Consider the following 144,179-nt stretch of genomic DNA (forward strand, 5'->3'; position numbering starts at 1 on the left):
TATCACTGAGAGCCACACTCCCGGCAGGAAAACTACCACTGCTCGTTTGGGGTATTGTTTTTTTTATCGCTGGGAGAACTCTACACTGCCCACGTCACAGCGCTGCTGCGACCATGCTGTAATGTGGGTAGTGTAGACATACCCTTAGGTTTTTTGCCTCCACTACTCCCCTTGGAAGGCCATTCTAGAGCTTCACTCCTCTGATGGTTGGAAATCTTTCTCTAAATTCAAACCTAAACTTGTTGATGTCCAATTTATATTCATTTGTTCTTCTGTCAGCATTGGTGCTTAATTTAAATAACTCCTCTCCATCCCTGGTGTTTATCCCTCTGATGTAGTTATAGCGAGCAATTGTATCTCCCCTCAGCCTTTGTTTTGTTAGGCTAAACAAGCCAAGCTCCTTAAATCTCCTCTTGTAGGTAAGTTCTCCATTCCGCTGATCATTCTGGTAGCCCTTCTCTGAACATATTCCAGTGTGAGTTAATTTTTCTTAAGCATGGGAGACCAGAGTTGCATGCGGTATTCCAGATAAGGTCTCACCTGTGTATATTATCTGAGATGTAAGAAGAAATGAGCTTCTGTTACCATATTTAGCATCTTTAATAAACAACATTTTCAGTGGCATGGATGGCAAAATCATTAGAACAGTGGGAAGCCGTAGGATCAGTAGAGTCATTACAAGGTCTTCTCTCATATCTGCTGTCAACACCCATATTCTTGTCTGTATGTAAGTGCCAAGAAAAAGTCTGGATTCTAACACTATGATGTGTCAACCCTCCGGTGTGTGCATGTAAAATTATAAAACACCTGTTTCTGTGACATGCAGTATTCAATTAACATTTCAGGACTGCCAGAGATCTAATCAATCAGAGTGTGCATGATTTAATATAGTCATAGTTTAGGAATCACAGATGCACACACTCTGGGGCAATAATGGAGATATTAAAAAGCACCAGTCTGTGTTGGGTGGTGCAGAAGTACACCTCCCTGAGCTCCAGGAGTGCTAATATCTCCTGTAGCAAGCAGAGAGAGAATTCAGAGCTTGTGCTACCACCTGTGGCATGGACCCACACCCTGGGTCCTGCTCCTCTTGGAATAATGGTGCCAACCATCAGCAGTCCTTGCACGTAGGAAGCCTAAGGACTACAGATGTACTTCTTGCACGTACCCTACCTTTGAACACCCATGCAGGGGCTGGCCAGTGGGTGGCTTGCTGAGCACCTACTACATTTCTTCAGTATAATGGCTGGAGAAACACACCAATGGACTGACTTCTCCTCTCAGTTACAGTACATGGGTGCAAGACCACTGAAGTTGATGCCATTATATTGCTGTGATTGATATGAGAATTTCACCAATGTCTTATTTTTTGTATCAGGATAAAGACAGGGGTTCTTTTAACATTGTTTTAACTATGATGGTGGCTTTAGATTCACAGACCCTTTTAAAACATCTGTTATATTAAAGAAACAAACTATAAAATGTATAATTCACCTGACAGGGAATTCTCCCAGGCAGAAGGGATAATTTTGCCTCATATGGACAAATACATTGTTTTTTGGCAGATTTTCAGATATTAATGAAATCAGTATACATTTGTGTCTATAGTGTGAGAGAGTCCCACAAGGGTTGATAAATGGCATCTCATAAGAGAATTCAAAGTCATGAATTAAAGTGAATGTGAGCTACTCCTATGATGCATCTAAAATAAACAAAAATCCTTTTGAACAGCATCTTTTCCAGCAATAAGCAAAATTAATCCTTCTTAAGACACATTTTAATTGATATACTAGTAAAATATCCCTACTTATATTAAATCTAAAACACAGGGATTAGTAAATGTCACCTCACCACTAAATAAAATGGCAGAGATGTGAGGGCATTTTCTTATCTCATACCTCATCACTTCCAGAGATGTTGATGTACCAGCTGCACTCTAACAACCCTGAATTGTTTTCTGTTCCCTCTTCAAGAACAAGAATGCAGAAGCTTTTCCAACACAGTTGCTTCCTTTATGGATTCATCAGTCCTTAGAGTGAATTAGTGATTCTAGAAATGATAATGGGGAACGGAGATGGGAAAGGGCTGGGGTATTGTCTATGGATGGGCAAAAGCTTGGATATCAAAAATCCTGCCATATGTAGGACAAGGTTTATTCACAAGGTGGAAGCAGCTGCATATTTAGCTGTCTGTGGGCATCTCTCTGTAATGCTTACCCAATTTGGTAAATCAAAGCCTGATTTGGATCTCAGTCACACCAGCTGAAATCAGGAGTAACTCCACAGATGCCAGTGCAATTACTGCAGTGTAAAACCAGTGACAGAAAGGTTAAAATCAAGCCCTAATTTGCTCACAGATGCACAAAGCTATTCTATTTTCAGTGTTATACAAATTATATAAATTTGTTAGTCTCTAAGGTGCCACAAGTACTCCTTTTCTATTTTCAGTGTTATACAGTACTGAGACTGAAGAACAGGGGTCTCCTGCTTGAGCCATCTGCACTTGAATCCTATTAACAGCCTATATTCAGGCCAGTTTGCAGCTATTCATTACCAAGATTACACTTGACCTAGAAAATTTGTGATGGAAGTATTAAGACCCTGATCATTTCCACTCTGGGTGCAATAGCTTTACTATGGGTTATTGACACTTACACAGTAGTATCAACAGAAAGGATGACTTCGGGATATTAATACAGCTGATGTGAGAGTGCAGACAGCAAGCAATGGGACAAACTTTGCTGTCAGTTGTACCTGTATAAATCTGTACTAATTTGAGTAGTGTGTAATTTGTGAATTTAGTATGGATTTACATATATGTAACAGAGTGAAATGTGGCTTGGTATCTCTACTATTCCCTATAAAGACACCAACATTGCTGATCTCTGCCGGAGAAAGCAGAAGTTACACTGTCTGCTTTTGCCCGATGACAAGTAAATTTGTTTTTGTAGATAAGTTTGTAGGCAAAGCACATCTGGTACAGAAATGAACAGTTTTAATTTCTCATTCACTTATATCTGTGATTGAATTATCTCAATCCATAGTATCAACTTCTTTAACCTTTACTGATTATTGGGCACCAAGAACATAATTCATATCCTTTTGACAGAAAACTGCTTTCCACAAAGTAACAATTCATCAGGTAAAATTGTACAGTTAATCAAAGCTATTGAAAAGAACAATATCATGAATGTGAGTGAAAAATGACTGAACTTCAAACTGTATTCCCAAGAGACTGAATGGCTCAGGGGATTGGTAATACAGTAAATGTTTGTACCCAGCCCACAGCTGCAATGATCAAAAGTAATTTACATTATCATCTGTGGAGTAGTGGATCATGTGATATGAGTTAGTGGTCACCTCACCGTTCCTAGTGAACTGGGTTCAATATCAGTAAAATCACCACACAATGGTACCCTTTTGGCCTGATCCACATTTGAGGAATTAAATCAGTTAAAGCCATTAGAATGTTTGTAGAACACTTAGCATCCACTCATCAAAGCACCTTAAACGGTCTGCAAATGGTTTCAAATGATCTCATAACCATTTAGAAAAGACCACCACCTTTCGGCAGAGTTAATACATGGTTAAACCTGAACTGGTTTAGTATAAACCAGTTTAGTGCCAATATTAATATAGGCAAGTTGAAGCAGTTCAGCAAATCTCCCAACTACTGTCCCATAAAACTTTGGTAATCATGTGAAATCTCCCATAATGGAAGCAGAGCTGAGAAGTCTGGGATAGGTACCCAGCAGGCATTGCAACTAAAATGGTTGAGGCAATTACTGGTGTGGACACAGGGCAAAATTTAATGAGCAATTCAGGGGATCTACTTCAGCATATCTAGTGTGGATGCCCTGAATTGCTCATTCTTCAATCAGTTCAACTACAAATATGTGTAACAGGCCTTAGTCTGAACAGAGAAGCCAAGATTTGAATAGACATGGACAAAACACTCTTTTCTCATCTCTAGGAGCTGTCCTGTCCAGCTCAAGGTAGGAGTACTGTGGTGGTATGAAGTAGCTTGCATTGTTGTTGATCTGTTTTGTAGACAGAGTGATGCAGTTTCTAGTGCTGTCAATCTGATATCTTTCAATTCCTTCAAAATAATTAAGATTGTGTCCTTACCAGTAAATACTGCATCATTTGTAATGATTTAAAACAATTAAAAATTACAGTAATAAACCAACAATAATGATTTAATGGTCAAAACAATATTTTGGTCCAAAATAGCCCAAACTTAATACCTCTGGGCATACTGCAACATGTATTTATTTGATAGGGTTTTTGAGGAAGGTTGAAAATATGTTTATGGAGGGGAGGGATTAGAGGGACTGTTTTGCTGCTTTGAATTTTTGGCTAGCTGATTTAATTCAATATTTGTATGGGATTGTTTGTTTGTGTTTTGCTGCTGGGTGGTCATGGGTGAACACTTTTCACAAAGTGATCACTCTACAGCTGACCTATCAATACTTAACCTCAAAGGAAACCTGCACAACACTTTCAAAAAAGAAGCCTGGGAGCTTAAATTCATACCTTGCTAGACACTAAAAATCATGGACTGAATAGAGACACTGCATTTATGTCTTATTACAGCAATCTATAACCCACTAACAACCCCCCGCCCCAGGTGCTTCTCCCCATCCCTTCCTTTCCTCTCTACGACAAGAGGGGTGTTAATGGGCCACTTCACCTTGGATGGTCCCTTGAAATAAGTGTTAACTGCTTATGCCAAACAATCAGTTCCACCTTGTATTTAGCTGACACTCTGTGTTTCCTAGACCTGAAGAAGACCTCTGTGTAAAGCCGGAAAACTTGTCTCTCTCACCAACAGAAGTTGGTCCAATAAAAGATATTAACTCACCTACCTTGTCTCTCTATCATTTGCAGTTGTAAGTCTAATGAATTGTTAGGATTCTAGAGCTCTTTTACGCGTATCTTATTGTTTTACAGGCACACACACACACACACACACACACACACACACACACACACACACACACACCCCTTGTCCAGTAAGAATATGTGTGTGGATCTTTTGAATCTATTTTTGTTTAAAAGTTTTGTCCTCAGAATTTTGTTGCTGTACACTGATATTGCATGATCTGGCTGTTCTATTTGATCAAAGGCACCTATTATTTGGTACCTTTTGGCAAATATTGAGTTTTTAATAATGGCCGCTGTGTACTTGGATGTTCATCATTGCTCAAAGTATGGGATTTACAGGGTGGCTACAATTTCCCTTTTCAATATTCTTTTATTGTTTCTTCCTGAATGTATGCTACTGATATCTGGCCTCATGGGATTGAAAGAGAAAGGCAATAAAAAGTAATATACTAATAATCAGAAAAATTCTTACTAATCATTTCTTCTCTCCTAGCTCCCAGAATTCTTGATGTCTGGGCTGCTCTGCTCACTTTGCAGCTCATCGGGACCAGTGCTCTTGCCACACCCCCTCTGTTCCCACTCATGGCCAGATTAGTTATTCCTAAATTAAACATTTGTACAGCAATCTTAGTAACAAATACTTCAAAGGCAATTGACCAACTATGTACATTGGACAACAACAGGAAAAAAAACAGTTTTGTGGTAAAGATTCTACTGACCCTCTGACCTTCTGGCTCTTTAGCCATTTAGGGAGGGCAGAATTGTGGGAGACACTGCTGGCAGAAAGGAAATTATTGGTAGGAAATTTTCCATTCTGCAGCCCAGCATCTTCTACAATTCTTGACATCTAGGAAGTAGCAAGCAGTGAACAAGTGTCCTCTCAAGTCTACCCTCTCTGTTTTCCACAGGCCTTTTGGAAATTGTTGGCTGAGTTGGGTCCTCTTCTTACTTGGAGCCTCTCCCTGCTCTGCCCATAGACTCCTGGTCCATTTCCCCCATGTTGGAGTAGCAGCTGCTATGGTGGGATCCCATGGGCCTGTCTGACTCATAGCCCTGGGGCCTAACAGAGTTAAGGACAAAGGGTTGGGTGCAGTCGGCCTGCAACTCACCATCTATCAAGCTGGAAGGGCAGTCTCACAGAGGGAGCACCATTTGACCGTTTGACAGTGCATTTTAGGCTTCTCTGCCAGACCTGGAAGGTGCAGAGGAGCCAGCAGAGAGGCCTAACAGCAGAGGTGCTGGGCAGGTCCCAAGGCCCAGCTTAAAAAAAACCCAAAACCCATGGGGAGGACGGGCTGGAAAAAAGATCACTGCTCACTACTGCCCTAAATTGTAACAAAAAAAGAGAAGACATTTAGGCAGATGAGAAGATGAGAGCACTAAAGCTGCTGCCCACATGCTGCCATGGAGGCAAAGAAAAGTGGCCTTAAGCAAGAGCAGAGGAGGCATGGCTAAAGCAGTAGCACTAAAAAGTTAATCCATCTCTGTGACCTTCAAAGCGACCACAGCATCCCAGACTTCAAGAAGTGTGGGATATGCTGGGTTCCAGAAAAATGTATTTCTCATTTATATATTCTCAGTGGGCCCAGCTAGAGGACATTGCATTGTCAGATGGAGCACTGACAATGTCTTGTTTTCCTGGCACCATATAATCTTAATGCTTTAGGACACAGTCTTTTAAGGTTCTGAGCACTCTAGCCTGTTAGTAGCACTCAGACACTATTGTTAGTCCTATTGAATCTTAGTTTGGAAACAATTTATTCTTAGCTAATTGATTATGTCTTATTCCCCTCCCACGTCACAAAGAGACCTAAAGTAAGATTTTCAAAGTGCCTATGTGATTTAGGATCTTAAATCCCATGGTATTTAGGCATTTTTGAAAAAGTTACCTGTAGTAACAAGGGATTACGTCTCCCAATAATTACACTGAACTGGAAATAAAAGGACTGTAGCTGATTTTTTGCTTGGAAGTGGGCCAAGTGATTCAGAATATCAAAATGATGTTCTAACGCTAAAGGGTGGGAGAAAGTTAGTCCACCATGTCAATATTTCTTGTGTATTAGGTCACATACTATTTCATCTGGGAAATTGACTACCGACTCTGTCGGCTGAAAAAGATTCAGTGATAGAGAATATAGAAAGAAGGCGCTTGCACCAAGTGTGCTGAGACTGGAAAAAGAGACGTAAACAAGCTGCTTCTGGAAAGGGTGAAATTCACCCTTAGACAGAGGGCTAGCACAAGGGTTATGGCCCACTTGCTGTTTTGAGAGCTTAAATGGCTTTTAAGTTCTGCATAGGCCTTGTCATCCAAAGTAAAGGCAGCATGGTAGGGAATAGGGAATGATATGGTCCATGGAGAAGACTTAGGCAGAAGCATAGAAAGTACGAAGAAAATGTGAGTTATGAAATTATCTTCTCAGTTTCGTCTCAGATTTGGAAAAGCCCAAAGAAATAAAAAAAGACCCCTGGTGACTGCAGCAGTAGGGCATGAAACTCATTTATCTTTTCAATCCATTGATGTACGTTATTGAAGAGGGCATCCTCAAGTCTACTTATTTAATCTCATAAACCAGTTCATATATTTTGATATTAAACCTTCCAATTCAAGCCTGATTTATAAAACTTCGAAGGTTTCCAGGCCTGTGGCTTCTCCTTCCTTGACTCCATTTCGGATATTAGAACATCGCTTAGAAAATGCATTTGCAGCACTCTGAATAACTTGTACTGTATTCTTAATTCAGTAATTGTTGCCTTCACATAATCTTGAAGTCTGCTGCCCCTATATACTTTTGAACCTTGCATGGGTAAGAACTATTGTGTGTGTCCATTATATCCTGGTGTATCCATGATGCATAAAATTTTTCATACAATCAAAAGTAAGCAGCGCCTCTTCAAAATATATGGAAACACTTCAGTACATAAAATAGTCTTGCTAATGATTAGGTTCAAATAAACAAACAATTACATAAATAAATAAATAAAATATATTGGTCATTTTTGATGCTAGTAGATGTTGTTTTCCCACTTGTGAATTAAGTCATTTTTAAAGGTAATCACTTACTCATTTTCCACACATCTAACTCTTATGGTTCTAAAGCATTGCGAAATCAGGATTATACCAAAGAAACCAAAGCTGATTTTAGGGTTGTAGATGGAGAAAAGCTGAGAACCGCTGCTGTACCATTATTGATAAGCAAACCTATGGCATTAGTGAGACCATTACTAGAATACTATGTCAAGTTTTCTTGTCCATACTTTAAAAAAGAAGTTGAGAAATTGTTTAGGGTTCAGAAAAGATCTGCAAGAATTATCTGAGGTCTGGAAAACTTTTGCCATACAGTAAGAGACATAAGAAGTCAATCTTCTTTAGGTTGACAAAAAAAAATTTTTTTTTTTAGGTAACTTAATCATGGTCTATTGGTAACTATATTTTTCACTAGGAGGGTGGTGAAGCACTGGAATGGGTTACCTAGGGACATGGTGGAATCTCCTTCCTTATAAGTTTTTAAGGTCAGGATTGACAAAGCCCTGGCTGGGATGATTTAGTTGGGGATTGGTCCTGCTTTGAGCAGGAGGTTGGACTAGATGACATCCTGAGGTCCCTTTCAACCATGATATTCTATGATTCTATGATATAGGGAGAAGATCTTAGACAGTATAGGGTTATTTAATCTATCAAAGGCATAATACAATGACTGGAAACTGAAGCTAAACAAACTAGCAATAGGGCACATTTTTTTCAAATGAGTGTAATTAACCATTGAAACAATATACCTAAGGATGTGGTGGATTCACCGTCATCTGAACACTTTAAATCAAGACTGGAAGTTATGAGTTTGATGCAGGAATTATTGATTGAAACTCTCTGGCCTGTGTTATTTTAATTGTAAGGCTAGAAGATCACAGTGGTTCTGTCTGTCCTGAAAATCTCTGAATCTGATATATTTAATTAAAAATCTTGCACTTAAAGTTTGTAAAAAATATTCTAAGCTTGCAGTTTTGATTATTCTTTTTCTTTGGTCAAAATTGCAAATTTTTGTGAAAATAACAGGATGAAATTATTGTGAAAATGTGAATGAAAATTTAACCCTATTTTTTCAATATTTGCAATCGAGCCTATTTGCCATAGAGCCTGGTCAGCTCTAGTGATTGTTGCACTACTAGACAACAGAAGAATGAGTGGTCATCTAGAGCTAGTGTGGAGGCACAGGGAATCAGTATAGGTGGCTCTGCCCCTCCCTCTGATTCCCTGTGTTCTGGGTCATATCGTTTTTTTCTTCTGCAAGCAGTGTGGGGAGGCTCTTACATCACATCTGACATCCCCAATGGAGGAAGCAGAAGGCATTATCTGGCATTATCACAAAAGAGCACAATTGCAGTTAAAGAGGAGCTACATTTTTCTGTTGAGTTCAATAGTTTCTCATTTTCTAGGTTTAATTGGAAATTGTAACAATAACTCAGCTGAATTAACAGGGAGGATCAGGACTCCCCGGGGATTTTAAGTTATCCCAAAATAAATTGAACTACTAAAAACATAAGAATGGCCAGGGGTCAGACCAATAATTCATCTAGCCCAATATCCTGTTTTATGACTGTGGCCGGTGCCAGCTGCTTCAGAGGGAATGAACAGAACAGGGCAATTTCAAGTGATCCATCCCCTGTCATCCAGCCCCAGCTTCCAACAGTTGGAGGTTTAGGAACACCCAGAGCATGGGGCTGCATCCCTGACCATCTTGGCTAACAGCCATTTATGGACCTATCCTCTGTGAAATTGTCTAATTCTTTTTTGAACCCCATTTTACTTTTGGTCTTCATGACTCCCATGACAATGAATTCCACAAGTGACTGTGTGTTGTGTGAAGAATTCCTTTCTCATGTTTGTGTTAAATTTGCTGCCCATTAATTTCCTTGGGTGACTCCCTAATTCTTGTATAGGGATACGAAGGGGTAAATAACTCTTCCCTATTCACTTTCTCCCCACCAGTCATGATTTTATAGACCTCGATCATATCCCCCCGAATCGTCTCTTTTCCAAGCTGAAAAGTCCCAGTCTTTTTAATCTCTCCCCGTATGGAAGTCATTCCATACCCCTCATCATTTTTGTTGAACTCTAATATACCTCTTTTGAGATGGGGTGACCAGAACTGCACACAGTATTCAAGGTGTGGGCATACCATGGATTTATATAGGAGCATTGTGATATTTTCTGTTTTATTATCTATTCCTTTCCTCATGGTTTCTGACATTGTTCGCTTTTCTGACTGTTGCCGCCTATTGAGGAGATGTTTTCAGAGAACTATCCACAATGACTTCAAGATCTCTAATTAAGATCCCATCATTTTGTATGTATAGTTGGAATTGTGCTTTCCAACGTGAATTACTTTGCACTTCTCAACAGTGAATTTCAGCTTCCATTTTTTTGCCCAGTCACCCAGTTTATTTAGATCTTTTTGTAATTCCTCACAGTCAGCTCTGGACTTTACTATCTTGAGTAATTTTGTATTGTCTGCAAATTTTGACACCTTATTGTTCAACCCCTTTTCCAGATCATTTATGAATATGTTGAACAGCACTGGTCCCAGGACAGACCCCTGGGGGACCCTGCTATTTATCTCTCTCTACTGTGAAAACTGACCATTCATTCCTATCCTTTGTTTCCTATCTTTTAACCAGGTTTCAGAGTAGCAGCAGTGTTAGTCTGTATTCACAAAAAGAAAAGGAGGACTGTGGCACCTTAGAGACTAACAAATTTATTTGAGCATAAGCTTTCGTGAGCTACAGTTCACTTCATCGGATGCACGAAAGCTTATGCTCAAATAAATTTGTTAGTCTCTAAGGTGCCACAAGTACTCCTTATCTTTTAACCAGTTGCTGACTGCTTACTTTGCTTAAAAATCTTTGGTGTGGGACCTTGTTAACAGACTTTCAGAAATCAAAGTACATTATACCTACTGGCTCACCCTTGTCCACACGCTTGTCTGGTACCCTCAAATAATTCTAATAGATCAGTGAGGCCTGATTTTCCTTTACAAAAGCCCTGTTGACTCTTCGGAACATATTGTGTTCATCTAGGTTTCTGATAATTCTGTTCTTTACTACAACTTCAACCAATTTGCCTTGAAATTGGGCTTATTGGCCTGCAATTGCCACCTCTGTAGCCTTTTCAAAAAAATCAGTGTTATATTACCTATCCACCAACCATCTGATACACAGGCTAATTTAAGTGATATGTTACATACCTTAGTTAGTCGTCCTGCAATTTCATATTTGACTTCCTTCAGGACTTTTGGGCGATTACGATGTGGTCTTGGTGACTTATTACTGTTTAATTTATCAGTTTGTTCCAAAAGCTCCTCTATTGACACCTCAGTCTGGGACAGTTCCTCAGATTTGCTACCTAAAAAGAATGGCTTAGGTGTGGAGGTCTCTGGTGTGGGGATTTCCACCACCCCCTTCCCCACCCCATCCTCTGCAGTGAAGACTGATGCAAAAAAACCCTACTGATCATGTTGACCTCGATATTTCTTAGGTTTCAGAGTAGCAGCCGTGTTAGTCTGTATTCGCAAAAAGAAAAGGAGTACTTGTGGCACCTTAGAGACTAACAAATTTATTAGAGCATAAGCTTTCGTGAGCTACAGCATCCGATGAAGTGAGCTGTAGCTCACGAAAGCTTATGTTCTAATAAATTTGTTAGTCTCTAAGGTGCCACAAGTACTCCTTTTCTTTTTGACATTTCTTAGTAGCTCTTGCTTCAAGAAAGCATTTAAACACGTGAAGAAATGACTCAGGAAGGATTAAAGATGTATTACTTGACCAAACAATGACTATGGGAAATACGGTTACAGTCCACAAATACCTAAAGGTCATAATCACCAAGGAGGAAGACTGATTGATTGTTGTGGGTGGTCAAAGGGGTTATATCTAGGAGTAAAGGAATGAAATTAAGCAAGTAGAAATTTAAGGCTGAATGGAAAAAAGTATTTCCTACTGCTGAGGTCTTTTAGATTGTGGAATAGTCTTGTAGGTAAAGTAGTAGAAAACCCATAACTATGATCATTTTAAAAGGGATTGCACAAGCATACACAAATAGAGTGTAAGGAGCAATCTTACACTGGCAGGGAGGTGTGCCTAGCAGGTAGCCTGACTGAGAGGCCTTTTCCATCTGGCATTTATTTGACTGAGTGCTCTGTCTTCTGTGTTATAGCTGGTAACAATTACACAGTATCTCCGCTATTAGAAAAAACATATTATGGAGAGATTAAGAGCAATTACCATGTATTTTTTATCTAGAATATATAATCAGTTTCTTTTGTATCATAAATAAAGAGCTAACTACAGGTTGAGACACTGAAAGACCTCTTTATAGTCTGTTTTTCAGAACCAGGCAGGAGACACAAGTTTAAGTCCTGAATTACAATTCCCTGTTATGAAATATTGATGATTATAACAATCATTTTAAGGTTTCAAGAAGAGCTGGATAAACCATTAAAATAACAATATGTTTTGTTTATTTAAAATGATTAATAATAGGCAGCAATGCTGTATCTCTTACAACTGGATTAGGCTATTTTGAACACCTTAACTTTCCTAACTTTCTGTTCTGTACTCTTCTAAAAACGTTGGTTATAAGAACTGTCTGTGGATTTTGCGACAAAGTAAATGGCAAAATAAGGGTGGCAAATTAGGACTTGATTCAGCAAAGCAAGTAAGCACATACTGAACTTTAAGCACATGACTTCATTGACTTCAATAGATCTAGTTACATGCTTAGCATTAAGCATGTCCTTAAATGCGTTGTTGGATTGGGTCTTAGTAACCATAATGGGACAGCCTGTCCTTTAAGGGCTGGAGCCCTGAAGTGGGCCAGTGCCCTACAATTAGCACTGCCAGCCACACCTGGGTTGAGGCACAGAGGTTAATTTGTAGAACCAGCTGAGGGAGCAAGTGGTTATAGAGACTGCTGGAAGTGAGTAGGATCCAGCAGGGAACCCTCAGTCTTCAGGGACAACGGCCCCAGACAAAGAAGTCCTATGAGACCTTCAGCTGGAAGACTGGGAACTGAGACTTTATGGGGACTTGAGAACTTTTATTTTGAATATTTTTCTATGTTTAATAAATCCAGTCCCAGGGAGGGGTACAGCTGAAATTAGAAGAGTTTGTGTGTGTACAGCTTAAACGGCCCTGAGGAGGGGAACAGAGGCAGGTCACCTCCTGAACATTCCTTCATGGCCTGAGGTTTCTAACAGCCAGCCTACCTCCATTTTGCGGAAAAATTATGCTACTCTTTACCCAGGTCCAATAATGATGATACTTCATAATAAACTAACTCTTACACATGAATGAATAAATACGTTTGTGACTAAGGAGTCTAGAAAAAGAAAGAGCAAGAATAAAGAACGGGGAGAGAAAAGAAAAAACATTCAGAATGTTTCCCTAAATCCCAATGGAGTCTCTGTTTGTTTTTAAGATCAATGAGAGACGGATTATATTGGCACCTGTGATGGATGAGCAAAGAGAAGGCCACCTAAAATGCAAGCAACTCATTAAGGAACTCGAGACATAATTTCCATATAAGAGCCTAGATGTCCAACTTAGTGGTAAGGATAAAGTGAGAGTTCTCACATTTGGACACATCAAGAGTAGCAATAGTTCTTAAACCAATTTACAGGATAGACTTGTGTTTCTAGTTCATCTTGTAATTGCTTTTAAAACCAGTGTTGTACTCTTAGCTACAACTGTCCCCATTTGTTTAAGTATGCACAGAGATGGTGTGTGTATAATATATATATATATATATATATATATATAACACTAGAATTAGTGACGTTGAGATTGGAGCCTAAATTCCATGGTGACATACACTTTAAAAGAGCTTTGGATAGACAGAATCTAGTTCCAAGACTGCTGTATCCTAAATGTTGTATTTTTCACCTTTGGGATATGACACTGTCTTAAGCAAACTTTTAGGTACTTTGTGAACAGTAAAAGGGAGATGAAGTCTGTCTTATTGCTCACACACACATTCCATAAACACATATGGTAACAACTACAATTTCTGTGCTTCTTTTCATTTGTTTCCATGCATTGCTGTTCTTGGTATTATTTCATGATATTGCCACTTAGCTGAAATAATAAAATGGGGTTTTGAAATAAGAATAGCCTTCTGTCCATTATGCATCCAACTGATCTGTTTAATCAATCTTTTCCTTAAATGTCTATTAAATTGTTTAGCAAAGAGGTTTTTTTAGGCTAATGAAGCTTGGAGTATTATTTATTTATTTTCTTTGATTTCAAATTACAAACAATCTCATGTATAAAAGCTATAGGTGCCCTGACATTGATTAAAAGTAGATCAGAGCAGGAAATGGATTTCCCATCCTGTGGGAATTTTCAAGTTTCTGAAACGTTTTTTCATCCAAAATTGATAAAATTCCTGAAAAGTTTTAATGAACTATCAAGCCATTTCCCCCCCCCCCCCAGTTTTGGTATATTAAAATGGTTTATTTTGATAATTTCAAAATGTTTCATTTCTATTTTTACCTTTTATTAGCTTTTTTTAAAAGAAAACTGAAAATTAACTTAAATTTCTATACAAAAAAGTCATTTTGAACTGAAAAATGAACTTTGTTTCCAAAATATCAAAATGGAACATTTCAACAATTTCAAAACTTTTTCTTTCTTTCTTTTTTAATTTGAAACAGGAAATTCATCCAAATTAACCATTTCCCACAAAAAGTTTTGATTTCAACGAATGACATTTTCTGATGAAAAAAACATTTTGTAAAAAGTTTTCCTGACCAGCTCTACTTAAAAGTTTACAATGACCCCATGGACCTGCTTAGTTGTAGTTCAAATGGAAGTACTCTTTCTGTCTAATTTTTTGTCTACCAAAGTGCCTGACAAATGAGTCTCCCTATTACCTAATCTCACCTATGATAAACACTGGAATATGTAAGGACAATATTTCTTTTCATGGGAAAGTCTATGAGAGAAGATAAGAACTTCAAACATCAAACAGCTTTCTAAATACTAATATACCTGGCATTTATAGAGTGCCTAGCATCCAAAGATCTCAAAGTGGTTTTAAAAGTGTTTCAGAACTTTTATCTCAAGTTTACTGATGGTGAAATTTAGGAATTGGCAGATTCAGCTTGATTTTTGAATTCTCTCTGTTTGAGGGAAGAAAAGCACTAAATAATCAAGCACTTTTGAGAATGACTTTGAAGTTAAAACAAAACCATGCTCAGCATGCAAATTGCCTTCCATTTCTTTCTCATGTTTAGCATATGCTGTCATCTGAATGCATTAACTCAAACATGAACTTCAGTAGGGTATCTGCAAAAAGAAAAGGAGGATTTGTGGCACCTTAGAGACTCACAAATTTATATGAGCATAAGTTTTTGTGAGCTACAGCTTACTTCATCGGATGCATCGGTATCTGTGAGATGAAGTCAGAGGCAAATATGTTATCAGGGAAGCATGGTTGAAGTTTTAAGCTTTTTGAAAACAGCAGGAAGTGTGACATAGTTTTGGACATTTCAGTAAAAACCTGAAGTTGGGCATGCTGGTTGATAGACCCAAAAGATAACCTTCCCTAGCAATGTGCCCTTTCAGGTTTGCCCCAAGCCTGAAAAATCTAGCAGTCTCAAATCAAAATTTGAAAAACTATTTAAAAGTCCAGCTTTTTCTGCTGGGATATTTAGATTGCTATCATCAACTCCAGCATGCTTAGTTTGTGTGCAGAGATGGGCATGTGAAAACATAACATTATGCATATGTAATAGAGTCCCTGGTGGATTAGGGGTTAGTGCACCCCTTCCTGTTGGGTAGGGCTTCCAGTGCCAGTCCTCCTTTAAGCAGAGGTGTGGTGAGGTGGGCATGTGGCTTTGACCCCCTGTTTGTAGGGGAGCCTACTCCCACCCACTCCACTGGATTCTGACCCAGGGCCCTAGAAGTGTCAATAGTGTCTGGCCCCTGCAGGTGTCCTCTTAGTTACTCTCCTTCGGTCACTTGCTATTGCTGGTTTTTCCTTCCAATTTCCAGTCCAAGATAAGGTGAAAAGGAAAAGAAAAGACAACCAAATGGTCAGCCCGAACCTGGCTCAAAATATAATCTTATCCTCTCAGGGAGGCTTCTTCAGCACCTTTGTCAGGAGCCTTCAGAGTAGGTCTGTCCTTCTCCCCAGCCTTTCCTTCTGAGCTGTGTTGCTGCTTTTTCAACACCTTCTCCATTTGGAGCATGCTCTGAAGGGCTGGCGGGGCAGGACTACCTGGGCTCAGTACTGCCCTTTAACCCCTTCCAGCCCAGTGTAGGGTGTATGTACCCTATCACAGCATACGTTGTTTCACTGCTCTGCCCATACCTGCTCAGTTCTTGTATTTCTGTGTTTGATAGTGTACAGTCACAGTGTTTTATCTGTCACATACAACAGAAATGCTCATAATCCTGCTGTTCTTTAGGTCTGATGCTAGATATTAATGTATTCTTTTGAGTTCTGCTTGTTTCATCTATTAAAAAAAGTGTGTCGTGGTACAATAAAAAACCCAACTTCCCTGTATACTAACAGCTGTTTTGAATATGAGTAAGCTTATAACAATGAAGCAAAATCTAAAATATGCAATTTTGTAAACTACATTCAACATATATACAAAAAATCATGGAATGATATAGTACCCTTAGGCCCCTGATTCATGCATGCACGGATTTCCCCACTTCCTTGTGGAAAGGAGGCTGTGATGTGGTGTCCACCCCACAAAAGACTTGAAGGAGTTAAGGGGACCAGGTGGGCCAATTAATACCCCAGGCTGCAGATTGAGAGAGAAAGAGAGAGAGAGATGGAGTGCCACTAAAGGAAGAGGTGTCAGCTGTGTAGAGCTAATCCCTAAAGTGACCAGGAGATGGTGCCATCCAGCAGTGAGTAGAGTGCCCCATTACAGAGGCTCAAAAACAAACACTCCAGCTTTCAGGGATGTTTAGGTTGCGGAATTCTGGATCAGTGTATTATAAAAATGGGGGCCAAAATTTGGGTCTTTGAACTCCTTCAAAGTTTGGGGGTTTGTTTACCCAAATATGGTGGACTGGGCTGGACCTTCAGTAAGACTGGTAGATATTTTCCCCAATTCCATACACTGTCACTTATTAATTAATGTATTATGGAACTCGTAGGAGCCCCAGTCAAGTATCAGGAACTTATTGATCAAAGAATTATACAAATACAGCAAGGGATGGTCCCTGTTCCAAAGAGCAATCATATGGCATAGCATGCAGGTGACACCCACACTAAGCTCAGGGATAAGAAAGAACAATTTCCAAATTCTCTTACCGTAAGTATGAATTTGACTTTGTGTTTACTAGCTGTCCAGTCAGCAGCAGTTTGATATTTTTTGAGTGGGGGGAAGGAATGGGGAGAATGATCAAATTGGATGAAAAGAAAGAAAAAAATATACCACTGTTTACTAAATCATCTTCTTGATCTTCCTCCTCATTCCCTGAAATGTAAATGAAAAGGGCAGTAGTATAATCTGGTAAGTTTTCCTATTTTTGTTTATTATTAAGAGAATTAATATAACCATCAAGAAGCATAGTCTTTGGTTCAGCCACAGTTGACTTCACAGTTTTCCATACTTTAATGATCTTCCATGACCTCTATAAAACCATTCATTATTGAAATAATACAGGCACAAACTGAGTTTGCCTGGCCAGGATTGCTCTTCTTTGGACTGATGACAAAAAAGCCAGATGCTGAACTGCATAATTAAATGGAATGCCAATGTTTTTGCTGCTAAAGATGGTATTGTAAATATTAGTAGCATCCCTTTCACCTCTTTGGCAATTTCAGACTTTTCTGAAATTCATTCCCTTTCTTGTCATGTACTTGCACTGCATTTTAGCTGTGGAAAGAGGATGATGACATGGCCTGCAGCTCTTTGCTAATGAAAATATCCTTCCACTGATCTGTATGCAGATTGGGTAGAATAATTGTCTCGGTTCTGTCTCTTGAAACATGGACAGAGCAATGTTACTAACATATAAATGACCTCCTCAGAGATTTCACTCATCAGAGATCATTATATTATGTTTAAAAAGATGCCTCCTTTATTTTCAAACTTGGTTTAGATCATTCATTCACTGGCAAGTCCAGATACTTTATTAGCAGTTATACCTTAAACTTGAGTCACCAGGGCCAAAACCCCCTATTCCACATTTCTGTGGGTATGGAATCCATCTCTTACTGCATTGTTGTACAAATGTTCATTTTTAACAGAATTTGTGTGTCTAGCATTCATGGTTGTTCTGAATATAAATGGAGGCTGTGACATCTCCCTGAGTAAAAAGAACGAGGAGTACTTGTGGCACCTTAGGAACTAACAAATTTATTTGGGCATAAGCTTTCGTGGGCTAAAACCCACTTCTTCAGATGCATGAAGTGGAAAATACAGTAGGAAGATAGATATATATAGATATATATTGTGAAGGGGCAAGACCAGACGGCTATAGAAAAGTAGTCTTATTGGGATCCAGGAAGTGGGTGGGCGAAGCCCATCCACCGCTAAAGGATCCCCCCCAGCCTAAAAGGGGGATCCACAGGACCTAGATACCAAAAAATTCTGGGGGACAACTAATGAAATAACAGGCACAGGAGTGTGGTCAAAGGGTCAAACAAAGGGAACCGGACGGGGACACCGAGCAGAGAATCCCGGACAGCGCCCACTGCTCCTCAAAGGTGTCAAGGGAGTCAGAGGACGCCGCCCAGAGGAACTCTGCCCGGATATGTGAACGGACTGAGGATCGGAAATAGGCCCCACAGTCACAGGAGACTCCATCGGCCAACCTCCTCACTCTGGTTTTATCGATGGCCATTTTAGCTAGGGCCAGGAGGAGGTTGACCAGGAGATCCCGTGACTTTGTGGGACCATGGATAGGGAGTGCATAGATAAGAAGCTGAGGGGAAAAGTGCAACCAAAAGCGTAATAAAATATTGGTGAGGAGCCGGAATAGGGGCTGCAGCCTGGCGCACTCCAGGGTTTCCCTCACGCTGCAAAAGGGGCAGGTGTCTGGGATTGAGGTGAACCACGCCAAGTACACGCCCGTGCTCACGGCTCCGTGAAGGAGCCGCCAACTGACATCCCCGGCAGGCCTCGGGACTAAGGTGGAATATAGGCTGGCCCACTGGGGCTCCTCACCCTCCAAAGATGGCAGGAGGTCCTGCCATTTTGTATCGGGGTGGGACAGGAGGGTGAGGGCATGAAGGGTGTGGAGCACGAGCGTGTATAGATGTTTTCTTGGCGCGGTTTGAAAGCAGACCGGCTGCATCTCGTGCAGCCGGCTTACAGTGAAGGGGTGAGGGGGTCGGTTGGGTCCATGGGGCAGGGGTCCAATTAAAAGGTCCAGCGGGCCAGGGAGTAGGGGGGTGGGCGGGGCGTGCCCTCGTGCAGGACCCAGTCGAGAGAAACCCGAGAGGCGGGTGGCAAAATGGCCTTCACTTCCTGAAGTATGCACCGGGAGTACAAGGTCTGGAGAGCCCCATGCGTTGAGCGAGCATAAGGGGATCCAGCCAGTCTCCCTGGTCATAGTCCAGGAGGTCTCCGACTCTTGTGACTTCTGCCAGGACCAACCTCTTGCGCACCGAATGGGACTCTGCCACCCAGTTGACCTGCATGGAGGAGGCTGCCGAATAGATGGCCTGGCAAGCCTCCATTCACGCCAAGTTGCCTGGGTCCTGGACCACGAGAAGCATGTCATCAGCGTACACCGACAGGACCAGGCGCAGATCCGGCTCCCATAGCACCAACCCTGTCAACCTCCTTTGGAGGAGACAGAGGAAGGGCTCGATCGCCCGAGCGTACAGCTGGCCCAAGAAGGGGCATTCCTGCCTTTCTCCTCGCCCGAAGCTGACCGGTTCGGTCAGGGTCCAGTTGAGCCTGACCAAACGCTCTGCAGAGGCATACAACGCTCGGAGAAAACCCACAAACTGGGGTCCGAAGCCAAACGCTTGCAGAGTGCTCAGGAGATACCCATGATCCACCCTGTCGAATGCCTTCTCCTGATCTAAGGACAGGAGGGTGAACGACAGACCATCCCTACACCCGAGTTCCAAAAGGTCCTGGACCAGATATAGGTCGTTGAAGATGCTGCGGCCTGGGACGGTGTAGGTGTGGGCTGGGTGGACCACGACCGCCAGCACAGACTCTAGCCGCAGAGAGATTGCTTTTGCCACAACTTTGTAGTCCATGCTGAGGAGCAAGACGGGACGCCAATTTCGTAAATCGCGGAGGTCCCCCTTCTTCAGCAATAAGGCGAGCACGGCTCGCCTGCACGAAAGAGGGAGGACCCCGCTCTGCAAAGACTCGGCCCAGATGGTGACTAGGTCTGGGCCGAGGATGTCCCAGAACATGCGGTAGAACTCCACGGTCAGCCCGTCCATGCCCGGAGATTTATTGGTGGGCATGCGATGGAGGGCTTCCAAGAACTCGGCCAGGGTGAGAGGCAGCTCTAGCTGGTCTCGGTCTCCCACACTGACCATAGGGAGCTCCTCCCAGAGCACTCTGCAAGCATTAGGATTGGTTGGATCCGGGGAGAAAAGGCTTGCATAGAAGGCTCTCACCTTCCCGCACATCTCCACCAGATCCGTGAGGGGGGTGCCATCTTCTGCCAGAAGGCAGATGACATGTTTCTTGGCCCCCCTCTTTTTCTCCAGGGTGTTGAAGAAGCGGGAGCCGCGATCCATCTCCTGAAGGAGACGGATGCGGGATCGAACAAAGGCACCTCATGCCCGATGGTCCTCAAGGGCCCGGAGCTCCTCCCGCTTCTCCCGGCATGCTCCGCAGAGGGGCGGATCCTCGGGGCTGGTGGCCAGACGCCTCTCCAGCTCTAAGACCTCCCATTCCAACTGCTCTATCACCACATCCCTCCGTCAGCTGGCGCCCCAGGTGTTGTCATGGCAGAAGAGCCGAGCGCGCATCTTCCCTAGGTCCCACCACCGCCGCGCCGAGGGAAAGGCACGCCGCTGCCCTTGCCAGGCCAGCCAGAACTCCTGGAAGGATGCCACAAAGTCCGCATCCTCCAGCAAGCTGTTGTTGAAATGCCAATAGGCCGGCCTTGGCCTCTCTGCGCAGAGGGAGGCTATCACGGTGGCTAAATGATGGTTAGAAAATGGGGCCGGCCGGATGCTGGAGGAGTGGGCTTGTGAAAGATGGAAGCGTGATAAATAAATGCGGTCCAACCGGGAGTGGCTCGACCAATGGGCTTCCACCTGGACAAAGGTGAACGTGGAAGTGTTATCCGGGTGGTGGTCACGCCAGACGTCCACCAGGGAATGATGTTCGACTATCTCCTGGAGGACGGCAACGACGACCGGGCTCTGCTCGGTCCCCGAGCAGTCCCGCTCCTCGAGGGTGATGTTAAAGTCCCCTCCCAGGACCAGGCACTCCTGAGGATCCAAGGTGCCGAGGAAGGCGGACGCCTGCTGATAGAATTGCAGCCACTCTGGGCTCGCTGCCGGAGCATAGGTGTTAACGAGGTTGACTACGAGCCCCTCCATGTGGACCCGGAGGTGCAGCAGGCGGCCCGGCACAGCCTCGGCAACCCCTAGCACCTCGGGCTGTAGGTCGGGGGAGAACAGGGTCGCCACTCCAGCCGTACGAACTGTGAGATGGCTAAAGTAGACCTTATCCCCCCAATCCAGCTGTCTTCGGTGGTCGGATCCGTATGGGTCTTCTGCAGGAAAACCACAGAGTACCCCCCCCCCGAAGGAAGGAGAGCACCTGGGACCTGCGGAGACCCATCCTACAGCCGTGGGTGTTCAATGTTGCGATGGTAAGAGGTGCCATGAGGAGGGCTGGGGGGGATCCTCGCCGGCAGGGACACTCGCGGCTCCTGACGGGCCGCGCAGCAGTCTGTGACCTACCCCATAGGTGAGTAAGGAGTCACGGAAGAGGCAGACCCACTAGTAGGCCGTGGCGCCCTGCCTCCGGGTCCTTTTACCTTCCCCCATGAGGGCCCTTGCAGCCCGGAGGATTTGATTAAAGTCCCCCCATCGCTGGAGAGCAAGCTGTACTTTGTTGCGGGAGCCACGGTTGTCTTCTAAAAACTCCTGCAACTCCTCTCGCAGTGCATGGGGGGGCCGGGGTTACGGTCTCCTGGTTACTCCCCGACGGGGCCCTTGGTACAGCCCCATGGCCCACCGAGACAGGCAAACAGGGTGCAGACCTCCGACAGGGCTCCTGATGAGTGGGCACTACTAGGCCCTCCTGGTATCCTGGAGCAATAGGGGGTGGCAGAGGGAAGATAGCAGCCCCTGGTGGGTCAGGACGGGTAAACACAAAGGCCGCTCCCTGGGGGTCATCTATTGTAAAATGGAAAGAGACAGCCCCAGGGGTGGCAGTAACATCTTGGGAGGTGGAAGGGATAGGGATGGGGCAGGGGCAGGGTTAGAGGCCAGATTCAGAGTGGGGAGAGGGCACTCAGGGATGCCGGGCACAGGCTCTATGGTGGATTTGGCAGCCACGGCATCAGGAGGTGGACTCTCTTCTGTAGGGCCCCCTCCCGGGAAGGAGGTTGAATGCTCCTCACCAGCGAGGGGTGCCCCTGGTAGCTCGGGTCCTGGCCGCATGGCACTGGCCGTCACCTCAACAGGCTCGGCGGCCCTCAGCAGGGTGCCATCTGCAGCCGGGTGGATGGAGGAGTCCAGGGGCTCCTCGGAGGTTGGAGCGGAAGCAACGGTTAGGGGGAGGGAGCATGGGGAAAGGGGGGCTGGAGTGAAGTCACCCAGATCGAGGCCTGCTGGCATAGGGTTGTCCTCCCCCTGGGTGACCGGGGTCAGACCCAGGGCCTCGATCTCCTCATATATGGACGGGAAATCATTTTCCGCCACCACTGGATTCTCCCCGCCGGCACCTGATGCGACGGATGCCTCGGGACACACTGAGGTTTCAGATGGCGCCTCGGGGGCCTCGGAGGGGAGGGACTCCCGTGGAGGGGAGATACTGCCTTCCAGTGCTGCCATGTCTTCCCCAGCCGGCACCGGTGGATGGAACACACCCGTGGGTAGAGCGGAAGGCTCGGCCTCGGTGCCCCCCTTCCTGGTCTTCCGGGGGGCCTCCGCATCAGATGGGAGGAGCGGAGCTCGAGCCTTCTGCTTGCCCCGCTTCCCCTGGACTAGAGCCCAGCCTTCCATGGCATCATCTGGGGGCTGGCTAGCAGGGGTCATGTCAGGGGGCAGAGGCGATGGCTCAGGGACTCGAGGAGATAACGGTGGGGCAGCACAAGGGAGGGAAGATTCCCCTTGGGAATCCCTCTCCCATGCCTGGCGGTGTCCTGGCCACACCCTCCTCTACAGGCCCCGCCAGATTTCAAGCAGTGGGGGCGGGGCTCTCCCGCTTGTCTGGGCATAGTTGGAGAGGTGCCCCTTGGGCCTGAGTGGGAGCAATGATGGACTGGGAAGGAGGAGGGGTGGTTTCGGGTGCTGGGCAGCCAGGGGCACAGGTGATGACGGGGCCGGTGCCCTACCTGGGCTCGGGATCCCAGATGTCCCTCCTTGCCTGGCCAAGGGGCAGTCCCTCCAGACCTGCCCCATCACCCAGCAGAGGTAGCACGTGGCCTCCCCCGTGGAGTAATGCACCCGGTAACGGGCCCCCTGGTAGGGGACTAGGAAGGACCCCTCCAGCGCCTCTCCATCACATGCCGCCGGCGGCAGTTGAAGCTACACTTGCCGGAGGAATGGGAGGACGTGACGGAGGGCGGGGGTCTTTGCAGCCCAACAGGAGAGGGCTGATGACAGAGATGGGCTTCCCCAGGGTAGAGAGGGCGGATAACAGGGTGGCATTGGGAAGAAAGGGAGGGACGGAGGTCAGGACCAGGCGGACACCCAGGTCCTCTAGCGGCTCCAAGGGGACGAACACGCCCCCTACCACCAGGCCCTTCTCCACCGCCTTCTGGGCGGTGGCCTCCGATGTTAAGAAGAAGACAACCTTGCCATACATTTTGGAGGCTGCCACAATGGCCCCACCACCCTCACCAACGCCCGCACATAGATCTCCATGTGGGGTGAGGTGGGCAAAAGGAGGCAACGGATGCCGTGCTTCCTGGTCATGGTGGGAAAGGGGCCCCGGCCGCTATAGATGGTAGCGGAGGTGGTGAGCGGGAGAGATGACATAGTGGCAGGTGGGGGGGCTGCTGCCACCTGGGCGTATGCCCTGGGGGCCAGGGGAGGGACACCCGCAGAGCAGGTGGAGGGAACAGCAGAGAGGTACGCTCCAGCCGGTGGTGGGGCCAGGGCACTGGGGGAAGCCCCTGTCATGGAGGGCCTGGTCTTTTTAGTGGGGCCCTTCCCCTTCTTCTTACCCTGGCCCTTCCCACCGGCTGGGGGGGCTCCTCCTGAATCTGAGGGGGTGAGAGACATGGCAGCAGTGGAGGTCACCCTGGTGCCCGTCGCTGCTGGTGCCCCAGCGGGGGTGGTGGCAGATGGTTCGGCAGCAGAGGTAGAGGCTTGGGGGGGTGACGGAGGGGCAGGTGGGGGAGGGGTAGCTGGGGCTGCTGGGGGAGCCCCATCCGTCTCGTCCCCCAGCATCGTGAGCAGGGAGGGAAGGGGAGACACCAGAAGGAGGAGGGGAAAGGGGAAGCAGGTCAACCACTCCTCCCCGCTAGGCTGCAGGAAGGGGAGGAGGGCGCCAAAAAGGGTGGGCTGGACGGGGGGCAATCAGGGGTTAGAGTCAGTCGCCGACACAGGGTGGAATTCCGGCTCCTGTAGCTGCACTAGGGGAGGGGGATACAACAACATTGGAGGTGCAGTGAAGAGGGTTGAAACTAAAATGGGGAGTGGCACAAGTGCATGGGAGGGCGCATGGGCACACGGAGCAAGGGGCTAAGTGGGCTGGTGTTAGGACAGGGAAACCAAGAGGCTAGCTTCAGAGACTGGGGCAGGGCAAACAAACAAAGGCTGTAGAGGGAAATGGGTGGGGCAGACGAACAAACTGAAGCTAGTAAGGGCTGGGGCAAAAGAGTGGGGGGCAAAAGCTGCAAAGGACAAATGGGGCAGGTTGCAAGGGCAAAGCTGTGGGGTGGGCCATCCGGGGGGGCACGTGCACCCACGTGCGCTTGCACAAGTCAATTTGGGCTGATTACTGCTTCTGGCCCTCGGCCCTTGGCAAGCCAAGCAAGCAGCTGAGTCCAGAGGCAGGAGCTGAGGCAGATGGTATACAACCAGTGGGGGTGGTGGATGGGGCAGCGGAGGTGGTAGTAGTGGTGGGGGTTGGGGGGACATGCAGATGGATCGGGGGGCAGCTCCACGCCATACCCCTTGTGTCCATGGAAACACAGTCAAAACCCCCACCACAAGAGCACAGTTTGAAAGTTACTCAGTCTTAAGGCCCCCTCCACGGTGGTCTGCAAAATCTCTAGGTTCTCCCCCACTAGTAAATGGTCCTCTTCTTCTCCTCCTTGGGGCTTCAGCAGCTCCAGGCAGCAGACTCCGCAGCAGCAGCAGCAGCAGCTCCAGGAACTCCAGGTGGTGGTCCAGGCAGGCAGAAAGGACCCTCTCAGGTGGTGGTGGTGTCCACAACAGCAGTGACTGGGGTCCCTCACTCCTCTCTGGGGAGTGGGCTAGCAGCCCGCCCCCCCGGGGCTGCAGTTGGAGCAGTAGCAGCACCTGAGAGTGGGGGGTCCAGCAACCAGGTAGCAGAGAATGGGAGGGGGGGTGTCTGGAGCAGCTGGAGCAGCAGGGAGAACTTAGGGCCAAGCAGCAGGAGTAGCAGCTTCCCACCTATCTCCAAGCTAGAAGGCTATGGAAAAGTAGTGGGAGATATATATATTAGCTCCAGGCTAAAGATCCTCACCACCCAGGCCCAGGGGACCGAAGGAACATGAACCCTGAGGGCCACTGGTTGTCTGCCAAAAATGACGTCAGGAGATGACGTAGAGGCATATCTCCTCTCATTTGAAAGGACTGCTCAGCGTGAGGCATGGTCCCAGGAGCAGTGGGCCAGCATTCTCGCCCTTTTTTTGTGTGGAGAGGCCCAGAAGGCCTACTTTGACTTGCCTGCCATGGATGCCACTCACTATACCTGTCTGAAAGCAGAGATCCTAGCACGATCAAGGGTAACGGCAGCGGTAAAGGCCCAGAGGTTCTATAAGTGGAAATATCAGGAGAACAAACCCCCGAGGTCCCAGCTATTTGACTTCATACACGTCGCCTGGAAGTGGTTACAGCCCGAGGTGTGCAGGCCGGACGAGATTTTGGAGACTCTGGTCATAGACCATTACATGAGGGTATTGCTGCCAGCTCTCCACAAATGGGTAGGCCAGAACGATCCGCCCACGTACGACGAGATGATCACACTGGTAGAAAGATGGGTGACAGCCAGGGAAATGACCCGACTACCCAAGGAAGGCCTCTTTCGAAGCAAGCACCCGACCCCAACCCTGGAAGGTTGGGCAGCCAAACCCCTGGGGAGTCGTAGGTGGAAGAAGGGGAAACCAGCGGGGACCCCAGAAGAAAGGGATTGGCCTGAGTGGGGGGAACCCGGGACTAAACCCGCTAACCCCCGGGATAGGGGAGTGATTAAAAGCAATTATAGATGTTATGCATGTGGGGAGTGGGGACACATAGCAGCACAGTGTCCCAGCACTGAGGAGCCTATGCAATGTAACTTGGGGGATTGGGAGGTCCCATGCTCCCTTATCCACCTCGCGGAGGTCGTATTAGCCCTGCATAATCACACCAGGCCAGTGAGGATAAATGGAGCAGAGACTACAGCGCTATCACCCTCAAATCGGGTAAGCTGGTAAAAAATAGTCAGCTGCTACAAGCCACATGCGTAGCAGTGACATGCGTGCATGGGGCCATGAGCCACTACCCTACCATCCCAGTGGAGATAGAGGTTCAGGGAAACCCCATTGAGGTGACCGTGGGCATAGTTCCTAAACTCCCATATTTTGTAGTTATTGGGTGGGACTATCCAGGGTTTGATAATTTACTCCCCCCCGGAGAGGCTGGAGGGAGGTGGGGACCCTGAAGACAGTAACTCGTCATCGGGGAAATGTCAACCCCCGATGTTCGCTGAGATTTCTCAGGATCTGTTTTCAGCCCCCCAAAAGACCCGGAAGACATAAAAAGAGAGGAAGGCCGCAAAGGCCTTGGGAACCCGGATCCTGACCCAGGGCCAGAAGACCTCCCTAGTAGGCAGATGGACGCGAGCAGCCAACAGAGTAACTTCCCCTACAGAAGGTAGCCAGAAGCTGCCCCCAGCCATGACAGTGGTGAGCCATTGGAAGAAGCAGAAGGCGGCCCCTGGGAGCTTGGGCAGGTTAGTCCCGGGAGAGAGACTTTTGGGCGGCACCAGGCGGAGGACCCCAGATATGATAATGCCAGGAAAGAGGTGGCTGAGATCGATGGGATACCCGTGGATGGGAAGGTCCGGGGTCCCGGACCTTACTTTATAGTGAAGAAAGATCTCCTGTACCGCGTTGTGCAAATGTAGGAGCAAGAGATACAACAACTTCTGGTGCCACAAAAACATCAAAAAGCCATATTGAATCTCGCCCACAGTCACCTGTTTGGAGGACACCTAGCGGTAGAGAAAACCCAGGCATGGATCCTGCGAGGTTCTTCTAGCCAGGAGTACATGAAGATGTCCGACGATACTGCACCTCTTGTCCGGAGTGTCAGTTACATAGCCCTCGCCTGCACTTGCGGGCTCCTTTGATACCTCTTCCAATAATAGAGGTTCCTTTCGAATGAATAGCCATGGATTTCATTGGGCCCCTAGAGAAGACAGCTCGGGGCCACCAACATGTGTTGCTTGTACTGGACTATGCAACCCGGTACCCGGAAGCTGTTCCCCTGAGCAACACAGCTTCCAAGACAATAGCTAAGGAGCTAGTACAGATCTTTGCCTGGGTTGGGCTACCCAAGGAGATATTGACTGATCAAGGGACACTTTTCATGTCCAAGTTGATGAAAGATCTCTGTTCATTGCTCCATGTACAAGCCCTACGGACCTCTGTATACCACCCACAAACAGATGGCCTTGTGGAAAGGTTCAATAGGACCCTCAAGGCCATGATCAGGAAAGTGGTGAGTTGGGATGGGAAAGATTGGGATACCCTATTGCCTTTCCTCATGTTTGCCATCTAGGAGGTTCCGCAAGCCTCCACGGGTTTCTCTCCATTCGAACTACTATATGGGCGCCACCCTCGGGGCATATTGGATATAGCCAGAGAAGCCTGGGAAGAGGAGCCAAATCCCGGAAGGAACATAGTTGAGCTTGTACTGCAGATGAGAGATTGGATAACCCGAATTACGCCCATTGTATGGGAACAGTTGGAGAGAGCACAGGAGACCAATGAACCCATTATAACCACCAAGCGAAGCTTCGACGGTTCCAACCAGGGGATCGGGTGATGGTACTGGTACCCACAGCAGAAAGTAAACTGTTGGCCCAGTGGCAGGGACCCTACGAAATAATCGAAGCCGTGGGAGAGGTGAACTATAAGGTGCGGCAGCCAGGCCACTGGAAATTGGAGCAAATTTACCACATCAATCTTCTAAAACCTTGGCACGATCGAGAGGCAGGCTTAGTCATGCAGGAAACCCTTCCCCAGGAGGATAACTTACATGAGCAAGTGAGGATACCATTTGACTTGACGCTGATCCAAAGGCAGCCAACATGATTAATCCCAACAGAGATGTGTTCTCTACAAAACCTGGGCAGACGACTGAGACCTATCAACATATCCGCACGATCTCCGGAGCCAAGGTAACATTGAGACCCTACCAAATCCCAGCAGCCAAAAGAGAGGAAATCAAGGCCGAAGTAAAGAAAATTTTAGAATTAGGGGTTAATGAAGAATCTTACAGTCAGTGGTCCAGTCCAATTGTTCTAGTGCCTAAATCTGATGGTACCATGAGATTATGTAATGACTTTCGCTGACTGAATGAAATATCCCAGTTTGATGCATACCTCATACCACGCATCAATGAACTGGTTGACTGACTGGGTAGTGCCCGATTCTTGACTACACTGGATCTGACAAAAGAGTACTGGCAGATTCCTCTGACCAAAGAAGCTAAAGAAAAGACAGCATTCTTCACCCCGGATGGGCTATTCCAGTACACCGTCCTCCCTTTTGGGCTACATGGGGCCCCAGCCACATTCCAGTGCCTCATGGATAAGCTGCAGCGCCCCCATACTAGTTATGCAGCTGCATACCTAAATGATGTCATCATCCATACGCCAGACTGGGGAACCCACTTGGAGAAAGTTGAGTCGGTACTGCGCACCTTAAGGCGGGCTGGCCTCACTGCTAATCCCGCTAAATGTGCCATAGGGCTAGCAGAGGCTAGGTACCTGGGATATATTGTGGGAAGGGGCATAGTGAAGCCCCAAACGAATATGCTAGAGGCAATTCAAAACTGGCCCCGGCCGACACGAAAGAAGCAGGTCTGTGCGTTCCTAGGCGTGGTAGGGTACTACCGACGGTTTATTCCCCACTTCACCACTAGGGCAAGTCTCCTTAGGGACCCGGTGAAGGCCTGAGGTCCAGACATGGTAAAGTGGACCGACGCAGCAGAGGGGGCATTTACAGACCTTCGAAAGGCCCTCTCTAATGACCCCGTACTCATAGCCCCAGACTTTAACAGGAAGAAAAGGAGTACTTGTGGCACCTTAGAGACTAACAAATTTATTAGAGCATAAGCTTTCGTGAGCTACAGCTCACTTCATCGGATGCATTTTACAAAAATGCATCCGATGAAGTGAGCTGTAGCTCACGAAAGCTTATGCTCTAATAAATTTGTTAGTCTCTAAGGTGCCACAAGTACTCCTTTTCTTTTTGCGAATACAGACTAACACGGCTGCTACTCTGAAACCTGTCAGACTTTAACAGGGAATTTGTTTTACAAACAGATGCTTCCGAGGTGGGGTTGAGAGCAGTTCTGTCGCAAATGGTGGGAGAAGAGGAACACCCGATCCTCTACGTAAGCAGAAAGCTTCTCCCAAGAGAACAGAAATACGCAGTAGTTGAGAGAGAATGCCTTGCTGTCAAATGGGCTATGGAGACACTGCATTATTACCTGTTAGGCCAGCGATTTACTCTTGTGATGGACCATGCACCCCTCCAGTGGATGCAGCGGAATAAGAAAAAGAATGCAAGGGTCACCAGGTGGTTCTTATCTCTCCAACCATTCCAGTTCTGCATATGGCACAGGGCTGGATGCCATCATGGCAACTCTGATGGTTTGTCATGAGCATACTGCCTGGCGTCCCAAGTTGCCCAACTCTATGTTGTTGAGCAGAGTTGGGGGATATGTGATGGGGCAAGGCCAGACGGCTATAGAAAAGTAGTGGGAGATAGATATATTAGCTCCAGGCTAAACAAATCCCTGGTACCAGGTTAAGTGAAATGGAAGCTGTTTCAGGTCATTTAAGACACCTGGGGCCAATTAAGAACTTTCCAGAAGGCAGGGAGAATGCTAGGTTGATTGGGACACCTGAAGCCAATCAGGGGCTGGCTGAAACTAGTTAAAAGCCTCACAGTCAGTCAGGTGGGGGTGCATGTCAGGAGCTGTGGGAAGAAGTTGCGCTGTTGGAGAGGCTGAGTAGTACACACCATATCAGACACAAGGAAGGAGGCCCTGAGGTAAGGGTGAAGTGGAGCTTGAGGAAGTGAGGGCTGCTGTGGGGGAAGTAACCCAGGGAATTGTACATGTCATGTTTCTAAAAGGTCAGCTACCATAGCTGATACTATTAGGGTCCCTGGGCTGGAGCCCGGAGTAGAGGGTGGGCCCGGCCTCCCCCCAACACCTTAGCCCCCTGTTTAATAACTGAGACTGGGAGACAACAGAGACTGTGCAAGGAAGAATAACTTCTCCTCACCTCCTTTGATGGCTTATGATGAAACTGGCTCAGTAGATTGTGACCCTTGTCTCTAGAGAAAGAAGGGTTACGTGGAGGGTCACAGTGAGCCTCTGAGGCTAGCAAAATCCACCAGGAAACGCGGGTCCCACAGAGGCAAGGACAGAGCTTTGTCACAATATATAGATATATACAGAGAACATGAAAAGATGGGGGTTGCCTTACCAACTCTAATGAGACAAATTAATTAAAGTGGGCTACTATCAGCAGGAGGAAAAATCACTTTTATAGTGGCAATCAGGATGGCCCATTTCAAACAGTTGACAAGAAAGTGTGAGTAACAGTAGGGGGAAAAATTAGCATGGGGAAATAGTTTTTAGTTTGTGTAATGACCCATCCACTCCCTGAGTGTACAGACAGCCTTAAAGAACAGCTCTGTTTTTCATCTTGTGGTGTACCAAGTGATTGGAGGATAGCTAATGTGATGCCAATTTTTAGAAAGGGCTCCAGAGGTGATCCTGACAATTACAGGCCAGTAAACCTGACTTCAGTACCAGGCAAACTGGTTGAAACTATAGTAAAAACAAAATTGTCAGACACAGAGATGAACATAATTTGTTGGGGAAGAGTCAACATGGTTTTTGTAAAGGGAAATCATGCCGCTACCATCTACTAGAATTCTTTGAGGGAGTCAACAAGCATGTTGACAAGGGGGGATCCAGTGGATATAGTGTACTTAGATTTTCAGAAAGCCTTTGACAAGGTCCCTCACCAAAGGCTCTTAAGCAAAGTAAGCTGCTATGGGATAAGAGGGAAGGTCTTCTCATGGATTGACAACTGATTAAAAGATAGGAATAGATGGTCAGTTTTCAGAATGACCAGAGGTAAATAGTGGTGTCCCACAGAATTTCCAGTTTGCTGCAGTAGACTGCTGCTGAAATCAGGGACCTATCTGCAGCATTTGCTTTCAGCTTGCCCAAGCGGGAATGTCTAAACTGCAGTTGAGGGCAAGGTTCTCAGTGTGGGTAGACAAGACTTGTGCTAGCAGGACTTGAGCTAGCATGCTAAAAATAGCAATGTGGATGCTGGGGCTTTGGCAGAAGCTTGGGTTCTCAAGCCCACCCAACCCCCTAGGCTTCAGAGTCGGAGTTTCAGCCTGAGCAGGAATGTCAGCATTGATATTTTTAGAGCACTAACTTGAGCCCCGCAAGCACATGTCTCACTCCAGCTGCAGGGTAGACATAATCTTGGTTTACATTGTTCCACAGGCAATGGGTTGTATGCCCAGGCCAGCATTCCCCTTTTCAATAAAACAGAATTCACTACCCAAAACTGTGTGAACCACAACTGTGGCCAAATTTTGCCTACTTTGCCACTAGCACTAAATATTTAGGGATAATGTCAGTATTAAAGGTATGTGAATAGAGGAAGGATGGTCTTGTGTTTAAAGTGCTCAAGTAGGACACAGGAGTCCTGAATTCAAATCCTAGCTCTGCGACAAATTTCCTGTGTGACCGTGGGCAAATCACTTAATCTCTCTATGCCTCAGGTCTCCATCTGTAAAATAGGGATACTACTACTTGGATACTGAACTGTCTTATCTTGTCCATTTCGATTCGAAGACTGGTAGCCTTTTATTGTATTTAAAATAAATTTAATAATTTTATATTATAGTACCATATGTTCGGCTACAGTTTCAAACTCAACAGAGTGAAAGTCACCTCTGCTACTTGCTTCAGATTTAGTATCTCTAGGAACACATAAAGACCAAGGATAGTGACCACACAGACATTTAGAAGTACAAGGTCTAGTTTGTTTTATCAATGTTATTAAAGTTACAGTTAAGGTTATGATTACCCAAACATATAGAAATTCTATAAAGACCTATGCACAGATTAAAAATATAGTTATACTCACATCCTTAACGATATTCTTAAAGTCTGATGGCTTCCTTGCCAATTGATCATCAGTAGAGTGATGGTTCCTGCTGGACCTTTCCCATAGAGAACTAATTTTACCCAGTTTCAGATCCCTCCTTTATCTTGTGATTCTGGCTACGACTCTGTGCATGTGCATGGGTTAGAAAAATGTGATTACCAGGCATCTTGTAATCAAAATGACTCTTACTGTTAATTTTTCACAATACCACCAATTGACATATCTTCTCCTGTTATCTTGTAGCACAGGGTCATTCTTTGGTCAATTACTTATGTCAAGCATTTCTTAAGCCTACCGCATAGTATGGCTAAGCTGACATTTTACAAACAGCCTGTAGGCCTTGTGTTGTAGCTCTACTTACTTAAATACCTAATGCATACTTATCACTTCTGACTACTGAGCAATTTTACCCTTCTGTAATCCCACAATTTAAATCTGTTTAGCATACAATGACTGTATATGACATAGCATGTTAGTTAGTCATAACATCACACAACACACAATAAATGAATGATGAAATGAAGTAATTGGCTACTGCTTTCAGGGCACGGTCTATCTAGAACCTATCTGAATGGGCCACCAATCTTAGGTGAGACCTCTAAGAGTACATCTACACAGCAATTAAACACTGGCATCAGCTGTCTCAGGCTTATTGGTTTTGGGTGCTGGGGCTGTAAAATGGCTGTGTAGACATTCAGACTTGGGCTGGTGCCCAAGCTCTGGGACCCAGCATGATGGGAGGGTCCCAAAGCCCAGGCTCCAGCCCCAACCCAAACTTCTACACCGCAATTTTTAGCCCTGCAGTCTGAGCCGAAGTCAACTGACATGGGCCAGGCTTAGCCATGTTGTGGGTCTTTTATTCCAATGTAGACGTACCCTATGTGCTACCTGAATACAAATAATAATAATAAAATCATAGTCTACCCTATCCTGTAAGAGGTGTCTTACACTATTCTTTTTTTCCCTCATGGAGTTATTTGTACTGTAAACAGAAAACATTCAAACTGTCATTTTTCCTAACAACATTTGTATTGAAAATTGCAGTAGAGATCCACAAGAAAAAAAACACACATTTGTCCTGTTCACAAAAGTAAAGATCAGCTTCATGCCTAAAACAGCTCAGTTCACATTGCAATATGGAGCTAGAAAGATAGATAACCTCCCTCACAGCAATGTTTGTTTAAATAACCAAGATTACCTTTGGATATGGTCTTAATAAAAGAATTTGTTTACATGTAGAACAATGCAGTATGTGTCAATGGTAGCTGGTGTATGCTACTTGGATATGCAGGAGGCTATGAATCATCAAAAGTGAATAATTTCCCATCTTCCACTGTCTATCATATTGACACATTTTATAGGCAAATACTGCATGTGGGTTTGAGACTCTTTAATACATAAAATGCTATTTTCTCTAAGATTAGTTATGAAAGAAATACCATTTGAATATATTAAAAGGACAAGAGAATTGGTGTATGATTCTTTTAGGATTAGGAAAGGGGAATAAAGAGTAAGGGTTTGATCAAAAGCCCACTGAAGTCAATAGGAGCCTTTCCATTGACATCAGTGGGTTTAGATTAGACCCTAAACACTTCTGAGTGGAATATGGATTTAAAAGCTTCAGATCCACAACTGCAGCCAGAGAGCTGTAAGTGAAAATCAGGAGTGATGAGAGAGAGAGAGAAAAGGTGGTAATGTGACTTTATCTGTAGATGCGACTGTCTTTATGTTCTTGTCATCTTGGGCTGGCTGTGTGTCATGCTAGCTCTGCAGTGCAAGTCAGGGGGGCCTGAAGGCTGCTTTGAGGACAATGGTAGCTAGCATGACTGAATCAAACCCTGTGATGGTGCAGAGGCATGTGCATTTCACTTCCTTGTGCCAGTCTGACTAGGAAGCCTAGGAAGAATTCACTTGAGCACATGTTGCTTCCTGCCCTCCTTCAAGGCTTCTGCTAGGGGAGGGCAGCTTTTAATTTCTGCAGAAGATTCAGTAAGACACTGTGACAGAATTCCTGGTGTGCAACCTGGACTGTTGGACCACTGAGCCCTCTGTCCCACCAATCTGGGCGATCCCTCACACTGATGCTGTTGCCAAGCTACAAACCTCTGACAGGTGCTGCACTTACACAGACATCCACAGGCAGGGACACACTCAACTGAGTAACATGAATGCTTTCCCCAGCCACTCATGAACTAACAATACAGAAGCTCCAACCAATTCCCCCCCCAGCTCCCCAGAACCGTATCATCTTGCCCCGGTGAGAAGACTAACCAGTGTAAGTTCATTACCCAGTCTGCCCCTCCCTCGATGTGGAGAGGACACACACTAGCCTTTGTAAACTGATCTGAGATTTCCCAAACATACTGTTTTAGATAAAATATAAAACTGATTTATTAACTACAGAAAGACAGATTTTTAAGTGATAAGTATGAAGCATAGAGATCAAAGATGATTACCTAAGAAATAAAAGTAAATTCTGAGTCTGAATTCTATAAACTAAACAGGATTTCAATCAAGCAAATAATGATATAGTTCCTCGGTACACAGGCTGGGACTCTTTTCCAGGTGGGGACCACTCTCCCCAGTTCAAAGTCTTTGTCCTCCAAATGTGTTTCCAGGTGTTGAGTTCAGGTGGAAGTAAGGCCAAGTCATGATGTTACTTACCCGCTTTTATAGTTTCTTCTAGCTTGCTGGAAAGATCTTTTGCTATGATGTGGGTCAAGTAGTCTCCATTGTATACATGATCTCGCTGAGAAGTCTCCATAGTACACAGTTCCTGAGACAGTGGATTTTTTCTTTGATGGGTGTTGATGAGCCATTAATGCTGTCTGGCTACTCCACTGTTTTACTTGAAAGGCTGGTTCCCAACCTCACAACATATTTCAGTAACACACATGTAGCAAAACTTCATAACTTTGCATACAAGGATAGCAGATACAATCCAACAGGATATTAATGTTCAACAGATCAAGACTTTTAAAATGATACCTCACAAGGCATATTTTGTATGAAACATATCATAATTATTTGGTAGTGGTGAATATGGGGGTTCCAGAGTGCTGCTCTGAGGTACAGAGGGCCACAGATACCTGCTAGTGGAGTCTGTCTAGGAAATGTACTGAATCAACTCATCCTTGGTCATCCTAATTGCTTCCTCAGCAGACCATGCTGCTCACTTTTGGATGACTTTCACTGTCTCCACTGGGCTGGTACGGATCCCTGCTAAATCCAGCCCATTATAATTGATTTAGTATAAATTAAAACCCTAACATTCAGGATAATTTAGTGATGGATGTTTATTAAGATAAGTCTAAAACAAAATGAACTGGACTGATCTCCAAAGGATGAGATTACAGACTAAAGGACAGCTGGCTGCAGTGTACAGTCAGATATGAGAAAACTTCTGGAACCCTATATATTAATTAGAATTCCAGAAGTATTTTTAATTGGCATTCCAGCTCGTTTATCTACTCAGACTCTGTATACCTATCTCCAAGAACATGCATCACTTTTACTTCACACAAACATCTGCATTGTTAGCCAGGCAACATCCATCATTTTTTTAGTTTGCCAAATTTTGTTAGAGAAACCTCACAATTGTGCAATGGAGAAAATAAGAGGGTGGGGGGAGAAATGCATCATCAAAGCTACCTTTCACTTTTCTCCCAAGAGTTGTGTTGCTATGGTCACAAGAAAGAGTCAGGAAGTACTGGAGATGAATAGGGCCTCCATCATGTCCCCTAAGATCCATGGAGGTTGGGTCTCAAACCCTCTATCATTCTGCAATTCCTTACCACTCTGATAAGATAAGCAAATGGACGCTGGTGGAGTATCCAGAGTGAGAAAATATTACTTTAAATGATTTCATTCATAATATTCGCATTCTTGTGATGTTTTAGCAATAGCTCTCTCTTTCATGTGCTGAGTAGTGCTAATGCAGTAGCTCACTGCATTTGCATATACAGTACAGTGTTTTCTACTAAGATAACAAATGATGTAACAAGGCCATTAAACTGCAGCCCTCATCTTATTCATGTCATTCAACTGACACTTTTTTATAAACAATTTATTGCATGTGGGTTTGAGTAGCTCTGTAACTATACACGGATATTTCTGAGTTATACACTTGCAAAGAAAATTCAGCCTACCTGTTTCACAGATTCATAGAGTTTAAGGCTAGAAGGGACCACTGGATCATTTAGTAAGAACTCGGCTGAAGTCTGAACTGAGGGTTGATGAGCTAAGGGGCTAACTATTTCATCAGCTGCCATCAGTTAAAAGCACAGGAAGGCAGTGTAAGCAGGAGAGGAGCTAGCAGATCTCATCGGAAGCTAGCTCTCTCTCCAGCTGGTGGGATCTCTCCTGGGAGAAAGGGCTGAAGGACACTGGAGTTAGAAGTGCTGCTCAGCGATTATGATTGGGGCTCAGTGGTGGTAATATTAATAAAACTCACAGAGATGCTGACAAGCAAGAGGCATCCAAGGCTGTTTGTGAAGCACCCCAGGGTTCGAAAGAAGCCTGTCACAATAGTCCTGACCTTACTGCAGCACTGCAAGTGCTATGAGTATGTTGAGGGCAATGCAGGCATTCCCATTCTCCCTATGGCCCATGAAGGAAGGGAATGAACAGGGGAACTCATTCACAGACTCCAATGCCTGAAAGAACCACTATGACCATCCAGCCTGAACACACGCTCCCCCTGCACACACCGGCCATAGAATTTCTCTCAGAAACTGGATTAAAATATATCTTTTTAAAAGGGATTTAATCTTATTTGAAGGACTCCAAGGGATGGGGAGTCCATCACCTCTCCTCATAAGCTGATTTGATGTTTACTTACCCTCACTGCTAAGAAATCGAGTCTTATTTCAAGGTTATTTTTAAGGAATTTGTCTAACTTCAGCTTCCAGCCATTGGATCTTGTTTTGCCTTTATCTGTAAGTCTAAAAAGTCCCCACTAGCAGATATCTTTTCCCTGTATGAGTGCCTATGCACAGTGATCAAGTCACCTCTCAACCTTTCCTTTGGTAAAGTGAATAAGTGGAGCTTTTTAAGCCTTACATTGTAAGTCTTAAAAAGAAAAGGAGTACTTGTGGCACCTTAGAGACTAACACATTTATAAGAGCATAAGCTTTCGTGAGCTACCACTTCATCGGATGCATCCGATGAAGTGAGCTGTAGCTCACGAAAGCTTATGCTCTAATAAATTTGTTAGTCTCTAAGGTGCCACAAGTACTCCTTTTCTTTTTGCGAATACAGACTAACACGGCTGCTATTCTGAAACCTGTCATTGTAAGTCTTGTTTTCTAGCCCCTGAATCATTTGTGGCCTTCCTTTGAACTCTCTCCAGTATACCACATCCTTCTTGAAGTCTGGACACCATAACTGTCAGTATTCTAGTAGTGGTCTTAACCAATGCTGTGTACAGACACTAGTTCACTTTCCTACTTCTATTCCCCTTTTTATACTGCCAAGAATCACATGAGACCTTTTTGCCACAGAATTGCACTGACAGTGCATGTGAGGTAATTATCCACAATGACTCTGAGTCACTACTTTCCAAGACAGAACCTCTCACACTACAGGTATAATCTATTTCTTGATTCCCGGATGTATTACATTGCAGTGGGCTGTATTAAAATGCATTTTGCTGGATTGTGACCATTTAGTGAGGGAATTTATATTACTGTAATGGTAACCTGTCGTCCTCATTATTTGTTACCCCACCAATCTTTGTTACATCTACAAGCTTTACCAGCAAAGAATTTATATCATCATCAGCATCTAGATTGTTGACAAAAATATTAACCAGCTTTGGACCAAGAACTGATCCCTGGGGAACCTCACTAGAAACTCACTGATATCTCCCCATTAGCAGCTATATTTTGAGATCTGTCAGTGAGCCAGTTTTTAATTCATCTAATTATACCATGTTAATTTGACATACTTCAATTTTTTTAAAATCAAAATGACATGGTACTAAGCCAAATGTGTTAATATTGTAGTAACACAGTTGCCTTTATTAACCAGACCTATAATCCTGTTTTAAACAAAAGAAACTGCTTTGTTTGGCAAGTCCTACCATCCACGAAACCAAGCTGACTGATGTTAATTATATTTTTAGCCTCTAATTCTTTTGTCCAAAATTAACTTTTCCATTGTTTTATCTGGTATCGACATCAAGCTAACTAATGAGTTCCCCAACTCATCCTTTCCCCCCTTTTTAAATACAGAAACTGACAGTCCTCCAACCCTTTTCCCAGTTTTCCAAGATTAACATTAGTGGTTTAGAGAGCTCCTTAGCTAGGGCCTTTAAGACTTAAATGTAAGCTAGCCAGTCCTGTTGATTTGAAAATATTTAATTTTAATAGGTGTTGCCTCATATCCTCCTTTGTTACAGATGGTAAACTTTCTGTTCCATCCACAACTTCAAGTGGGATTGTTACATCCTTCTGCTTCATTCTGTGTGTAGCCCCATTGACATCAATGAGACTATTTGTGCAAATGATCAACAATATGAATAAGGTTGCAAAAACTAGCCTTTGTAATATACAGTCTGTCACACTGCAAGAATTTGTAGCTTTCAAATGAAATATTTATGACACAATGTAGCTGAATGACATCTGTGCAACTTTGGTAGGAACATTGTTTTTCTCCCAGATCTCCCAGATAAAGCAAATTACTTTCCTGCTGAAATACTTACGTGATCGCCCTGTGCTTATGAGCTTCATAGGTAGCCAGTTATGAGTTTCAAAGGCCAGGAAGAAACGAGGGTACATTTTTCATAGTAGTAAAATATAAACAGCATAAAATAATCATGTTGTCTATATGCAAGAGGTCATGGAAAGTGTTATTATTTGACACTGCATTAAGCACAAAAATACTTGTTTAATTCCCGTTTCTGACAAATACAAATAGAATATACAGATAACTATGGATCATACACATGTAGAAAAGTTATTTTATACATTGAGAGCCAGATGCCTAGCTTGTGTAAATGTACCAAGCTCCTTTGAAGTCAGTAGAGCTATGCTGATTTACACCAGTGGGAAATCTGGCCCGGGTTCTCATAAGCAAATGCTAAGGCTTATGGTGTTGGTCGTTAAATTCTATCTGACTTTCCTGAGGAGACCAGTCCACTAAGTTGGTTAAATCTATGCCTTGTATTAGAAAGCCAGGCCATTCCTTAATAAAGCTATCTGCAAATGTACACTAAAGCAGAAGTAAAATGACTATTTGCATGATAATGATTATAGAATTTCATTTATACTGGCTAGCAACCACATCTGTCAAGTTTTGCATTTAATATGAGCCATGGCTCTCCAAGGGAATTAGCAAAAGAATATGTAAATACATGTCAAAAATCTTTCATTATTTCAAAAAGAGTAAAATACTAAAACATTCACAATGTAATTCTTGAAAATACAACCATATTAAATTCCAAACAGCAGCTTATGTTCGGTGATATACACTGCAGCTGTGAGTTGTCATAGAGTTAATTTAGTTGCGATGGGATCTTGAGTCAGGCTACCTGCCACATTACCGCAATGTGGTGGTGTAGCCATGTTGGTCCTAGGATATGAGAGAGAGCTAAAAAGCTAATAGAAGACATTACCTCACCCACTTTGTCTCTCATGTTACAGGAAATCATTGTGGCCACAAGCTTTTGGGCCAAATTTTTTGCTAATGTAAATGGGCAAAACTTGGTTGCAGTTTATGCAGTGGCATCCACTTACAGCCATGTTTTCAATTAGGAAAAATGGACAGGCCAGTGCAGTGACTCTAATTATGATAAATTTAACCTCTGTTATAGGACTGTGATTTATAGCTAGGAGGACCCCAAGCAAAACTTCAATATGGGGCTCCCACATTAGACAGCTTCTCCTTCCTCCACAATCAAAAGCATTAATTTTCCTCCCAGCTCTTATCAATTAGATTTAGCCCATCTTGGGCCTTCTCAGGCACAGCTTTCCAAAGCTCCAGTAGCAGGAGTGCAAGTAGGGTGGTATGCTCCAATTTGCAGTACCGGCAAGAGATTTTTAGCGGCTATGGGTACCAGAAAGACTTGGTGGGTGAGGGGGTGGAGCTGCACTCTGCTTCTTAAAGGATCAGAACGTGGCTAGGGAGGTCATTCATTCTTTATATGGGTTTAACAGCACAACACATATGCTAACAAACTTAAACAAAGGCTTTGTTTAAGTTTGTTAGCATATGTGTTGTGCTGTTAAGTTGGTCAGGAGTCCTCAAGAGAGGAGAGGTGGGGGGGATGGAAGATGTTTAAATAGTGTTTTTGATTCCTGCTCCAGCCTCTGGACTATGAACATATATTGATGGGAGCACTCTAACCAAGGGACTGAGGACTTTATGCTAATCTGGAGCCTTCATATTTCCTTGATCCTTTGCAGATGGACTTATGAGTTGGATATGGTACAAAGACTGTTCTAGCCTAATTGATTGCTGATTTCTCCCTTGCAATGGCCAAAGATCAGATGTCTGCTGGCTTTCTCACATGAGTCAGCAGCCTTTGATACCTGTGGTATAAGCAACATAGCCCTTGCGTGAGTGCTTTTGTTCTTTCCTCTCCAAATGTCAAAGCCTGTTCCCATTGAACACCATAGCAAAACTTCTCTTGATTTCAATGGGAACAGGATTTGGCCCCAAGAAACCAGAGAATGTGATTTTGATCAATTGCATATCTGTCCAGAGACAGTTCTCATGTACATTCGGACAGGCTGATTTTGATTGCCCCTCCTGTATGTCATTCTGTAGTTCTATCAAGGTGCACCTGGCACACACAGTTCTATGCCTCTTTTCCATCAAACCCAGATGGCACAGCATCTTTGCTTTCATGATAGCACTCCCAGAGTCCACAAGCGCTGTAGTCTCTGCTCCATTTATCCTCACTGGCTTGGTGTATTTATGCGGGGCTAATGTGACCCCCGCAAGGTGGATAAGGGAGCATGGGACCTCCCAATCCCCCAAGTTACATTGCATAGGCTCCTCGGTGCTGGGACACTGTGCTGCTATGTGTCCCCACTCCCTACATGCATAACATCTATAATTGCTTTTAATCACTCCCCTATCCCGGGGGTTAGGAGGTTTAGTCCCGGGGTTCTCCCCACTCAGGCCAATCCCTTTCTTCTGGGGTCCCCACTGGTTTTCGGCCCCCCCTTCTTCCACCTAGGACTCCCCAGGGGTTTGGCTGCCCAACCTTCCAGGGTTGGGGTCGGGTGCTTGATTCAAAAGGGGCCTTCCTTGGGTAGTCAGGTCAGTTCCCTGGCTTTCATCCTTCTTTCTACCAGTGTGATCATCTCGTCGTACGTGGACGGATCATTCTGGCCTACCCATTTTCAGAGATCTGGCGGCAGTCCCAGCATGTAATGGTCTATGACCAGGGTCTCCAAAATCTCCTCCGGCCTGCACACCTCGGGCTGTAACCACTTCCATGCGAGGTGTATGAGGTCGAATAGCTGGAACCTTCGGGGTTTGTTCTCCTGGTATTTCCACTCATAGAACCATGGGCCCCTACCACTGCCATTACCCTTGATGGTGCTAGGATCTCTGCCTTCAGACGTGTATAGTCAGTGGCATTTGTGGCAGACAAGTCTAAGTAGGCCTTCTGGGCCTCTCCTCACAAAAAAGGGGCAAAAATGCTGGCCCACTGCTCCTGGGGCCACACATCATGCAGAGCAGTCCTTTTGAATGAGAGGAGATATGCCTCTACGTCATCTCCTGACGTCATCTTTGGCAGACAACCAGTGGCCCTCAGGGTTCGCATCCCGTCGGACCCCCGGGCCTGGGTGGTGAGGATCTTCAGCTGGTCCACCACCTCTCTCAAGAGGGCACGATCTTAGGTCACCTGTCTCATCAATAATTGATTGGTTTCCTGCTGTAGCCGCATAGACTCCTGTTGTGCCATTGCTTGAACGCGGGTGGCCTCCTGCTGGGCTGCTTGTACCAGAGCTCTTACCACCTCCTCCACTGTGGTATAAAGCAAACAAACAAAAACAAAAACAAAAAAAAATCCAAAACCACAGTGCACTTTTTTTTTAAACCTTTTTCTTCCACCACGCTGTGAACCAAGTCCCACTCCTCACACCAATTGTGACAAAGCTCTGTCCTTGCCTCCGTGGGCCCCGCGTTTCCTGGCGGATTTTGCTAGCCTGAGAGGCTCACTGTGACCCTCCACGTAACCCTTCTTTCTCTAGAGACAAGGGTAACAGTCTACTGAGCCATTTTCATCATAAGCCAGCAAGGGAGGTGAGGAGAAGTTATCCTTCCTTGCACAGTCTCTGTTGTCTCCCAGTCTCAGTTATTAAACAGGGGGCAAAGGTGTGGGGGGGAGCCCGGGCCCACCCTCTACTCTGGGCTCCAGCCCAGGGATCCTAATAGTATCAGCTATGGTAGCTGACCTTTTAGAAACACGACATGTACCATTCCCTGGGCTACTTCCCTCACAGCAGCCCTCACTTCCTCAAGCTCCACTTCACCCCTACCTCAGGGCTTCCTTCCTTGTGCCTGATATGGTGTGTACTACTCAGCCTCTCCAACAGCACAACTTCCTCCCACAGCTCCTGACATGCGCGCCCATCTGACTGGCTGGGAGGCTTTTAACTAGTTTCAACCAGCCCCTGATTGGCTTCAGGTGTCCCAATCAACATAGCATTCTCCCTGCCTTCTGGAAAGTTCTTAATTGGCCCCAGGTGTCTTAATTGACCTGGAGCAGCTTCCATTTCACTTAACCTGGTACCAGGGATTTGTTTGGCCTGGAGCTAATATATCTATCTCCCACTACTTTTCTATAGCCGTCTGGCCTTGTCCCATCACAATAGATAATCTATCTTTGTTTAAACATAATTAGAATGATAGTGCTTTAACTTTCTGAATTATCATATTGGGCCAAACCCTTGGAGATGATGACATTAAAGGTAGATCAATCATTTCAGTCATATCTACATTAGGAAAATTTGTACAGATGTAGCTACACCAATGCAAACCTGTAATGTCTATTGTTCTGGGCCAAGGTGCTCGAAGCATCGCAGGCCTGACAGGAGTACTCTGAGAAAAACAAAGCTTACACACAGCTGTGAGCTATTGGCTTTACTGAAGGTTAGTGACCCACCCGCAACGGGGACTCCAAGCATTGCAGTCACAAAGGTGGGGAACACAGCACACTGGAGCTCTGCCTGGGACGGAGTCCAACGGAGGGGCAGACAGTCAGCGTTAATAAGCACTACACAAAAACAGCTCATGAATATAGAATTAGATACTTCCCAAAGGGGGGCTTTCTGCTACCTGGCGAAGGGCCATGCAAAGCAGCTGTGTTCTTCAATAACTATCTATGTCCTACAGTAACCTCTCGGCTTGAGAAAGTGGAAATTCCCAGCTAGGCCATAACAAAGTCTTCCGCAGTCCCTTACATCAATACATTGTATGAGTGCAAAACAGGACTTGTTTCAGTCTGACTTGCTAGACCCTCCAGGATTGTCCTGGAGTCTCCAGGAATTAAAGATTAATCTTTAATTAAAGATTTTGTTATCTGAGGAAACCTCCAGGAATATGTCCAACCAAAATTGGCAACCCTATGATTTACTCTTGTAAACTATGTCAGTGCAGGTACACCAGTGGAAACTTCTCTAATGTGCAGGGGCTATCAGTGTTAGGCACAATGTGATCAGTCCTAATAATTCAAAACTATTGTATGGAATGCTATTATCCTTACCTCGGTAATGCCCACAGTTGTTGTGGAAATCACATAGGTTGTGCACTGTGCATGATTTTCTGTTTCATTCTGAAGTATTCACTATTCGGAAAAAGTTATAATGAAACAGAAACAAAATAAATCTGGTCTTCGTGACTTTCATTATATGATTTAGTATTTCCCCTCCCCCCAAAAAATAGTAAGAGTCCAGAGAATAACATGGAGAAGAATATGAGCAAAAGTTTCCTGACTGCTTGACATGACCTGCATAAGTCAATCTGATAGGACATCACTGGACATTTGGCAGGTGTTCACATTTTTTTTCTCTCCTGAGAAGTATTAAAGACTGTACGATTTATAATTGTTGTGATTAAATGTATTATTTACATTGCTAGGTCCTATATAGGTAGACAGATATATTCCATGCCTTAGGCAGTGTACAGTTTAAGATGAAAGAAAAAACAGGAATTGTGGGAGAGAGAAATGCAGTCAAAATAAGTACAATTTTTATATACATGATATCAATTTTTCTCTAATGTACCCTATATTCATTTATATGATAAACAAATATACATCAGCTGCACCCAGCTTCTAAAATAGAAAGTTTGAGTAGCTTTAAATAAAGAGGATAAAGCCATATTCCATAAAAGTCTTATTTAAACCTGTTTACGGACTGAAGCAAGATTCTACCTGAATCCTGAGAAATACCGGTACGTAGGGCCCAATGCACCATCCATATTAGCTCAGTCAATAGTTTAATTGGTTAATGATCAGATTCACTCCCCCTTATTTCTAGTGGTTAGCAGTTATAGGAGTGATCCCACAGGACTGCTACTGGGCGTAACTGACAACAATTGTGAATAAAGGAGTTACAATCTATCTCTGTTTAATTGGTGCCTAAATGGGATGGAACTTGTGAGTACCTACTGCAATAAGGGAATGAAATTTACCATGGTCCAGAGAACTAATAATTCAAGGTCCTCCACACCCCTTAAGCCATGTATTGGAGATGTGCTATTGTATACCAAACAGAGGGGCTGTACATCTGTGTACCATAAAGGATCTACAAACTGTCTTAATATAGGTGGGCCTGGTGCAGGGGAAGGCCCACAGGACCCAGAGTTACATTGATTCGGTGCCACACCACCCCATAAAAGAATTGCAGAAGGGCTGTGACCATCACTCCAACCTACTGCCTACAGTAGCTACTGCAGTGAGCTGAACTGCATGCAGCCCTTCGCCCTGATCTCAGTTTGTGGGTGAGAAGATTACCTTTATGCATAATAGTCCCCCTGAGGAGCATGAGAGCACTCAAGCAGTCAGCTCCTCTCCACCATCTGAGTGAGGACAGCAGAATCTGGCTGATAAGCGGTGGATAGTTTCTTGCAACGTTTTATGTTAATGTTTATAGTTAATGAGCATGCATAAACACATCCAACTAACTACATAGAGAAGTGCATATATAATGACCAATTAAGTAATTTGATTTATTATCAGGACTTAATTTTGCAACACTTCTACCCCAGGATTTGACAATGTGTAATAATAACAATAAATGAAAATACACTGAGGATTGTATGGGACATGTAAAAAGAGCATCTAAATTTTACTTTCATGTTTTTTGTAACTGAGTTTACCAAGCAAATTGTGCTAAATAAAGCCTTCCTGTAAGCAGGAACAACTGAGTAACTCTGTTAAATCAGTGGAATTATAACATCCAGGTTAGGGTTGAATTTGGACCATTGAATGTAATTAACACAACTATTTTTTATTTTATTTACTTATTTATCAGGCTTAATCCTGTTTGCTTTATTCACATGAACAGTTCCCATTGATTTGGGGCTACTCTCATGACTAAGGCAAAATTCATTTTTGATTCCTTGGGCTGTAACAGCTTGAAAGATTCTGGGATATGAACATAAAAGATTTGGGATAGATGATGGTGGAAAGAAAAAAGGAAGTGAATTGATAGCCATGGGAAGGAGAAGATGGGGAATATCTGATCAAGTAGATCACATTATTTTGTTATAAAGACAAATTTAAAAGCTCTGCAAAGTCACAAAATTCTTTCAGACATCCTATCATATAACCTAGCTAATCTAGAGAACTTCTTTAGACCATTATAAAAAACAACCTCCCATAGATATCTCTCTTTGCTAGGAAAACAAAAACAAAAAACCAAAGCTCAGGGACGAGATCCTCAATTGGCATAAAATGGACTAGCTCCATTGGTAATGAAGCTAAGCCACTGTATACCAGCTGAGAATCTGGTCCAATGTCTTTTAGCTATGTCAGTTCAGTCAGAGCCATTTACCATCTGAGTTCACTGCAGTAAAGCATTTCAGCCCTCTTTCAGACTTCACTAACCTACTTTTTATTTCTCAGTCCTGGATCAAAAACCAGCTAATTGTTAAAACAACATGAAGGTTAGGTTGATTGACATCTCACAGCAGAAAGAAAACCTGAACTTGTGAAGAGATGAGATAATAAAGATACTTCAAATATAAGTCAAACAGCAGGCTTCCAAAAGGGAGTGCTAAAAGACTCCCAGACAATCAAAACAGAGTGTTAGTTTTGTTAGCTTGCATTGTCAAAGTGGCCATGTCAGCTCTCAGAATAGTTGATCAGCTTCAGAGCTAGCTCATTGGATATACAGGATAAGTAATTCATTTCCTAGGATTATACAAGTAAACAAAAATGAGTTTTGATCATTGTGGGATAATGCAGGTAGCAGAGTGGTCTTATCTGCTTTCCTATCTCATCTGTTTTGTAAGGAAAATGGCACCGGAGAAATATAATATACTGCTTTAAAGAACTGTAAATATAAGTGAAAACATTTCAATTAAGGCTTCTTTCAAGTTTTGACATTCAGCAGCTTGCAAGACTGTTGAAACTGGATGAGAACCAACTAGCTGATTTGGTAAGCAGTCAGCATGCCACAGATGTCTGGTCCTTGCAAGGAGCAATACTGAGCTGGCAGAGAACTAGACTGACCTTATATTTCTTTTTCATCTCTAACTTCAGTGATTCAATTATTTTCTTTCAAGTGACAAAAACCAGCAGAGAAGTGGAGAACTCAAGTCTCTATATTGTGGACCCCAGCATCTGATGCTGCATAATGTTTCACCATCCACAGCAGTGCCTTGAATTTTGTTGATCAAGTACTGTGGTTCTGCAGCCCAAGTGTCACACACAGTACTACTGCCAGAGTCCAGTTTGTCAGCTCATGCTCCAGATGTTCCTTTTGCAAATACAAGTACTTGTTTTACTGTTAGGTAGAATATTCTCGAGATGGAGGGCTTAATGTTGTCTGTGATGCTATATCCTGGTGTGGGGTCTGATCAAAAAGCATATTGAAGTCAATGGAAGGCTTTCCAGTGGCTTCAAAGAGCATTGGACAAGGCCCATAGATAATAGTATAGTTTATCCCGTGTTTCTTTCTCTACCTGCTGTAGAATATTGAAGCAGTGAGAGGTGTGCCTCCATCACATGCTGTGTGGTTCTTCTTGATTGACATCAGGAACAGATCGGTCAGCCACAGGGGAAATAGTCTTGCCTTCTCCTATTGGTAGGACCTCAAGACATATTTTTCATTGTGTTCCATGTAATTATCTCTACCATCCTAGAGACCTACAGAACTTCCATGGGGTAACAGCCAAAGAAGCAGCAATATGAAAAGAAATGCCATAATTAGATAAGGGCTTGAACTGCAAAATTCAGATCCAAATCTACATTCAGATTCCAAACCCACCTTGCCCTAAGTAAAACATGGTTGTATTCAGGGTACTGGTTCTGACCCAGTCTCTAGAAGTAATAATGAGTTCTTGCAACCTGCGTTTTTTTTGCCTTTTTCGTCTCACTAGAAAGAACTCAGTTTTATCACAGTTGTTCTATTCATAGCTGTTAAATTGCCATTGCCCATCTGGGTTGTGGAACTTATCACAGTCTGTTTACTTTTAAATAATAGCTTGTGAAAGAGCCAAAAAGAAGTCTAATTTAGGAAGGTCAGTTTTGCACGTTGTCACTTTCCAAAAAAATGAGTAAAGTGTGGTGTAGCTAAAATGTAATAAATAATACCAATTTAAAGACATACACAAGTTGCTTTAATGGCTTGCACTAGAAATATAAAATTGCTTCTCAGATCCCAGAGTGATATTTAATGAAGTGTACTAGAAAAAAAAATAAGGGAAGTAATATTTTTTTTAAAGATACAAGTTTTTACCAATGACATTAGACCCAACATTCATTAGCAGTGATGATGAAAGTGTTTTTTGACAACATTCTATGTTTACAGGAATGTTTCTGTGCTTGAAGTTCAGCTGAGATGTGCAGAGCTATTCTTGCATAATGACAGGTTTCAGAGTAGCAGCCGTATTAGTCTGTATTTGCAAAAAGAAAAGGAGTATTTGTGGCACCTTAGAGACTAACAAATTTATTTGAGCATAAGCTTTCGTGAGCTACAGATCACTTCATGCATCCGATGAAGTGAGCTGTAGCTCATGAAAGCTTTTGCTCAAATAAATTTGTTAGTCTCTAAGGTGCCACAAGTACTCCTTTTCTTAGAGCTATCCTTGAACATCATCAGCAATCGATTCACCGTGACACTGCTGTGCAATTATGGCACCATTAAGTTCCATTAAAGTGCATACATTGCCAATTTTCGATTCAGCAATTAAAATACCTAATGAATGTATATGATCCACATACTTTTCTATCTTTTGCACTTCAGAATGAAAGGACTTGTCAAATAAAACCAGAAATGAGAAGTTGACTGAAGCTTGTACAAATTATGAGTTCACAAACTGTGCCCACATTTTGGCAAATCCATAAGTCCTGAATGGAATTCAAAGGTCACATTGACTTATCTGTATCATCCTTCACTTGTCAGTATTTCTATAAGTCAATTACTTTTAATACATAGCTTTTTAAATATCCTAGAACTCCAGGATGTACCATACCACTTTATTTTCTTTTCATGGCTTTGAAAAGATCCTGGGAATTAATTTCCTTGAGAACAAAAAAGTCAATGGATCATAGAATTACAGAAATGTAGGCCTGGAAGGGACCTTGTTAGGCATCTCGTCCAGTCCCCTGCACTCAAGGGAGGGCTAAATATTATCTAGCCCATCCCTGACAAGTGTTTGTCTGACTTGTTCTTAAAAACCTCCAATGATGGAGGAGAATCAAAACAGCCTCCCTAAGTATTTTGTTCCAGTGCTTAACCACCCTATCAAGCTTTTTCTAATTTCTAACCTAAACTCCCCTTGCTGAAATTTAAACCTATTACTTGTCCTATCCTCAGCGGTTAAGGAGAACAATATATCACCCTCCTCTTTATAACTATCTTTTACATACTTGAATACTGTTATCATGTCCCTCCCCCTCGCCCCCAGTCTTCTCTTCTCCTGACTCAACAAACACATTTTTTTTCAATCTTCCTCATATATCATGTTTTCTAGACCTGTAATCATGTTTTTGGCTCTCCTCTGGACTTTTTCCAATTTGTCCACTTCTTTCCCTAAGTGTTGTGCCCACAGAACTGGATACGGTACTCCAGTTGAGGCCTAATCAGTGCTGAGTGGAGTGGAAGAATTACTACTTGTGTCTTGCTTAGAATACTCCTACTAATATATCCCAAATGATGTTCCATTTTTTTTTGCAACAAGATTACATTGTTGGCTCATTTAGTTTGTGATCCACTATGACCCCCGATCCTTTTCTGAAGTACTCCTTCCTAAGCAGTCATTTTGCATTGGCTACATGTGCAATTGATTATTCCTAAATGTAGTACTTTGCATTTGTTCTTATTGATTGCATCCATTCTCCAGTTTGTCAAGATCATTTTGAATTCTATTCCTGTCCTCCAAAGTGCTTGCAACCCCTCCCAGCTTGGTATCATCCACAGTTCAGTTTAATAGCACTTTAATATAATTGGATCTGGTGAACACAGTAACTATTAGGCAAAGCTCCTGTAATCAGTTTAGTGATGATCTATAGTAGATCAGAGCTTTGCATTGTTTATGTGCAGACAGTGAAGTGAGTGCATAGATTCTTTAATGCTAATACATTGCACACATAACACCTTCTCTAAGCCTAATAGGATCTTTAATTGTTCAATCCTGTTTTAGAAAAACATAATATCTTTTCAGACTATGGCTGAAAACCCATTCAAACAGTATATTGTACAGCTCTGCCTTCTTTCATTCCATATGATTTTCCTATTTAATGATGGACACATTTAATCTACTATCTAGCACAACTCAATGTCTATTATATCCACAGCAAAAACAGTGTGGATAGGGAAGTATATAATCAGCTTATTTCACTCTGCTCATATATCACTGCGCCTCAGTGGGTCACAGCTGAGAATACCAGATTCAGGACAAACTGCTGAGAAATAGGGCAGACACTCCCCAAATTGGTGGTTATTCTATCATAAGATTATACCAAGCCAGTAACAAAAGTAAACCTCTGTCTCACCATGCTGGTTAACAAGAGTTAACTCCTTAGAGTCTCCTTAGGCATTCCAGCCCTTGTCTTACCACCCAGACCCTGGACTCTATGATGAGTGGTTACTGAAAATCAGTGTCATCACATATAGGATCCTCTAATCCCAAGAGATCAGCCACATAGCCAGGTCAATATGTAACTCAGATTTTACCCAATAATCACAGTGTTGCCAATCCTTTAGTATTTAATATCTAACTGTTTATTTATAAGGGAAAAGAAGAAGGAGAGAATTAAAATAGTCAAAGAAAGCATATACATATAATCATTGCAAAGTTCTTGGATCAGATTTGTAGCAGTGAGGTTACAGACAGCTGCCTTGTAGTCTCTGGTAACTTCCAAAAGATTGTAAGGTCCTCAGTCCACAGTCAATATGCTCCTTTTAGTGCAAGGCCAGAGATCAGAGCAGGAAAGAGGCAAAATGGAGATGCTTCCAGGGTCTTTTATACCTTCTCCCACGTGAAGGGATTGCTCTCAGTCTTAGTTTGTGGAAAATTACAGGCACAAGGTGGTGTCCTGGGTCATATGAGCAAGTCACATGCCCTTACATGCTTTGAGGACTCACAGGAGCAGCCATTACTCATATTCCGGCTAAGGCATCCACAGGAAGGCTCACCGTGTGGGGACAAGCTTCTTCTATGGCCCATTGAGAGAGTTAAGTGTTCTTAATGGTCCATTACAATCTGCTGGCTAGACTGGATGTGAACTCTTGTGGATGTTACCCCAGGAGCAAACACATCTGAAATACTGGTATATAGTGCATATTCATAATTTTAGATACAACAATGCTACATGCATACATACAGGATAATCATATTTGATAGATTGTAACTTTTCCATTGATACCTTACATGACATACTTTGTGTAAGATTTATTGCAATTGTATAGCAGTGGCAATATTAATGATATACATGGTCATATTTCAATCATACAGCATCACAGCATACAAGTGACCATCAGATTTGATACACCAGTGCTCAGGGGGAAGCACTGTTAGTGATCTGCTAGTGCTCCACCAGAGCACACTGAACCACAAAGGAAGACAGGTGGTACATACTCCTTGAAGACAGTTCCTTCAAAAGCTCCAGCAAGGGTGCTGGGATTCTGCACTGGGTTCTCACTTAGTCCAGTGGCGAAATGCCACAATTTAGTCTAAAGTCCAAAAAGGTTATTTAACATTTTTAAATGGTAGTCTATGAAATTTAGGTACATTATTCTTAATTAGCAGTCATGTGTGATTTATAATTTAACAGGTAAAAAGGTTGCCAGCTGTGTAAATTGATACTGTCCTTTCACTGGGCAGACACAGTTAAACCAGCCACAGGGATTTGCAAGCAATTTCCCTGTCAAAGCTTTATAACATTCTATCCTCTATCTGATCTCTTCCAACATTTTTGAAATACCTATTACAATACTATCTAGGGATTGGCTCAGATATTATATCCATGATTCTAATCTTAGACCAGTTTTACTCTAGTGTAGTTTGTAGTGAGGTGGAGGAGTCACACTGTCATCCTTGGTGGGCGGGGCCAGTCTGGGCTCGCCCCTCCTGCCGGAAGTTAAGGGACAGGACAGAAGGTATAAAGGGCGGGTGCTGGAGCTCAGTTGGGCTGCAGCTGCCAGAAGAGACAGATGCCTTCTGTCCACTCCCGAGGTTAAAGACCGAAGGGAAGCCCCACCAAGCTGAGGACTGGCCAGAGATGCTGGAGCCGCCAGCTGACCAAGACACCAGGGAGCTTCTGGGACAGCCTCTGAATACCTGCTCTGAGGAGATGAAAGACAACTATGGATCCAGATACATCCTGAGGGGAGGGGAGGGTAGGAAGTGGCCCAAGGACAGCCGACTCCAGTCTGGCCGCAGAGCTGCCTGAAACGCAGTCAGCATGTTGTGGCTGGATTCCCCTCTGATCCAGTATGGAACACTCCACAACTCTTAGGGCCCAGGCAGGGACCCAGTGGAGTTGGGTGGGCCCAGGTCCCCCTACCATCCCACTCCTGGGGACAGCCTACCGACCTTAGGCCAAGAGGCCTCCATTTGTCTGTTGTCTACCTGAGCCACGTCAGGCAATAGACTGCCTACTGCTCTGCTCCGCCTGGCCTGAGACCAGAGCCCCTAGACCGTTTGGTACCCTGCCATGCTTGAGGGTTCCTAGACTGATTGCGGCCCTGCCCCTGCCTGAGGGCCAGAGCACACAGACAGCTCATTGTCCTGTCCTGCCTGAGGGCTGGAAGCTTCTAGAGAGTTTGGTGCTCTGCCCTTCCTAAGGGCCAGAGCTTTAGACTTTTTACTACTCTATTAATTCCCTGACTGTGGGTGATGCCCTCTGACGTAGTGAGGTGGACTGGCACTGACCCGGGGGGGAACATGGGGGAAGGACTACTGCTAACCCACTACATAGCTTCATCAACTTCAAAGGAATTAGTTCTGATTGGCTATTCCTACATTGATGTGGACCCATAAGTGTTCTGTATCATGCTGTTGTGAAAGACTGAAATGAATTTAGGGTATATCAATACAACTGAAATCAGGTGTGAATTCAAGTTCCCAAATATTGAGAAATCTGGATGGACACGGTACAGCAGAAACAATGGACGTAGATAATTGCTTCTTTATACAATGAGTCAGTGCCCCCAAAATAGGATTTGTCTAGAATTTAATAGTGACTAGGAAAAATATAATAAATGAGAAAACAAACCATGTTATAGTGAAATCTGCTCTAATACTGAGCCCTTAACCATGGCCATCTGTCAAAATGGACCTAGTATTTCATATTTCATGTAGAAACTTCTCCATACTAATGGGCACTCTGTTATGTAGCAACACTGTAGCAAAGTACAAAAAAAAAGCCATCCTTCTGATGGTCTTAATTAACAGGTTTCTCCATGTTCCAATTAATGGGGCCAGATTCAACCCCACTTTATGCTGGCTTCTGCCAACATAAATTCTTACATAATAACGCCTATTTCCTATATAGGGCTTTTTAGCAGTAGATCTCAAAGCATGTCTTAAATGCGTTTATCCTCATACTACCCCTGTGAGATAGGGCAGTGCTATTATCCCCATTTTACATAGGGGAACTGAGGCACAGAGAAGCTGTGACGTGCCCAGCATCACACAGGAAGCCCATGGAGGAGCAGGGACTTGAAGTCTGTTCTCGCATGTCCAAAACTGGTACTCGAATCACTGGACTATCCATTACAGAACCTGTGGAGGAAAGTCCACCAGGGGAGCTTTTGGTGACATAAAGTGAGAGCCCTTAAAGGACCTTGTAGCTCAAAAAGTGGACAGCACTATTTAGAAAGGTTTACAGACTGACTCAGTACATCCTTTCAGCATTACAGGAGGAGCCCCATCCATAACTTCCAATCCTAGCAGAATACCCCATAGGATGATGACATGGCAGGCCTAACTCCAGTTTCCCTCCATCTGGATGTATCCTTATGGGACACAGTGTAATTAGCTGATGCAAATTTGCACCTCCTTGCACCATTTTTGGTGAATCTGTTTCCATAGCCAGTGGTCTGAAAATCAAATATATTTCTCATAATGAAAATAAAATTTACTGTCTTAGATTGGTGCAAAAAGAATTAGGAAAGTACAGAGAAGATAAAAACCTGGAGATGCAGCTTTCATTGCTTTGTTTCCACTCACTTTAGTTGAGCTATTCCATTTCTGTTTTAGGTTCAACAAAGGCAAAATTCCCTTCTTTTCCATGGGGGGACCACAGATCTTTACTGACACAGAATAGCCTCCTGCTGTTTGCAAATTTCCATTGATCTCAGTGGGTTTATACATGCAAGTGCACTGGAGATGGGCACTACAGAAGAGAGCACTGGTGTGTGTACTGGAGGGAATAATCTTGAATTGACAATGGCCATCTCTAATTGGCCATCTCTAACATCTGTGATTCTAGGAGATGGTTTTCAGCACAGATCTGAGAGGATAGTTTTACCCTTGGTCTGTACATTTAATACCATAGTTCATATCTGACCATGGAGGTCATTCACCACCTTTCTTACAGTAGTTTAAACCAGTGTGCCTGGACTATCCAATCCATACATGACAACCTCTAAACTGGATAACTGAAACATGCTGTATTTGGGATTGTCCCTGAAAACTGCCTGTAAACCTACACCAAGATATGTTGATGCTGCTCTGTGGCTGCCCTAAATAGCATCATGGACTAACATCATTCCTCTTAGGTACTGCACCTGACACACTGTTCAGTTTAACTCAAGAATAGGGCCCTTTATGACAAACCAGCCCATGAAGCCTTGTTCTGTGGGTCATTTGAGTTTGACAAGAAAATTTAGAAGTCCAGCTCTTTGGAATATTTTACTAGTGGAAATATCCTCCTCTGAAATGGATTGTTAATCTCTTTTTTCCCCATCATCCATTACCATTAATTCAGTCAATCAACAGATTAGAAATAAGTATAATTAAACTCTTTTATCAAACTACAGACTTCACTCCTCCTGCCATTTTGAAGTTGGATTTAGAATTACAGCATTAGCATCCAGCTGAAACTGTGAAAATTCCAGTCACCTGATAAATATTCCAAATATAAAAATATATGTGGAACAAAAATAAAGTTCAGTCTTCAATATCTTCTCTGACACATTCAAATTTGACTTACAAGAGGACTACGCCCAGTAAGGTGCTGAACACCCAGAACTCCTGTTGACTTGCAATTCCAAGTGAAGTCTATAGGAGGTGCAGATGCCGGGCAATTGTCTGGATATGGCACAGCAAAGTTAGGACAGTTTTCTTTTTTTTCTAAAACCTAAATGAGTTGCTTTTTGCTCTTAGCTACAGATTAGAATGCTTTATACTGCACTGAAGTTGCCAATATACCCCACCTTGAGGACAATTATTCATAATTACATCTCTCTTCCTTCAGTTCTCATAATCGCTGTAGTTATGCTAGTTTGAGTCTTTGTTATGCAATTGCCGGATTCTATCAAATTGAATTTACAAAACAGATTGTACTGCAGTATTCAGCAGGCAGGATTTGCATAACTAATACACTGTCCTTTAAATAGAGACAAGGTGGATGAGGTAATATCTTTTATTGGATAAACTTCTGTTGGTGAAAGAGACAAGCTTTTGAGCTATACAGAGCTCTTCTTTTGGTCCAAGATATTACCTCACTCACTTTGCCTCTTTAATAGCCTTGGACCAACATGGCTACAACAACACTGCAAATAGCTTTCAAATAGACAGATGGCTAACTATAGATTAATTGAATATATTTACATTCACATGGATCTTGGAATTGTACCTTTGTTAGTCATTCAGATTCATTTATTTTATGTTGAATTAAATTTGCATTAAACAAAATTTCGATATGAGGATTTAAATAGTGGATAATAGAAATGGATAATAGAAAACAATTAAATATATAAAATACAACAGACCACAAAGTGTTATAATTCAGTGGTCAGACAGAAAGGAAGCATAAATATACTGGAAGTACCAGACAGTGTAAGGTTAGCTATAACTAGCGTCATAGCTCTAGTATTAAATTATAATTCAGACCCTGTTTCAGTACAGAGCTTTGTGCTTAATTTTATGCATGTGCTTAGTTCCATCCATATTCAGAAAAGCACCTGAAAGTGTGCTTAATTTTAAGCACATGCTTAATTTACATTGATTCAATGGGACTACTCACAAGCTTAAAATTAAGCATGTGCTTAAATGCTGTGCTGAAAGTGGATGGATTTGAATATATTTTTATCTGCTGTGCTAGAGTGGGGCTTCAATACCTAAGTTACTGGAGAATCTTTACTTCAGTATTCAGTAGTGATGATAGCACTGCGCTTTTGAATAATCTGACTATCAAGTACTAGCAATATATGGAAATCCATCTTTAATGAAAACTGTACCAGACCTTATAAAGAAACATCGGAGAGTCCCAAATGAAAATTACAAATATTTGTATGCAGTTGCTTATTTCACCTATTGTAAGTTTCCAGAACTCTGACTCAATATGAAAAGAGACTTTGGAGATCTGTAATCTCCATTAGAAAAAAATCTATTTCCTGTTATAGTAGCATTAGTTTCAATGTGTGATGCAAATAACTTTGGCAGATTGAAATGAATACAGTAATATGTTTATATTAAATAGCGAGTTGTTGGCATATGATTATATACCATAGAATTGAGATTCAGTAAACTGAAGTTCTCAGAATCCCATTCAGATCATGTTATCTCATTGAATTATGAGATGACTATATATTTTACTGAGGAGATGTGAACTAAAAATAGAAAAGAAAACTGAAGGATCAGAGAGAGCAAATATAAGAGTAGCAAATGGGAGATCTATCATTTTTCCATGACTATTATGTGACCTTCTGTCTGCTTGATAGTTACTATGCTGCCTGCTTATGAATAACTAAGTTCTAAGCCATTCTTAGTTGGTTTTACATATCTGCCAAGTTAATGGCTTTAGGTAGCCCAGTCACAGGTGCTTAATTGACTGTTCAGGTGTCAAAGACTTTGGACTGTTGTCTCTGTCCATGCTGGGTAAACAGCCTCCTGGCTTGTGCAACAGGTGGTATAAGGGGCAACATGTGGCTACAGAGACCAAAGGGCATGCCTGGTTTTAAAAAGACATACTTCCTAAAGCTCAGTGAAGACAGAGAGGCAAGGTCTGCAGAAAAGCAGACAGGACCCTGGATGCCCAGAAAAGCAGGCTAGTTAGGTGTGCCTAAATCTTGAGGGAAATAAATGTTAAGCTGTAAATAACACAATACACATATAGGCCTTTTACGGTTTTAAACCTTTTCTTTCTCCTTGCTGTGTTACTCTGGATAAATAAATAATGCTTTGCTTTGAAGAAACTGTCTGGTGTCACTGCAATTTCTTGCTGATCACAGCTCCCAAAGGGAAGTGTCTGGCAAGTGCCAAACCCGGTTGGGTCTGCTAAGGAGACATAGTTGGTAAGCAGGGAGACATTGCAGGAGAGGTCAGAGCAGAGCTAACCCTGTAATCATGATTCTGTGAATGAGTGAATATTGTTAATTTAACATGTTACTGTACTGCATTATGGATTGTTAACTCACTCTGGTTAAAATAAATTATTATCTATTATTTGTATAGCACCAACAGTGGGTTGAGGTCAATGCTTTAAAATTTGGGGGTGTCCAAAGTTAATTACTTAAATCTCTATAGAGGTATCTAAGTTAGAGCGGCCTGTTTATATCAGTAAATGGGAGCTGCCAGTAGAGCTGAGCAAAATTTTTCAGACGTTTGTCATTTAAAAAATGCAGATTTGGGTCAACCAAAACATGTCATGAATTCATGTCAAATTTCAATTTAAAAAAGTGAAACAAAACATTTTTTAAATCTAAAACAATTCATTTCCACATTTTCAAAATGAAAATATTTCAATTTTTCAATTGAAAATGACTTAATTACATTAAAAATGTAAAAAGGTAAAGAGTCAAAAATGAAATGAAATGTTTGGAAAGTTTAGTTCAACTTGAAACTAGCTTTTTTTACTCTTTTGGTTTGCCAGAATAACTTCCATTTTTTTTTTCAGTTCAGCCAGTGAACTGGAAAAAGCAATTATTTGCGTAGCCAGTACAAGGCCCAGAGCCTATCATGTGATCTTTGCAGGTGGTTGAGTGGAGATAGGCTAATCTCAGTTGGGCTTCAGGTGTGTGCAAGAATCTATATGAATAGATCCAGTCACAGGATTGGGGCCTACGGGACATGAACCTGCTTCTGTTGAATACACTGGCAAAATGCCCATTGATTTCAGTGGTGCAGTACCTCAATACACAATAGTCAGATGCAGAGATCTGGAGAGGACAGAGCTCTGTTTAATATGCAGCTTGTGAGAAATAACCTAAATCTATCCCAAAGCTCAAACCAAATCTTTTATTGCTTTTTTGACATTTTAAAACTTCAGTTAATTTTTTAATCACTATATTTCGTTGCTGTACGCCTCTGCTGTCTGGTTCTAGCTGGGAAGGGAAATGGTAGAGTGAAATACCAGAACAGAGGTTGCTTTTTATGGCTCCAAAGTGGAAAATACTAGAAATCTCATGAAAAATTCTGATCTTTTAAAATAGATATTAAAGTAAAGATCTTGACACAAGGTGTGTGAGGTAATATCTTTTATCAGATGAACTTCTGTTGATGAGAGAGACAAGCTTTCAAGCTTACACAGAGCTCTTCTTTAGGTCTGGGATATTACCTCACCCACCTTGTTTCTCTAATGTCCTGGGACCAACATGGCTACAACAACACTGCATACAACAATTAAAGAACTTGAGGGGGCGTGGCTGCAGACAAACTGGCAATTATTTTTTCTCCCAGACTAACTATTTTACATTCTTCTATATTAATCTGTATTGGCCATCTGATATCCCAGTGTCTTACATGTAGTATAATTCCTTGTTACTTGTCCTGCCTCCTTTTTAGAACTATCTGCAGAATGTTAGCGCCATCATCCAGATTATTTCTGTGTGTTGTGAAGGGCAGAAGTCCTATAACTAATTCCTGCTTTACTCTTAAAAGTTCCATCTGTGGTTACCCTTCATCTCTTGCTTTTAAGGTCATTTTCTTTCTGCCCTACAATGTTATCTCTAATTGTATGACTCTAAACCTTAGCCATTTATCTTGAGGGCTTGTAATCCTTTTAGTGAGCATGAAAACAGCCAACATCACTAAATAAAAACCTGGATCCTCTTTTTCAAGTTGTTGAAAGTGCTGCAGTTGTTTCTGCTGTTAGCTATTAAATTATTCTCAGTGTCTTGGCTGGTGGGCAAGATACTATTGTATAGTTCTCTTATGAATCATCCTTCCCACAAAACTGTCTCCTTGACTGGCACTTTCAAACATTGTGGGTGGCAATTATCCAACCATTCCTCTAGGTGTCGAGCTGTATACAAAATCTCCTATGCTGTTTTATCACACTGATAGGAATTGAAGTCTCTGTGATACTGTGATTTGTATCCTGGTTCTTGGATTCTCTCCATTGCAAAGTTACATTGAAAAACCATATCAGTCATGTGGTTGATACTTTCACAAGTCATTAAAGTCTCCTTCAACTAGACAAAAGTATCATCTTCTTTAATAGGCACACAAACCAAAAGGGGCGGGGGGAGGGGGGAGGGAAAAGGAGGAAACTGATGAGAGCTGCTCAAAGGAGGAGAGAATGTATCCCTATTCCACACACAAAGAAAAATAAAATACCGTAAGGCCAAAAAGATGGAGCACAGCTCCAATTTGCTTGAAAGTACTTAGATCTTGACTCTTGATGCAGCAGTTAGAGATATGACTAGCTCACCCACTTCAACTTTGCATGCAGAAATAAAACAAATAGTGGATCAAGGATTAAATGGCTTAATACAGGGGAATGATGCCTTTGTCTGGATCCTCAGCAGCTGCTGTCCCTCTGATTTGGGCAGGCAGTGAACCAGGGATTTCCCTACACACACCCCTCAACTCCACCTTCCCCCAGTGGTCTACTAGTTACATGCAGCGTTGCCAATTTAGTCATGTTTGAACTAGCTGTAGTTGTTTTAAATGTTTTTTTAGTTTAGGTGGTTGGAAATTTGAATTGAAATTGAAACATTAATACACACTTTAAAAGCATATACAGTATATGGTAAAATACTTGTACCTGAAAAAGCATAATAGGTTTGAAAAGTAGGGAAAAAAACCTAGCTTCCTCACACAGCTATATTTGTTATGACAATGTCAGCGCATTTGTTTCAGAGATGTTGGCTGACCAAATAATTTCAAATTATGATCTATAAACAACAATAAATCATCCTGCATTGAAATGCTGAGGTGTATTGATGTTTTATGATGTTTAAAATGTAGTGCCCAATTGCCTTTCTGACGAAAATGTACAGCCCACCTTTGGTCCCTCACGGTCTCCCACGTCGGCCCTCACCCCCACCCTCCACTGCCCCATAAATTTGAACACCCCATCTAATTGCAATTCCAGAGGAAACAGTGAAATAGCAGCACAGAGCACTCCACTTTGTGGCTTCCTCCTGCCTCCATACATTTTTTGGGTGGGGTCCCCTTCTCTGGAGATTTTTAACATTTATGGGTTTGGAGGCTGTGCTCCCAACACCACTCTGAGCTACGGTGCAAAGGGGGAAATTGTCATGAAAAGCAAAAGTTCACCTCCCTGAATCAATCCCATAGGAGTGGTTGGTCCAGTTCCTAATGGTTAAGAAACCCTGTCTATTTTACATACTTCTGCCTAACAAAAGGCATTTCTAAAGCACTAAGCACTGTGGTTTCAAGGTATCTACTCAAGCCACAAAAAAAACAGTGAATATCTGAGTCACATTTCTGCCAAAGAAGGATCCCTTCAGCAACTTTTTTCCAGCTACATTGAATATGTGTGAAATCACTTTTAATTTTTTTTAAATGGTGGTTTTCAGAAAACTGTATTAATGTTCATTTCTCAAACTTGTGTATCATAGCATTACACATCCGACCTCTGTAAGGTTAACATTGTCAATTCCATTTCTACTCATGTTAGTATATCTACAGAAATAAAGAATGCCAGCATACCAATTATTGCCTATACAGTACTCTGCATGTTGCATTGTCGAAGGATGTTGGACAATGTGATGCCCACTGACTTCTGATTTGTTTTTGTTGTTTACCACAGTATATTTTGTATGCCAATTGAATCAATTTGACCTATGGGACTGCATTCAAAGAAGCACATAGTGAAAGACTGAAATCCAGATTTATGTCAAGTTGAGCACTTGAAAATCACAAGAGAAATCAGTTCAACAGGATCAATGATGGCTAGGTTGAATGGCAGTTGAAGATAGCTGAATTCCTTTATTAAATAAAACTTAAGCTGATTTAGAACCAACAAATTATGCAATAGTTAAACCATGTAACTGTGTGATTATATTTTTGTTATCTTGCTCTCCTTCTCCCTCCCTTACAAACATAGGGTCTGGGCCTGCGAACACTGTGTATAATCCTTACTACCATGAGTAATTCCCCACTGATTACAATTTACAGGACTATGCTTGATGGCATTTGCAAGATGAAGCCTTCAGCCAGAGTTAGAAGAAATAGGTTGAGAAAAATGTCAGGATTTTTGTGTAGGAATGGATGATCTCAGTGTGCACAATTCTGAACCCATTTGAAAACCATGAGGTCAAAATTTCAACTCAGCTGCTATCACTGAGAAATGTCCCCCTAAGGAGCTACCGCAAAAAGGGGATCTGGGAGGCATCATGGAGGGGAAAAAAGTGGCAAATGGAGCAGAGAGGCATCAAAATGAAAATCAAAGAAAAGGAGCAGAAAAGGGAGAAAAATACATTGTCTGGTCTACTGGAAAGTACAGTAAATATACACTAGATAGAGTACTCCTTTATGCCTGTCTTCCTTTTATTGCATTGCCTTCCATATAGGTGGAAAATCAAGGAAAGATGGTTTTAAATAACAGGGGGAAAGGTTCACAAACACGAGCTAGTTTTGTGAACCATCCCCACGCCCAGACAATTTTGAGAGGTTGGTGAAATCTCAAGTGTTGAAGTTCACCCCCTTCCAAGTTTTGTTTTGAAATGATTTCAGGTGTATTGAACAGTTGGTCACTGCCTGATCCTTAATTATCCATTGGGTTTTATTGGTGAATGTGCATCAGTTCCCATGTTTGGCAGAATCTGGACTGATAACACATATGTGGGGGCAACCAAGATTCTAACATTTTATCTGGTTACTATCGTTTTGGATTGCCGTAAGCAGCATCTCCTTTTATTATATTGCCTTAGTGCTGGGCATAGAGGATCAGCCTGTTCTCCCTGTCTGGAAGAGTGAAAGGACCTTCATAAGACATACCTAATGCCAAAGAGTCTTGTTATTTATGAAGAGCGAGCAAAAATAGTTATGGCACATAAGCCTGTTTAAAAGGTGATGTTCTGAAACATGCAGCACTATCAATATTTTATTAACTTCTAGAATAGGCAAAAATGTATTTTAATGGCTCAAGGAGATGTAAAATCATTCGTCAGTTACACTTGATTACAAAGAGAAGCTAGTTGAACCATGAACCACAGGACTAATTGGTATGCAGATGAAATTAATTAGATTTATCTATTGCCCTAAACTATCTTTCTCCGTATCTGGATTTTTCTGATGATTGCTTTGTCCTCATTCTGTTTCTTGTCAAATCATGTAATTAAAAGTCACATTTTATTGGAGCATATAAATTGCTAATGAAGCCACCCAAACTTCTGTATTACAGGAGAAAAAATGGGAATATTCTTTCTTTGTTTTTTTTCTGTCCTTTTTAGTGATAGTATTTTGAAAGGTTTCAGAGTAGCAGCCGTGTTAGTCTGTATTCGCAAAAAGAAAAGGAGTACTTGTGGCACCTTAGAGACTAACAAATTTATTAGAGCATAAGCTTTCGTGAGCTACAGCTCACTTCATCGGATGTGAGCTGTAGCTCACGAAAGCTTATGCTCTAATAAATTTGTTAGTCTCTAAGGTGCCACAAGTACTCCTTTTCTTTTTGCGAGTATTTTGAAAGAAACTTTCTTTTGATAGGAAACGTTAATATGGTTAAAATCTATATGCCTTTTCCAGCCATATAGATCACAGTACTGAAAGATCAAAATTGTACATTTGTTTCTCAAATTTCAGCGTTATTTTCTGAAAGAGAGAAATGGTAAATTAGATCATTAAAAGCTCACATCCTCTGATACAGCATTAGTCTCTTAAAGAGAATTCTATTTACATAGTTGTTACTAAACTTAATGAAATTAAAAATAGCATTACAATGACAAAGGCAAGAATACATTTTTCAAAGGGCAGTCTTTGATCACTTTGCATTGATGAAACTTTGACCTTCATGTATCTCTGCTATAGTTGATTTGTCAACGCAGCCCAGTTAAAACCAATTTGGGGCAAGACCAGTATTGTGTGCTTTCAATTTTCTTTTTCTTCCCAAAAACATTTGGCCATTGCTGCATCATTAAAACAGACCTATTGTTTCTCTGCTATTTGTGCTATTCTGTCATTTGTTTTTTAACGTAGGTTAAACACTTTATGAAACTTGAGATCATGGGGCTGAAAATTAGAAGAGTGACCAGGTTTGAAGAGTTGACTATTTCAAGGATCCAAAATAAATTACTTTATTTAAAAAAAATGTATTTATGAACTTTGAAACAATGTATATTTCACCACATCACAGAAACAATACAGAGCAACAAGGAAGGAAATACCCAATTTCACAGAAATACTGTAGTTACATTTTCTACTGAGGATCTAGTGCAAATAATTTTCTAAAACAAACAGTTTGCCACAACTTTAAAAATATAGCCCTATTTAAAAGGCTTCAAATTGTCCTTCATTGGTAGGGAATATACACAGTGCTGATGATGGTAATAGAAAAGATCAAATATGACAAGAAGCAGGCACTAAGAGAACTAGGTGCTAAGATCAGAGTAAGTTCCACAGAAATGAAAAGAGGCATTTTGACACCAGGCCTTCTATTTGCCAGAAGAACTATTGCAAGAAGCTGACTTTCAATGATTAAATGAACTCGGAGACATAAATAATTACCCATGGGAAAGGACATAATTTGCTTTATGATTTTCATGTGATGGTTATAATGTTCACTATATAATTGAAACTACTTGACAAATCTATTTGGGTCTGTAAATCTATACAGATAAGTAAAAGATGAAATTTCAAAATTCTGTTTAAAAGATCCGGCTGGCAGAAATTGAAATACTTTGTAGATTTATTATCATAATTTTTATGGGATTTATGGAGCCCATTGACTTCAGTTGACTTTGGATCTGGCCCTTTGGGACAGTATGGGAACAAGCTAAGTCACAGGGGGCAAATATCACAAAACTCTTATACTCTTCTATGATGCAAAAAGAAAAGGAGTACTTGTGGCACCTTAGAGACTAACAAATTTATTAGAGCATAAGCTTTCGTGAGCTACAGCTCACTTCATCGGATGCACTCTTCTATGATGTGATGCATAATTACTCCATTGGACTGTGGAAATAACTCACTTGCTCTGGGGCTTCAGAAGAGGGAACAGTGCTTGCACTTCAGCCTATCCTCCTCTTAGCATGAGCATGTGGGTGCTCTTTTGCAGATGCACAAGTTGAGTTGGGTTCTTTTAGTTAGGAAGGGAAGGGGTAGAGAAAATGACACTTCAATCTCTCTGGTCACTCGATCACAGACCTAAGAGTGGCTATACTTCAACAAAAAAGCTTCAAAAACAGACTCCAACGAGAGACTGCTGAATTGGAATTAATTTGCAAACTTGATACAATTAACTTAGGCTTGAATAGAGACTGGGAATGGATGAGTCATTACACAAAGTAAAACTATTTCCCCACGGTATTTCTCCCTCCCACCCCACCCCCCACTGTTCCTCTGATATTCTTGTTAACTGCTGGAATTAGCCTACCTTGCTTGTTACCATGAAAGGTTTTCCTCCTTTTCCCCCCTTGCTGCTGGTGATGGCTTATCTTAAGTGATCACTCTCCTTACAGTGTGTATGATAAACCCATTGTTTCATGTTCTCTGTGTGTGTGTATATAAATTTCTCCTCTGTTTTTTCCACCAAATGCATCTGATGAAGTGAGCTGTAGCTCACGAAAGCTTATGCTCTAATAAATTTGTTAGTCTCTAAGGTGCCACAAGTACTCCTTTTCTTTTTGTCTCCATGAGGTCATTTTACCTCATCCCAAGGTAGATTATGCAGAGTCAGGTTTCAGAGTAGCAGCCGTGTTAGTCTGTATTCGCAAAAAGAAAAGGAGTACTTGTGGCACCTTAGAGACTAACAAATTTATTAGAGCATAAGCTTTCGTGAGCTACAGCTCACTTCATCGGATGCATTTGGTGGAAAAAACAGAGGAGAGATTTATATACACACACAGAGAACTTAGGCTTGAATAGAGACTGGGAATGGATGAGTCATTACACAAAGTAAAACTATTTCCCCATGGTGTTTCTCCCCCCCACCCCATCCCCCACTGTTCCTCTGATATTCTTGTTAACTGCTGGAATCAGCTTACCTTGCTTGTCACCATGAAAGGTTTTCCTCCTTTCCCTACCCTGCTGCTGGTGATGGCTTATCTTAAGTGATCACTCTCCTTACAGTGTGTATGATAAACCCATTGTTTCATATTCTCTGTGTGTGTATATAAATCTCTCCTCTGTTTTTTCCACCAAATGCATCCGATGAAGTGAGCTGTAGCTCACGAAAGCTTATGCTCTAATAAATTTGTTAGTCTCTAAGGTGCCACAAGTACTCCTTATGCAGAGTCAGAGAATGCTAGACTTTGTTGGCCTCTGCTGAATGAAACTCCTCCTGTAGGTTTTGTCAAGTGCATAGGAAATTGGAGGGAAAATGAGGCTGCATGGTGGTATCCCCTCCATCTGCATATATGGCTTAGAGCATCTTCATGATTAACAAGTCAAAACTTCTACATGTAGAATAGGGTGTGACCTGCCCATGAAGTAGAGGGGTCTGGATTTAGCTGCTTTGTGCAAACTGTTACTCTCTAAAGCTAAATAATGGAGTTATTAATGTCACCCATTTTCAGATCATTTGTTGCCCTCCATACTGCATAAGGAAGAAGGTTATATGGGACACATCAGTTATCATGTAACTAGAAGATAGATAGTATATGAATTTATCTACTAAACAGCATTACAGGTGCATAGTGCTTATGTGGGAATGTAGTAGTAAGGCTTACCAAATTATCATGGGGTAGGATGTTTCCAAGAAGAGAAAAGCCTAGTAGGGCAGGGGATAGGAAATAAGTGAGTTTCAACTTAAGTTTTCTCAGAGTTCTTCAAGCAGGATTTGAAAGAGGAGCTTTGCCTCCTAAACTTGTGGACAGGGCTGGATTTAGGGGCAGGTGACCCATGTGACTGCCTAGTGTGCCAGGCTTTAGGGGCGCTGGGCTCAGGGTACTGTTTTTGGGGTGTCATTTGGTCTAGGACCAGCCCTGCCTATGGATGTCACAAGGTCCATATGAATCTCAGGACAGCAGTCCAGAACCAAAGTCCCTGTATTGCTTCTTGGTCTCCTCTGTTCTCAAGAGCTCTGCTGTCATGCTCTTCTTACTAGCCAATGCCCTCACAAATGCCCTGTGATGGAGTGAAACCCATCATGGGCAAGAAAGGGGGGTTAAAGGCCCATTTAGTCACATTCACTTCACCTGGATGGGAATTACGTAATTACTTGTTGGACAAGGAAGGGGGAACTAAGGAAGGATCAGGGGACAGCACAAGAGACACCTGGGCCTTATAAATAGTCTAAGAGCATTCAGTTTGAAGGGAGAAGCTACAGAAAGTCTAATGTCTGAAGGACCAGAAATCGTTGGAGGCCTCAGAAAGACTTTGTCTAGATAGGAGTGCTTGAGAACAGAGCTGTGGAAAGACATGAGAGACCTAGGAAAGGGTTAAGCACAGGGCTCAGAAGCTAAGATGAATTTTTGGGACTTTAAACTACACCTGGATATTTGCTACCCCAGAAGGCGTTTGGACTAGCTGCTTCTCAGCTGGAGGACTGAGTGATGTGCCAAGTATGTTGCCAACTTTCTGATTGCAGAAAACTGAATGCCCCTGCCCTGCCCTGCCCTGCCCCTTCCCGAAGCCCCACCCCACCCATTCTCCGAGGACCTGCCCCTGCTCATGCCATCCCCCCTCCCTCCATCGCTTGCTCTGCCCCACCCTTGCTGGGTGGGGGTTGGGGTGCGGGAAGGAGTGTGGGCTCTGGGGTGGGGCCAGAAATGAGGGGTTCAGGGTGCAGGGGGGCTATGGGCTGGGGGAGGGGGACTCCAAGCTGGGGCACGAGGGTGGGGTGCAGGGGGCAGTGTGGGCTCTGGCTGGGGGTGCGAGCTCTGGTGTGGGGCTGGAGCTGAGGGGTTCAGAGTGCAGGAGGGGGTGCGGGCTCTGGGAGGGAGTCTGGGTGTGGGAGGGGGCTCAGGACTGGGGCAGGGGTTTGGTGTGTGGGAGGGGGTGAGGGATGCAGGCTCTAGGAGGGAGTAAGGGTTCAGGACAGGGTTCCAACCTGGGGCAAAGGGTTGGGGTGAAGTAGGGGGTTTGAGGTGCGGGCTCCGGGTGGTGCTCACCTCAAGCGGCTCCTGGAAGTGGCCGGCATCTCTGGTTCCTGGGCAGAGGCACAGCCAGGCAGCTCTGCGCGCTGCCCCCATCAGCAAGCGCTGCCCCTGCAGCTCTCATTGGCTGCAGTTCCCGGCCAGTGAGAGCTGTGGAGCCAGCACTCAGGGTGGGGGCAGTGCATGGAGCCTGGGCAGGCAGAGAGCCTGCCTTAGCCCCGCTGCACTGCTGACAGGACTTTTAATGGCCTGGTCAGCGGTGCTGACCGGCGCCACCAGGATCCTTTTTCAACTGGGCCTTCCAGTTGAAAACTAGACTCCTGGGAACCCTAGTGCCAAGATAGATATCCTGTAGTATAGAGGGTACTGGAGATGAAAACCTTGCAACATCACATCCTGACACAAGGGGGTGCGCTGGTGGCGAGTATACTATACCCTCTCATGGAGATGTACGCTCAGAGGGAACATTGTTAATTATTTTGAGCTCCAATGATAAAGCCTTCTGCTTCTGAGACTACAGGAATGAGGGTTAGTCTCCACTGACTAACAAGGGCTCCATCCTGCAGGGTAAAGGTGAAAACAGAAAAAGAAGATGCAAAAGTGTCTTAAAGACTAATGCCATCAACTACATAAATAAACAAATGGCAGGAATGAATTCTTCAGGACCTGGGAACCAAGCAGTAGAAATATCAGCAAAAAGACTAAAATGAGCTTATTAGAAGGAGTTAATCATTAGAAGATCATTAGTCTTGAATATCTCTAGGCCAAATTCTAGTCTGTTACATCCATGCAACCTCAAGATTCCAGTATGAGTGTAACTAAGAACAGAATCTAGGTCTAGTCGGATTCATTATAGGTTTTTAGTGACCCATAATCAGCAAACTACAGTTCCAACAAATACTGATATGGCTTAAGCTTTGTAGGGGAAAATTTTGCTCCAGTTAGATCCCTTGAAAGGAATGTATCTTCTTCAAGTATGTGTCTAGGATACCCTATTATACATTGATTAGTGATGTTTACACACTGGATTGGGATTTAGCAAATTTAGGTTCTATTTCCAACTCTGCCACCTGAGAACTGAGTTACATGGCCTTTATCTGTTTCCCCATCTGTAAAATGGGGATAATGATACTGAGCTTTGTAAAGCACATTGAGATTGATGGATGAAAAGCATTGTATAACATTGTAATGTTAACAGTAGGTTTTTCTCTCTCTCACCAGTGAATTGATCCTGTGAGGTGCTGAGTAGCCTCAACTCCCACTAAAGCAAATGGGAGTTAAGAATATTCAGCACCTCTTAGGAAAAGGGAACAAATTTGAAAAAGCTGAGGACAACTCCTGAAACTGTCTAGCTTCCGTCATTAGCCTCTCCATCATCCTTTGCCTCCTCTAGCTGCCACCCTTCTGCTCCTTCCCTCAGGTCTCTTCTGTTTAAATTGTTCTCAGGAAAAAGTAGTTTTTCTCACTGCCTTCACCAATATTTTCTCTTTAATCCTTAATTCCCTACTAGTTCAGCACAGTCTGTTCAAAATAATAATAATAAAAAATATTGGATTTATTTTTTGAAAGATTAAAAGACATGCTACAGAAAGCTAGCCAGGTCTTTTGAGCTCCTTTCTACTGTGATTTCAGATAGCTTTTCTGGTCTAATTGACTAACTGTACAACAAACCTTTCCAACTTCGGTTCACAATGGGACCACACAGTCTTGAATCTCATTGCAAACCATTCCAAAGCCTTGTCTACACTATGAAAATTAAGCATTGCTGACAATAGGTGAAGCTGAACTGTTGCTAACATGATTTAACTGCAAGGACAATCATGCTAAGCAACAGCTCAGCTGCATCTGTTGCTGACATCCATTGTTAGCAATGGGTCATCTTTGAGTGAAGAGAGGGTTGTGGCAAAGCTTGTTAATAATTGAGATGGCTGAGTTCACATATTTTCAGAAAGAATTAATATACCAGATAACTGTCTTCACAACATACACAAACAAGCTAGTTCTCTCTGAAGAACTCTTTGATCCCCCTACATTCAGCCTTTATATACAGCACAATATACACGATAAGTTTCTGTTCTTCTATAAGCCAATAAGACAACACATAGGAGGCAATGGGGTATAGTGGCTAGGACACTGGATTAGGACTTAGCAAATTTAGGTTCTATTTCCAACTCTGCCATGGGAGAACATGGCCTTTATCTGTTTCCCCATCTGTAAAATGGGGATAATGATACAGAGCTTCGTAAAGAATGTTGAGATGGATGGATGAAAAGCATTGTATAAGAGCTAAGTATAGTTATGAGAGGTCAGAGGGGTGTGCCATGTACATATATGCTAAGTATCATTATTTATTTGTAAACTTTTAGGAGTGGGATCATCTTTTACTTTGCATTAGTGAAGTACCTAGTAGAAGGGCCCCCAATTCTAATCAATCCCCAACAGCTTTTTCACCCTGAATCTTCAGTGTCTGCCATAGACAGCATCCACTACCCCTAGATAAAGCCAAAAACCACAAACCTAACAATACTTTTAGCCCAAGCATACATGTTCTAATGTTGTATAACGTGAGGATTTCAGGGATTAATGACACCTTCCCCCAGTTTAAGGTTAGGTGGGGCAATGAACAAAATACAGCAAATATTAAAGAAGTGTTCAGTGCAAACAATACAAACAACTGTTCAAAGAACAAAAGCTCAAATGTTGGTGAGAAAGTCATAAATCAAATGAATGTGTAAACTTAGTTCTTTTTCCAGTATCCGCTTTTGATTACTGCTTCAGTATCTTCATTTAAAAATTGCTTTGAAAATGAATACAGAATTGAGAAATATCTTCATCATGAGACAAAAATAGACCAAAGACTTAACTTTTTTCTGGGAGACTGGAAAATGTTGCTTTAGTGTACCATGGGCTGGAAACCATGAAACAACTCCGAAAGGCGTATTTGTAAGAACACACCAGCATCATCACATTTCCTCTAGGAATGTCAAAAGATTGTTTTCTGAAACCCTCCTGAGCTGTGAATAATGTATGTGTCTGGAGTTTTTGAATTTCAGGCTGAATGTTAAAGCAGAAGGAAAGGTTTAATATCTTTGAATTCTATACTAGTATCCCTTTATTTATTTTAACTTCTTACATTCTTGGGCCAAATTTATGTCTGGCATTAGACCATTGAAATCATTGGGATTATACCAAGAACGAATTCGGCACATTAGACAGTGTCCTTTGTAGTCACCATCTAATACTATGCAGATACATACACCTTTGGTTTCATGCTCTTGACTACCAACTTGCTATGTATCTGACTTCTTCTTGATCAGGTAAATGTGTGTATGCCCTGTATCTCTAAATGTTCATACATATTCTTATATTTCCAAAAATGGTGTTCTTATTGAAAAAGAAATTGCTTTAGTGATACAATATATATAAAAAAAGTAGATAGCCACCAATACTTGTCTCTCTTTATTCAGTACAAGTTCACTGAGCTTAAATATTTCAACAGTAGCCAGACAAAGAACAAGGGACCTGACTTTTCAAAAGCTTATACAATTGGGGCTGGATTTTCAGAAGTGCTCAGCCCTAAACAGCTCTCAGTGAAAACAACAGGAGCTAATGATGGCCAGGCACTTTTGAAAATCTGACCGGTTCATATAGATACCTAAACAGGGGATTTTGTAGGAGATGTTTTGAAAATCTAGCCTTAGCTGTTTTTAGCCTGGGATGGAGGATCTAGTTTGTATAAAATGAAGAAAAATCTATACCACCACTAACACTTTGCACATACATAGTACCTTTTATCCAATGATTTCAAAGTATTAGCCTCTTGTTGGCACATCTCCATTTGCAAAATTTCCTTCCCTGCTCAGCGAGGGTAAGTTTGGTCAGACCAGCATGAAGAGGGCTAACCTCAGGGAGGGCATAGATCATGCTCAGACCTGCTGCAGCCAAGCCCCTCCTTGTACCTCAAAGTGCACTACTGTCGGCCTTGTGACTGCAGTATGGGTAGACATACCGAAGCTCACTTTGATCTAGCTAGCTCAAACAACCACACTAGTGAAGCCACAGCAGCACAGATTAGCTGCTCAAGTACATAACCAGGGTCCTGGGAGGGTTCAGGCAGCTTCACTGCTATTGTTAGATCAAAGCTAGCTCAGGTATGTCTACATGTGCAGCAGTATGCCTCTGATTGCAAAGCAGACATACCCTAAGCCTTGACAGGTACTGGACTTGAGCCCTCTAGGTCCTGTCCCCATTACACACACCACACAATACAATATTTAAACCATGAACTTGATAGATTTCAGAGTAGCAGCCGCGTTAGTCTGTATCCGCAAAAAGAAAAGGAGGACTTGTGGCACCTTAAAGACTAACAGCAGTTTGAGTTGTCAGGCTCAGGTAGATCTGAACAAAGCTGTTTGCATTCACCCAGAAATCATAAGTAACATTCTTCTTCTTATCGTAAACAGCGACACCCATAAAAACAGGAAAGAGAAACATATTCTTAACATTATAAAGAAAGCAGACTTGGGAATGTAGGGTTCAATTGTCACTGGGCCTATGTACCTGTTAACCCTCAATGAGAGCAGGTGGACAGGGGAGTGGCTCTGAACTCCATGCACCAACAAGAATAGCCAAACAGACACATGGGGTGTTTATCGGCTGCTGGTACAGACTAGCAGCACATCATTACTTGACAGTTCCAATATTTGCTAACTTTTAATGGAAGAGTTGTTCTCTAAAAACTCAGTTTGTGCAGAGGAGTTTTGTACTTTCTTGATTAAACGCACTTGTAAAAGCTTTAAGGATCTTTTCTTCAGCTGGAGCAATTTCATGTTCTTTAATGTCAGTTTTAAAGGTAAGTTAGAATCTACAAATTCCTCCATTTTAATTATTTTAGGGTAAAGAGCATTTAATGTATTGTTGACATTCACTTTAACAGCTCCAGACAACTATTCCAAATGCAGCACACTTTTCATTATGCTTAGCTGCCCTAGTCAAACTAGCACAGCATAGATCATCATAATTTTTGTTCAGAGATGGGAGTATTGCGGCACAGAGGTTAAGTGAGTGACTTGATCAAAGTCACATCTAGTCAGTATTAGAGCTAGGACTCTATCCCAGATCTCCTGACTCCCCATCCCATGCCCTAGGATTGGAATGGTCTGTTGTCTCCCTACATCGCTCAGCACTGTGGGTATTATTTCTATTACAGTAACACCTAATAGCCCCAACCAAGCTTAATGGGCACTGCACAAACAGAGTAAAAGACAGTTCCTGCCCAGAAGAGTTAACAATTTAAATAGAGAAGACACAAAGGTTATGAGGAGAACCAAAGGTACAGAATGGGGAAGTGACAAGGCCAAGGTCAGACAGCAGGTCAGTGATGGACCTGGGATAAGAAGAACTCATGATGTGCAGCAAGTGCACTAACCACTAGATCATACTGGTTTTATACCATGTTATGGTCTTTGAGGAAGAAAAATTCTCTTTTGCTTAAATATCTAAAACATCTCTTGATTTATGACTGATTAGTGCATTGGAGGGACTCGTTTGTTATGAATTAGACATGATCACCACCTAGGAGATATAATGTACATGTTTATATAGAACTATACATTATACCAGCATTAGATATTTTAGGATGTGGGCCTGTAAACCATTGAGTACTGGGAGTAAGTTTCTGCTGAATTTGTGTTTGTTGATACACTGAAAATTCATGTGGTTTAATATCCATTGTAATATGTAAAGGCCAGCAAGTGTAACTAGCTTCATGTTTTACAAATGCAGGTCAGGATGAATGAAAACTTAATCTTAGTCTGTATAAGATTTTCATTGGTTCTGAATCTTTTTATTTATTATTATTCTTCCTTTCACTGCTTATGGGTCAGAATCACCCCCAGCAGCGGGGGAGAGAGGCAGCAGCAAAGAGATGCACAACTTGCTGCTTTCACCTTGCAGGGTTTCATGCAAACATTTGATCATTTCTGATCAATGATCATTGGCACCTCTGCTACACACAAATGGGAATTTCCTTTCTCCCTGTGCACTCAGAGACAATTATCAGGCTCAGAGTCAAAGGGACAGTGGCAAAGGCTGAAGAGGGGTGAATAAAGCTCTTAGTCTCGAGGCTGTGTGCTGAGGTCAGAGAATAACTGCTCACCCCTGAAAAAGATGCCTCCAGCATGGATTTGTGGGGTAGGACATTAGGCCTATTAGACAGTCTCCATAAAGCAAGTAAAAGGTCAGGTAAAGAGCCAGGTGGCAGGAGCGGGCTAGCCAGCTAAACATAATAAGTTGCCCTGTCACATAAGGATCAGTGTGCCATATAACTTTTTTAACCAAGTGATCCATCCCCTGTTGCCCATTCCCAACCTCTGACAAAGAGAAGCTAGGGACACCATCCCTTCCCATCCTGGGTAATAGCCATTGATGGACCTATCCTCCATGAACTTATCTAATTCTTTTTTGAACCCTGTTATAGTCTTGGCCTTCACAAAATCCTCCGGCAAAGACTTCCACAGGTTGACTGTGTGTTGTGTGAAGAAATACTTCCTTTTATTTGTTTTAAACCTGCTGTCTATTAAAGGTGTGACTCCCTCTTAGGCTGTTAAGTGGTTTGTAATTGTGATGAAACTAATGTGGAGATATTCTGGTTAGAGTGAGTGCAGTAAAGACATCTGTAACAGATGCACTGTAATAGAAATATGTTAAAGTGAACCCAAGCAGTTTGTATTTCCCTAACCTACTTGAATAGACCACACATAACAGCCACTGTAACAGCACCAGCTAGATGGGAGTCGTCCATACAAAGAATATAGGATAAAGATCTAGTAAAGATAATTCTGTTGGTTAGCATTGTTTCTCTGTGTTTTCTTTTACATTTTGTTTGTTATACTTAATTGATTTGTTCTATTATCTTCTTTACAAATGCTCACATATGCTGTATACTCATTTTTAAATATACATTTTAACACTTTCCAGAGCAATTTATGTTACAAACTAATTGTCACAAATATTGTTAAATAAGTGATTTCACCAAGCAGGCTGCCTTTTTTTAAATGTTTCCTTCTGTGCTGTAATTGCCCTGATTGTATAGACAGAGGTAGCAGGGATAGAAAGCTAGTTATTGACAACTGTTTATTGCATGGTTCTCCTCTCCTAAGTCATTAAGAAATCCAAGTCATGTTCTCTCATATAAAATGCATGAGCTCTCTTCTGACACTCCGCTAAATAAATGACTACTTTCTGTTAACCTCTAGGAAGTGAATTGGAGTCCGCAAGTATTAACTGAGGTGAAGTATGTTTATTTGCTTAGCTTTCCCATGTCATGTTCCTTATTTTTAGCTGTCAAATATCTCTGATTCATGGGAAGTCTGATAGAAAAAATGAAAAATAGGTGGCTGCTGTTAGCTTGTTAAGGAAAGATGAAATTGAATCTGTGAGGACAGGAAGGTATTGAGGATTCTGTTTCCGGATATTTTTCTGTGACCATTACATTATACGTCTCTGAAGATCCGGGGGGGGGGGGGAACGTTCAGAAATTACAGATTTATTTCTGACACTCTGGCACTTTTATTGAATGATAAAAGCATTCAGCTGGGGCAAAATGTTCCCCTCTCCCTTTGTCTGTCTTGTTTCTTTTTGAGTGTAATTTCTACAGGGCAGTAGCTACCTCTTACTGTGTGTATGTACAGTGCCTAACCCAGTGGGACCCCTCTCTCGGTCGAGGCCTCTGGGTGCTTCTCTGATAACAATAATGACTTCACTACTGACTAATCTCTCACCTAAGGAAAAAAAAGAAGACGAAGAATTTGAAAAAGGAGAGGGGCGCATATTGAGACAAAGTTCGCATTTATAAAACCAGAGCCAAAATTCATACAACTGCTGGTCACCTCTATTTTCTTTGCTTAACTCCAGCTCTTTGTTCGTATTTTCCTCTAGTGCTCAGCAGATTCTATGCTGCACAAATGAAGCGGCTAGTCAATTCGGCAAGCAGCATCTTTTTAATGCACCTGGGCAATGGGAACCAAAAGCACTTATTGTGCTGCTTTGTACTAAATATGTCATGAAGAGGCAAAATGTTCAAGAAGTGTAGGCTTTTCTTGTTCTTTTGAGTCCTGATTCTGCAAGATGCAGAGCACCCTCAATCACCATTCCATACTGTAGCAATTATGGGCACCTAGAACCTTGCAGGAGCCGGCCCTCAGTGTTTAAAAATTAGGACTGGAAAAAAGAATGGACAGAAACAAAAAAGCAGGCTCAGCTATGGGGTGAACATACAGACTCATAGCTGATTAGAGAAGTGACACCTGAGAAGCAGGCTGTTAAAAAGATCAATACGTGGCCTTGACTGTTTAATGATCTGCTCTTCAGTCCACCAAGACTGAAAGATACGAGAAGCTGACACCTGAAAAATCAAACTAAAGAACAAATCAAAACTAAGGTTAAAGCTCTTATATGTGCAAAATAAAAATAAAAAGTTAGTTCTTACATGTACACTGGTGTTTTTCAATCCCTATGACCCCAAAATATTTTACAAATAGCATTTCTTTCAACAATGCACACAAATGCGCAGATTTTATTCTAGTCCCTATATTTTGCTCATCACCATGACATTTTATTCTCCACTCACACTAAGTTAATCACTAGTGTGACTCCACTGATTTCAGTGAAATTACCGCTTATTCACAATAGCGTAAGAGTATAATTAGGCCCAATATGTATGTAAGTCCATGGGCAGTTGTCTATAAATCCATGCATTTTAGATGTTGGGGGATTTTGGTGTGTGAGGAGATGAGTGGTTTGGCTGCGATGAGAAACAGTTAAATTTCACTGCAAATTTACATCTTGGGATGAACAGGAGTTAGGAGACAACATTGAAAAGGGACTCATGAAAAAGAAACCAATGGATGCTTAGCTAATTTCCTAATGACTTCTCCTCAGGATTAAAAAAATATAGTTAATTAGAGGAGATGGATTGATTTTAGAAAACTAAACTATCCAGTATGGGAACTCCTGTAATCAAACTTTCATTGTTATCCCAATAGATGCAGTGCTCTTGAGAATTCTACATATACATCCAAGGGCAGTGTCTGGAAGGAGGGAATTCAGAGACTGCCTTTGTATCATTTCATCCAGGCTCACCTAGACAGAGCTATTTAATGAACAATAATATTTTGACCTAACTTTCACAGGTGCTAAGCACCCACAACTGTCATTGGCCTAAGGAGGAGTTGTGTGTTCAACACTTCTGAAAATGAAATTATTCTCCATCATTTGATCTGTTTGAGGAGGTTTTAAAATATCTGTGGCCAAATTCACTGCTAGTCTAGCTCCATTGTTCCATGCCTGCTGAAATGATATTGTGCACTTAAATGGCCAAACTAACTGCTGGCATAGCTGGAAACAACTCCATTGACTTCAATTAATTTTCTATTTGACTAGGTGAAAAAACTGGGGATTTTAAGTGGCCCACTAAATAGTAGTTATTTTAGCCAAATGTTACTTTACTTTAACAAAGTTTTGTAAAGTACTGATAATGTGATGTGTTAACATAAATTGATACATTGCTGTACATTGCAGCACAAGTTAAAGGGTAGGTATTACAAACTATGTTCAACATGAATCATCAGGCACTGTGATAGAGTAAAAAAAAAGGCAAATAAATGTTACAATACATACATTCTCAGTCTTTCCATACACGTATTTATACTATGTTTGTGACAATGATATCTGAAAATAGGAATGGTTAAACTGGTTTGGATAAAATATTCTGTTCTGTTCTATACAGTTTCTTATACCACCTTCATCATCGTAGTCATTAGTACTTCCAGTAGTACATTAGGTCACGTGAATAGTATGTCATGTGAGGTTTGTTCTTTCTCTCATCCTACTCAAATACTGAGTGTTTATTGTCACATTCTGGAGATACAACCCAGATCAGTGACAGATTGTCACCGCCTGCCCTGTAACCCTGGGTGCCACACACTGTTTTCCTGTTGCAACTCCCAACCTGGGCTGCTCACAAATAGCCTAACAACATGCAGGTCACACCCTGAATGTCTGTGTATAGCTGCAGCCCTGGCCCAGGAGCTTTGATCCCAGCAGCCTGCCAGCAACACTCCAGTCACACTCTGGCTTCCACCAGCCTTGGTTACTACTTTCAGAGTGACCCCAACACATTCAGAGTCCCAATTTTCTCCCAAAACGTGTGTTCTGTACTGCCCAGCCCTCTCTTGGACAGTTCAGAGATTAGAGACCCATTGTCCCTGTAAAGGGTCAATATTCAACAGTTTGCAACTTTAACTGGAATTACCAAACCATTCAGTTTAAACAGCACTGGATTAGTTTTGATTAAAAAATAAAACAAGTTTATTTGACCACAAAGATAGATTTTAAGTGAATTCAAGTGTCTGGTATTAAAGTCAGAAATGGTTACAAGAAAAAAAATGCTGTCTAGTAACAAACTTAAGCTAGACTTGGTTCAAAGTGAAATCCTTACCACATGTTCCCAGCAACAAGGCTGACCGAATTCTCAGGTCAGAATCAACCTCAAGTCAAAGGGATGGTTCCCTTGTCATCTTAGGTGTAAGACAGAAAGATAGGGAGAGATGCTATTGGGTTGTTTTTGTCCCTCACTTTTATAGTTCAATAACTCTTTGAAGTGGATTCTTCTGAGGATTACCCCTTAAAGCACAGTTTATTTAAACAGTAAAGGTGACATGGAGTCTGGTGGCGAAGGTGGTTCCAGGCTCTTTCTTCTCCCTCCCGCCCCCATGCTGAAATTCAGATTTGCCTTGTGTCCTGCCATTTCCCCCTCTTGCTGTCTCAAGGACCCTTTATACCACTTATATGGAAATTGAGGTAAACACACATTCCTTTGTTTACGACAGACCTCTTTAACAACTTTTGCCTAGTTAGGCTGGGTAGATTTGAGCATGTGCTAACAAGGTGGGAATTCATACCTTTACATATAATGTTGTTCCATGCATTTCAACCTATTAACCAGCAAGATATTAGTTCTCAAATGATACCCTACACAAAATATTCTGGACAAGATTATTAAAAGAATATGTACACTGGTGCTTTTGGTCACACACATATATATGAACAGCTAGTGTATGGCAAACAGAGGTGTCAATCTACTGTGTGCCACCCTGATCCAGCTAGAGTGCATCCAAACAGAAAAGGGAACTTTTAGTGGGAGACAGCAGGGCCCACATGCACAGTTAGTGTGTGGCAGGCTAGTGTGAGGTAGATTTACATCCCAATTTGCCACACACTAACTGTTCCTGTAGACAAGCCCTGACTGACCTCAACCTTTGCCTAAACCTAGAAGCTGAATCAAATCTTTGAGGTCTAAAAAAATGTGAAGAAGGTTGCTTTTATGTCTTCAAGGTCATGTTGAGGATTTCCTGTATCTGAAACGTTAACTGTCATAGGCATCAGCATAGTAGATTGGCTGTACCTAATTTGTTGTTTGGTTGCCTTACAAGTACCTTCATTATATTCCTTTTCAGTCTCTAAACCTCAGAGGACTATCTCCCACTTGTTGTGCTGTTTATTGTTATTCATTACCTAAAAGGAACACAACATTCATTCACTTAAAGAGCATGATCTCACTCACTAATCAGCATAACATTATACAATGTTTTTGTTCTAGAAGCCCAACATTGGCACTGAAGTGGAGCTATATGGATCTAATCCATTGTCTGCAGAAGTCTACGAGAGTCACTGCCTTCAAATGAGCTTTGGCTCAGGCCCTGTATCAGTGCGGGGTGGGGGAGAATCTAATTGAAACAGAGCCAAACTGTGATTACTTCCACTACATCGTTGCCATAATAAACAGAAGCATTTTGCCAGTGATATCCTTAAGAATCCTAACATATGAATTGCTACCACAGAAGAATGTATAGGAAAGCAATTAGCATTTTCTCTTTACCCCAACAATCAATATGAAACAATGATGATGAAACCCTTTTGTAAAGAATTTGGACTATCACCTCTTTCTAACCAAATAGATCCAAAGAAACATTTTCAGAATATATTTAAGCAGGACGACAACAAGAAACTCCCAAGTGAAGTGGGATAATTCTGTTTCCTTTTATTCAGAAATATCCTTTATTTTTGTTTCTTCCAAAGATTTCCATTGACTACAGGGGATGTTCGACTCAGGCCCTACTGCACATGTGCTTCCTGATGGTCTCCTCTGATGGCACCTTACCACTGAGTTCATAACTAGGTAGCTCACTCTGAATGGATACCAGCAACATTCTTGGAGGTGGGTGCTACTCCAGGGTAAGTACCACCTTCCCTTTTGTTTCCCCATCAGTTGGGCACGAAGGAATATAATACTTATTCCAAAGCATTTGCCTCCTGTTTATAACACAGAACAACAAGTGATGTTATGTACTGTTTTAAAATATGAGAATGAAATTAGATTTGTTTAGCTGAAGACTTATTTTGCTACTTTTCAAATTAACATTCATCATCAGAATTGATGCAATAGTTTGAACATTACATAGATTGGCTCTGTATCCCACACTCTTCAGCCTTTCTCTGACTCATGTAAATAATTATTTTTCAAATGCTAAACTAGCATGAAAATGCAGAAAATATTTTCTACAGACCCAGTAGTAGAAAGATTATTTTTCTACCTAACATTGGAGCAGCAAATGTTTGGCATGCAGTTATTAAAGCAAAATTAGCTGCCAATCAGGAAAAAAATCCTAGCAATTATATCCTTTTTGCTATTAAATAGTCTTCAGGGCATCTGTGGAAGCTCCATCATTATGATTTTTCAGACGTGGCTGGATGAATAAAAATGCTGTAGGGAAATATCCCACTTTGCAAGGAGATGAACTAGATGGTCTAATAGCTCTTTTCCACCTTCTAACTTCCATGGATCTTGAACTTTGAGTTATTTCTTATGACTAGGGCTCCGTGTTTGTCACAGGTTTGATGCGTTCGACTCTACAGCCAATCTCTGGGCTGCCCTGAAGCCAGCTGCACGGCTGTTGCTCAGGCGGTCCTCGGGCAGCTAGCCCTGGGAACCGCCTGAGCAGTGGTCCCTGTGGGGCAGCCCCTGGTAGCGGTTCCTGGGTGGCCAAAGCAGCCACTGTTCAGCAGCCCCAGGCAGTGGTTTCTGGGTGGCAGGAGGAGCCACTGCTCAGCAGCCCCCAGCAGATGGTGCTGCTGGTGCCCCTGCCCAGCAGTAGCCCACTGGAGAACTCCCCAGCAGCGACTCCCCAGAGCATCCCCCAGGCAGAGGCTCCACAAAATTTAGTCAGGGGTATTTATAATATAAGTCATGGGCAGGTCATGGGCCATGAATTTTTGTTTATTGCCCATGACCTGTTCATGACTTTTACTAAAAGTACCAATGACTAAATTGTTGCCTTAACTATGACTTCACAAAAATTTCCTGTTATATAGAATTCCTTTGAAATTTCAGCATTGCCACTTGCATCTGAAAGTTTGCAAAACTGGATAAACTTCCATAACATGGATGGTACAAACTCATATTAGGGAAAGAGTATGTAGCAAGAGAAATTGTTTGTCTGTCTTTTGTTTTTAGATTATAAATTCTTTGGGCAGGGCTTTCTTCTCTTCCATGTCTGTACAGTGCCTAGCACGATGGAGCTCTACTCCTGGTTGGAGCATTTCGGTAGTACCAGAATGTAAATAAATTAGTTAATAATAATAGAAGCAAGGATAAGGGAAAGGGTGGCATACACAGCTGGAGGTGTGAGATGAACTGATCAGAATGATAAATGTGAACACCTTTCATTAGACAGAAAACATTAATGGGTGTTCCTAGGTATACATGTTATGAATGCACAGTCTACATCTTTCAATTTTCATCTCCTTCTGTAGTCATTGTTCCCATTGCATGTCTTTATTTTCCTGTGTCTCCCACTTCCAATACCATATCAGATTCACCTTGAGCATTGCTACTCGCCTTCATATTTATATTGCTGATGACTCAGAACTTAAAAAGAAAATACCACACACACACACCCCGTAAGGGTTTAAGGAGATTTTTTCATTGCTGATAGAAATAATTTCCAATGAGAAAAGTGAGCAAACACTACACTTGTGTGGAATATAGGTTACTTTGGGACTAAGATGAGGTACAATGGAGAAGTGTGGGTGTCTGAAGAAGTTGTGATGTTGTATCGTCTACCTGTAAATAGTTTATTTAAGGCTTTGTTTACTTCAAGAACTTCAGATACCTCATGGAAAACTCAGAAGAATCCATTTGGTAGACATCTCTTCTAGATCTCATGCCATACCTCTTACAACAAAGTCCCAAACTTTTAATGGAGATTGAACCACAGTTACAGACTCCCTATCTCCTTATGGAACTTAACCAATAGGAGCCCGTTGCAGCTTGAGTATCTAATTCCAGTACGTGACACTAATGGGGAACAACCAATCCAATCTCAATGCTTTGGTCATGTGCCTTCAAGAGCCATTTTGAGAGCGAACGTCTATAAGTGAATGCCTACACCTTCAAGAATTCAGGAGCCGCAAAGTCAAAGTAATGGAAGGGCAAGAGAGATGGCCACACAATGATTCCATCCCACCCCCCCCCTTTTTTTTTTTTTTTTAGAAAACCCAGGCAGTTTTTCCAATCATGATCTACCAGTCACTTCCAATTGGTTAAACTTCTTCCACCATGGAGATGTGCTCCTTGGTGCTAGGTGTGGAAGGAACCTGTCATTTCATGGAATTAAAGGGTCTAGCATAGCTGGTTGGAATTGTTACCCCTTTGTCAATGTCAAGCTTAACTGCTCCATAGTAGAGTCAGTCTCTGAAATAATGAAATATACTGTTCTTTTAAGTATAAACAACAAATTGTGCTATTAAACAGTTAATGTTTCACCTTTTTCTCCCTGTCTCATAAGGATTTTTCTCAAATAAGAAAATTATAATTAAAATTGGAAAAAAGATTCTGTATTTCCCTGTTCATTTTTAATGACCAAGGAGCCTAAGTTGTTTGAAATTACATAAATTCTACAAATTTTATAGATATAATCTCTGCTACTTAAGAGTTAATTTCCTCCTGCCCTTTATGCCCCACCAGAATCAATAACGCTATCAGACATTATGGTGGAAATGGAATATAAAAAATAGTGGTTTATGACCAAAGAAGAGAACATGCAGATAGAACATATTATTAATTATTAATTATTATTATTATTATTATTATTATTAAAGGAAAAGCATGTGTTCTTACTCTTTTAGTAAAGAGGACAACTATATTATAGAATCATAGGACTGGAAGGGACCTCAAGAGGTCATCTAGTTCAGTCCCCTGTGCCCATGGCAGGACTAAGTATTATCTTTTAGACCATCCTTGATAGGTGTTTGTCTAACCTGCTCTTAAAAATCTCCAATGATGGAGATTCCACAGCCTCCCTAGGCAATTTATTCCAGTGCTTAACCACCCTTCCAGGAAGTTTTTCCTAATGTCCAACCTAAAACACGCTTGCTGCAATTTAAACCCATTGCTTCTTGTCCTATCTTCCAAGGCTAAGGAGAACAATTTTTCTTCCTCCTCCTTGTAGCAACTTTTTTATGTACTTGAAAACTGTTATGTCCTCTCTCAGTCGTCTTTCTCCAGACTAAACAAAACCAATTTTTTACCAACCTTCTCTCATAGATCATGTTTTCTAGAACTTTAATCATTTTTGTTGCTCTTCTCTGGACTTTCTCCAATTTGTCCACATCTTTCCTGCAACGTGGGACCCAGAACTAGACACAATACTCCAGTTGAAGCCTAATCAGTGTGGAGTAGAGCAGAAAAATTACTTGTGTCTTGCTTACAACACTCCTGCTAATACATCCCAGCATGATGTTTGCCTTTTTTTTTTTTTTGCAACAGCGCTACACTGTTGACTCATATTTAGCCTGTGATTCACTATGAACCCCAGATCCCTTTCTGCAGCACTCCTTCCTAGGCAGTCATTTCCCATTTTGTATGTTTTCAACTGATTGTTCCTTCCTAAAGCATTTGCCCTTATTGAATTTCATCCTATTTACTTCAGATCATTTCTCCAGTTTGTCCAGATCATTTTGAATTTTAATCCTATCCTCCAAAGCTCTTGCAGCCCCTCCCAACTTGGTATCGTCCACAAACTTTATAAGTATACTCTCTATGCCATTATCTAAATCATTGATGAAGATATTGAACAGAACCAGATCCAGAACTAATCCCTGCGGGACCCCACTCATTATGCCCTTCCAGCATGACTGTGAACCACTGATAACTACTCTCTGGGAACTGTTTTCCCACCAGTTATACAAGCCACCTTATAGTAGCTCCATCTAGGTTGTATTTCCCTAGTTTGTTTATGAGACAGTCATGCAAGACAGTATCAAACGCCTTACTAAAGTCAAGATATACGACATATCACTTCCCCCCATCTACAAGGTTTGTTACCCTGTCAAAGAAAGCTATTAGGTTGGTTTGACATGATTTCTTCTTCACAAATCCATGTTGACAATTACTTATCACCTTATTATCTTCTAGGTGTTTGCAAATTGATTGCTTAATTATTTGCTCCATTATCTTTATGGGCCTATGATGTACATACTGCATAAACAGCCTTGCATTTCTAAATGGAATATTTCAAAAAGTTTCAGTGAAGCATCAACAACTTGCTCATGAAATAAGATTTCGCAGCAGGATCCACAGAACTTTACCATTGCTATAAAAATTAAATAGGGCTTTAAAAAAGAGGGCCTGGGAGTACAAAGCTAAGTTTATTTGCCTTTTTTTTTTAATTTGCAAAACTAAGGTTACCCTCAAAAATCACATTTTTTGCCAAGTTCCCCAGCAACATCTTATTTAAAATGTTTTAATACGAAAAGGGAATGAGAGATTCCTGGTGTAGAGGAGAAAAGAGGACCATTCTGAAAGGCTCGGGTTTTGATTAATATGACCAACTGATATATCACAGTGGTGCTGCCAGCAACAGGTTCCATTTAAACCATTCTCCGCAGTCTGTTTACTCAAGAGTGCTGAACATAAAGACAGCTAGTTAATAAACAGTGTTTGGTATACGCCGGGCAAAGTCCACACAGGAACGCACCACTCTGGCCTAATAGGCTAAACGGGGTTATCTTCAGCCATCCACATTATAAAAATATTCTTGAGGCTCCAGCACAGCCACAATTATAGTTGTGTCAGTCTTTCCATTGTCACTACACACAGGGGCTTAGAACTAGAACAGAAAAAGACTGTTTTTCCTTGATGGTCTATTTTTTTGAGGTGTGCACACTTAGCTACTGGTATTGGACTGTAATTCTGTCCTTTATATTGTCAGAAGAGTTTTTTATTTTAAAAGCCTGAAGTCCTTATTCATTTCCTCCCGCTCAGTCCTCATTTGGGCAGACTCCCATGGAAGTGATTTCTGAACTCAAGGTGTAACCTGAATAAACAATCAGCAAAAGCTGATGTTGCATTGAGTTATAATTTGCCCTGAGGAAGGAGAAGCACACAGCCGCTCTGTTCCAGGTGTAGACCAGGAAGCCAAATTGTGACTCAGTGTTGCAATTCATTCCCTGGTTCTCTCCATGCTCCAGGAAAGAAGCAATCCACTGTGGGTATAGGAACAAGTATAGCCTTGGCTTCCCCCTTTCCTACCATGTCAACTAGTAGAGCTGAGCCAGTGCAAAGGAGGAACTAATTTGCCAAAGAACCAACACCTTGTGGGGCGAGACAGGGAAGGGAGGCAGAACCAAAGCTGTTCACTCCCCACTCACCTGTATGGGAAGGGAATAATGGCCCTGCAGAGGGTGGTCCCTGGAACCATGCTGTGGCTCAACCATGCTGAAGGAGACAAGGAGGTGTAGGGCTTGAGATAATCTTTCCCTGATTAAGGACATCAGGATTTGATCCATGATAGAATAGGCAGTTTGTAGCTATGAATTATATTAAAATGTCTCTTTTCTTTGCTGTTTTAAGTCATTTTTAGTCCTTGTAGAATGATGTTATTTACTCAAACAAGTGAAGGCTCTGAGAACTAATAGCAGAATTCATTTCTAGTATAAATAATATTGTATGTGGAAGCTATCTGTTTGAATGTGCACTCAGTACATGTACTTTTCTTTTTTCCCCCCTCTAGGACATTAAATAATGAAACGCAAAAACTAGGCTCCAAACCCAGTTTGTTTTGCTCCCAATGGTTTCCTGGGACTCTGCACAGGAGCATGGGAAGGATTTGCCCATGTGTTAACATAAAGTGATGGCTGAAATATTCATAGCAGAACAAAAATACATAATGCGTGGTTCTTTCAGCAATACTAACTCAGCCACGTTGTACTGTTCTTCGTTATATAAGGCTCTATTCCCCATTCCTTATCTCTCTCTCGTACAGGCAAAACTTTGATTTTTATGAACTAAAATCTTGAAGCCTAGACCCCAACATGTGCATTCAGGCAAGGCATAGCAACAGAACAAAATGAAAGTTTCAGATAGATGACATACAGGTAGTAAAGTCATTCAGCTAATGACTTGTATTGTATTTCAACTATATAAAAATCAATCTCTGCCTCTAAAATATCTATAAATTGTTAAATATATTTTAATTACTGACAAAACTGTTCAAAAGGTCTTTTGTGAAACAAAAACTGAGAGAAAAGCATCTGTTTTTAGAAACACTTAGTACACTTGGAAACCCACGCACTGCATGAGCACTTTCATTCCAATTATTTTTATAGAGCACAAAAAAATTAAAATCTTTCCCACTCTAAACTCTCCCACCCATTTCTATAAAAAGATCAAGATTTTTGGTCCTCTGATACTACAGTCTTCTTTCATATGGTGAACTTAAAAAGCAACATAGAAGGTTCAAGTTTGTTATTGACTCTAGAGCTTCTGGTTACATGGAATGAATGAACGCTGTCCCTCCAGAGAAAGATCTCAGAGGGTAGCAGTTGATTGGATGTTCCATGGTTTGGATGTCTTCTCTATATTCCTTAGTAGGCTCTCCTTCATTTTCCATTTGTGTAGTAAGTAACTGCTATGCACGTGTGAGGTTCTGATGTGGTTTGCTGTAATCGAAATGATATGTGGCTTGGTGAAGCCAGGTGGTTGGTCTGTAGGATCTTTGTTCAGGTCTTGATTCTTGACCCTGCTATTGCCCCACACCCTCTGCCACTTATTTTTTGGTGACAGTCCCAAGATTTTGAAAGATTTGGCCACTAACCAGAAGTCCTGGACTTAAGGTGGCATCTTGGGAGGTGGGGGGAAGGGATGGAGATCTTCTTAGATGGGCAAGTCTGGGTTCATTTTTGTGCAGTTGTATTCTTATACATTGATGCTGTTCTTCAAAGGGATGGTGATAAGATATATGTGAACAGGGAGTCAGACAATCCACATTGACTTCAACACTCCTGTGGGAGTTCTTGTAGCAATGTTCAATTGCACATCAACAAGTTTTGTATGTGTGCTACCTGCCCATACTGGTGTGCAATATTCAGCTGCTGAGAAAACAAGAGCCAAGGAAGCTGCAAGGTGTGAGCATCTGCTCCCCAGCTGGTCCTGTCTAGTTTGTAGATTATATTAGTCCTGTCCTTTATCTTGGCAGTGGTCTTCATCAGATGTTGGCAGAGTGTGAGTGAGATCCAGAACCACTCTGGGCATTCAGTGGCATGTTCTATGATGCAGTTTACCCCAAGAAAAACTGCTTCAATATAGAAATAAAACAGCCTACGACACACACTTCTAGTTGTCACCTACCTCCCCACACTGGAAGCCATACAGGGTACAATCAAACATAAACCATACTTGATGGGGGCCACATCCTGAAAGAAATATTTCCTAAACTGCCTCTTCTTGCCTTCAAACAACTCCCCAGCCTCTCTGAACCCATCATCAGAAGCAAGCTCCCCACAGACCCAGGACATACCACCTCAAAGTGGCACCAGACCCTGACAGAACAACAGATGCAAAACCTGTAGACATATTTCCACTGCTATCTGATCAACACATTTTTAAAGATCCATGGGTCCTACACATGCCTATATCACAACATGTCCAATAAAAGATATTACCTCACCCAGCTCATTTCTCTCATATCCTGGGACCAACATGGCTACAACATCACAGCCTACAAAACTGTAATGAGGCATATTAGCTCTGAAAATGCCTGGCGTGCTGACACAAAAATTTGTGCAAGACTGAATGTAACTGTTGAAAGAAAAGTCAAGGAGATTATAAAATAACTATGGATTAATGACTGGTATTGGCAGGAAACATACAGTCTGTTCCTCTTCTGTTAGCATACATCTCCGTTGGGAATAAAGAGCCATCATGAGGAAATGGATGGGAGAAATTAATCTGGAAATCAGAGGGGAAATCAAATTATCTTTATTTAAATACCCAGTTCTCAGAATAGTCACTGTCTCTCTTTTAAATCTGTAATGCAAATCAGAATGCAAACAATCTGCCTTCTTTGTTTTTGTTTTTTTTTCTTTCTTCCTCATGTAACAGTTTGGAAATCTCCTGTTTAATGAAGATCCCTTTGAGCACATTAAATATTTTTGTTTTCCCAAACATGGTTTGAGTTTTACATCAGAACAGAACTGAGGAAGTTCATAAGTCAATCTTTGGCATTTAGAAAAATCAGTGGCAACTTTCAAGAGAATAGACTTGAAACTATATCAGAAATAGCAGTAAATAGTTGCTGCACTTTAGAGCTCCCGGCACTCAGGGCAATCTTTTTCCATGACAGAAGAACTCTCCTGTTCTCCCATGTAGCACTTTTAATTATCTGTACTTTCCTTTATGGATTTGTCAAGATAGTGTTCGGTTTCCTTAATACTTTCAAAATGAGATGATTCCATACATATAGTACCTTTCTGCCAGGTGGAGCCGGCAGCAACCACGACTGGGTTCAATATCTAGGGATTCCTTTTCAACAATACAACATAGAACCAGCTCAAGCCCCCACCCAGTAACCTGGGACAATTACACACCACCCCTGGTGCCTCTGAGAGGCAATATTTCCCCACTCACAAGCACAGAGTCTGAGTGTAGAAAAGAAACCTTTAACAAAAGGAGAGAAGTTATGTAACATTAATTAGGGAAAATGCCACAGGCATATTAATGCTTGCTTCATCACAGTCACCACAGTGAAAACTGAACTTAAGGGTACCCAAAAGCATCCCCAAGTCTCCTGATTACATTTCTGCCCCACCTTTATTAAAAGGCCACCTCCATGCCATTTGTATGTATTCGGCAGAGTGCTCATTATTTGAGGCTCTCTTATGCTTTACTGGGAAGTGCTTTCGCTGAAGACTGGAAAGTAGGGGGAAGCTGGCCATTAGGTTTGATTTTTTCAATGATTTTGTTCTTCCATTGTTGAATATTAGCATTTTGTGGACAGGTCAATATCTGTCTGGAAAAAATGTTAGAGAAATGGATATTTCCTTGTCTGATTATTTATAAAAGTCTTGTTTTACCTTGAAGAGAGATGGTTAAAAATAGCAGCAAGTTTACACAGGTAACTCCACGTGCAGAAATCCCAGCTAGAACACCAGCTGTATATCCAGAAAAGCAATTCTCTTTCTGCCCCTTGTTCCCTGGCTTGCTTTCCCTGGCGGATCTCAAAGATCATAACAGTGAGATGAAGTCCAGTGGTGAGCAGATCCAACCCCACTAACTTGAAAGTTCTTGAGGCTTCAGGAAAAAGTACTCATGCCCCCAGTCCTTTCTGAATTGTGCTGACCACCCCACATACAGACTCAAGAATCTGGTTCTTGATCTCCAGGGCTGTCAATCATGCTATTTTCTCCAAGCACTACATTTCCTTAAGGAAAGTTATATGTTTCATGTAAAACTTTTCTTCTGCTTTTCACAGTCACTCTTTGCAACATCAACAGTGAGTAAGGAGCAGCTTTTACATTGTTTCCCATTTATTCCTTTAACAGTCAATAGGTAAGCTGAATTTTGACCTACGTTAAATGATATTGACCCAACTCCATGTAAGCTTCATTATACATTACCTTCACAGATTTCAGAGTAGCAGCCATGTTAGTCTGTATTCGCAAAAAGAAAAGGAGGACTTGTGGCGCCTTAGAGACTAATACATTTATTAGAGCATAAGCTTTCGTCAGCTACAGCTCACTTCCTCAGATGCATTTGGTGGAAAAAACCAAATTTTTCCACCAAATGCATCCGAGGAAGTGAGCTGTAGCTCACGAAAGCTTATGCTCTAATAAATGTGTTAGTCTCTAAGGCGCCACAAGTCCTCCTTTTCTTTTTACCTTCACAGAGTGACTGTGGTATCTTGTATACAGTCTTTTACAAAACTCAGGGCTTGTCTTCGCTGCGGGGGTAAGTCAACCTAAATTACGCTACTCCACCTACATCAATAATGTAGCTGGAGTCGACAGAGCTTAGGTCGACATACCCCGGTGTCTTCAGCGCTGTGTCAATGGGAGACTTCCAGGTGACTTCCCTTACTCTTCTCGGAGATGCGGAGTATCGGGGTCGACAAGATAGTGCTCTGTCATCGATTTAGCGGGTCTTTACTAGACCCACTAAATCAACTCCTGCTGCATCGATTGCAGCAGCATTGGTCTCCCATAGTGAAGACCAGCCCTTAGACAAATATGGTATTTTATGTAGACAAGATTTGAATATGGATTATGGGGCTTTACTTGTCAATGTGGCACGAAGACTGTGAATTTGCTCATCTTCCCTCCTCTCCCCCCCCCCATCTCTGTACTCACTGAAATGTATGCATCACAATTCAGGGCAACTACACTTGTGTTTCCCTCTGTGGTCAACCAAGGGTATACACTCCAGTTTCCCAGCTCCTTAGCCATCACCTCCCTTAGGTAGAGAGTCTCTCCCCCTTTTGACCGGGGGCTTTCCAAGCTGCACAGTTCCCTGCCTATTCTGTGATATTCTCAGCGAGACAGGTTGCCTAAACAGGCGAGAGTCTGCACTTTGCTTTCTCTCTGAAGGCGTACAAACAGTGTAATTACAGCAGTTAAAAGTTATCACACAGACCTCTATAAGCAAGCATCTTATTCTTATGGTGAAAGTATTAGAGAAAAAACATATTAAAAAAATCAATAAAATTACCCCACGCAGGCTAATAAGCTTACCAAAGATCAGCTACAACAAGGGTTCTGGTAGTAGACAGTTCTTCAAACCCCAGAGGTTTATTCTGTGGTTACAAGTCCATAACAGCCTTAGCACAGAACAAGCACCCCAAGCAATGTTTTAGTCTTTCCTTCATACAGCTTGGCCCTTTCACCTTCAGACTCTGAGAACAGGTAATCAGCAGACAATGGTCCCCCTCTCAGGGCATAGCTTCAAAAGGCTAGGTTTTTGCATAACTGAAGGTGAGAATTTGCATTCAGCTCCCCCTTGAGATTCCCCAGACAAACACTTGATACTGTTTGTTCCAAAAGTCTATTCTTGTTGCATCGCATTGACTGCACTTTAGACTTCTGAATTTTTGACATTCCAGAATTGCCTTGCTGATGGTGATTCTTGCCAGATTTCAGCATTTTTAGATGTGTTATGTATGTCAATATGTTAACGGCCTGGAGTAAACTTCTCCATGGATAGGTTATTGCCTAATTGTCACTATAGGTGGCTTTACACCTCCTGTGATTATTAGATCTAAACATTTACCCTAAACTCAACTATGCAAAGTATATGAAAGTTCATAATAATCTGATTTTTGCCTGCCTAAAAATTAAATTTAGAAAATAGATCAAGTTGTTTTCAATAAATAACTGTTATGAACAGGTGCAAGAAAGCCAGACAAATTTAATTAGTCCAAACAAAAATGACCTTCTGATTTGAGTCAAGGACTGTTGTAAGATCATACTTGGTAAACAAGAAAATGTGGGAACAAAGCTACCTAAGCCAAGTTTGATGGACAAAATAATGAGGGTAAAATATGCCACACACTAACTCCTTTTTTGGGTCTTTAAAGAGACTTTGGGGCGGGGGAGAGAACAGAAAGAACAGACAGAGGCTACTGGAGAGAGTTTCACTGTCATGGCTGCCACTCCCACCATCTTCTGGGACCCCTCACCTTCTTTGCCCTTCTCCTGACCAGACCTTGTAATGAAAGACCCAGAGTGGAGTCACTGACCTCCAAACATTATACCTCGTGGTGCCTAGTCTCATGTCTAAATAGAACCACTAGAACGTCACCACTGCTAAAATTCTAGAATATTGGATGCAGATAGTTCTGTCAGTGGTTGCAGACAATCTTTGAATAAAGAAAAGCATAAAACAAATTGCTGACACCACATATCAGGCTTTCATCATAAGATAAATCAACTAATCGATTTGTATAGCCATTGGGAATGAATAAATGAATTATTGAACATGAAGTTTTTCAAACAGCATGAATATTAATAATGTTTGCTTGCATGATATTCTGCTGACCAACATGGGACTCATGCTAATTCTTTGCTGTGAGCAGTAGACCTAGCACTGCCTGGCTGAGCCCACCTCCCCATATTAGCTGTAAAGGATGTTGAACGGTCTAACTTCACTGCAGCACATAACCACCATGCTGGTCTCCACTGGGGGGCAGGAGAAAAAAGCCCTCCTCACCTTTTAAATGGGCCTTCCAAGAGGAGGGGAAGAGCTACCGCTCCTTTTCCCTAGCTTCAATACAGAGTGGGAGGAAATGCCCCTTGGACAGTCCTCTAGCATCTGTGGGAGAGAAAAGGCTCCCTGGAGGCAGCCCCAATTACTCTGCTCCTATGGACTTCAGGAGTGGGGCAACCCCCAGTGAAAGAAGTTAGCTGGAGCCCTTTTTTCACAGGATCACTCAAAAGACCCCAGGACCCCCATGAATAGCTTCATAGAGTTTAAGGTTAGATGGGATCAATAGATTGTTTATTCTGCTCTACTGTATATCACAGACCATCAATTTCACCCAGATACTCCTATTCTAAGCCCAATAAGTTGAGTTAGACTAAAGAATTTCAGTCCTCAGGAGACTAAATTGTTATATGCCATGGACAGAGAACAGGAGAGCCTGAGATGCCAGCCATGCTCAAGGCCCTTTCAGTGGCAAGGAACTGATTAGGTGAGGTATACCCACATTATCCTATCAAATAATCCAGTTTGTGCTGCAGCAGAAGGAGAAACCCCCGAGTTCCTTGCCAATCCAACGTGGGGGGAAATTACTTCTTGAACCTAAATTTGGTGGTCAGTTTGATGCTGATCATGTGAGCAAGATACACTAGCCAAGCATCTGAGAAAGAGATTTCTCTGTAACACTGGTCTTCCCCATCCAGTGTCCTGTCTGTAGCTGTGGTCAATACTTGATGCTTCAGGAGAAAACAATACATTTGGCCAATTATACACTGGAGAAAAAATCCTCATTGACTCCTACAGGAGATGGACTAAAAGCATTAACTGTAATTGTAGCCATTGTCTTAATGCATTACTGCAAGTGTTATGAGCATGTTGTCAGCGACGCAGAGCTTCCTGTTCTCTCTATGGCCATGATGGAAGGGAATGAACAGGGTAATACATAGATTCAGAAACTCCAAAGTGAGAAGGAACCACCATGACCCTCCAGTCTAGCACACATAGGGCATAGAATTTTTCCCCGATGCTGGATTAAAGCATTTCTTGTAGAGAGAGACCTCATCTTTCTTTAAGGACTTCAAGTTATGAGTCCACCACTTCCCCTGGTAAACTATACCCTCATTGATAGGAAATTGCATCTCATTCAAGGTTGAATTTGCCTCATGACAACTTCCAGCCATTGGATCGTCTTATGTCTGCTCTCCCTTTCTCTCCTGGGCACTCCGTCTTAATTGGTTTTATCTTCCATGGTATGGTCTGGTAGCCTTCATCCACTCATCTCCTGACATCCTCCAGGGACAGCTGACTAAACCTGTGCACTCTCTTCTAGATCTTTCAGGCGTGACTGGCTGGTCATTTCTCCCATCCTTCATCTTTGGGAAGACCAGCAAGTTGGGCCTTTGCAGATTCTTCCAGTAAGTATTTCCTGGGCTTTCCTGCACCTTTGGTTGTGTCACTAACTTCATTCCCTCTGAAGATAACAGCATGGGGTAAGGTTTTGGTGCCTGTTAGGGTGTTAATTTCAGAAGGTCCTGAGGCCTGCTGAATGTACTAGGGGTAGATGGTTTGTTCAGATTCAGAGGTCCAAAAATGTCACGAATATTTGTATCAACAGGCTGGTCATGAGTAACTAGTAGTTTTAAAGGCATCCATATTTTATTTTGTTATCATGGGTTTTCAGATTTTAAGACGACAAAGATTTAGTAACAAGCACTGTCACAATGATAAGATATTGTAGGAATGTTAAATCCAACTACAAAAAACAACAAAAAGCCACTGTTTACTTTTTAGTCAAACAGATCAGATACACAGCACAGAGCTTTAAAAACTCCCCAAATCACATATTTAAGGTCAATCTTGCCTTATTTTGTATGTTGTCTGCACTACAATACAAATGTCAGATACTATGAATTTTGCTATTTTTCAGTTGAAGACCGGTGTCCTTGAAAAAACCTATCTATTTTGTAAAAAAAAACCTTCAGTCCATGTGGTTTGTTAGTTCCGATGAATATGCTACAGAAAACCTTGGATTCACTATCCAGCAACAGAGAAAATCATTCTCACCTGCAGATGGCTGGCCTGATTCTGAGGTCTTACACCGAGGCAAATCAAGAGCAATGTCACTGAAGTCAATGGATTTATGCTGGTGTGACAGGGGTGTCAGAGACAGCAAAATTGTGCCCACTTGCTCAAGGCTGTATAACTGAGAAAGAGAACCACTCCACAAATGCTAGCAATTTATAACAGGTTTCAGAGTAGCAGCTGTGTTAGTCTGTATTCGCAAAAAGAAAAGGAGTACCCGTGGCACCTTAGAGACTAACAAATTTATTAGAGCATAAGCTTTCGTGAGCTACAGCTCACTTCATCGGATGCACGTGAGCTACAGCTCACTTCATCGGATGCATTTGCAAATGCATCCGATGAAGTGAGCTGTAGCTCACGAAAGCTTATGCTCTAATAAATTTGTTAGTCTCTAAGGTGCCACGGGTACTCCTTTTCAATTTATAACAGTTACTTTCACAATTCTTTGGTTGTTAGAATACATCTTCAATTCAAGACTTCATGCAGCTCCACTGTCAACATCATCAGATAGTTGCTGGTGAGAATGGCCTTTTGTCCACCAGATGGTGACTGGAATACAAATGTGCAAGCCTTCAGAGCTTCTGCAAATTGGTTTGCTTAGGGTGACAGTGAGAAGCCAGAATTTGTGAATAGGTTTCAGAGTAGCAGCCGTGTTAGTCTGTATTCGCAAAAAGAAAAGGAGTACTTGTGGCACCTTAGAGACTAACAAATTTATTAGAGCATAAGCTTTTGTGAGCTACAGCTCACTTCATCGGATGCATTTGGTGGAAAAAACAGAGGAGAGATTTATATACACACACACAGAGAACATGAAACAATGGGTTTATCATACACACTGTAAGGAGAGTGATCACTTAAGATAAGCCATCACCAGCAGCAGGGGGGGGAAAGGAGGAAAACCTTTCATGGTGACAAGCCTACCTTCCTCCTTTCCCCCCCTGCTGCTGGTGATGGCTTATCTTAAGTGATCACTCTCCTTACAGTGTGTATGATAAACCCATTGTTTCATGTTCTCTGTGTGTGTGTATATAAATCTCTCCTCTGTTTTTTCCATCAAATGCATCGGATGAAGTGAGCTGTAGCCTACCTTGCTTGTCACCATGAAAGGTTTTCCTCCTTTCCCCCCCCTGCTGCTGGTGATGGCTTATCTTAAGTGATCACTCTCCTTACAGTGTGTATGATAAACCCATTGTTTCATGTTCTCTCTGTGTGTGTATATAAATCTCTCCTCTGTTTTTTCCATCAAATGCATCCGATGAAGTGAGCTGTAGCTCACGAAAGCTTATGCTCAAATAAATTTGTTAGTCTCTAAGGTGCCACAAGTCCTCCTTTTCTTTTTGCGAATACAGACTAACACGGCTGCTATTCTGAAACCTCTTAGCAAGATTGTTTCTTATGGATAATCCCCTGTGCCCTCCCACCCACCCAGTGTACGGTTGGAAAAGTGGGTGGCAGGGGCAAAGAATGGACAGAGAGAACTTTGGCTCCGCTCCTTTCCTTCAAATCACGAGGCAACCTAGATGAGCCAGTGTAGTGGAGGAAATAATCGGCTACAGACCTACACAAGTAACAAGCTACTTCTCTCACCCCAAGGGGGAACCAGGGAAGGAATTGTGATGGGGACTCTGCTCCTGGAGCAGAGCAGCTACTTACCGCTCCTTGCTATGTGCTTGAACTAAGACTACACTCCCAGTCTAGCACTTTTGAATTGACCACAAGGTAGTCACTATTAGCTAAATTATTAGTTATTGGTCAGACTACATCAAAATTATTTTCCCATATTACATAGTGATTAATAAAGCAACTTGACCACCTCTTTGAAAATACACCTCTTTGAAAATGGCATCCATTCTCATAGAACACCTCAGTTGCCCTATAACAGTAAGGTGCTTTTCAGAAGACAATGGCATCTGTGAAGGACTTCTTGAGTTCTATAAAAACGCAAGCAGAAGTAAAAGGAGTACTTGTGGCACCTTAGAGACTAACAAATATATTTGAGCATAAGCTTTCGTGAGCTACAGCTCACTTCATCGGATACATCCGATGAAGTGAGCTGTAGCTCACGAAAGCTTATGCTCAAATATATTTGTTAGTCTCTAAGGTGTCACAAGTACTCCTTTTCTTTTTGCGAATACAGACTAACACGGCTGCTACTCTGAAAGAAGTAAAAGGGCAATTACAGTAAAGATTCATTCAAAACCAAATAATGCAACAACAATGGGCTGCTGACAGTGTGTCAGTGAGCTGTTGAAAACACTCATTAAGTCTTTGCCAACCTTCTGCAAAACAACTTCAACTGGATGCCATAGCCAAGCACGCAAGGTGAGAATCTATAATACTGAAGGGTTAACAAGCAAATGTTTCAATGAGTTTTCTATTTCTGCAAAGCAGATTCAAGAACTAAAAGAAAACCGGAATGCAGTAGCTTGCTGTGTCTCACTCTGATCCAGTGGCTCATAAAAATGTTTATTCAAAAATCTATATGGAATGCACCTCTCCTATTATTAAGGTCGCCAAATACACCCCATTATAAGACCCTGGTTTTAGTTGCTTATAACTTTTCTAAATTTTAATTGTTTGGGATGAATTTTTCCATGCTGGGTGTCTGACTCAGGTTGAATATTTTCAGAAAATTTCAGCCAAAATGGTTCAGCTGTTTCCGAGACTGAGGATAGGGAAAAGTATGTTTTTCCCACATTAAACAGTTCTGGTGACCTTTTCCTTTTCCTTTTCCTTCACCTGCGCATCTACCAATGTGATATATGCCATCATGTGCCAGCAATGCCCCTCTGCCATGTACATTGGCCAAACTGGACAGTCTCTACGCAAAAGAATGAATGGACACAAATCAGACGTCAAGAATTATAACATTCAAAAACCAGTTGGAGAACACTTCAATCTCTCTGGTCACTCGATCACAGACCTAAGAGTGGCTATCCTTCAATAAAAAGCTTCAAAAACAGACTCCAACGAGAGACTGCTGAATTGGAATTAATTTGCAAACTGGATACAATTAACTTAGGCTTGAATAGAGACTGGGAATGGATGAGTCATTACACAAAGTAAAACTATTTCCCCATGTTTCAGAGTAGCAGCCGTGTTCGCAAAAAGAAAAGGAGTACTTGTGGCACCTTAGAGACTAACAAATTTTTATACGGCTAAATCTCTAAGGTGCCACAAGTACTCCTTTTCTTATTTCCCCATGGTATTTCTCCCTCCCACCCCACCCCCCACTGTTCCTCTGATATTCTTGTTAACTGCTGGAATTAGCCTACCTTGCTTGTCACCATGAAAGGTTTTCCTCCTTTCCCCCCCCTGCTGCTGCTGATGGCTTATCTTAAGTGATCACTCTCCTTACAGTGTGTATGATAAACCCATTGTTTCATGTTCTCTGTGTGTGTGTATATAAATCTCTCCTCTGTTTTTTCCACCAAATGCATCCGATGAAGTGAGCTGTAGCTCACGAAAGCTTATGCTCTAATAAATTTGTTAGTCTCTAAGGTGCCACAAGTACTCCTTTTCTTTTTTCATGATGATTCTGTGTGCATTGGGTATGCTCCAGCCTGGGCTGATCAGGACTTTCCTTATAATTGCTGCAGGCTAGGCTGGGGCCAGGAGCTGGAACTGAGAGCAGGGATCCTGTCTCTCCAGCTAGACTCAGGAAATGTGGAGGAAGAAACTGTCTGATTCCAATGCAGAGGGGACAAGAGGTGAACCTGTGGCAGTGGAGGCAGTAGATGGGGAGAAGGGGCCTGAGTAAGAGGGATGAGGAAGACTGGGACTATAGGCTGGTTTGGGGAAGAAGAAAATTGGAATTTAGCTGGGAAAGGGAATGGGGAGCCAGAGAGGGAGGTGGGGGTGGGACCGGGAGCCAGTGGATTGGGAGGGAGGTGATGAAGATGAGGAGCCAGGGGTGAGAGAATCGCACTGGCTAGGCAAAAAGACTGGGAGTAGGGTAAGAAACCTGAGGAGTGGACACTGGGACTGACCCGGGGAGGCAAATGGGACTGGGACAAAGTGGGGGAGAGATGGGACTCTGACAGGGACAGGCTAGAGGGCAGAAGAGGTCAAGCTTGTGGGGAACAAGCAGAAAGGTCTGTGACCTCTATAACACACCTTCCTTCAAAGCTTGGAATGGAACCTAAGGTCCCCGAGTATCATCATTCCTCTTGCTGTCCGCAGATATTTGTGATATCCATTGTGCATCTCATCCCCCTGTAGTCCATAAAGAAGTAGTCTGGTCCATAAAGAAAATGACAACCTTCTCCTGCTATCAGTTACTCCGTTAGCTCAAGTGGCAGAGGTTCCAACACTGATGATGACCAAATAGGTATCAAAATGATGCCACATAACAGAATTATGTTATGGGGTGGGGGGAGGGTTAGTTCACCTTTTCAAAAATGTAGGAAATTACACACAAAAGTTATGTTTTAAAACATTAATGTTGCAAAGTCAAACACTCAAATGTTAGGAAATGTTCCCTTTATTCATATGCATTAGGATACAGTGATTACATGCTCACACAGGTTTCAGAGTAGTAGCCGTGTTAGTCTGTATTCGCAAAAAGAAAAGGAGTACTTGTGGCACCTTAGAGACTAACAAATTTCAATCTTTTCCACAGGACCTCGCCTCACTGAGTATACAGTATGCTCAGTGATCACTTCATGAATGTCTATTTAATAGCTTGTTTTCAGTTCATGAAAATCTATTCAATGGTTTGTTTTCTTATTGTTCAGTGCGTGGGCCCATGACTTATTTACTACACACTATTCAAACCCTACTGTGAAGACAGAATTGTTAATTTCTTCGTGGGCTTTTTATGGCACTCCTCTGTAGCTGATTGCCTCATAAACATTATTTTCACAACACCCTGTGAAGTGAGGGGGACAGAGTACCCCCATTTTACAGATGGGGAATTGAGGCACATCAAGATTAAGATCAAAAGGATCCACTAATTTTGGATTCACAGTTTGAGACACCCAGTTCCTGCTTTTGCAGTGTTCTTAGCACTATAAAGCACTGTATATGGTCAAAGTACAGCTCCTACGGACTTCAGATGCAGTTGTGAGCGCTCATCATTTCTGCAAATCAGACCCCAGGATATCAAGTCAGGCACTCAGAAAACAAGGAACACACAGCTAGTGACAACTTGTTAAAAGCTTGGCTTAATTGACTTGTCTAGCATCACACAGGATCTCTGTTACAGAGGCGGATAGAATCCAGCTGCCTTAACCAGGAGACCATCCTTTCTCTTTCTGCCATCCAGTGCCTCATAACTACACACTTTTTAACTTCTGAAACAAACAATGAAGCAAGAGCCCTACAGACAACAGACTCTTTCCCTAGACAACCCTAATTTGTTCCCAGAGCAGGCTCACCCTGTGAACTGGATGAGGCAGGGGTCCTGGTAGAAAAAGTAGTATGTGATCATGTAATCCAAGACTGTATCATAATACATATGCACCAGGGGGCCAAATTAAGGTTGTAAAATTAATTTCTGGAATAACCTAAACTTTGAGTGTTGGTCTTTGCAACCTTAATAATGTTTTTAGCATAATTTTGTGTGATAGTTGTACACACACACACGTACACACACACACAGAGGCCAGATGCTCAGCTGCATAGATCTACACCAGGTGAGGATCTGCCCACAGTTCTTTGACACAGATGCTCCTTATACAAAAATCCATCTATGTTGTTGCCATAGTTGGACATTGCTGGAGCTTGAGCTCCAGGCCCCTACAAGGCAGGAGGATGCCAGAGCTCTGGCTCCAGCCGGAGCCTGAATGTCTAAATTGCAATTTTACAGCCCTGCAGCCCAAGCCCCATGAACCCAAGTCAGCTGACATAGGCCAGCTGCAGGTTTTAATTTCTGTGCAGACATACTCTCAGTGGCTCTGCACAGCTTTCCCTCTGCCTCCTCAATGGTCACAACACTGCTACTGCCTATCAGGCTCTGTGCTCAGAGATAGGATGATCATATTTCCCTATGCTGAATACAGGACATCTGGTAAAATTACTCATATTCAAGTGAGTTCAACAGCAATCAATCAGAACTATGCAGTACAAACATTCAAATTAACATCAAGTTGACTGAGCCCCTGTTAAAAAGATATACTGCATAGTTGGATTCTTTTTATTTACCTTCTTATCTTTAAGGCTTTAGGGTTTACATGGGGAGGGGTGACACACTCCCTTCTCCCCACCCCACATACACACATGGGGAGAGGTGATACACACACACCTCTATCAAAATAGGTGTGGGGGGGTGAAGGGCCAACCCTCCCATTCCCGCCCAGCGCTCTCCACCTTCCATGCCTGGCTGGGCCCCTGGTACGGACCTGCCTCTCCTGGTATTGTGCCTTCCCAAGGCAAAACATGAGGGGGGAAACGTAGGGTCACATGTGCCCACCCAGATTTCTGCCAGGGTTCACACCAGAATGTGGCCAGCAGAAGCCTTTTAGGAGGAAAGGGATGGGAGCTGCTTCCAGCCATTGTGGTGGGGGGCAAGGGATGACCTGGCCTGTGTCTTTGCAAAGCTCATCTCTTCTCCCACCATCCCTCCGTGGGGCTGCCACTCCTCCGTGGAAGAAGTACAGCCTCTCTGTACAGCATGGGCAGGAAGGGATTAAGCCCTAAGGATGCATTGTGCACCAGGGCCCAGGGAACCTGACTGTGGGGGCTTCAGTGAACCCATCCAGAGAGGTGGCTCAGCAGGGGAGTGTGCCTAGAGGAGAGAGTAGCCCCACGCTCCCTGGTGGCAGGTCCGAGGGTGTGTTTGTGTGGGTAAAGAGGGTGCTAAGCCCTTGCCTTCGGGGCTGCTGTGGAGCCTGCAGCTTTGAGGCATGAACACACTGGAAATTGCTTCTCCCTCCCCCTGCCACTTCAGAGCTTAGCTGAGGGGCAGAGAGGCTTCCCCAATGCCAGCACTGCGCAGGGGCTTTGGCAGATGCAGGGCTCAGCTCCTCCTGGCCAGTGCCCTGGGCCGGAGGGTCTTGGGCTTTCCTGGGGTGCCGGCCCAGCCAGCGGCAGTGCGGGAAGGAAGGAGCCTGTGGGCCAAGCTGTTGGTGAGCTGAATGCTCTGGTCAGGGGCTGGTTCTCTGCACAGCACAATTGCAGAACTGATTTTTCTCAAACTTAAAAAAAAAAAAAAAAAAAAAGGAAATCACATTTGAACTGACACCAAAGAGGAAAAGTTTCAATCTCAAAGGAAAAAGTAAAAACTTGCGATTTTATTAGAACTATGTAGAGTATGCAACCTGAACTTAGTGCTGCAAATGCCATAACAACGGGAAACAATCCTACACAACCTATAAAATAAGCCACTAATTGTTGTATTTTTTTCCCATGAAGGCACACTTTGGCACCTTTAATGTACTTAGTCACAATTTGTTCATCATCCCATTGTTCTCATCAGAGCTGAAGAGAACTAAATATTTACCCAAATGAACTTATAAATATCTTGTTATGAATCATAACTCTGCTTTACAATGAGTTTAAGAAAAGGCAGAATAAATTCTGAGAGTTCTGCCATCCCTTCTGACAGAGCAAGGATGAGAAAAATAGCATATAGTTAGAGGAATTGGGCCACAGAGCTTTCCATGACCCCTATAATTCCCCACCAATGACTAATGTTTTAGTGGCTTCTGATTGGTCTGGCAGATATCTGGGCCCTTCTTTCTCCTCTGTATGTCATTCAGTGGAGTTTATGGTTCCATGGAGAGTTTGTGGTAGGGGCAGAGAGATCATCTGGATGATTTTTTGGGTACTGAGTCTTAATTAAGCTGCTGAGTAGCACTCCACATCCTATGATAGCACCAACCCAAGGATCAAGCAGGCTGGTGTGGAGCTCCCCTGTGCAGACATAAGGCACCTCTACTACCAGGCTAGAATAAGGCAATCTGAGGCCGTACATACTCTATAATATGGGGCCCTGCACGACTCCACCCTGTAACCACACCCCCTTACCATATTCCTGCCTCTCCCTTGGCGTGACTGGGCAGGAAGCCCTCTTCCCCTCTGGAGAAGCAGGGCAGCAGCATAATGCCTCCTTCTACCATTCCACCCCAGGACAAGCATCAGGTGCCTTTCCCCTCTAGAACACAGGACCCTACTGCCTGCCCAGAACTGGGATTTATTTGCATGGATGGCTGGACTCACTCTCTTCCTCTCTTGCCACACATCCTGCTGGGATGGCATTGGTGGGCCCTCCCAAAGTAGTGGATCTCAGAGTTAACAGCCTAATGAGATGCAGAGAGCAGTTCACACTTCTTAAAGCTATTGTTTCTGGCTGTCTACAGGTTTCAGAGTAGCAGCCGTGTTAGTCTGTATTCGCAAAAAGAAAAGGAGTACTTGTGGCACCTTAGAGACTAACAAATTTATTAGAGCATAAGCTTTCGTGAGCTACAGCTCACTTCATCGGATGCATTTGGTGGAAAAAACAGAGGAGAGATTTATATACACACACACAGAGAACATGAAACAATGGGTTTATCATACACACTGTAAGGAGAGTGATCACTTAAGATAAGCCATCACCAACAGCAGGGGGGGGAAAGGAGGAAAACCTTTCATGGTGACAAGCAGGTAGGCTAATTCCAGCAGTTAACAAGAATATCAGAGGAACAGTGGGGGGTGGGGTGGGAGGGAGAAATACCATGGGGAAATAGTTTTACTTTGTGTAATGACTCATCCATTCCCAGTCTCTATTCAAGCCTAAGTTAATTGTATCCAGTTTGCAAATTAATTCCAATTCAGCAGTCTCTCGTTGGAGTCTGTTTTTGAAGCTTTTTTTGTTGAAGTATAGCCACTCTTAGGTCTGTGATCGAGTGACCAGAGAGATTGAAGTGTTCTCCAACTGGTTTTTGAATGTTATAATTCTTGACGTCTGATTTGTGTCCATTCATTCTTTTACGTAGAGACTGTCCAGTTTGGCCAATGTACATGGCAGAGGGGCATTGCTGGCACATGATGGCATATATCACATTGGTAGATGCGCAGGTGAACGAGCCTCTGATAGTGTGGCTGATGTGATTAGGCCCTATGATGGTATCCCCTGAATAGATATGTGGATATGTAGATATGTCCACTTCCTGGACACTACGGTGCTAATAAGCGATGGTCACATAAACACCACCCTATATCGGAAACCTACTGACCGCTATTCCTACCTACATGCCTCTAGCTTTCATCCAGATCATACCACTCGATCCATTGTCTACAGCCAAGCGCTACGATATAACCGCATTTGCTCCAACCCCTCAGACAGAGACAAACACCTACAAGATCTCTATCATGCATTCCTACAACTACAATACCCACCTGCTGAAGTGAAGAAACAGATTGACAGAGCCAGAAGAGTACCCAGAAGTCACCTACTACAGGACAGGCCCAACAAAGAAAACAACAGAACGCCACTAGCCATCACCTTCAGCCCCCAACTAAAACCTCTCCAACGCATCATCAAGGATCTACAACCTATCCTGAAGGACGAGCCATCGCTCTCTCAGATCTTGGGAGACAGACCAGTCCTTGCTTACAGACAGCCCCCCAATCTGAAGCAAATACTCACCAGCAAGCACACACCACACAACAGAACCACTAACCCAGGAACCTATCCTTGCAACAAAGCCCGTTGCCAACTCTGTCCACATATCTATTCAGGGGATACCATCATAGGGCCTAATCACATCAGCCACACTATCAGAGGCTCGTTCACCTGCGCATCTACCAATGTGATATATGCCATCATGTGCCAGCAATGCCCCTCTGCCATGTACATTGGCCAAACTGGACAGTCTCTACGTAAAAGAATGAATGGACACAAATCAGACGTCAAGAATTATAACATTCAAAAACCAGTTGGAGAACACTTCAATCTCTCTGGTCACTCGATCACAGACCTAAGAGTGGCTATACTTCAACAAAAAAGCTTCAAAAACAGACTCCAACGAGAGACTGCTGAATTGGAATTAATTTGCAAACTGGATACAATTAACTTAGGCTTGAATAGAGACTGGGAATGGATGAGTCATTACACAAAGTAAAACTATTTCCCCATGGTATTTCTCCCTCCCACCCCACCCCCCACTGTTCCTCTGATATTCTTGTTAACTGCTGGAATTAGCCTACCTGCTTGTCACCATGAAAGGTTTTCCTCCTTTCCCCCCCCCTGCTGTTGGTGATGGCTTATCTTAAGTGATCACTCTCCTTACAGTGTGTATGATAAACCCATTGTTTCATGTTCTCTGTGTGTGTGTATATAAATCTCTCCTCTGTTTTTTCCACCAAATGCATCCGATGAAGTGAGCTGTAGCTCACGAAAGCTTATGCTCTAATAAATTTGTTAGTCTCTAAGGTGCCACAAGTACTCCTTTTCTTTTGGCTGTCTACAGGCTCAGGCAGATACTGCTGCTTTGGTCTCACTCAGCTCATGTTTTCAAGCTTTTCTTTGAAACCATGAGGGCTAGAAACTTACTATCTTGTTAAAAAAAAGTTTAACTTGATTTAATCACACAACTCTAAGAACTGTGCTCTAGGCATTGGTCTATAGTCCCTATGCTTTAAAGATTAATCTACTTCTGACTGCCCAACCTACAGGATATAGCCGAAAATATTCTGTTGCACACAGCATTGAAATTAAGATTCAGATATACACAGAAAGGCGAGTGGACTCTAGTGGTATCCTTCCTTGTCTTCTGAAAGGGATTATACTGTGGGGTTTGAGTAAAGGGTCAGATCAGTTCTTACTTATTCCCAACTGGTTTGCCTATCCATAGCATAAATTACTGGGATTGTAGGCAAGACTTGACTCCATCATCTCACAGAAAATAAAATATTCTTTTTATAGGCTAATGGAAAGAGATTGTTACCTATTTAATATGCTGTAATATATATAAAACTTAAGTGCCTTTAATAACTGTATGCTTTTCAGAGAAATGGAACATTTAATTTCACCTTCAGAATTACAGGTTTTAATCAATTTTAGGTCGTGAATGAAGTATCTTATCTCTCTGTCTTGCTGGATGAAATACAATTCTCCAGCTAGGGAAATACAACCCACATGGATCCACTATAAGGTAGGTGCATAACTGGATGGAAAATCATTCCCAGAGAGTAAAAAGAAAAAGAGTACTTGTGGCACCTTAGAGACTAACACATTTATTTGAGCATAAGCTTTCGTGAGCTACAGCTCACTTCATCGGATGCATGCAGTGGAAAATACAGTAGTGGGATTTTATATACACAGAGAACATGAAACAATGGGTGTTACCATATACACTGTAATGAGAGTGATCAGGTAAGGTGAGCTATTATCAGCAGGAGAGAAAAAAAAACCCTTTTTGTAGTGATAATCAAGGTGGGCCATTTCCAGCAGTTGACAAGAACGTGTGAGGAACAGTAGGGGGGAAAATAAACATGGGGAAATAGTTTTACTTTGTATAATGACACATCCACTCCCAATCTTTATTCAAGCCTAATTTAATGACGTCCAGTTTGCAAATTAATTCCAATTCAGACTTGTTGGAGTCTGTTTTTGAAGTTTTTTTGTTGTAATATTGCGACTTTTAGGTCTGTAATTGAGTGACCAGAGAGATTGAAGCGTTCTCCGACTGGTTTTTGAATCTTATAATTCTTGACGTCTGATTTGTGTTCATTTATTCTTTTATGTAGAGACCGTCCGGTTTGGCCAATGTACATGGCAAAGGGGCATTGCTGGCAAATCATGGCATATATCACATTGGTGGATGTGCAGGTGAACGAGCCTCTGATAGTGTGGCTGATGTAATTAGGCCCTATGATGGTGTCCCTGAATAGGTATGTGGACACAGTTGGCAATGGGCTTTGTTGCAAGGATAGGTTCCTGTGTTAATGTTTTTGTTGTGTGGTTGCTGGTGAGTATTTGCTTCAGGTTGGGGGGCTGAAGCAACCACACACCAGGTTAATATCTTCATCAATGATTTAGATAATGGCATAGAGAGTACACTTATAAAGTTTGTGGACGATACTAAACTGGGAGGGGTTGCAAGTGTTTTGGAGGATAGGATTAAAATTCAAAATGATTTGGACAAAGTGGAGAAATGGTCTGAAGTAAATAGGATGAAATTCAATAAGGATAAATGCACAGTACTCCACTTAGGAAGAAACAATCAGTTGCACACATACAAAATGGGAAATGACTGCCTAGGAAGAAGTACTGCGGAAAGGGATCTGGGGGTCATAGTGGATCACAAACTAAGTATAGGTCAACAGTGTAATGCTGTTGCAAAAAAAGCGAACATAATTCTGGGATATATTAGCAGGAGTATTATAAGCAAGACACAAGAAATAATTCTTCCGCTCTACTCCGCACTGATTAGGCCTCAACTGGAGTATTGTGTACAGTTCTGGGCGCCACGTTGCAGGAAAGGTGTGGACAAATTGGAGAAAGTCCAGAGAAGAGCAACAAAAATGATTAAAGGTCTAGAAAACATGACCTATAAGGGAAGATTGAAAAAATTGGGTTTGTTTAATCTGGAGAAGAGAAGACTGAGAGGGGACATGATAATAGTTTTCAAGGATATAAAAGGTTGCTATAAGGAAGAGGAAGAAAAATTGTTCTTCTTAACCTCTGAGGCTAGGACAAGAAGCAATGGGCTTAAACTGCAGCAAGGGCAGTTTAGGTTGGCCATTAGAAAAAACTTCCTAACTGTCAGAGTCATTAAGCACTGGAGTAAATTGCCTAGGGAGGTTGTGGAATCTCCATCACTGGAGATTTTTAAGAGAAGATTGGACAAATACCTGTCATGGATGGTCTAGATAATACTTAGTCCTGCCTTGAGTGAAGGGGACTGGACTAGATGACCTCTCGAGGTCCCTTCCAGTTCTATGATTCTATGAAAATCAAAGTCAGAGATTCATACAGTGGATACCTGTCCATATTACAAAATTAGTCCCATCACACCATAAGGATAGTCTTGTGGTGTAAACATAGAATACAGTGAGGAGACCTGGATTCTGTTGCTAGATCTACTACAGAGTAGTTGAGTGCTCTCAGCCAGTCACTGAGGTATACCTTTGGACTATGTCTACCATTCATTGGTTGTTAGATTTTTGGATATTTAGCTTGATATATCTAGGTTCTGAATTAAAGAACACCCACAACTCTCACTGAAGTAAATTGGTTATGCAGGTATGTCCATCACTTCTGGAAACAAGGTTCTAAATTTCTCCAATTGGTCAGCCAAAAACAGAGGCATCCAAAATTAAACACTTGACAATGTAAATTTCAACTCATCTCTCCCTCAGTTCCCTTTGTAAAGCACTACTGAGATCCTCAGATGAAAGGTACTATATTCCATCAGTGTTGTTGAAAAACATGACAATAGAACAGAGCTGTCAGCTGGGAATAGGAGAAATTCCTTTTTGTGGGCAAGCATCTTGTAGAAATTGAGGGGATGGGAGGAAGGAAAACACTACCCATCTGGAATCACCACTTCATTACCAGAAAAGGTTCTTCCTCCCTCTCCCACTGCAGCACTGATCTATGGGATCTGACGCACATCTTGACCTACAGTAGTCTCCATGGAGCTTGCACAGGGAAAGAAGAGGACCAGGATGTGTGAAGATCTGTTTGGGAAATAGTCCACCATAAAGTGGACTCAGATCCCCTCACTCACTTGCATACTCCATTGTCACATGGGCTCAGGATTTGGCCCTCAGACAGAAACTTTCTCTTGGTTCTTCCACTCTTTACATTTACTGTCCTAAGGCCTGGAATATTTTCATTATTACTACTATTATTATTAATTATTATTATTCTTTTCACTGCTACTCCAATTTCTTAATGCAAGTGACTGTCTATTGTGCATCTGAACTCTGGAATGAAACCTCTTGCATATCGTACCAGGTTCTAATGAGATTTGAGAGGACAGAAGGGATAAATAAATAAGAACATAAGAATATAAGAACGGCCATACTAAGTCAGACCAAAGGTCCATCTAGCCCAGTATCCTGTCTTCCAACAGCAGCCAATGCTAGGTGCCTCAGAGGGAATGAACAGAACAGGTAATCATCAAATGATCCATCCCCTGTTGCCCATTCCCAGCTTCTGACAAACAGAGGTTAGGGACACCATCCCTGCCCATCCTGGCTAATAGCCATTGATGAACCTATCCTCCATGAACTTATCTAGTTCTTTTTTGAACCCTGTTATAGTCTTGGCCCTCACAACATCCTCTGGCAAAGAGTTGACTGTGTGTTGTGTGAAGAAATACTACTTTTTTTTAAAATGTGCTGCCTATTAATTTCATTGGTGACCCCTAGCTCTAGTGTTATGAGAAAAGGGTTTATGGAAACAAATAATTGAGTGTCTGTTAAGTAACTGCTAGTGACTGTGTTTACATTCAAGCTCCAATTCAAAAAGACTAAGTACTAAGTCTCTACATTTATGGAATATTTCGAGAGTAAATAAGATTTCATGAATATGTAACGAGCTGCAGTTTATCATTATTTCTGCCATTTAGTAAAATTAGTTATCATGTGGCAAGAAAACACACTCTGTGGTGATAATTCTAGTCTTTTAAACTAAAAGTCTTAGAGCCTTATTATGGATTTTTATTTATTTTCCAGTCAGTTTCTAAGCCATATTTTACTAACAAAAACATTTCTGTTCTTTTACATGATATGGCAGGGGCTCTCAAACTTCATTGCACTGCGACCCCCTTTTGACAACAAAAATGACTACATGACCCCAGGAGAAGGGACTGAAGCCTGAGCCTGCCCGAGCACCACCACCCCAGGTGAGAGGGCCAAAGCCAAAGCGCGAGCTTCACTGACCCAGGTGAGGAAGCCAAAACCGAATCCCCAGGGCTTCAGCCCCAGGCAGGGGGCCTGTAACCTGAGCCAAGCTGCCTAGGGCTGAAGCCCTCAGGCTTTGGCTTCAGCTTCAGCTTCAGCCCCAGGCGCTGATGCTCAAGCTTCAGCTCCAGGCAGTGTGGCTCGGGCTTTGCCCAGACCCCAGCAGGTCTAAGCCAGCCCTGGCCACCCCATTAAAATGGCATTGTGATGCACTTTGGGGTCCGCTGTGATGTGGTATTTAAATTGGCCTGTGAGAGGAAAAAAGGGGATAATTCAAGCTCTCTCGTTTCTCCTTCTGATGCTATTCAGCTGTGAAGATTCTGGAATACATAATACAAGAAAAACATTTCAGAATTCTCATGTAAAATATCAAAAACATTTCTTCTCCCCTCTCGCCACTTTTAACCACCATAAATTACAGCCCCAAAAACTTTTAGAAATCATTTTCTATAAATCAAAGTCTATTTTGCTAACTTTGTAAGATACATAAAACCAGAAGTATTAGAAAGTCTGACTTGTACATTCAGCCACTCCAGTAGGTAGAGAACCATCTTGGAAATTTGTAAATATTAAGTCCAGCAGTGTTCAAACCTGAGAACACTTAGGAAGGACCAAACTGACCCTTATAGAAGTAGGAGAGCCCCACCTAACAGGTTTATAAGTTTAAACACCACGAGATATCTCATTAGACAATATCTTGTCTTAAAAGACTACCCCAAAGCATTCCCAAAACATGAGTACAGTTTTGTTCCACCTTTATTAGTTCACCTCTGTTCAGTCACTTTTTTGCTGGTAATTTAAAACAGGTTTCAGACTACATTTGACATATAAAATATGTACACAGCCATGAAAACCTTTTCCCAGAATAAATTATAGTAGAGCTTCTGTTAAGTGGCCACTCAATGAGCCAGTAAAAATCACTAACCTAACAGATGATTTAATAAAAATGGGGTGGAAAAACACTTCTCAGTACTTGTGAGGATGCTTTAGAGAACTGTGCTAAGATAGGACATTGTCAAATGTGAGTAATTTCACTGTACACATTTATGCTTGCATCTTCCTTGACAGACAAATAGAAATTGCTGGTTGGTTGAGTTTGCCAGCAGTATAACCAAATAATTGACGATGCAAAGAGACACTGGAGATGGACAACTGACTTGGGTTTTAGACTGTGCTTTCTGCAGTCCATAGGTCTGATACCACGGAAGTCAATGGCAAAACTACCATTCCCTTCAATGGGGGCAGAATAGGGAGTAAGATTTCCATTTCTAAGACACAGTGAAATAGACATTTGCAGAGATTTTCTCTCCATGTAAGTGACATACAATCGCCTAGGGCAGAACTTGGCTGTAAATTTGTAAAATATGAGCAGCCATTTCAAATTAGATAACTTCCTAAGAAAGAATCAGAAATTAGGCATTAGCTACTTGCAGCAGTGACAAAAGATTGGAGTTTCCAAGAAAGCTAAAGTAATAGGAAGAGTAGTTAATTATGCTTGGGCTCCTTCACTCATGTATGGACTCTCCAAACACACACACACACACACACACACACACACACACACACGAGGCACTCATAAATCCTCCCAAGCATCCTCAATTCCCTGAATTTGACAAGCCAACATCACAATTCATTTTTCAAGAAGAAATTCAGCTGCAGGAATGATATTTCTCATGCTGATGTACAGTCCCCTAATTCACCTAGAGAGACCATTCTCTATGTTTATGAGTCAATCTCTCTGTACTGTTCCATCTTGGCTGGATTTCCCTTGAGCAAAGATTAACTATTTCTCTAAATCACTCTTGAATTGTTTATGTGAACAGATATCTGCTAGGAATTAAACCAAAAAAGACCCCTAATTTTACCAAGGACTCAGGCTGGACTTGAAATCAGATCTCAGAGACGAATGGCCATCATAGCTTCACTAAGTCATCTATTTTCTAGTTCTCTTTCTATTACTATTAAACAGTTTGTACAGAGATTTATTTCTGAATGCTAGTCTCAGCAGATAAATCCTCTCTACCAATGAGATGTCAGCCAATCACCACTCTTCTGTTCAGTGTCAATAACCAGTGCTGTGTACGTAACAATGAAGTCAGGAGGTAAGCTAGAACTTTTTAGCACAAGGTATTAAATAGGTTTCATTAAATTTCACGTCTTTTATTTGGGTATGTCAATTAGATTTTTTAATGAAACTATATGACTCTACAACTAAGACAGCAACTACTTAAATGTGAAGGATGCTTGCTGCTACGAGAGATCAGAGGTGGTGAGGAAAATATAATCGAATACAAATCATAACATCATGGGTAAATTCTTAGGAAAATTTATCTATGCTACCTACAGTTAAGGATTACCCTAACAAGAGCAGTGCCATGTACAGAACATCAGATGTGCTACCAAGAGCCCCTTATGCATTTTGACATAAGTAGTCTAGAAAAGGAGCATATAATACAAAGGAAGGGTTGGCTGGTAAAAGTAGTATTTGTATTATGAACATGCATGGAGATAAAAAAGGCAGGTGTACTGTTCAATCAAATAAAGTGTATGGATGAGGATGAAACAAGCAATACCCAATCCGTTTTTCTTAACTGTATGGTAGTGAAAGAGAGGGGGCAGATTCTGATCTCCGTTTCACAGATGGAAATCTGGAGTAATTCCCAGATTTCAAGAGATATGCTTCAGATTTACCTTGGTAGAAATGAGATCAGAGACCAGTCCTGAATCTCCTCTGGAGTTATTGTTATGCACATGTAGACAGATGAAGTGTTTTTTTAAAAATATTTAAAGAGAATTATTAATGACAAAATGGTCTAATCCAGTAAATATTTAATGAGAGCATTCTCATGGATATAAAGGGGACTTTCACATACAGCATAGAGAACTTGCAGATTGCATCCAACAGCCTTTGCATTTTTAGTTTCTTTTCTAGAATTGCATTGTCTATTGCTGGGTTATCTGAGGTCTACATTTTGTGTCACTACTTTTGAGCATCTCCAGTATGGGCTATTTCATCACTGACAAGAGCTGCTTTCTTATTTGACTCATTTGACATATTTTCCAGAATAGAGCAGAGGTTTAATTTCTAGAGCCAAAATGAACACTTGTAGTTAACAGAATACATTTTGAACTCCATTGCTTTTAAAATTATTTTCCCCTTTGAAATTTCCTGGCATTCCAGTGACATTCCCCACTGAAGACTGGGGACTTCTGAAGTATTGTGAACTGCATGGACTCCAATGAGACTTCTTGTAGTTGTGATATTGCATTCGTCAACACCTGCAATGAACAAAGAAATGACCCAACCAAATTTCAGAGAAAGGAGAGGAGAACAAAGAATTGTTTAAAGGTTAGTTACAATTGGTTGTTTGCTGAATGTCTCCTTGCAAATAAATATACCCAAAAATGACTAAAGTAGCTTAGCAAGATTCAAAAAACAGGACTGAACATTTACATGGCTAAGAGTTTGGAAGGGATATAAACCCTCATGCTTCAGGGTATAAATCAACATCTAACTGAGGGCGCTAGGAAGAAATTTCACCTTGGGGCAGATTACTGCGTAATTAACAATAACTTCTTTTATTCCTCACTGTCAGAGTAAGGATACTGGGCTAGATGGCCTGTTGATCTCACCCAGGAGGATGATTTCTGTATCTCTGAAAGGGAGGGAATGATAATTCAGGTTTCTGTGCATTGCAAAACTACCACCTAAACACCTACACTTTTCTGAGCCGATTTGGCTCATTTGTAACTCCAATATTTTCCAGGCTTTAAAGTGAGGATTTATCACACAACTCATTAACATCTCATTAACACATCTCATTAACAATTTGATAGCATAGGTGTAAAGTCAATCTATTCCTTAAAATGATCAGATAAATCATTTTTATATGTAAAGCGGACCGTGGTAACTTCGGTACAGAAAGCAGTGCTGTCATTGTGAAATCCACGATGCCCACAATACAGGCAGCTTAGGATTGGGTCAGCAGTGAGATTCTCTCCCATTTCATAGCTCTTATAATAACAATGAGGTGCTACTATTTATAATGAAAGTTAATAGCAGAGTATCATAATTCAGAGTGAGTTTCATTGTGCCCAATATTTCTGAGACTAAGCTTTGTTACAGGCTGTTAGCACAAAGCAGTGAACTGCAAAGATGAGATCCCTGTGCCACAGAACTCACACAAAGGCATGGTAATTGAAATTACAGGTTTTGTACGGAGAGCTACTTGTTAGAGGCATTCCTTGGAGGAGAGAACTGTTATGCAATTTACACCCTCAGTTACAGCCCACTGACATGGGAAATTTGAAACCTGTGGAAAGTTCTGAACAGTTAGGTGGTCCTAACTCATGCACCTGACAGCAGATATTTGGCTTTGTATGTGTCAGCTATAATGCTAGGAAACATTGTTGGAGGACAGGAAGAGCAGGAAAGAGAAAACATACAATTGTAAATATAACACAGTTTGATGTTTAGTGTATTACATATCCATAATAGGTTTAGAAAAGAGAAAGCAATAAATTATTATGAATGGGCCAGTCCCAAAACTCTTTCTCAGGGACCAGTGACTCCTTCCTATGGAAAAGCTCACAGGAGACAAGTAATTAAATAGAACTCACCACAAGGTTCTCCTTGCAAACCTTCCTTAAGTTTTTTTCATTTGTTTGGAGTTTTGTTTTTCACCATACAAAGTTTTTGTTTCCTTGAGTGGGTACGCTATAACTTGTAGGCAACAGCTTTGCACCAAAGTAATTATGCCAATCAGAAAGATACTGAAGTAGAAAGAACAAGCTTTATTGTTGCTATGTTCAGTGTCTAAGAAGAACTGCACCGCAACTAACATAGCATTTCTTCCAACATCTACATACAGTTAAACAGAATTTGTAAATCATAATCTGTTAACTCCCAAATATATTTTGGAGACAAGATAGAGACCTGCTCTCCTAACCCCATTGAGCAGGTTACATGGCCACCTCTAAAGCACCATGGATCCCAGAGTATCTGTATGATGCCAGGACCATCTTCACAGAAGCCCTGTGACTCCAGTAGCTCTCCCCTTCACTCTCTGGAACGAAGCTCTATTTGAGCTTCACTGTCAGGTTTTCCCAGACAGTGGTTGCTCCCAGACCCCCTTTTAAAGGTGGATTCCCAATCACAGAGTGGTTTTGTGGAAATGTAATACAGTCTTATTTATTTACTTTCTTGGGAAACCTTAAGCGTCTTATCCAAAGAAATGAGTGTACTTCAGAAGAATGTGTATAAATAAAATATCTTCTAAAAGAAAGGAAAATATTAAAGGGAGAAAATCAAGGGGGAAAAGAGGGAAAGTTGGGCCAAATTCTGGTCCCACTGATCTCTAGAACAGATTTGACCTGTTAGTTTCAGCCAAGCCACTTACGAGGAGTCAAACTATGTTATAGCTCATTTTGATCACAATAGAGCTACAGCAGTTTGTTAAGCTTGGCTGTGTAGATGGGATCTTAAAATGTCTACATGTTATTCTATAATCTAGTGCAGTGGTTCTCAACTGGGGGTCCACAAGCCCTTTCAGAGGGTCCATGGAGTCCCGCCATTGAAATCCAGTGCCCCAAGCCCTGGCACTCCACTGTGGGGCTAAAGCCGGATGTGATGCGGGGCTGAAGCCCCGAGCCCTGGTGCCCCATTGCAGGGATGAAACCAGAAGCAGCACGGGGCTGAAGCCCTGAGCCCCAATGTCCCCCTTGCAAGGCTGAAGTGGGGAGTGGCGCAGGGCTGAAGCCCTCAGCTCTGGCACCGCCCTATGGGACTGAAGCCAGGATCGGCTTGGGAGTGAAGCCCTGAGCCCCGGCATGTCCCCCTTCCCCCTGCAGGGCTGAAGCCAGGAGCAGTGCGGGGCTGAAGCCCCACCACCACAGGCAAAAACCATGAGCCTATGGGCAGAGTTAAGGGGGCACAAGGGTGTTGCCCCCCCAAAACTGCAGTGCCTTACCAAGAGTGGGGTAGTCCTGGGGACAGTTCCACCCCCCCCCCACCTCTCCCTCAGTCCCCCCCAGGATGCACCCTCTGGCCAGATCCTAGGCAGGAACCAGAGTCAGGCAGTGCCAGGCACCTACTCCTCTAGCTGGTGGTACCATGAAGTGGGCAGCCATGGCATTCCCCCATCTGCTGCTGGTGCATGGGGTTGTGGATGCTCTCAGTTCCCAGCTTCCTCTGACTGCTCATGCAGCCAATCAGAGCTGCCCAGGCAGCTCCAGGCCCAGCAGAGCCCTCGTGGAGTAGCCACCAGCACACAGCCCCAGACAGGTGGGAGGCCTGATGAGATGAGTCAGGGGATGGAAGTGGCACTCCCTCCCTGGACCCTGCTGTTCAGAGCTGGCCCAAGCCCTGCCGGCCCTTGCCTCCCCCCCACACCCGAAATAGAGGTCAAACTATGCCTATGCCCCTGGGTTCAATCCCTCGCCCAGAGTCCCCCACCCATCTCTCTGGGCCCTGGAGTTTTTCTAGCATGTTGAGGGGGGACCTCAGAATGAAAAAGGTTGAGAACCCCTGATCTAGTGCATGGTCTACAAAATTAGTTATCAATTCCCTCCCTCTTCTCCATCCCCCACTTCTTTCGTTAAACACCACCCATAAGATCTAATGAACAAAGTCTGGCATGAACTTGTATGAGAAGTATCTCCATTGTTAATTCAATAAGGCTATAATAATTGCTTTCATTTCATAACCCACACAATTCTGAGCTGCAAAGCACTACCGTCCGCCAGGCACCATTTCTTTCTGGAGTAACTACTTTGCTTGTGCTGTCAACTCATTTTCCCCTACAAGTGGGTGTCCTTTTTATCACTTGTAAATTGAAAACTCTTCTATCCCTTTAGAATACAAAGCACCGGGGACAGTTTCCCCTGTAGGAAAATGCTGGTTGGTTAGCACTGTAGAATGAAATTATAGAGAATCTGAGCAGCAACACTGGAATTCAGATTAGGACTTTCCCAAAGTTTCAGAGTTATAGGTCAGGCTGATGGCGACATATTAGAGCTGGAATGGAAACTATTCAGAGATTTCAAGGTATTATGTCTTGTTCCAGTAGTAAATGTGCTGCCTTTCTATTATTTTCTATATTAACTAATAATTGACATGTTGATTGAAGTCTAATGTGGGAACATCACACCATGACAGTGAGAAACCTGTTCTAACTCAGTTATTGGCTTCTTCCTACACGCAAGGGGAAGGATGCATGGATGAAGGGCTAGATGCGGGGGCTTTGTCTCCCCCTCTCCATGTACCAGTCAGCAGAGGTGGCTGGCCTCACTGGATTGCAGTCCCTGAAGGGACATAGCCATGTATTTGCTCCCCCCTGCTCACTAGCTAACTCTGGGAAGCATCCTTTAGGCAGAATATTTCCTAGGAAATATTCCTAGACTCCCTCTGGGTCTATCCAGCATGCACTCAAGTTAACAGGATTCTCTCCAGGGCACTTTGGATCAGTGCTTCTAGGCAGTCCATCTCAGCTCTGTCCTTATTATGGACTATATATAATTTATACACATTCAGTGCCTGTAAAGCTGGAAAGCATCCATTCAAATTAAATATTATTTATTACTACTGTGTGTTTAGAGATTGTATATAAGAGTTCAGACAACACAACCTGGCAGAAATTCAGTATAAGAGCTGTAGGAAGCTTGACTATATCAGCCAGGTGGCTTTTCCCAGTTCCATGAACAATGGTTATGTTTTTATTACACACGCTAGCTATTAACAGAGTCGCACTATTGGTTTCAGACAATTGCTCTCAAAGCAAAAGTGCCCAAGTTGGTGAATGCAGGTTTTGAAATACTCTCTCTCTCTCTAGAAACTAGGAAAAATACATTATGATATGCAGACAGTGTAACACTCCTTACATTTTTAGTGTGCATTAAGGTAAGTAGGAAAGTGACACATGTCTATGGCATATAATATACCAACGTGCACACTATTTGTATCCTGCTGAAGAATATATTTTATAGTATATATTAGTCAGATGGCAAGAGATGCAAAATCCTCTTGGATTTAAAAGCAATAAAACTGGATATAGTTCACAAAACCAATCCAGAGAATGTGGTACCTATACTCTTCATTTAGGCTGTAAAGCATGACAGGCTATCAAAAAAAAATGATTTTAAATGTGGAGAACCATGTACATTTCCTGATTCAGTCTGACCTTTAGCTGGTAGACAGGGTGAAATAAAATTGACACTGTGCACATTTTGTTGGGAAAGACATCCCCAGCAACTGAATTTCTTTTTAGGCCTGAGAGTTGGAAGTCAGTGAAACCTTGACCAGTCAATAGTGTTCAGCTGTCAACAAAGAACATTTGAAACTTTAGGATGATTCTAAGATAAATAATGAATCATTGCACAGCTGGATAAAAGTTCCCTTTTGAGTTCTGAATTAGACTTTTAGTGTCTGTCACCTCTGAAAGAAAATGCAGCTTTGCACACAATAGCTATTAGATGCCCAAACTACTCTCATCTATGCTTTTCAGATTATTGTAATCCTCATGCTGACAGCTGGTGTGTCTCTCAGATCCAAACATAGACCAAAATCTAATTAAAAGATGTTTATTTTGGGTGCCCTTTTCAAGGATTTACATGAAAGAATTCTGATAGTCTTATTTTCATGTATTGGTTTTACAGTGCCCAAAACTGTGCTAGGTACTTTAAAGGAAACGTAGGAGAAAAGGGACTAAAGCTAGGTGAAATTGGAAACTTTTTCACTGAAAAATGCAGATGCTGGTTAACTAAAATCTTTCACTAATTTGTGTTGTTTGTCAAATTGTTTCAATAAAAAAACCCAGACCCTCCAAAACCTCTGAAAATATCTAAACATTTCATTGACATTTTCAAAAGGAAATGTTCTGATTTTTTTTATTCAAAACCTCTTTTCATTTAGAATTTTATTTTTTGAAGTTTAAATTCAAAACCAAAATGTTTGTTTGATCCAAAACATTTTTTTTTCAATTTTTCGGTTTGGCCAGCTCTAAAGGTTACCTACTGGAAGAGTTTACAATGGAAGGTCCAATTGTGCCTTGTAGTCACAACCTGTAGGTGTGAGGAGGATGAAATTCTGTAGATGGGAGGAGGGTGAAATTCTGGCAGAGTGGAATCACCATCCCAGACTTCCAAGCACACAGAATCTGTACATCTGCTGCTGTGCCTATTTATGAGATTCAACTGATTATCCCCCAAATGATAATCTCTCATTGTTTGGTAGGAGGGCAAAACTATGGATCTCTTTTCCCTGTGCTTTTGGGGCATTCCTGGGGTAAAAGGGAGGGAGCAATCTTTGCACTCCTGTGCATAGAGGTAATGCAATTATGTTTGGTCCTTACATGGTTACAGACCCTCCCCCGCAACCACTGTGCACACACATACAGGTAGAATCTGGAGTTAAATTTTAGACATAGTATAAGTAGTGAAGGTAACAAAAGAAACAAGGGTGGAAAGAAGTAGGAGAAGGGCTGCAATAATAAGATCACAAAGTTACTCAGTTAGGAGTCCGTGCTAAACCCTATTGAAGTCAATGGGAGTATTTCCATTGACTTTAGCAGGGACAGAATGCAGAATTTGGTTCTATATAGTTACTTGTGTGGCTGATGTGTTTAAAAATATAGCTGTCTTTGGATAAAGGGCAAACATGTAGCCAAGATCAGCTAGCCACATTTGAAGATACTGAGATACATACCATTTAATTTTAGACAAACTGACTTCCCAACTATCTTTCTGGGTGAAACCCATGGGATTTATACACAGTATTTCTATATATATTTCACTCTTTGGTCTCATAAACCATTCCATGGTTTTATTTTTAGTAGAACGTTTATGAAAAGATTTTAGAATGACGTTATAAAAAACTTGTGAGGTGGCAAGGTGGCTCAGGGGTTCGCAATGCAATACAGAATCTGTCAGCTATTGCAGAGTGGCTCCAATTGGCTAAGTATGTTGGTAGTGTTGGTAGACAGCTAGCCATTCTGTAGGAATTCGTAGTTTCAGCCTAATTCAAAATAGACAGGTGTGCACATATGAAAAATTAGGCTCCACTGTCGATGATATCAGAAGAAATAGCAAAGACAAGTGGCCAGATTCTGCCACCTTTTCAGTGGAATGATGCCTTACTCCTCAAGCCATCACACTGATTTTAAAGTAACTACTTCTAGAGTAAGGTAGTACATGGAAAGGAAGCAGAATCTGGAAATGGAAATGAACTATGGCCTCTCCATGAAACAGCTGATTCCTCCTGATCCAAGGGGAAGGCAAATTGGCTGGGTACTATGCTGTCCAGCCTGTATTTATTCTAGCTAAAGAGGACTTCAGTCTCTATGGCTAATAGTATGGTGCTTTTCACGAAGTATTACATTCACATTAAAAATAAGTAAAGGGAAAAATGACACCAGACTCACAACAGAACTTACCCAGGGATGTCTTTTGATGGCAACAAAATACTTTTAGATTACCGGTAATAATTTGGAGTTGTCTGCAGCTCGTGGTGTTGCACTCATATTTTCAGGAATGAACAACATGAAATTTCAGTGTCCCACATTATTCTTATTTAGTGTCTGATTCTGCCACTCTTGCTTCCATTGAGTACCACCTTGCAAGGCAACAGCCTTGCTGAAACCAGTGGAACTGCTTGGGAAGTCAGGTGTTAATCAGCAGGAATAAAAGTAGCAGAATTATACCCTTTGTGTGCAAGGATTTTCAAGTAAACCCAGTGACACCAATGGGACTTATGGATGTAAATCCTTGTGCATCAAAGTGAGAATGCTTAAGCAGTGACTGAACACTAAGTAAGCTACATTAGGTGGGAGATAACCCTGTATTATTACTTATTATGCTATATTTTATGTAAATTTTGCCATAAAAAACCAAATGATTTACTTACACACAATATAATGATGTTTACCAGCTCTAAACAACAACCTATGAATACAAACTACAGTGTATTCATGAATCCCAGAGTGAAAATTCTGTAAAGTAAATAATTTGCTGTCATGGTAACATTAGTTTACACTGAGTGCATACATTTTGAACAACACTGTGTACAAGCAGCATAGCATATGAAGAGGGTTGATCATGAAAGTGACATGGAATTACCAGTGAACATGATTATATTTTATCTATTTTAGGTTCTTATAGGGCCCCCCACTACCATAGTATCTGAATGCCTCAAAAACGTTTAAGATATTTATCCTCACAACACCCCAGTAAGGTTGGGAAATGCTATTATCTCCATTTCATAAATGGGGAATTGAGGCACAAAGAAGGGTGACTTACCCAAGGTAACACAAGAAGTCTGTGGCAAAATAAAGACTTGAACTGAGGCCTCTCAAGTCCTCGACTAGGGCCTTAATCACTGTACGGGTTACACGATGATTGGACCTACAAAGTGCAACAGTTACTGTTGTGTAAAAAGACAACCTGAGGAACCTGTAAACAATATTCCATATGCAATTGAGCTGGGGTTAAATGTACACAGTACTTGTCAGGGGAACACTTGTACTCAACGTAGAAGCCAAAGGTATTTACATAGTATTTGCTCACAATAAAAATTAGGGAACCCTATTCTGATCCCCTTAATCATGCTGAAGAGCACCTGACCAGTGTGACTACTTGCTGATTAAGGCATTACTCAGTATGAATAAGGAGATGAGACTCTGACTGATGATTATTACAGTTATTGAGCATCTGGGCTCAGTTTGTAGAAAATGTCATGTCTTCTCTCGTTTCGTGTGTGGATAACTAGTCATCCCTCATTCATTACCTGTGTTGGTATTGTTAGTTATACTAACTAGTTTTGTTTCATTGATTAAATACATTATTATTAGTTAGTTATATCAGTGCTTTGTAACTTCGTAGAAAATAAAGTTTATATGTTTGAGTTGCACTCAAAAGATTGAGCAGAAACTGGTTGTTTCACCAGCAATGAAAAACACATTTTTTAAAATGTTCACAAAAGGATGTTTTAAACAGTCTCACTTATTCTTTGCATCTTGCATTTCCCACACTGTGTAAACACATACAAGGAAAGCCACTTACCACACTGCTGCAACCAAGACAAAAAACTAAAGAACATGAACAGGAAGTAAGAGGCTGAAATTTGCAGTGGACAGGGTATGAATTCTGTTGAAAGTTCATTTTCTTTCTTTCCACCACTGTTTATGTTTTTAAACCAATTGTTGAACATTAGCAGTTAAGTGTTTTGTCTGGTTGGTTGCTTAAAATGAAAATCTGAGTCCCTAATTACATCTTAGGGTAAGTTTCAGAGTAGCAGCCGTGTTAGTCTGTATTCGCAAAAAAAAAAAAAAGGAGTACTTGTGGCACCATAGAGACTTACAAATTTACGAAAGCTTATGCTCTAATAAATTTGTTAGTCTCTAAGGTGCCACAAGTACTCCTTTTCATCTTAGGGTAAGTTATCTAGACAAATGAATTTGCCTTTTCCTTACTTCATGGCAAACTTGAATTGTTTGTTCTTTTCCTCGGCCTTCTAAAAAAGACCTCTTTACATTGGTCACAAAATGACTGGTGTATTCAAAGTTTCCCTGCATTCATTTATAACTCAACTTAGAAAAGGTTACTGTGAGATGTTCTGAATTGTTTGCTGCTTAGTTCAGCATGTAACACATGCAATGCTAGTCCTATTAATGCTAGATATGCCACATTCAATGTGCTCCCTTTTTGGCACTGAACTCAAACTCAAAAGATTGACCTCATCAGCTGCTGTCAATGCCATTTCGAAAAAGTCAAACAGTAACTCTCTCTGCTACCCTATACCTTGTTGGATAATAATTACAGCTATCTCTTTCTGTGAGCACCAGGCTATAAATGCTTCCATCATGGGAAAAAGCCTATTTTCACAGAATTTCACAGATAGTAGATTTGTCTGCTGTTGAATATCAGGAACACCTTCCCACAAATGTGAGAGCAGAAAAACCAGTATCCATTGTAAATATTCCAAAAGGTCCTTTTGAAATTTGTCAATATTTATTAGTTTGCAATAGAATTTCTTGAACTCCTGAAATCTATAAATTAGGTCCTTTCTATACAATTTAAGGGGTTATTGTTTTTAACGAGACCTGTTGAATTTGCTGTTCTCTTTAAACCTTTAAAAATAAATTTCTCCAAAAGCTCAAAATGACACTTGGTCACTTCCTCTAATGCTTTGGCAAATGGTTGGTTCCAGTTCTCTTCCTGCATACTGGCAATATATTTCCCCAGTTCAGAGCTTCTGGGACTGAAGCACATTCGTTCTTGGCCTTCGCTGCTAGAGGAAGAGAATGTATTGCATGTATTGTTGACAGTCCCCTTGCAAAATGAAATCCCCCAGAGCTTATTTTGGAATTATTTGATGGGAAATACAACACATGCACACATCTTTTACTACCACACACACAAATGGGGTTACAGCTAAGCTGAGTTAGGAGAGGTGAGCCTGGCATGGACATGGTGGTGAAACCAGCTGAGATCCTCTGGACTCTCGAGCCACAGGGAAATACAGAACAAGTTAGCAAAGCGTGAAGCTGTATTGTTAACTTGCCCTTGTTTCCTTTCTTTATTTTGGAGCCCCTTTCAGGGGGAAGTTCTGATGTGGGGCTTATGGAAATACAGCTACTGCTCACAGGGTCCAACAGGAGTCAGCAGGATTAGATGGCAGAGTGGAGGACAGTGATATCTATGTGATTGTCTATTACCTCCTGCAGATCTCCAATAATCTGCATAGATCTCAGAAGGGGACAGAACATGAACCTCGTCTGTATGGGAGCAAACCATCTCCACTTCACTGAAAGAGTTGGGAGGAAATTCCACAAGTTACTGACTCTTATATGGGTTATTTCTGTATAAGGTAAAATTGAACCACCAGTGTCTGTACCCTACTCTGTCCTTACCCAGACAAATGCCAACTGAATTCAATGTATGGAGTGTTGTTGTAGCCATGTTGGTCCCAGGATATTAGCGAGACAAGGCGGATGAGATAATATCTTTTATTGGACCAACTTCTGTTGGTGAGAGAGACAAGCTTTTGAGCTTACACAGAGCTCTTCTTCAGGTCTGGGAAATGTACTTAGAGTGTCACAGCTAAGTACAAGGTGGAACAGATCGTTTAGCATAGTCACCTTGATCGGTTCATCAGCCCTCACAGAGAGAGCACTGATCACAACATCTCGTTTGTGGTGTTCTATCCATTTCTTCAGCCACCCGCTGGCCAGGCTGAGAATAGCACTGGAAACCCAATTGGCATAGCACACAGCAGCCCAGAACTCCTGAGCTCAATCGATCCGCCAGCCTCAGCCTCCCAAGATTACAGGAGGGTAACTGGGATTACAGGCGCACACCACCGAGCCCAGTTGGGAACGTTTAGCATAGTTCTTAACTGAAATCAATGAGAGTTTTGACTGAGCAAGGGCCTCAGGACTTTGTCCAACATATTTTGTATTTTTTTTTTTAATGAAACCTACATTTTGAGCCTAGACTACTTGACAATACATCTTTTAGTAAAATTCCATTGTTAAGATAGTCATTAAAAAGTATTAAACTTATTCACAGTTGTGCAGCCCCTACTCTGGAAGAAAATGAACCAGGAAGACTTGGAAAGGATTATCTTGGTTCTGCATTAGAATTTCAGAGTTCAGAATTCAGAGTCAGTTTAGAAATAGCAATCTCCAACATTTCATTTCCATTTACCATTGTTGCACTGCAATGTTTTTAATCATGCTGTTTCTAATGAAAAGCACTCTCAGGAGGAAGAAATATCTCAAAGGAGCTTTGCACATTGATTAGTGTAGTCAGCGTTATTCACACAAAAGTCTACATGGATGCTCGTGATTCATGGTATGCGAGATTACATTATAATATTATAGATCTATTACACACTACTTTGAGAGATCTGCTTTTCATTTCTTACTGTAAAACATTAAGCAGAGAGGTTTTTCCCTTTCCTTCACCAATTCATTCCCCTCATTTGAATTTATTTAAATACAAACAGTAGCAAGAATGTTAGGAGAGATTAACCCTTTTACAGCAAGGTTATTGATAAAATCGGGCCACATGTGAAGAAATAAATGTTATATGATCAGAAGGGAAGATGATTAAGGCACAGAACTGGGACTCAGGATATCTGAGTTCTATTTCCAACTCAACCAGAGACTTCACGTGTGATTTTGAGCAAATCTCCTAGCCATGTGGGGCCAGATTTTTAAAGGGGAGTTAGGTACCTAATTCCCATTGATTTCAGCATCCCCATCTGTAAATAGGATATGAATACTTCCTTCTGAGGAGTATTGGGGGAGGATTAATTCAGATATTAGAGTGATGAGTACCACAAAATTGCCAAAAACTAAAAACAAATAGTCAAATATAAAATAGGTCACTAAAGCCATGAGAGATGTTTGCAACAAACCTGAAACTACTCTATAGAATTATGGTCATGATCCAAGAAAGCACGTATAGATGTGCATAAATCCATCCCTATTCAGCACAGCACTTTAGCACGTGCATAATTTTAAATTTGAATTTGGTGGGCTTTGCTTAAGTGCTGTCTTGAATAAGAACGTTTGACTGAACACGTTTGATACTTAAGATGAAGGGGCCTAAGATTTAAAAAGGAAAGTCCACAGGAATTAATGTGCAATGTTTGTATGCATCATGTTAAGCATGTACAGATAAAAGAACTCACTATATGATGCCCTGCTCTCTGTGTCTGTAAACCTTGCCTGGAACCATCCAAAACACGTTTGTTTATTTAAACGCATGTTAATATTATTTAACATCCTGATCCAAATATTCATCTCCTGCAGGAAATCCTAGTGGAAGGGGCTAGGCAGAAAGAAAATTCCACAGAGGTTTTTAAAATGTGGCCCAAAATATTTACTATATTTTTTAGTAAAGGCTTTTAAAAAGTCAATAATGTAACACTGTTTGATCTTAGAAAACATAATTGCAGCACTTCTCTATTTATTAAGTATCAAAATCCATTAGGGTAAAAGAATGTGTTCCATTTTCAATAGCTATCATTAGTTTAGAAATTGAATAGAGAACGCATTTTAATATCTGCTCTTTACTCAAGATAGGACTCTCAAAAAGCACAATAATTTATTCCTGCAAACTTTATTAAATATCCAGCATTGCTTGCATCCTGCAGGTTACTTCATTCTGCTCATGATTAGACCTCAAATGCAATTGAGGTAAAATAAACTGTAAATAAACTGTAAAACAAATTTGATATACATATACATTTTTGGATGGCGCAACCATTGTCATTGCCACTTGTCACTGCATTCGAAAACAGAATTAGTCCCAGTCTCTCCAAACAAAACTGCTCTTAGATAATCACCTTAAAAGCAGATCACAGTTTGACTTTTTATCCACTTGGAAGTAGTGATGACTGTCTTGTTTAATTCACCTTCAGGCAACTCTGCTACAGAAACAGGCAGGCATATTCATGTGTTTAGAAAATAAAGACTGTGGGATTTTTGGCCCCTTACTTATTTTTCACTCAGCAAAAACCTTATTGAGCCAAGCCTGCTGAGCCAATGGTCTTTCTGCTTGAACATAAATAGAGTAAGGACTTTAGGATTTTCCCTTGTTGACTAACACATCGTATGAACAGTAGAAAATAGCTAACTATTCTGTCTAAGCTAATGCAAAGTATTTTTTCTAGTCTGGCTGTCTCTATAGTGACTAATGGCTGGCTCCATACACCAGTTTCCCGTTTGTACAATCATGATTATTCACACAAAAGGCTAAAAGAAGTGTCATGATTCATAGTATAAGAGATTACATTTTAATATTATCCGTCTATAATGTATTTGTGTAGGCTTGCAACTACTATAACTAATTGTCATATCGGGAAAACATTTTACCCCTCTTATATCGGTGATTAATTTCCTGAAATCTATATTACTGTGGGACCCTTAACTAGTGAAGTAATTTATCAGCCAAACAGCTTCAGTGTAAATGGAGATCCATAGTACAGATTGACAGTAGCCTGACTTGGAATCAGTACATTGCAATTTACTGAAACCAATCAGGCCCTTCAACCTACCTCACTCAAATGAAATCCCACTACATCAGACTTCCAATGAGCAGGTTCCACTGTGTTTATATCCCTTTTTGCTTTATTTTGTATTGATTTCAGGTAAATTGTAAAAGCTTCATACAGAGATTGCAGTGCCCCAGCTGTAATAAGATACCACTCAAGTGATCGTCTGTGTGTGTCAGTCTGAATGGTGAGAGACATTACTCAATCGATGTCTCTCTCTCTAAATTACACACACACACACACACACACACACACACACACACACACAGAGAGTGATGGAGCATCTGCCCCACACTGGCAGAGAAGGGGTTAATAGAGGAGCCCTGGGTAGGCTGCGTGGGGAGCAACTAACAGGAGTGGGGCTGTGAGGAACAGACAATTGGGGCCCAGCAGGTCCATATAAAAGAGAGCTGTAAGACAAGTAAGGTCAATTGCTGCTGGGAGCCCAGGGAATAAGGACTGTGTCCCTGGAGGGCTGAGAGAAGTGTAAGCATCTTGGACAGAGCAGTGGCTGGCTCCTGGGACTGAGCAGCTGAGGCCTTGAGATAAGGGTGAAGAAGGTGCTAGGGCCATGGGGAAGTGGCCCAGAGAAACAGAGCAGCATTGACCTGGGGGAAGGATAGCTCAGTGTCTTGAGCATTGGCCTTCTAAACCCAGGGTTGTGAACTCAATCCTTGAGGGGGCCATTTAGGGATCTGGGCCAAAAATTGAGGATTAGTCCTGCTTTGAGCAGGGGATTGGACTAGATGACCTTCTGAGGTCCCTTCCAACCCTGATATTCTATGATTCTATGACCTAGCTTACAAAGGAGTAGCTGGATGCTGCTATTTACAGAGTCCCTTGTTGGGGCCTGGAGTCGTGGATGGTCCTGCGTCTCCTTCACTCGTCACTGGAAAAGTGGCAGGACTGTTGGATGGAAATATTCCCTCCTCCCCCAGAAGGGGGAAAAGCAGATGACCACCTAGCCGGAGAGCTGAGTCAAGAAGACGATGCTGCAGTTCTGGGAGCTGAGAAAGGAGCTGTAGGCAGGAGCAGAGATAGAGTGCTGGTGTTCAGACCACAGACATGGGCGTTGGTCTTGAGCTAATCCCCAGCATGACCAGTATGAGGCACCAGTCTGGTGATGAGGGCTGTACCCCATGATACACACACATATATTTATATCTAAAGGGAGAAAGATGCTTCAGAGCATGGCAAAAGACCCCTGCAGTACATATATGTGAGGTCTCAACCTGATCTCTAATAGCTATACGTTGGCATAAACCCTGAAGTATGTGCTTTAATATTCTTTCTAACATTTTTATTCTAATTATGACAACTCTGGATGTTCTATCCATATAAATATCCAATCCCTTTTTTAACCTAGTTTTTGGTCTCAACACTGTCCTGTGGCAATGAGTTCCACTGTTTAATTATGCATTGTGTGAAAAAATATTTCCTTCTCAGTTTTGCCTTTCCCATGTTTTAATTGCATTCAGTGGTCCCTTGTTCACATGGTAGGACAGAAGGAGAACACAAACTCCCAACTTCCAATCTACCTTCTCACAAGTGCATGGGGCATGCATGTGCACATACACACACACGAACATCATTTCAGGCCTAACACAAACCAGAAAGGTTTGGATGTGTTTGTTGACATGTTTAATTCTTTTCTGATTGTTGTGCAGGGGAATCAGGAACAGATGGCCTTCCATAGCATGTGGAGGTGGGGGTGAGTCTGGGGCATTCTACACCCTCAGGAGTCTCAGCTGCTGCAGTGGCCCAGAAGGGCTCAAGTTAGGCGTGCACCAGCCTCTGAATAGGAGAATCTTGACTCTGCAATGCCACAGGGTAAATCTAGGGGAGAGTATACATTTCTGTCTATCTAGGGTCTTACACGGCACCCGTCACCATGATATCTTAGCGTCTCCCAAGGCATACACAAATATACATTTCTCTCTCTCCACTCCTGTCAGCAGAAGCTGGGCTTTCACGTTTGTACTTCTAAGCTCTTCAGGGCACAGCCCCTTTTTGCTATGTGTTTGCACAACGCCTAGCACAATGGGGCCCCTTATCTATTATTGGATTCCCTGTTCATACTCACAGTACAAATAATCAATAATCATCATTGGTTTGTATTGTTACTGGGGGCAGGCAGGCTGGCTCAAGGAAGTAGGGCTTGCATTTTGCTGTGAAGGTTCACAGTCCACCTGATCTCTTCTAGGAACAAGTTCTAGTTTCATTTTGTCCTCAAGCCAGCCAGAGCTGCTGCTGCTATCAATACTTCCCTTTTGAATTGTTTTCATTTGTTTTCCCTTTTAAATAAAACTTTTGGCTAAAATGTCCTGCAAACTTGCAGGAATTTCTCTGTCGAGTGCTCAGTGCTGGCTGCACTACCAACTCCAAACACATTTATTGTGCTACCCTCAGACTCTCACGGACTCCTGAATTTGCTAGATAAATTCAGTGAGACGTGCAGTGGGTGCTGACAGTTTCCTTTCACCTGTTTCCCTTTGTAATCTAACTCCTTTCTGCCTCAGTTTTGGATTACACAAACTTGTTCCTGCTACTTTTGGCAGATTCACCATAATGTATCATCAAAGAGCCATTCGTTCCCCCTGTTGCCACACACATATGTCAAGCCCTTAATGCTTTCATCCATGAAGCCTCACAGCATGTCACAGCGCATAAGCACAGGCTACTTTAATTTCTAAGCCAACAACCTATGACCCCCTATACCCCAAACAAACGATGCCCAGCACTGAGTGAGCACCCCAATGGTGCTCAATAAATAAGACCAGGCAGACACAGAATTCAGATACATATTCTAAGGTGGCTGGAATGACAATCAATTCTCTACCATACTGTTAATCGTGTTTCATTTGCTGAGATACCAGCTCTCCTGCTTACTCTCCTACAACATCCTGCGGGAGCCCTCTGAGAAAACCATAACTATAAAGATCCAGGAGCATAAAAAAATAAAAGTAATAAACAAGCAGGTGCTTTCCATTCTAAAGCTTTCATGAGCCAAAGCCTGACTGTATCATTCAGTGGATGGGGTAAAGGGAACATTAGCCCCTCACTCTTCACTTAGCCCATCTGCTACATGTTGTAACAAGTTGTCATACCTGAGCATTATTCTAAAATACTATAGATAATTAAAAGGAAATCCTTTCAGTGCTACCAAACAGCACGTTGTGAGTTTGACACCTTTCAGCTGGCAGTTGTAACATCATTTCCATGCTCTAATTTTAAGCATCAGAATTGCCTAAATAATTGGAAGAATATTTCATAATTTGTATAAGCAAAAAGGAAAGGCTGTAAGGTTTGGAAAATCTGTTCAAATGAATACCTATGTGTCTGCGGCACTCACAGAATGCAACTCACTGCGCCTTCTTGGTGCTGTTTACAGTATCCAGACATTGATAGACATATCTAGTGCCACTGAGTAAGTACATTAACTTTATTAAAATGCATCCGATGAAGTGAGCTGTAGCTCACGAAAGCTTATGCTCTAATAAATTTGTTAGTCTCTAAGGTGCCACAAGTACTCCTTTTCTTTTTGCGAATACAGACTAACACGGCTGCTACTCTGAAACCTACATTAACTTTGAAAGACAGTGAGAGGTTTTTCTGCTTAAGGAATGATGGATCTACCATGCACACATCACCATTAATATGTAGCCACCTCTGGGGTGGAAGCCAACCAGCAGTCCACACAACAGTAGAGGAAATGGAAACTTTGGCCACTGGTGAACTTTTACTCACACAAGTAGCCCCCGTTGGAAACTGGAGCTTCAGTGGCGCTATATAGGTAAGTGTTCAGCAGTGTAAGCAAAGGTTGCACTACCTAACCCTTAAAGTGTAATGCAAACTTTTTGAATTCATCTTTTTAACTAGTCATATTTAGTCAATGTTTAAATAACATACCAAATATTATTCAAGCCAAATTCACCAATGGTCTAAGAGCTGCAACTTCACTGATGTTACGAACATTATGGATACTTAGGGTAAGTCTACATGGCAATTAAAAACCCATGGCTGGCCTGTGCAAGCTGACTCAGGCTCCAGAGGGCTCCGGCTGTTTAATTGCAATATAGACTTCCAGTGGCATAGATGCTCCAGGACCTTGTGAGGTGGGAGAGTCCCAGAGGTTTGGATGCAGTCCGAGCCCAAACATGTACACCACAATTAAACAGCCCCATGAGCCCAAGCCTTGTGAGCCCAAGTCAGCTGGCACGGGCTAGCTACGGGTTTTTAATTGCAATGTCAACATACCCTTATGGTGAATTTGTCCCAGAGATGTTTTCAAATGTTTGACCACCCTTTGGTCAGATTTGTATCCATGTGTAAATGGAAGGCCCAACAGAACCCAGGCCTCCAGAGCTACCAGATAGCTGGCCTCCCCAGGCTGACACCCAGCAGCAGTCGTAACCAGCTTGCACCCTATTTCCCATGACCTGCTGAGAGAAAGTTGCACCTCCTGACAGACAGCAGCCACATGGCTCCAGATTGACTCTCTCCCCTATATAAACTAGGTGGTGTTCCAGGAAGTCTCCAGGTAACAGCATGGATCTCCTGTAGCTGCCATGACTGTTCCTTCTCCTTGCTCCTGAACTCCTGGCTTGAACTTGGCTTGATTTGAACTTCATCTCCTCACTCAGAGCCTAAAACCTGACTCAGACTCTGCCCCTCAGAATTGCCCTGTCTTGGAACCCAATTACAAACTCCTCGGTTACTCCCAGCCTCAGGTTTGCTCCTGTTCTGACCCTAGGCACTGACTGCCCTTGTTGGGATCCTGACAGCGAATGAGTAACTTGTGTGAGATTCGGTAGGGACAACTGAAGGTTTTAAATCAATTAGTACAGGCTCTTCTTTGGAGAGACAGATTTAGGGACCTAATGAGGTCATGTTCTCACTGGTGACGAAGTCGGTGAAGTTGAGTCAAGGTATTTTTTTTTGTTCTATTTGTTTATTTACAAAATGTTCACAGATCGCAATTCCTTGAATAGAGGTGATGACCAATTGTACAGAGGCAAGTCCCCATTGCAGAAACCTTTGCTGAAACACCACTACCCAGTCCCCAAGAAGCAGCTGTTTGGGGCTGTCCTGTTTAATCACATGCAACCCGATTTACACATAGGAAAACCCTCATCTAGGGCTTTCCAAGAAGAAACACAGGGTCCTGAAAGCTGGCTTTGCCATTAATCCTCATTTTTCACAGCAGCTCTGCAATACAAAGGAACTGCTGAAAATGCTTCACTGTCCATTAAAGAGGTATTTGCCCTAAACAATTCCCTTAACAACTGTCTGGATTAGGTGAGTTTCATTGTGAGTATTTATACATCAATGGCTAACAACATGCATGATGTTAGCATCTGTTGACATAAAAGTACTAAACTTATTTCCTGAGCATTTTAAAATGATCTTGCTATGCAATAGAAAGCAGTAATAGTCATAATCCTAACAATATTCTAGAGCCTGCCAAGCAAAGCCATTGTCCTTGTGTTTATAGGATTTTTTAACATTTTTTCTTGTGCCTGAAATATTAAGGGGTCTATTGTGCCTCTGCCTAATGTTGAAGATAACATGGATCTGCACCACACCAGGGAGTGCTAACTCCAGGAGTTCTGCCAAGATCAAGCTGGTGTGAAATGTATTGTGGTTCTTTACACCATCAGGCTGCAGGGTACGCCCCTGCTCACATCTGCTCAAGTCTACAGCCTGGTGAATGGGGGGGGGGGGGGCAGAGGAGTGTCAAGGCCATGGCTGCATTTCCTGCTTGCCCTCTTTGGGAGTGATGTGTACTCAAGTTCTGCAGCTGTGCCCAACTGCTGCATAGAGGCACAAGAGAGCAGGGCTCCCACAGAGCAAAAGACAGAATCTGACTGCAAAATAACCAAATCATCGAAATGTAGGAATGAAAGGGACATCGAGAGGTCATCTAATCCAGCCCCCTGCATGAGCCACATGATCCTAGATCCTAGTAAACCTAGATGATCCCTTACAGGTGTTTGTCTAACCTGTTCTTAAAAACCTCCAATGATGGGGATTCCATAACCTCCTTGGTAGCCTATTCTTGTACTTAACTATCCTTACCATTAGAAAATGTTTCCTAATATCTAACCTAAATCTCCCTTGCTGTAGAGTAAGCTGATTACCTACCTTCAGCGAACATGGAGAACAATCTAATCATCATCCTTTTTTATAACAGCCATTAACATATTTACAGACTTATCAGGTCTCCCCTCAGTCTTCTTCTCTCAAGACTAAACATGCCCTTTTTTTTAAACCTTTCCTTGTAGATCAGATTTTCTAAACCGTTTATAATTTTGTTGCTCATCTCTGGATTCTCTCCAGTTTGTCCACATCTTTCTTAACTTATGGTGCCCAAAACTAGACACACTAGTCCAGCTGAGGCTTCACCAGTGCCAAGTAGAGTGGGAAAGTGAGCTCCCGTGTCTTGCACACAGCGCACTTGTTAATACTCCCCAGAATGAGATCAGCCTTTTTTGCAACTATATCACATGGTTGACTCAGTCAATCTGTGATCCACTCTAACCCCCTTTCTGCAGCACTACTGCCTTGCCAGTTATTCCCCATTTCGTATTTGAACATTTGACTTTTTTCCTTCCTAAGTGGAGTATTTTGCATTTGTCTTTATTGAATTTAATCTTGTTATTTCAGACCAATTCTCCAGTTTGTCGGGGTGATTTTGAATTCTAATTCTGTCCTCCAAAGTCCTTGCAGCCCCTCCCAGTTGGGTATCATTCTCCACTCCATATTCAGTGTTTTAATTAACAGTAACATTGACTAGTACTGGACCCAGGTCATCTGTCCCTCCCCATTGTCTCTAAATCCCCCAGTTACAGCTTTTAGGTTGCTTTGTTCTGTGACCTCTCCCACAGTTATTTCCACAGAGATGCGAAGTCTCTTTTGAAATGTCAGTTCTGTGTTTCCCAATCCATTAATTTGACTAACCAGTTGGTGGTTCCTGTTTTTCCTGTATTTTTTTTGTTTGAAAGTTCCAGATAGACAATATTGTCTCTCAGTCCCACTGACGTATCTTATACCAAAAATTCCCCCCTAGCCCTACACACACACACACACACACACACACACACACACACTCTTCTACCTTTATATCTAGCTTAAGTACCATGCTTTTGCATGTTAAATTGTCCTAGCTAGAGGGCTAACATTTGTATTTCTTTAGATTTTAGCTTAGTCTATTCTACCACAGATATTAATGAATGACAGATTAATATTGATTTGTCACAGGAAGTGAGAAACTGCAAAGACTCTCCAAAAAATGAGAAAAAGTATGAGAATTGCTAACTAAATAATACAATGAGATAGCTAACAGTGTCAGAGGAGTCATTCCTGGACTTAAAGTACATTAAGTAACTCGAGATGAATTCCCAGGGACTGGGGTATATAGCAGATTATTATTAATACTGACTGTTTGGAGTAAAGTGTAAAATACCTTTTTAATATAGCCTTTCCTCAGCAATGACTCTCAAAAAGTGTAAAAACCCCACACATTCACAGGAGCCAGGGGAAAGAAAGAAAAACAGCTTTGTAGAATTTTTTTTGTCTGCGTCATAACTGTTGTTCTGCACTTATATACTAAGATGACAGGTACCTGTAAATACCTATGAGATTTTAAATATATATAAGAGAAGACCTAAACCCCTGATTGCCAGAAGCTGGGAGTAGACAACAGTCAATGGATCACTTGATGACTGCCTGTTCTGTTCATTCCCTCTCAAGCATCTGGCGTTGTCCACTTTCGGCCAATAGAATATTAGGCTAGGTGGACAATTAGTCTGACCCAATATGGCCATTCTCATGTAAGCTATTAACATTCAAACTGCTATAATTTTTTTCTACCTGTGGGAGGTGAGTTCCCTGCAAATTAAGGTTAACATTAAGGTATCTTATAAAAGCTGGTTGTTTAAATTAATCTTATGTAACCTATTTTCCCTTCTAACTATATTCAAGTTTATATTTATATTTTATATTTATAATTACTCATGCTGTGTTTAATTGTCTATGAAATAGTTATTTACTGCTCACAATAAAAGCAATATAGTTGGTGGTTTTGAAATAAACTAAATTCAACTTATTTTTTAAATAAAATGAGGGGGAAAACCGTTAATTCTTGCATGAAATGCAATCTCGTGCATTTGTTTCTAACGAATGAACAGTAGAGAAAGTTCTGTCTTTCCTATTTAGCTGGTAGTAGTAAAGTAGAGCTTTGGCTTTCATACTTACAGAGCTTAGAGTCTTATTTTGAAAATACCTTAGCATTTGGGGCTCAGTCGCACAAGCTGCTGAACACTCTTGCACTGATGAAGCAAAGCATTTGAGCACATTACTGTCAGCATCCGAGCAGTCACATTCACTAATACATTATTCACAGGTGGGAAAGGGGAGGAGGGAGTGAAGAAGGACTTTAGCTGCTGGGGTTCTTCTCAGGCTGGGAGTGACAGCATGGGCACAACACTGTGGACCTATGAGAGAGCTTTGAATTATTCATATAGCAGTATTTTACTTCAACTAGATAAAAAAAATGTGTGTCATGGACAGTCAGTGCCTGCAGAGAAGCAAAGGACTGAATGAGCGAAGAGACTTGGGCCCCAATATTGCAATGAACTCCTTGTGGATGGACACCTTCATCCATGCAGAGTCCTACTGACTTCAGTGAGGGTCTGCCCATGCAGAGCTCACTGAAGGGCCTTAGTTACTTTTTCATACCTACAGCAGGACCCTCTATGATTGTGGAAAAACTGGTCACTGTGCTATACCTGTGGAGAGAAGGCTTTAGTCTCCATCTTTGTCAGTCTAGCAGCCTTCACAACCACTGAAATTCACTAAAAACAATTTTAAAAAGTGATAAATGTGATGTGTGTTTTACTTCCAAATTTTGATGCCTCTAAGGTATATTTCTATTCTTAAAACTTGTGTTTATCAAGAGGTACACATCCTGAAATACATTTGTATTCTGTAAATTGTGCATATTTGCTTTCTTGGTGAGCACTTCAGATTTTATATCTTTAAATATACCATTTCTCACTACTGCTGGTTTTCTGTACCACACCATTTTAATTACATACCATTTTTGTATTGATTTTACGTTTCCATCCTTTATCACTCTAGCTTTTCATCTACTTTGCCTGCCAGAATTCAGTGTAGTCTTAATCACAGTCATTTACCTTCAGGTCTCCACTGCAAATATAAGTTCACATGACACCTAGTGAGTGTAATCCATGTACAAGCCTCAGACCTATTAGGCAGCTGGTCACTGAAACAGCTTTGTTTCTACATTTGTTACCTCACAGTGCTGAAAGCAGACTATTTGACTGCATGCACAGATCACAGTTAGCCGACTGTTCCCTATCACTACTGTCCTCTACCCAAATTTTCAGACAGTTTTGCAATTGTGCTGTAGCTCACTTGAGCTAGTATCACATCCTCTAGTTCCTTTGAACTGCTCAGTTATATGAGAGGTTTCAGAGTAGCAGCCATGTTAGTCTGTATTCACAAAAAGAAAAGGAGTACTTGTGGCACCTTAGCGACTTGTTACTCCTTTTCTTTTTAGTTAAATGAGAGTGGTTATCTTTTCTTTCCACTGGAGTACCATGAATATGGAGTTTACCCATATCCATAGCATGCTTCCAATCCGTATTGCTGCTCATGCCTAAGCCTTTCCTAGTTCTCCTCTGCTATTGCCAGGGAGATGTTGGTGTCTATGTTTATTTGTAACAGAGCAACCCCCTGCATCAGAATGGAAATGAAATACAGTTTTAGCTCCTCTGATGCCCACTTTAAATCAGGCATGGGGAATATAATTTTCTGAGATGTTAAGAAAAAACTTCAGCCTACCTGCAATGCCAGAAACTGGTTCAGCAAAGGGAAGCTTGGTATCTCTGATATATGGTAACCCTAACCACTATAGGCCTTTTTCTGTGGAATATGTGGCCATAAAATTAGGGTTATCCTTGGGTGATCCTTGCTTCACATACAACTCCAACTTCCCCTCTGGCTAAATCATCAGATATGCAAATAGAGATAGTCACTGTCAAATGTTAAGTACAAAGGGCCCTCAGGAAAGTGCTTTATTCCATCCCTTCCTCACTACATTTTTTTTTCCACATGCAAGATTAAAATCAGTTCACAGATCCACACCCACTCCAGGGCATGAAGAATTATGGAAGAAATCTCATAGACTAGTGAGACTAGAAGTGAGTTTTAGAAGTCCACTGACTAGGTTAACTCAAAAGTAGGAATGAAAGATGGTGCAGTTTGTGCATGCATGACTCTTTAAGCTTCAAGGGTGACTTTCAAAATGAGATACCCAAATGAGAAAAACTAGCATGAGAGACGTGAGTGCAACCATTTGGAAGCCCATTCTAAACTCTTTACATGGTTTCCAGTATTAAAACTTGACAAGGAAGTTCTAAGAACTACGCTGTTTGGTAGGTTTTGCTTCCAGAGACTTCTGTTAAGTCCTGTTTCACCATCTGAAATATTTAATAAAGCTGTGGAAAAAAGGAGTAGGAAGCCTGATAGAATGCAGGCGGATGATGTTCTTAATAGGGTTAGATGGGGAAAAGCTGAGGGAGAAACAGTTTCTCTGTCTCTTGAAAATATTTGATTTAATTTTTTTTTAGCTCAGCATCAGCAGGAAGCCAAAAGAGACTTATTTCAGAATAGCTCTGTGGTTAGGACTCTCACCTGGGATACAGAAGACCCAAATTCAAATCCCCAGTGCTGCTTGATCTCCCATATCTTACATGGAGTTCCTTAACCATAGGGGTACCTGCTATTTTAGGGTGGGTTTCCCCTTCTCTCTTTCTAGAAATTGCATCCCAAAGCAGAGAGAACTTCCCAATGAAAGTTTCAGTGAATCAGTATATTCCAACAAAAAATGTTTAGTCAAAATATTCCCAACAAGCGCTAGTTATATTAGAGACCACAGAAAGCAAGAACATGATGCTAAGTTAAAGAGGGTGTTTCTAAAAATCCTCTGCTATAGATTAAAAGTTAACTAGGAAAGTGCTAGTTCTCAGATCATGTTTCTAAATTGCCCACTGAAAGCATAAAAACAAGGTAAAGTGCAGGCTGTGAAAATATGTACAGATTTTAAAAACTGATGATTAATGTATAATAAGGTATGATTAAGCACGTGAACAAATTCATACCAAATTTGGCAGTTAATTAATACTTTCAAATTTGTATACAGATTGGCCAATCTGGTGCTCATTTGTACGCATAATGCCAAATACACCACTGGCACAAGTAGGCAAAAATCTTCTGAATTCAGATGATCCGAGGCTGCTTACAACAGCAGTGAATTTGATAACCTCCACTGGTAGAGAGAAACTACAGCAAATCACAATGATCAATAGCACAAGGAAACATTGCTCATGAAGGACAGTTAAAAATCTGGTATATTGGCCATTAAAATGCTGCAGAAAGCAGAAACTTTGTAAACAGCAGACATGACCTATGACTGCCCACACTCAGAACACTGCTGCAAGAGTAAGGCCTGATTTACACTAAAAAGTTAGGTCAACCCAGCTCTCCAGAGGCTATCACTCTGGAGAGGAGGAATGAAAAAGCTGCATCTCTGAATGATGTAGTTAAGCAGACCTAACCTTCAGTCTAGACTACTGCCTCTCGGGGAGGTGGATTACCTATGCCAACAGGGCAACCCTTCTCATCAGTGTAGGTAGTGTCTGCACTGCAGTGCAACAAAAGCGCAGCTGCAGATATGCCACTGTAGCGTTTGAAGTGCAGACAAGCCGTAAGCTGATTTTCATGGGGAACAGCATGAACCTGAGTGGAATAAATCAGTGAACCAGAGCACTGCTCATGTTCTTTGATCCAAACAAAACAACCAGAATCTCTATTGATGCCTGCCTAGGCTAGCCTCAGGTTTGTATTGCTTCAGAAGAAGAGAGTGTTCAAGTTCCTTTGGCATATGCTGCAAGACTGATGACACACCCAATAAAAAATTGTTTGGATAGAAAAAAAAATTAGGATCTAGCCTACAGAAATGATGATTTTAAATCTAAGTTTATGAGTCACTGTATAAAACTAAAGCCAAGCTCATTAACTTTGTATGATGACAACCTGAATGGCACATGTTCATGGAATCAGGAAGGACTAAAGGCTGATTAGTATTTTGCATTCAAGCCAGAATGAGTATCTAATTGTTAGACACACAATTGGCAATCATCTACCATAGCATTAGGCACCTTAGGAGATGATAAGCTGCCTAGAGTTGATTTTAACGAGCAATGGAGGAAAAATGGGTCCATATTATGACCCAATCACCAACAAAACTATCTCAGTCAATCTTATTGCTGGAGGAAACAGAAACAGAATAGCACAAACAGCCAGTGCTGCAGAAATGATCTCCAATACCAGGAGTGGTTTAATGGTTCATATATGGTTCCATCTATTTCAGGGTAGACTAGCACTTATAAAAAGTATAACACTGAAAAAAGATAGAATTATTATACCTGTGTCTATGAGAAATTAAAATCTAGAGAAGGAGTTCATCAAAGATTCCCAAGAACTGGAAAATGGGAAAGGCTGGCTTGTGGATCTGTCTACTGGCCAAAGACATTTTACAAGTGACTGATTAGGAATTTCAATATACTAGTCTTAATTAACATTGCAATCTTACAGTTATGGGGGGAGAGAGCTGCAGTTTATTTCATATTGTTAATCTCTCATATTTTGATGTTTTAATATTAACCCACTTGCTATGACTTTCATAGTTTATTCGGTATTATGAGTACTTGACTGAGTGTGTTTTAGAAAGAAAATTAATGGAACAGATGATCTCTTCTGTTTCCATGAACAAAGAGGACAAAGATCTGGTGGACATGGCTAGGGGAAAGGGCTGGGAATCATCTACATGGCGTCATCTTCAGTGCCCTATTATCCACTCCCTTCTGACCCTATACAAGCTCTCCCGAGGGGTTTGATTTCTGCAGGTAAGAAGGGAGGAGGACAGGGATGGGAGAGGCTAGGAGCGTGGCCATACTCCACAGCATCATGTCCTCCACCCTGGAATGTTTTTACAGCATTGTGAAAGCCATAGTGGTATCACACAATTAAGGAGATATTTGGGTTACAAAATACCAACCCCATCTTGCAAGGTTTTCACACATCAATAAGTAGGGAAATAGATTCTCCTGAGATAAGCATAAATAGAAAGCTCAAAAGGGATACATATACTTTAGCTTTATAGGTGGCATTTCAGCATTGGCCTTTTTTCTTTTTATAAGTTACTCTCTTATTCCAAAAAGAAAAGGAGTACTTGTGGTACCTTAGAGACTAACAAATTTATTAGAGCATAAGCTTTCGTGAGCTACAGCTCACTTCATCGGATGCATTTGGTGGAAAAAACAGAGGAGAGATTTATATACACACACACAGAGAACATGAAACAATGGGTTTATCATACACACTGTAAGGAGAGTGATCACTTAAGATAAGCCATCACCAGCAGCAGGGGGGGGGAAAGGAGGAAAACCTTTCATGGTGACAAGCAAGGTAGGCTAATTCCAGCAGTTAACAAGAATATCAGAGGAACAGTGGGGGGTGGGGTGGGAGGGAGAAATACCATGGGGAAATAGTTTTACTTTGTGTAATGACTCATCCATTCCCAGTCTCTATTCAAGCCATAACTATTTCACATTTGGTGACAATGTATACCTTCAAATCAGCGGCACTGCGATGGGTACCCGCATGGCCCCACAGTATGCCAACATTTTTATGGCTGACTTAGAACAACGCTTCCTCAGCTCTCGTCCCCTAATGCCCCTACTCTACTTGCGCTACATTGATGACATCTTCATCATCTGAACCCATGGAAAAGAAGCTCTTGAGGAATTCCATCATGATTTCAACAATTTCCATCCCACCATCAACCTCAGCCTGGACCAGTCCACACAAGAGATCCAGTTCCTGGACACTACGGTGCTAATAAGCGATGGTCACATAAACACCACCCTATATCGGAAACATACTGACCGCTATTCCTACCTACATGCCTCTAGCTTTCATCCAGATCATACCACTCGATCCATTGTCTACAGCCAAGCGCTACGATATAACCGCATTTGCTCCAACCCCTCAGACAGAGACAAACACCTACAAGATCTCCATCATGCATTCCTACAACTACAATACCCACCTGCTGAAGTGAAGAAACAGATTGACAGAGCCAGAAGAGTACCCAGAAGTCACCTACTACAGGACAGGCCCAACAAAGAAAACAACAGAACGCCACTAGCCATCGCCTTCAGCCCCCAAATAAAACCTCTCCAACGCATCATCAAGGATCTACAACCTATCCTGAAGGACGACCCATCACTCTCACAGATCTTGTGAGACAGACCAGTCCTTGCTTACAGACAGCCCCCCAATCTGAAGCAAATACTCACCAGCAAGCACACACCACACAACAGAACCACTAACCCAGGAACCTATCCTTGCAACAAAGCCCGTTGCCAACTCTGTCCACATATCTATTCAGGGGATACCATCATAGGGCCTAATCACATCTGCCACACTATCAGAGACTCATTCACCTGCGCATCTACCAATGTGATATATGCCATCATGTGCCAGCAATGCCCCTCTGCCATGTACATTGGCCAAACTGGACAGTCTCTACGTAAAAGAATGAATGGACACAAATCAGACGTCAAGAATTATAACATTCAAAAACCAGTTGGAGAACACTTCAATCTCTCTGGTCACTCGATCACAGACCTAAGAGTGGCTATACTTCAACAAAAAAGCTTCAAAAACAGACTCCAACGAGAGACTGCTGAATTGGAATTAATTTGCAAACTGGATACAATTAACTTAGGCTTGAATAGAGACTGGGAATGGATGAGTCATTACACAAAGTAAAACTATTTCCCCATGGTATTTCTCCCTCCCATCCCACCCCGCACGATATTCTTGTTAACTGCTGGAATTAGCCTACCTTGCTTGTCACCATGAAAGGTTTTCCTCCTTTCCCCCCCCCCCCCCGCTTCTGGTGATGGCTTATCTTAAGTGATCACTCTCCTTACAGTTTTCAGAGTAGCAGCCGTGTTAGTCTGTATTTGCAAAAAGAAAAGGAGTACTTGTGGCACCTTAGAGACTAACAAATTTATTAGAGCATAAGCTTTCGTGAGCTACAGCTCACTTCATGAGCTGTAGCTCACGAAAGCTTATGCTCTAATAAATTTGTTAGTCTCTAAGGTGCCACAAGTACTCCTTTTCTTTCTCCTTACAGTGTGTATGATAAACCCATTGTTTCATGTTCTCTGTGTGTGTGTATATAAATCTCTCCTCTGTTTTTTCCACCAAATGCATCCGATTAAGTGAGCTGTAGCTCACGAAAGCTTATGCTCTAATAAATTTGTTAGTCTCTAAGGTGCCACAAGTACTCCTTTTCTTTTTGCGAATACAGACTAACACGGCTGCTACTCTGAAACCTCTCTTATTCCAGACATTATCAGATGTAGCGTGATCAAACATATTGAAACTTCATGATAGTCACATTTCTCCAAAAAAGTCATTTTATGGTTCAGTTATTACTACAGCAGCAGATAATTTGGGTATAATTTGACTTTAGTTAAAAGGTCAGGGTTACAATTGTTTGGTTTTTTTTTTTAAAAAAAGATGCTATTCACATGGGCAGCTCTTGTATTCGAAATAATATGAAAGAATGAAGGAGAATATGGGTATCCTTCAAATTTCACAGATGAAAAGAACCTGCCTAACTCTATTTTCATGACTAAAATAAAACAGTAGCAGAAATAACTACTGCATAATTTTGCCCCTGAAGAAAATAGGAATGGGACTAGAGCAACCAGACACCTAAAAAAAGATCTATCCCACCTGATTGGAACAGAAAGACTGAATACTAACCAAGCTGCTTTTCATGCAATAATGGCTCAACGATGATGCAATTTGAGGTGATTATGTAGATGATCATTAGCAAAAGCAGGGGTGCACGCCACTTTTGTGTGATTAATGCAAGCCATGTTTGGCAAGAGCACAAGGCAAATGCTGACATGCTTCATCACATTTGGAGGCAGGGGGTATTTTACCTGTCACTCTGATTAGGCAGAGTCGGAATAAAACTTTCTGCAGGTTTGCAATTATTTATTTTTGTTGAAACCCCTTTAAAGTATTTAATTTAATTGCTTTTGACAATAAATAAATCCAACCAGCCCATTTAACCCAGCAGATATGGTAAGCCTGTTTCCCTCCCCACCCCCAATAATTATTATTTAAGGTCCTAAACTTAAACTTGTGACATTCTCTAAATTCAGTTCCACTTGTCCTCTTCAGATTAGCTTCACACACATTTTTGTGGCAACCATTTCTTACACCTTTTAAGCACCACATCATTGCAATCAGGAACACTTTTGCAGTGCTTATTGTCCTATTATCCTGGGAAATTCACCCATCACTAGACTTTTGGTTCATGTGAATCTTCTAAATTGCTGTGATGGAAGAACACTCAAACACATCCACTTCATTTTGCAAACTTGCTAGGATTTCAGAATAATCAATTCAATGGTCCCATTTCATTGCTGGCATAAATAACTCCACTCATGCTCAGTTCATATACTACAGTGTTAAGGGCCATATTAATATCTAGACAGAGATTTGAATGAATTGTGCCCCGGTGCCATGCCAGGGGTGTTCTGGGCCTGATTTGAAGACTCAAATCCCGCCCACCAGCACCACCGAAAAAAATAAAATAAAATATAATAAAAGCTATCACTAAGTACTTTTACAAAGGTACCTTCCTAGCCTTCTCTTAAATAATCTCATTAATTAGCAAATTCCTATCTATCTACAGGAGAACCTCAGAGTTGCAAACACCTCGGGAATGGAGGTTGTTCATAACTCTGAAATGTTCGTAACTCTGAACCAAAGTGTTATGGTTGTTCTTTCAAAAGTTTACAATTGAACGTTGACTTAATACAGCTTTGAAACTTTACTATGCAGAAGAGAAATGCTGCTTCCCCCTCCCTTTTTAGTAGTTTATATTTAACACAGTACTGTACTGTATTTGCCTTTTTTTTTTTCCTGGTTTCTGCTGCTGCCTGATTGCGTACTTCCGGTTCCAAATGGTGTGTGTAGTTGACTGGTCAGTTCGTAACTCTGCTGTTCGTAACTCTGAGGTTCTGCTGTACTTTGCTTTGAAGTTCTCTATAGAAATAACTGCCAGATCACTTAACCTTTCTTGCCTCATGGATATTCTTAGCTAGGTCATGATTAGTTTTAGGTTGCTGACACTCCTGTAATTAGCAAGCATAGTTACAGGAAGACAGCAAAAAATACACACAGTGCTATTTCTGTTTCAGAGAAACTCACATCTAAAGACATTTTGTGAATGTGGCTAAGGAAATCAGTGGACGCCTTCACTTCCAAGTCATCCGAGGTTCTTTTGCAAAAACTGGCGAAGAGCTCAATCTCATTCTCAAAACTCTGAATGTAAATCCTCCGGGCTGGCTGAGTTTCGAGCATGCCTCTTTAGGTCTTTGCTGATGAGACTTTTCAAGTTTCTTGCCTATCCAAAAAAGCAAACCTTTCTCCAGCTCCATAGTACTTACACATCCTATTGTCCAA

This window comes from Dermochelys coriacea, chromosome 2 (genome assembly GCF_009764565.3).
Source record: "Dermochelys coriacea isolate rDerCor1 chromosome 2, rDerCor1.pri.v4, whole genome shotgun sequence".
Lineage (NCBI taxonomy): Eukaryota > Metazoa > Chordata > Testudines > Dermochelyidae > Dermochelys > Dermochelys coriacea.